The 120000-nt window shown below is 40.6% G+C and overlaps 3 protein-coding genes and 17 non-coding genes across 20 annotated transcripts; 1 reads left to right on the top strand and 19 right to left on the bottom strand.

Moving 5' to 3' along the window:
* Positions 1–1449: 1449 nt before the first annotated feature.
* trnap-cgg (transfer RNA proline (anticodon CGG)) lies at positions 1450–1520 on the bottom strand. The gene has a single exon. It is a non-coding gene; the product is annotated as a tRNA-Pro (tRNA).
* Positions 1521–3113: 1593 nt separating this feature from the next.
* Positions 3114–3195, bottom strand: trnas-uga (transfer RNA serine (anticodon UGA)). Its single transcript has one exon. It is a non-coding gene; the product is annotated as a tRNA-Ser (tRNA).
* A 1816-nt stretch (positions 3196–5011) lies between these two features.
* Positions 5012–5093, bottom strand: trnas-uga (transfer RNA serine (anticodon UGA)). The gene has a single exon. It is a non-coding gene; the product is annotated as a tRNA-Ser (tRNA).
* An 846-nt stretch (positions 5094–5939) lies between these two features.
* On the bottom strand, positions 5940–6021 carry trnas-uga (transfer RNA serine (anticodon UGA)). Its single transcript has one exon. It is a non-coding gene; the product is annotated as a tRNA-Ser (tRNA).
* An 847-nt stretch (positions 6022–6868) lies between these two features.
* trnas-uga (transfer RNA serine (anticodon UGA)) lies at positions 6869–6950 on the bottom strand. Its single transcript has one exon. It is a non-coding gene; the product is annotated as a tRNA-Ser (tRNA).
* Positions 6951–11158: 4208 nt separating this feature from the next.
* trnap-cgg (transfer RNA proline (anticodon CGG)) lies at positions 11159–11229 on the bottom strand. Its single transcript has one exon. It is a non-coding gene; the product is annotated as a tRNA-Pro (tRNA).
* A 2278-nt stretch (positions 11230–13507) lies between these two features.
* Positions 13508–13590, bottom strand: trnal-cag (transfer RNA leucine (anticodon CAG)). The gene has a single exon. It is a non-coding gene; the product is annotated as a tRNA-Leu (tRNA).
* A 6382-nt stretch (positions 13591–19972) lies between these two features.
* On the bottom strand, positions 19973–20054 carry trnas-uga (transfer RNA serine (anticodon UGA)). Its single transcript has one exon. It is a non-coding gene; the product is annotated as a tRNA-Ser (tRNA).
* An 871-nt stretch (positions 20055–20925) lies between these two features.
* On the bottom strand, positions 20926–21007 carry trnas-uga (transfer RNA serine (anticodon UGA)). Its single transcript has one exon. It is a non-coding gene; the product is annotated as a tRNA-Ser (tRNA).
* A 587-nt stretch (positions 21008–21594) lies between these two features.
* Positions 21595–21677, bottom strand: trnal-cag (transfer RNA leucine (anticodon CAG)). Its single transcript has one exon. It is a non-coding gene; the product is annotated as a tRNA-Leu (tRNA).
* A 16853-nt stretch (positions 21678–38530) lies between these two features.
* Positions 38531–38613, bottom strand: trnal-aag (transfer RNA leucine (anticodon AAG)). Its single transcript has one exon. It is a non-coding gene; the product is annotated as a tRNA-Leu (tRNA).
* A 1865-nt stretch (positions 38614–40478) lies between these two features.
* trnas-uga (transfer RNA serine (anticodon UGA)) lies at positions 40479–40560 on the bottom strand. Its single transcript has one exon. It is a non-coding gene; the product is annotated as a tRNA-Ser (tRNA).
* A 5619-nt stretch (positions 40561–46179) lies between these two features.
* On the bottom strand, positions 46180–46262 carry trnal-aag (transfer RNA leucine (anticodon AAG)). The gene has a single exon. It is a non-coding gene; the product is annotated as a tRNA-Leu (tRNA).
* Positions 46263–48135: 1873 nt separating this feature from the next.
* Positions 48136–48217, bottom strand: trnas-uga (transfer RNA serine (anticodon UGA)). Its single transcript has one exon. It is a non-coding gene; the product is annotated as a tRNA-Ser (tRNA).
* Positions 48218–59659: 11442 nt separating this feature from the next.
* trnas-gcu (transfer RNA serine (anticodon GCU)) lies at positions 59660–59741 on the bottom strand. Its single transcript has one exon. It is a non-coding gene; the product is annotated as a tRNA-Ser (tRNA).
* A 1371-nt stretch (positions 59742–61112) lies between these two features.
* Positions 61113–61194, bottom strand: trnas-gcu (transfer RNA serine (anticodon GCU)). The gene has a single exon. It is a non-coding gene; the product is annotated as a tRNA-Ser (tRNA).
* A 673-nt stretch (positions 61195–61867) lies between these two features.
* On the bottom strand, positions 61868–61949 carry trnas-gcu (transfer RNA serine (anticodon GCU)). Its single transcript has one exon. It is a non-coding gene; the product is annotated as a tRNA-Ser (tRNA).
* A 10618-nt stretch (positions 61950–72567) lies between these two features.
* LOC108273453 (protein phosphatase 1 regulatory subunit 1B) lies at positions 72568–88952 on the bottom strand. The gene is made up of 5 exons (XM_017482675.3): positions 88453–88952; positions 80306–80389; positions 79912–79987; positions 76780–76875; positions 72568–73230 (listed from the first exon to the last, which is right to left on the bottom strand). Exons 1-5 carry the CDS (start codon positions 88540–88542, stop codon positions 73091–73093), a joined length of 486 nt encoding a protein of 161 aa, XP_017338164.1. The 5' UTR covers positions 88543–88952; the 3' UTR covers positions 72568–73090.
* A 9082-nt stretch (positions 88953–98034) lies between these two features.
* Positions 98035–101569, bottom strand: LOC108273563 (succinate receptor 1). Its single transcript, XM_017482839.3, has 2 exons — positions 101492–101569; positions 98035–99062 (listed from the first exon to the last, which is right to left on the bottom strand). The coding sequence occupies exons 1-2, from the start codon at positions 101492–101494 to the stop codon at positions 98127–98129; spliced, it is 939 nt and encodes a 312-aa protein (XP_017338328.1). The 5' UTR covers positions 101495–101569; the 3' UTR covers positions 98035–98126.
* Positions 101570–112583: 11014 nt separating this feature from the next.
* neurod2 (neuronal differentiation 2) lies at positions 112584–116196 on the top strand. The gene is made up of 2 exons (XM_017482928.3): positions 112584–112783; positions 114724–116196. The coding sequence occupies exon 2, from the start codon at positions 114728–114730 to the stop codon at positions 115808–115810; it is 1083 nt and encodes a 360-aa protein (XP_017338417.1). The 5' UTR covers positions 112584–112783; positions 114724–114727; the 3' UTR covers positions 115811–116196.
* Positions 116197–120000: the final 3804 nt, after the last annotated feature.

Genomic DNA, 120000 nt, shown 5'->3' with positions numbered 1-120000 from the left:
TTGTCTGAATTAGGTTATTTTTTCATTCAGAAATGGACACTTCCAGGTACAATCCAAAGAACACAAAGGAAGCCAATATTAAGTGGTAGTAACTCTGAACTTACGTTGTCCTCATGATTAGTGTGCAAGATGCTCCTTTCATCCTCTATTGGAACATTGCTGAAAATGATTTCTTCTGGAATTTGCATTCCCTGAAAGGGGCCTCTGTGATAAGCAGTCAAGCATAAATGCGCTCCTTATTCACAGCTGGATTCTTCACATCACAAGATGGTCTCGGCCAGAGTTCGACTGACTATCTTGTGAAACTTGTTTTGTGACATGGAGAGCTTGCTGGTTCTTACAGCCGAAGTTGGTACACCAAGACACTAAACCAAAGGTAGAAAGCGTGGATACCCTGAAAAGGGGCTTTTGTGATCATCAGACTAGCATCAACACAGTCCTTGATCAGAGCTGGACTGTTGACATCACAAGATGGCATTGGACTAACGATGATGGATAGCTTCCTTGTGGTACAAGCCAGAGCACAACAGCCCTCAGATACAGAAGGACAAGTTGAGGAACAAAGCAAGGGCTCAGATTGGTTTTGAACCTTTGTGGAGAGAACCTCCTGAGAGCCAAGCAGCCAGATCATTATGAAGCTCGGTTGAGGTGAAGAGCAAAAATTTCCTCGATTACAGAAGGAAGAGTTAACAGCAAGGTAAGGTCAGTCCTTATCCTCCTCGATCTTTCAGGAGTGTTTGATACATTCAACCACAAGACTCTCTTGTCCATACTAATGAGTCTTGGAATTCGAGGTGCAGCATGGCAATGGTTGGATTCCTACCTGGAGGGTTGGTCATATCAGGCGACCCACATCTGCTCAATGTAGACCCTCCATGGGTTTCCACAAGGCTCAGTAATTGGTCATCTTCTGTTCTCCCTCTATGCTCGATATCTTAGTGTGGCCATATACACATGTGGGTTTTCATACCACTTCTATGTGGATGACATTCAACTCATCCACTACTTCAATTCCTCATCCACTCATGTTGCAGCTCAGATCTCAGTGTGTTTAGCTACTCTGAAGTGCTGTTCATTCCAGGTGATTCATTCCCATGTCAGAAACTTTTGATCTTCCTGGACAACTGTCAGATCTCTGTCATTGCACACAACCTTGAGGTAACCACAGACAATCAACTGTCATTTTCTTCTTACATGCTAATCTGACAAGGTCATGCCGATTTCTCCTTTTCAACATCAAAAGGATTTGTCCACTTATATCTACACAGGCCACTCAGGTGCTTGCTCAGAACTTCAAGGCACCTTCTGCCTCTCCTTGCTTTCTGTGGAATACTGTCGGGAGTAGTTCAGTTTTTTTTTTTTATTACCTCTTAATTTTATCTGTAATTTGAACTTCTCACGAACTAAACAGCCAAGCAACCCAGAGGTAAACTATTCAACATAAACCTTGGGCTCATCCGGGATTTGAACCCAGGCCTCTCACACCCGAGGTGAGAATCATACCACTAGACCAACGGGCCAAACTGCTCATGGATGCTACACCATAGACCACTGGAGTTCCACTGTACCCTGCAAGTGTATGTTGCTGTCTCAAATTTAGCCTATTACCCAAAAACACTTAAAATTCAACACAGAAGCCAATACTCACATCTACCTCTGAGCCCAGTTGGAGATAGAAAAAAAGACACCAGCCGTGAGTGAGAAGAAGCAAGGGTTCAGATGCTCTGCCACCCAGATCTGGAGAAGAAGCTCAAGTTTGAACCAGAATGGGCTACAAGGAGGAGTTCAAACTTGAACACAGGCACCCTAAACTATGCAGGGACATTTCAAGGGATTTCTTGAAAGAGGAACAGCCTCAACAGAGTGCAGCAACAGAGTAGAGCAAGACCTTTGAATACATCAGTGAAAGCATCATTTGGCTGTGTACCTACTCTCAATCTAGAGTGATAACTGCCTGTCAATGTGTGAATCACCTGGTTCATTCACATGGAGTGATCTGCCATCATCACTTCTATTGTCACATTGGATTCTGTGGGTTGGACTGTGAATAATCTCAAGTTATGATCAGACTCTGAGCATTCAAAGGAACAACACTTGACTCAGGCCCCTCAGAATGAAATGGTGGTCAACTGGTAAATTCTCAGTGGACAACTTCTAGGATAGCGGGAATGTAGTGATTATATTTGTTGTGGTGAATGCGGCAGGAGAAGATGCAAAGAAGCAGACCACCCATCTGTCTTATTGTCACGGTCGTTATTCTATCAATGGCTCTGACCTTCCTGAATGGTAAGTGCTATTTGTTGGGGTGCTTTTGGGTGATTGAAGCAACTAAAGATACTTCCTTTTTTTTTTCATTTTATTATTTATTGATTGATTGATTGATTGATTGATATTTTTTTGTTTATTCATTTATTTATTTATTCATTTATTTTTTCAATTGATTAAACGTTAGACAGTTCGGACAACATCCAATACTTTCAAAAGAAAGCACAATTAGACTTCTTCAAATAGGAGCACTTGATTTACAATATATTCATAAGCGCTTCTCGTTGGGGCTGTCTCCTCTGTGCATTTGCCTTTACCGTCTTCTGTGACTGGTGCAATGTGTCTCTGGATGTTACCCCAGTTGTATCACATATACTTCGGTTTTAATGTCATTTTCTGCAAGCTTTGGTACCTTTCAGTGACAGCAATAATAGGAAATGTTGAAACCGTAATATTGTTTCACTTCATAAAGATTTAGTTAAACTGTTCCCAGTGTATTTGGTGTAATTTATTCTGTGTACAGTTTTTTTCTTTCTTCATTTCTTTATTCACACGAACTGCTTAACGATCGTCAGCGCTTTTGTCCCTTTGGATTTGGATGTGGGTTGGATGCGAACCATCATCTGGGCAGCTCCTGAATGTTTAAAGGAACAACACCAGACTCTTGGGTCCCTCAGAATGAAAAGCATCCATTGGTTCAATTGGTAAATTCTCAGTACAACAGCAGGTATGCAACAACTGTAAACTTTTAATAGCATTTAAGGCACATGGTGTTTCAGGGAAGAATCCAGACAGGTTTGTCCTCACTCTTGCTACCCCAGCACTGGAATCACAAACCAAATCTCAGACGTAGTTGGCAGGATTCGGACCTGCGCGGGGAAACCCCAATGGATTTCAAGTCCATCGCCTTAACCACTCGGCCACAACTACGTAAAAAGCCTTGCTTCAGCATGGACCACTGTCTGATCGTATTTGATCCATGCACTTTGTTTCAGAATGTATAGGCTTCCGTCAGGGACCCTGCTCAGGCATTTCGGCAACACAACGAGGCAGTGTAGTCGGTTCCCTCGGCAACCATCCATGGACAGTGCCATAGAATCAAGACAGTGTTGTAGTTTAAGCCTAGAATGGGCTTCAGTGAACAACTCTTAAGCATAGTGAGGCAAACAGAAGCTTCAACCTATTTGTAAGCGTTCTAAACTTGATTTACAATATATTCATAAGCGCTTCTCGTTGGGGCGGTCTCCTCTGTGCATTTGCCTTTAACGTCTTCTGTGACTTGTGCAATGTGTCTCTGGATGTTAGCCCAGTTGTATCACATATACTTCGGTTTTAATGTCGTTTTCTGCAAGCTTTGGTACCTTTCAGTGAGAGCAATAATAGGAAATGTTGAAACCGTAATATTGTTTCACTTCATAAAGATTTAGTTAAACTGTTCCCAGTGTATTTGGTGTAATTTATTCTGTGTACAGTTTTTTTCTTTCTTTATTTCTTTATTCACATGAACTGCTTAACGATCGTCAGCGATTTTGTCCCTTTGGATTTGGATGTGGGTTGGATGCGAACCATCATCTGGGCAGCTCCTGAATGTTTAAAGGAACAACACCAGACTCTTGGGTCCCTCAGAATGAAAAGCATCCATTGGTTCAATTGGCAAATTCCCAGTACAACAGCAGGTATGCAACAACTGTAAACTTTTAATAGCATTTAAGGTACATGGTGTTTCAGTGAAGAATACAGTCAGGCTTGTTGTCACTCTGTCTACCCCAGCACTGGAATCACAAACCAAATCTCAGACGTAGTTGGCAGGATTCGGAACTGCGCGGGGAAACCCCAATGGATTTCAAGTCCATCGCCTTAACCACTCGGCCACAACTACGTAAAAAGCCTTGCTTCAGCATGGACCACTGTCTGATCGTATTTGATCCATGCACTTTGTTTCAGAATGTATAGGCTTCCGTCAGGGACCCTGCTCAGGCATTTCGGCAACACAACGAGGCAGTGTAGTCGGTTCCCTCGGCAACCATCCATGGACAGTGCCATAGAATCAAGACAGTGTTGTAGTTTAAGCCTTGAATGGGCTTCAGTGAACAACTCTTAAGCATAGTGAGGCAAACAGAAGCTTCAACCTATTTGTAAGCGTTCTAAACTTGATTTACAATATATTCATAAGCGCTTCTCGTTGGGGCGGTCTCCTCTGTGCATTTGCCTTTACCGTCTTCTGTGACTTGTGCAATGTGTCTCTGGATGTTAGCCCAGTTGTATCACATATACTTCGGTTTTAATGTCGTTTTCTGCAAGCTTTGGTACCTTTCAGTGACAGCAATAATAGGAAATGTTGAAACCGTAATATTGTTTCACTTCATAAAGATTTAGTTAAACTGTTCCCAGTGTATTTGGTGTAATTTATTCTGTGTACAGTTTTTTTCTTTCTTTATTTCTTTATTCACATGAACTGCTTAACGATCGTCAGCGATTTTGTCCCTTTGGATTTGGATGTGGGTTGGATGCGAACCATCATCTGGGCAGCTCCTGAATGTTTAAAGGAACAACACCAGACTCTTGGGTCCCTCAGAATGAAAAGCATCCATTGGTTCAATTGGTAAATTCTCAGTACAACAGCAGGTATGCAACAACTGTAAACTTTTAATAGCATTTAAGGTACATGGTGTTTCAGGGAAGAATCCAGACAGGTTTGTCCTCACTCTTGCTACCCCAGCACTGGAATCACAAACCAAATCTCAGACGTAGTTGGCAGGATTCGGACCTGCGCGGGGAAACCCCAATGGATTTCAAGTCCATCGCCTTAACCACTCGGCCACAACTACGTAAAAAGCCTTGCTTCAGCATGGACCACTGTCTGATCGTATTTGATCCATGCACTTTGTTTCAGAATGTATAGGCTTCCGTCAGGGACCCTGCTCAGGCATTTCGGCAACACAACGAGGCAGTGTAGTCGGTTCCCTCGGCAACCATCCATGGACAGTGCCATAGAATCAAGACAGTGTTGTAGTTTAAGCCTAGAATGGGCTTCAGTGAACAACTCTTAAGCATAGTGAGGCAAACAGAAGCTTCAACCTATTTGTAAGCGTTCTAAACTTGATTTACAATATATTCATAAGCGCTTCTCGTTGGGGCGGTCTCCTCTGTGCATTTGCCTTTACCGTCTTCTGTGACTTGTGCAATGTTTCTCTGGATGTTAGCCCAGTTGTATCACATATACTTCGGTTTTAATGTCGTTTTCTGCAAGCTTTGGTACCTTTCAGTGACAGCAATAATAGGAAATGTTGAAACCGTAATATTGTTTCACTTCATAAAGATTTAGTTAAACTGTTCCCAGTGTATTTGGTGTAATTTATTCTGTGTACAGTTTTTTTCTTTCTTTATTTCTTTATTCACATGAACTGCTTAACGATCGTCAGCGCTTTTGTCCCTTTGGATTTGGATGTGGGTTGGATGCGAACCATCATCTGGGCAGCTCCTGAATGTTTAAAGGAACAACACCAGACTCTTGGGTCCCTCAGAATGAAAAGCATTCATTCAATTGGTATATTCCCAGTACAACTGTAAACTTTTAACAGCATTTAAGGTACATGGTGTTTCAGGGAAGAATCCAGACAGGTTTGTCCTCACTCTTGCTACCCCAGCACTGGAATCACAAACCAAATCTCAGACGTAGTTGGCAGGATTCGGACCTGCGCGGGGAAACCCCAATGGATTTCAAGTCCATCGCCTTAACCACTCGGCCACAACTACGTAAAAAGCCTTGCTTCAGCATGGACCACTGTCTGATCGTATTTGATCCATGCACTTTGTTTCAGAATGTATAGGCTTCCGTCAGGGACCCTGCTCAGGCATTTCGGCAACACAACGAGGCAGTGTAGTCGGTTCCCTCGGCAACCATCCATGGACAGTGCCATAGAATCAAGACAGTGTTGTAGTTTAAGCCTAGAATGGGCTTCAGTGAACAACTCTTAAGCATAGTGAGGCAAACAGAAGCTTCAACCTATTTGTAAGCGTTCTAAACTTGATTTACAATATATTCATAAGCGCTTCTCGTTGGGGCGGTCTCCTCTGTGCATTTGCCTTTACCGTCTTCTGTGACTTGTGCAATGTGTCTCTGGATGTTAGCCCAGTTGTATCACATATACTTCGGTTTTAATGTCGTTTTCTGCAAGCTTTGGTACCTTTCAGTGACAGCAATAATAGGAAATGTTGAAACCGTAATATTGTTTCACTTCATAAAGATTTAGTTAAACTGTTCCCAGTGTATTTGGTGTAATTTATTCTGTGTACAGTTTTTTTCTTTCTTTATTTCTTTATTCACATGAACTGCTTAACGATCGTCAGCGCTTTTGTCCCTTTGGATTTGGATGTGGGTTGGATGCGAACCATCATCTGGGCAGCTCCTGAATGTTTAAAGGAACAACACCAGACTCTTGGGTCCCTCAGAATGAAAAGCATTCATTCAATTGGTAAATTCCCAGTACAACTGTAAACTTTTAACAGCATTTAAGGTACATGGTGTTTCAGGGAAGAATCCAGGCAGGTTTTGTCCTCACTCTTGCTACCCCAGCACTGGAATCACAAACCAAATCTCAGACGTAGTTGGCAGGATTCGGACCTGCGCGGGGAAACCCCAATGGATTTCAAGTCCATCGCCTTAACCACTCGGCCACAACTACGTAAAAAGCCTTGCTTCAGCATGGACCACTGTCTGATCGTATTTGATCCATGCACTTTGTTTCAGAATGTATAGGCTTCCGTTAGGGACCCTGCTCAGGTATTTCGGCAACACAACGAGGCAGTGTAGTTGGTTCCCTAGACCACCATAGACCACTGGAGTTCCACTGTACCCTGCAAGTGTATGTTGCTGTCTCAAATTTAGCCTATTACCCAAGAACACTTAAAATTCAACACAGAAGCCAATACTCACATCTACCTCTGAGCCCAGTTGGAGATAGAAAAAAAGACACCAGCCGTGAGTGAGAAGAAGCAAGGGTCCAGATTTATTGGTTCCGTTCCACCACACGAGATCCACACCGATGAGAATTCTCAGAAGTGATCTGATACCCTGAGCTTAAGCTCCAGTATTTATACTGTATTTACACAGTAAATAACCCATATGTTTCAAGAAGACTATGATATCAATACCAATAGGGTTAAAAAAGAGCTCATCTACCTTACTATTATGTTCTAAAAAAGGGCTATTCAACTTACCATTAGCTAAAAAAACAGGGCTTTTCGACTTACCAATAGGTTTTAAAACAGGGTATTTCAATTTACCATTAGCTTCAAAAGTGTAGAGACAAAACAATTTAGAGTCACCTTGGTCTTACTATTATCTCGCGGGGGGGGCAGCTTGACTCAGCTACCCTTATAAATGGCTCCTCATGGTTTTCTCTTAAAATTAAGGCCTTCCTTGCGAGACAAGAATCTTCACCATCTGAATTATGAGTAAGTTACATTTTTCTGTATTTCTAGTTTAGAATTTATTTTCATATTTGCTCTATATCTCTATTTTATATATAGTTATACTGCTTGAAAAACGGTTTACTGTACTTCCTACTTCATAATATCATTATATTACCCTTCTACTGTCCTACATATCCTACTACTCTTTATTTTTATAAAGAGTATATATAAAGAGTACATATTTTATTATTATAAGATATTACCCTTATAATATCTTAATACTCCTTTTTATTATTCTTATAAAGTTATAATGTTATGTGTGTGTGTGTTATGTCTACATGCCCGCCCTTGACTGTGCGAGAGTGTGTGTGTGTGTGTTAGCACTCCTCAGCTCTTATACTTCTTTTTGACTCTTCGACTAATAAACCATAGTGTAGTACTCTTAAAGATCTTTAAAGTGTAAATCCAATTTGTCAATATCCGCCTAATACCGCTTCTGTGTGTCTAGGTGCCCATCGTCAGTCCTTCTTCTCCACTTTACTGGATCTGGATCTGGATCTCGATCTGGACACTCATTATCAGCTTGCGCATATCATGGTGCTACTTAACTTTCTTCGCAGCACCCCCTCTGGAAATGGAAATGCGGGGTTCCGCCCCCCCCTCTCCGATACAGAATCTGCCCCGTGAACGTGTGTATTGACGCCTCTACACAGCCAAAACCCCCCTCCAGCTTTCAGTCTGAGGAAGATGTCACCTTCTCTGACCTGGGCCCCGACCATTCTTCCCTCTTCTCACCTGCCAGTCCACCCCACTCTCAGTGGTCCTCTCACTTCACCTTCTCTGACTATCCCATGTCCCCAGGACGCACCCCATTTTCTTCCCCCCACCGCTCTCCTCAAGATTACGCACCCACCAGTCCTGTGAATTATCAATAAAATTACATATTACTCATACTAAGTCTCCCTCATGTTTATTTCATGTCATTTTTATCCACAACAATGTCCTTACAGTTCTACAGGTTCATGCTAATAGTTTGAGATGGTTGCACAAGACATTACTGTGAAAGATGTGAACGATGATGGAAAGCTTGCTCATGGTGACTAGTATGACCAAAATGAAACTCTGTTACAGAAGGACAAGTTGAGAAACAAGCAAGCTCTTATCTTGGTTTTGCACCTTGTTAGAACTCGTGAGAACCAAGCAGTCAAGCAAGAAACAAGCAGACAGCTCTTGGCGTTCAAGTAACTACATCGCGGTTGAATTGAAGGGCAATAGTTCCCTCGATTACAGAGGGACAAGTTAAAACGAAGGTAAGAGCTCATTCAGGATTTCAACCGGTGACATCTCACACACAAAGTCAAAATCAAGTCCCTCGCCCAACAAGCTAAACAGCCAATCTGGCTGTTTCAACCTTAGTCCATCACACAAACCATTTCAATATAGTGGTATCGGTGCCTGCTACAGTTATTTTTGCTTTTGTCTTCAGAGATCAAAGTAACATGGCTGAGCACTGGTTTTATTACAAAGCTGTGGTTGTGAAAGGTGTAATGAGCAAAACCGCACTCAGCTGCAGAAGGACGAGCTGATTTGGGATTCCAACCTTCATGGATCTCTAATGAACAAACTACAGACTGTTCAACAGAAAGCCTGGGCTCGTCCGGGAGTTGAACCTGTCGCACCCGAAGCGAGACTCATACCCCTAGACGAACGAGCCACACACAGTCCTGCAGGCGCATGCTAAACTTTTGATCATAGAATTTTCAAGTCACCTATGCTTTTTTCAGGAAATCTGTAAGGCTTTGCTGCTTTCGCTCTATTCAAACAGGGCTATAACTAATTGTTTTGGGAGATGGGAGATATCCCGAAGCAGGGTTCTTGATTCCCCAGAAAGTCGCAACAAGCTATCCCCTATCATAACCTGCAACAAAACGTTGTTTATTTAGCCACGATTTATTACCACTGCAATAATTCCATCAACTACATTCTGTTGGCTCGGGGACATCCCCAACCAGTGTTCTTTAGACTGATTTTGTCTGAATTAGGTTATTTTTTCATTCAGAAATGGACACTTCCAGGTACAATCCAAAGAACACAAAGGAAGCCAATATTAAGTGGTAGGAGCTCCGAACTTACATTGTCCTCATGATTAGTGTGCAAGATGCTCCTTTCATCCTCTATTGGAACGTTGCTGAAAATGATTTCTTCTGGAATTTGCATTCCCTGAAAGGGGCCTCTGTGATAAGCAGTCAAGCATAAATGCGCTCCTTATTCACAGCTGGATTCTTCACATCACAAGATGGTCTCGGCCAGAGTTCGACTGACTATCTTGTGAAACTTGTTTTGTGACATGGAGAGCTTGCTGGTTCTTACAGCCGAAGTTGGTACACCAAGACACTAAACCAAAGGTAGAAAGCGTGGATACCCTGAAAAGGGGCTTTTGTGATCATCAGACTAGCATCAACACAGTCCTTGATCAGAGCTGGACTGTTGACATCACAAGATGGCATTGGACTAACGATGATGGATAGCTTCCTTGTGGTACAAGCCAGAGCACAACAGCCCTCAGATACAGAAGGACAAGTTGAGGAACAAAGCAAGGGCTCAGATTGGTTTTGAACCTTTGTGGAGAGAACCTCCTGAGAGCCAAGCAGCCAGATCATTATGAAGCTCGGTTGAGGTGAAGAGCAAAAATTTCCTCGATTACAGAAGGAAGAGTTAACAGCAAGGTAAGGTCAGTCCTTATCCTCCTCGATCTTTCAGGAGTGTTTGATACATTCAACCACAAGACTCTCTTGTCCATACTAATGAGTCTTGGAATTCGAGGTGCAGCATGGCAATGGTTGGATTCCTACCTGGAGGGTTGGTCATATCAGGCGACCCACATCTGCTCAATGTAGACCCTCCATGGGTTTCCACAAGGCTCAGTAATTGGTCATCTTCTGTTCTCCCTCTATGCTCGATATCTTAGTGTGGCCATATACACATGTGGGTTTTCATACCACTTCTATGTGGATGACATTCAACTCATCCACTACTTCAATTCCTCATCCACTCATGTTGCAGCTCAGATCTCAGTGTGTTTAGCTACTCTGAAGTGCTGTTCATTCCAGGTGATTCATTCCCATGTCAGAAACTTTTGATCTTCCTGGACAACTGTCAGATCTCTGTCATTGCACACAACCTTGAGGTAACCACAGACAATCAACTGTCATTTTCTTCTTACATGCTAATCTGACAAGGTCATGCCGATTTCTCCTTTTCAACATCAAAAGGATTTGTCCACTTATATCTACACAGGCCACTCAGGTGCTTGCTCAGAACTTCAAGGCACCTTCTGCCTCTCCTTGCTTTCTGTGGAATACTGTCGGGAGTAGTTCAGTTTTTTTTTTTTATTACCTCTTAATTTTATCTGTAATTTGAACTTCTCACGAACTAAACAGCCAAGCAACCCAGAGGTAAACTATTCAACATAAACCTTGGGCTCATCCGGGATTTGAACCCAGGCCTCTCACACCCGAGGTGAGAATCATACCACTAGACCAACGGGCCAAACTGCTCATGGATGCTACACCATAGACCACTGGAGTTCCACTGTACCCTGCAAGTGTATGTTGCTGTCTCAAATTTAGCCTATTACCCAAAAACACTTAAAATTCAACACAGAAGCCAATACTCACATCTACCTCTGAGCCCAGTTGGAGATAGAAAAAAAGACACCAGCCGTGAGTGAGAAGAAGCAAGGGTTCAGATGCTCTGCCACCCAGATCTGGAGAAGAAGCTCAAGTTTGAACCAGAATGGGCTACAAGGAGGAGTTCAAACTTGAACACAGGCACCCTAAACTATGCAGGGACATTTCAAGGGATTTCTTGAAAGAGGAACAGCCTCAACAGAGTGCAGCAACAGAGTAGAGCAAGACCTTTGAATACATCAGTGAAAGCATCATTTGGCTGTGTACCTACTCTCAATCTAGAGTGATAACTGCCTGTCAATGTGTGAATCACCTGGTTCATTCACATGGAGTGATCTGCCATCATCACTTCTATTGTCACATTGGATTCTGTGGGTTGGACTGTGAATCATCTCAAGTTATGATCAGACTCTGAGCATTCAAAGGAACAACACTTGACTCAGGCCCCTCAGAATGAAATGGTGGTCAACTGGTAAATTCTCAGTGGACAACTTCTAGGATAGCGGGAATGTAGTGATTATATTTGTTGTGGTGAATGCGGCAGGAGAAGATGCAAAGAAGCAGACCACCCATCTGTCTTATTGTCACGGTCGTTATTCTATCAATGGCTCTGACCTTCCTGAATGGTAAGTGCTATTTGTTGGGGTGCTTTTGGGTGATTGAAGCAACTAAAGATACTTCCTTTTTTTTCATTTTATTATTTATTGATTGATTGATTGATTGATATTTTTTTGTTTATTCATTTATTTATTTATTCATTTATTTTTTCAATTGATTAAACGTTAAACAGTTCGGACAACATCCAATACTTTCAAAAGAAAGCACAATTAGACTTCTTCAAATAGGAGCACTTGATTTACAATATATTCATAAGCGCTTCTCGTTGGGGCGGTCTCCTCTGTGCATTTGCCTTTACCGTCTTCTGTGACTGGTGCAATGTGTCTCTGGATGTTACCCCAGTTGTATCACATATACTTCGGTTTTAATGTCATTTTCTGCAAGCTTTGGTACCTTTCAGTGACAGCAATAATAGGAAATGTTGAAACCGTAATATTGTTTCACTTCATAAAGATTTAGTTAAACTGTTCCCAGTGTATTTGGTGTAATTTATTCTGTGTACAGTTTTTTTCTTTCTTTATTTCTTTATTCACATGAACTGCTTAACGATCGTCAGCGATTTTGTCCCTTTGGATTTGGATGTGGGTTGGATGCAAACCATCATCTGGGCAGCTCCTGAATGTTTAAAGGAACAACACCAGACTCTTGGGTCCCTCAGAATGAAAAGCATCCATTGGTTCAATTGGCAAATTCCCAGTACAACAGCAGGTATGCAACAACTGTAAACTTTTAATAGCATTTAAGGTACATGGTGTTTCAGTGAAGAATACAGTCAGGCATGTTGTCACTCTGTCTACCCCAGCACTGGAATCACAAACCAAATCTCAGACGTAGTTGGCAGGATTCGGACCTGCGCGGGGAAACCCCAAAGGATTTCAAGTCCATCGCCTTAACCACTCGGCCACAACTACGTAAAAAGCCTTGCTTCAGCATGGACCACTGTCTGATCGTATTTGATCCATGCACTTTGTTTCAGAATGTATAGGCTTCCGTCAGGGACCCTGCTCAGGCATTTCGGCAACACAACGTGGCAGTGTAGTCGGTTCCCTCGGCAACCATCCATGGACAGTGCCATAGAATCAAGACAGTGTTGTAGTTTAAGCCTAGAATGGGCTTCAGTGAACAACTCTTAAGCATAGTGAGGCAAACAGAAGCTTCAACCTATTTGTAAGCGTTATAAACTATACATTTCAAGTGACTTACTTCAAAATGAGTTCCATGCAAAGAGGAACTACATTACAAACAGTCTTTGAGACCCTCAACAGAGGGTGCAGCAACTGGGCTGATTGTCAGAAGTGGGATTTGAGTCCACGCCTCCAGACTGCTACCTGAACGCAGCACCTTGGACTGCTCTGCCATCCTGATCTGGAGAAGAAGCTCAAGTTTGAACCCCAGAATGGGCTACAAGGAGGAGTTCAAACTTGAACCCAGGCACTAAACTATGCAGGGACATTTCAAGGTATTTCTTGAAAGAGGAACAGCCAAATAACCCCTCAGCAGAGTTGAGCAAAGGCTCTAAATGTCAGGAGAGGGATTTGAACCCACGCCTCCAGGGGAGACTGCGACCTGAACGCAGCGCCTTAGACCGCTCGGCCATCCTGACACGTTGAAGCTGCGCGTCGTGGACCGTGCACAATGCACATTATGTTGAGTCGTATGCTAGTCGTATAAACACTTGTATGACTGGTCGAATATCTACGGGCAGTGATTTAAAGGGAACCCATGCAGTATTTTGACCCAAATGTTTCCAGGAGAGGACAACACTTTTTAAGGTGACATACCTGGATTTTTAACAGCTCCATAGCTTGTCATACAAGCTTGGGTAACAGCCACAGCAAACCAGACACTGAAATGAACAACGCCCGAGTCTGGCATCTCACAATTCAATAGTGGGCAAGCGGTAATATCTGACTGAAGACTTTGTACAATAGCAGGTATGCAATGATTGTTTACGCTTATTGATAATTCTTACGGTTGATAGGGAAGAGGTCACTCAGCATTATTGTTACAACTGATACCCTAACAATGGCTCTGACCTGTCTGAATCATTTGGTAAGTGCTACTTGTTGGGGTAGTTGCTTGTTGCTTACAAGTTGGGGCAACTTTCAGTGAATTTGGACACCACGGATGTGTGAAACTATAATCACATTCATCGTTGTTGAGATTCTAACTTGAGTCTTTCTCTTCATAAATATTTCTTAAAATTCTTGCACAGATATTTAGTGAAACATACGCTGAAATCTCTTAGAGCAATACCTTTGAATACATCAGTGAAAGCATCATTTGGCTCTCAATCTAGAGTGATAACTGCCTGTCAATGTGTGAATCACCTGGTTCATTCACGTGGAGTGATCTGCCATCATCACTTCTATTGTCACATTGGATTCTGTGGGTTGGACTGTGAATCATCTCAAGTTATGATCAGACTCTGAGCATTCAAAGGAACAACACTTGACTCAGGCCCCTCAGAATGAAATGGTGGTCAACTGGTAAATTCTCAGTGGACAACTTCTAGGATAGCGGGAATGTAGTGATTATATTTGTTGTGGTGAATACGGCAGGAGAAGATGCAAAGAAGCAGACCACCCATCTGTCTTATTGTCACAGTCGTTATTCTATCAATGGCTCTGACCTTCCTGAATGGTAAGTGCTATTTGTTGGGGTGCTTTTGGGTGATTGAAGCAACTAAAGATACTTCCTTTTTTTTTCATTTTATTATTTTTTGATTGATTGATTGATTGATATTATTTTGTTTATTCATTTATTTATTCGTTTATTTTTTCAATTGATTAAACGTCAAACAGTTCGGACAACATCCAATACTTTCAAAAGAAAGCACAATTAGATTTCTTCAAATAGGAGCACTTGATTTACAATATATTCATAAGCGCTTCTCGTTGGGGCGGTCTCCTCTGTGTATTTGCCTTTACCGTCTTCTGTGACTGGTGCAATGTGTCTCTGGATGTTACCCCAGTTGTATCACATATACTTTGGTTTTAATGTCATTTTCTACAAGATTTGGTACCTTTCAGTGACAGCAATAATAGGAAATGTTGAAACCGTAATATTGTTTCACTTCATAAAGATTTAGTTAAACTGTTCCCAGTGTATTTGGTGTAATTTATTCTGTGTACAGTTTTTTTCTTTCTTTATTTCTTTATTCACATGAACTGCTTAACGATCGTCAGCGCTTTTGTCCCTTTGGATTTGGATGTGGGTTGGATGCGAACCATCATCTGGGCAGCTCCTGAATGTTTAAAGGAACAACACCAGATTCTTGGGTCCCTCAGAATGAAAAGCATCCATTCAATTGGCAAATTCCCAGTACAACAGCAGGTATGCAACAACTGTAAACTTTTAATAGCATTTAAGGTACATGGTGTTTCAGTGAAGAATACAGTCAGGCTTGTTGTCACTCTGTCTACCCCAGCACTGGAATCACAAACCAAATCGCAGACGTAGTTGGCAGGATTCGCACCTGCGCGGGGAAACCCCAATGGATTTCAAGTCCATCGCCTTAACCACTCGGCCACAAATGTAAAAAGGCCGTGCTTCAGCATGGACCGCTGTCTGATCGTATTTGATCCATGCACTTTGTTTCAGAATGTATAGGCTTCCGTCAGGGACCCTGCTCAGGCATTTCGGCAACACAACGAGGCAGTGTAGTCGGTTCCCTCGGCAACCATCCATGGACAGTGCCATAGAATCAAGACAGTGTTGTAGTTTAAGCCTAGAATGGGCTTCAGTGAACAACTCTTAAGCATAGTGAGGCAAACAGAAGCTTCAACCTATTTGTAAGCGTTCTAAACTTGATTTACAATATATTCATAAGCGCTTCTCGTTGGGGCGGTCTCCTCTGTGCATTTGCCTTTACCGTCTTCTGTGACTGGTGCAATGTGTCTCTGGATGTTACCCCAGTTGTATCACATATACTTCGGTTTTAATGTCATTTTCTGCAAGCTTTGGTACCTTTCAGTGACAGCAATAATAGGAAATGTTGAAACCGTAATATTGTTTCACTTCATAAAGATTTAGTTAAACTGTTCCCAGTGTATTTGGTGTAATTTATTCTGTGTACAGTTTTTTTCTTTCTTTATTTCTTTATTCACATGAACTGCTTAACGATCGTCAGCGCTTTTGTCCCTTTGGATTTGGATGTGGGTTCGATGCGAACCATCATCTGGGCAGCTCCTGAATGTTTAAAGGAACAACACCAGACTCTTGGGTCCCTCAGAATGAAAAGCATTCATTCAATTGGTAAATTCCCAGTACAACTGTAAACTTTTAACAGCATTTAAGGTACATGGTGTTTCAGGGAAGAATCCAGGCAGGTTTGTCCTCACTCTTGCTACCCCAGCACTGGAATCACAAACCAAATCTCAGACGTAGTTGGCAGGATTCGGATCTGCGCCGGGAAACCCCAATGGATTTCAAGTCCATCGCCTTAACCACTCGGCCACAACTACGTAAAAAGCCTTGCTTCAGCATGGACCACTGTCTGATCGTATTTGATCCATGCACTTTGTTTCAGAATGTATAGGCTTCCGTTAGGGACCCTGCTCAGGTATTTCGGCAACACAACGAGGCAGTGTAGTTGGTTCCCTAGACCACCATAGACCACTGGAGTTCCACTGTACCCTGCAAGTGTATGTTGATGTCTCAAATTTAGCCTATTACCCAAGAACACTTAAAATTCAACACAGAAGCCAATACTCACATCTACCTCTGAGCCCAGTTGGAGATAGAAAAAAAGACACCAGCCGTGAGTGAGAAGAAGCAAGGGTCCAGATTTATTGGTTCCGTTCCACCACACGAGATCCACACCGATGAGAATTCTCAGAAGTGATCTGATACCCTGAGCTTAAGCTCCAGTATTTATACTGTATTTACACAGTAAATAACCCATATGTTTCAAGAAGACTATGATATCAATACCAATAGGGTTAAAAAAGAGCTCATCTACCTTACTATTATGTTCTAAAAAAGGGCTATTCAACTTACCATTAGCTAAAAAAACAGGGCTTAGGTTTTAAAACGGGGTATTTCAATTTACCATTAGCTTCAAAAGTGTAGAGACAAAACAATTTAGAGTCACCTTGGTCTTACTATTATCTCGCGGGGGGGGGCAGCTTGACTCAGCTACCCTTATAAATGGCTCCTCATGGTTTTCTCTTAAAATTAAGGCCTTCCTTGCGAGACAAGAATCTTCACCATCTGAATTATGAGTAAGTTACATTTTTCTGTATTTCTAGTTTAGAATTTATTTTCATATTTGCTCTATATCTCTATTTTATATATAGTTATACTGCTTGAAAAACGGTTTACTGTACTTCCTACTTCATAATATCATTATATTACCCTTCTACTGTCCTACATATCCTACTACTCTTTATTTTTATAAAGAGTATATATAAAGAGTACATATTTTATTATTATAAGATATTACCCTTATAATATCTTAATACTCCTTTTTATTATTCTTATAAAGTTATAATGTTATGTGTGTGTGTGTTATGTCTACATGCCCGCCCTTGACTGTGCGAGAGTGTGTGTGTGTGTGTTAGCACTCCTCAGCTCTTATACTTCTTTTTGACTCTTCGACTAATAAACCATAGTGTAGTACTCTTAAAGATCTTTAAAGTGTAAATCCAATTTGTCAATATCCGCCTAATACCGCTTCTGTGTGTCTAGGTGCCCATCGTCAGTCCTTCTTCTCCACTTTACTGGATCTGGATCTGGATCTCGATCTGGACACTCATTATCAGCTTGCGCATATCATGGTGCTACTTAACTTTCTTCGCAGCACCCCCTCTGGAAATGGAAATGCGGGGTTCCGCCCCCCCCTCTCCGATACAGAATCTGCCCCGTGAACGTGTGTATTGACGCCTCTACACAGCCAAAACCCCCCTCCAGCTTTCAGTCTGAGGAAGATGTCACCTTCTCTGACCTGGGCCCCGACCATTCTTCCCTCTTCTCACCTGCCAGTCCACCCCACTCTCAGTGGTCCTCTCACTTCACCTTCTCTGACTATCCCATGTCCCCAGGACGCACCCCATTTTCTTCCCCCCACCGCTCTCCTCAAGATTACGCACCCACCAGTCCTGTGAATTATCAATAAAATTACATATTACTCATACTAAGTCTCCCTCATGTTTATTTCATGTCATTTTTATCCACAACAATGTCCTTACAGTTCTGCAGGTTCATGCTAATAGTTTGAGATGGTTGCACAAGACATTACTGTGAAAGATGTGAACGATGATGGAAAGCTTGCTCATGGTGACTAGTATGACCAAAATGAAACTCTGTTACAGAAGGACAAGTTGAGAAACAAGCAAGCTCTTATCTTGGTTTTGCACCTTGTTAGAACTCGTGAGAACCAAGCAGTCAAGCAAGAAACAAGCAGGCAGCTCTTGGCGTTCGAGTAACTACATCGCGGTTGAATTGAAGGGCAATAGTTCCCTCGATTACAGAGGGACAAGTTAAAACGAAGGTAAGAGCTCATTCAGGATTTCATCTGGGGACATCTCACACACAAAGTCAAAATCAAGTCCCTCGCCCAACAAGCTAAACAGCCAATCTGGCTGTTTCAACCTTAGTCCATCACACAAACCATTTCAATGTAGTGGTATAGGTGCCTGCTACAGTTATTTTTGCTTTTGTCTTCAGAGATCAAAGTAACATGGCTGAGCACTGGTTTTATTACAAAGCTGTGGTTGTGAAAGGTGTAATGAGCAAAACTGCACTCAGCTGCAGAAGGACGAGCTGATTTGGGATTCCAACCTTCATGGATCTCTAATGAACAAACTACAGACTGTTCAACAGAAAGCCTGGGCTCGTCCGGGAGTTGAACCTGTCGCACCCGAAGCGAGAATCATACCCCTAGACGAACGAGCCACACACAGTCCTGCAGGCTCATGCTAAACTTTTGATCATAGAATTTTCAAGTCACCTATGCTTTTTTCAGGAAATCTGTAAGGCTTTGCTGCTTTCGCTTTATTCAAACAGGGCTATAACTAATTGTTTTGGGAGATGGGAGATATCCCGAAGCAGGGTTCTTGATTCCCCAGAAAGTCGCAACAAGCTATCCCCTATCATAACCTGCAACAAAACGTTGTTTATTTAGCCACGATCTATTACCACTGCAATAATTCCATCAACTACATTCTGTTGGCTAGGGGACATCCCCAACCAGTGTTCTTTAGACTGATTTTGTCTGAATTAGGTTATTTTTTCATTCAGAAATGGACACTTCCAGGTACAATCCAAAGAACACAAAGGAAGCCAATATTAAGTGGTAGTAACTCTGAACTTACGTTGTCCTCATGATTAGTGTGCAAGATGCTCCTTTCATCCTCTATTGGAACGTTGCTGAAAATGATTTCTTCTGGAATTTGCATTCCCTGAAAGGGGCCTCTGTGATAAGCAGTCAAGCATAAATGCGCTCCTTATTCACAGCTGGATTCTTCACATCACAAGATGGTCTCGGCCAGAGTTCGACTGACTATCTTGTGAAACTTGTTTTGTGACATGGAGAGCTTGCTGGTTCTTACAGCCGAAGTTGGTACACCAAGACACTAAACCAAAGGTAGAAAGCGTGGATACCCTGAAAAGGGGCTTTTGTGATCATCAGACTAGCATCAACACAGTCCTTGATCAGAGCTGGACTGTTGACATCACAAGATGGCATTGGACTAACGATGATGGATAGCTTCCTTGTGGTACAAGCCAGAGCACAACAGCCCTCAGATACAGAAGGACAAGTTGAGGAACAAAGCAAGGGCTCAGATTGGTTTTGAACCTTTGTGGAGAGAACCTCCATTGATCCATTGGTTCAATTGGTAAATTCTCAGTACAACAGCAGGTATGCAACAACTGTAAACTTTTAATAGCATTTAAGGCACATGGTGTTTCAGGGAAGAATCCAGACAGGTTTGTCCTCACTCTTGCTACCCCAGCACTGGAATCACAAACCAAATCTCAGACGTAGTTGGCAGGATTCGGACCTGCGCGGGGAAACCCCAATGGATTTCAAGTCCATCGCCTTAACCACTCGGCCACAACTACGTAAAAAGCCTTGCTTCAGCATGGACCACTGTCTGATCGTATTTGATCCATGCACTTTGTTTCAGAATGTATAGGCTTCCGTCAGGGACCCTGCTCAGGCATTTCGGCAACACAACGAGGCAGTGTAGTCGGTTCCCTCGGCAACCATCCATGGACAGTGCCATAGAATCAAGACAGTGTTGTAGTTTAAGCCTAGAATGGGCTTCAGTGAACAACTCTTAAGCATAGTGAGGCAAACAGAAGCTTCAACCTATTTGTAAGCGTTCTAAACTTGATTTACAATATATTCATAAGCGCTTCTCGTTGGGGCGGTCTCCTCTGTGCATTTGCCTTTACCGTCTTCTGTGACTTGTGCAATGTGTCTCTGGATGTTAGCCCAGTTGTATCACATATACTTCGGTTTTAATGTCGTTTTCTGCAAGCTTTGGTACCTTTCAGTGACAGCAATAATAGGAAATGTTGAAACCGTAATATTGTTTCACTTCATAAAGATTTAGTTAAACTGTTCCCAGTGTATTTGGTGTAATTTATTCTGTGTACAGTTTTTTTCTTTCTTTATTTCTTTATTCACATGAACTGCTTAACGATCGTCAGCGATTTTGTCCCTTTGGATTTGGATGTGGGTTGGATGCGAACCATCATCTGGGCAGCTCCTGAATGTTTAAAGGAACAACACCAGACTCTTGGGTCCCTCAGAATGAAAAGCATTCATTCATTCATTCAATTGGTAAATTCCCAGTACAACAGCAGGTATGCAACAACTGTAAACTTTTAAAAGCATTTAAGGTACATGGTGTTTCAGGGAAGAAACCAGACAGGTTTGTCCTCACTCTTGCTACCCCAGCACTGGAATCACAAACCAAATCTCAGACGTAGTTGGCAGGATTCGGACCTGCGCGGGGAAACCCCAATGGATTTCAAGTCCATCGCCTTAACCACTCGGCCACAACTACGTAAAAAGCCTTGCTTCAGCATGGACCACTGTCTGATCGTATTTGATCCATGCACTTTGTTTCAGAATGTATAGGCTTCCGTTAGGGACCCTGCTCAGGTATTTCGGCAACACAACGAGGCAGTGTAGTTGGTTCCCTCGGCAACCACCCACGGAGCATGCCATAGAATCAAGACAGTGTTATAGTTTAGGACTAGAATGGGCTTCAGTGAACATCTCTTAAGCATTTCATAGTGTGGCAAACAGAAGCTTAAACCTGTTTGTAAGCGTTCTAAACTAAACATTTCAAGTGACTTACTTCAAAATGAATTCCATGCAAAGAGGTACTACGTTACAAACAGTCTTTCAGACCCTCGACCGAGCAACTGGTCAGGTTGTCAGAAGTGGGATTTGAACCCACTCCTCCAGAGGAGACTGCGACCTTAACGCAGCACCTTGGACTGCTCTGCTCTGGAGAAGAAGCTCAAGCTCAAGGAGGAGTTCAAACTTGAACCCAGGCACCCTAAACTATGCAGGGACATTTCAAGGGATTTCTTGAAAGAGGAACAGCCAAATAACCCCTCAACAGAGTGCAGCAAAGGTTCTAAATGTCAGGAGTGGGATTTGAACCCACGCCTCCAGGTGAGACTGCGACCTGAACGCAGCGCCTTAGACCGCTCGGCCATCCTGACACGTTGAAGCTGCGCGTCGTGGACCGTGCACGATGCACATTATGTTGAGTCGTGTGCTAGTCGTATAAACACTTGTCTGACTGGTCGAATATCTACGGGCAGTGATTTAAAGGGAACCCATGCAGTATTTTGACCCAAATGTTTCCAGGAGAGGACAACACTTTTTAAGGTGACATACCTGGATTTTTAACGGCTCCATAGCTTGTCATACAAGCTTGGGTAACAGCCACAGCAAACCAGACACTGAGATGAACAACGCCCGAGTCTGGCATCTCACAATTCAATAGTGGGCAAGCGGTAATATCTGACTGAAGACTTTGTACAATAGCAGGTATGCAATGATTGTTTACTCTTATTGAGAATTCTTACGGTTGATAGGGAAGAGGTCACTCAGCATTATTGTTACAACTGATACCCTAACAATGGCTCTGACCTGTCTGAATCATTTGGTAAGTGCTACTTGTTGGGGTAGTTGCTTGTTGCTTACAAGTTGGGGCAACTTTCAGTGAATTTGGACACCACGGATGTGTGAAACTATAATCACATTCATCGTTGTTGAGATTCTAACTTGAGTCTTTCTCTTCATAAATATTTCTTAAAATTCTTGCACAGATATTTAGTGAAACATACGCTGAAATCTCTTAGAGCAATACTTTTGAATACATCAGTGAAAGCATCATTTGGCTGTGTACCTACTCTCAATCTAGAGTGATAACTGCCTGTCAATGTGTGAATCACCTGGTTCATTCACATGGAGTGATCTGCCATCATCACTTCTATTGTCACATTGGATTCTGTGGGTTGGACTGTGAATCATCTCAAGTTATGATCAGACTCTGAGCATTCAAAGGAACAACACTTGACTCAGGCCCCTCAGAATGAAATGGTGGTCAACTGGTAAATTCTCAGTGGACAACTTCTAGGATAGCGGGAATGTAGTGATTATATTTGTTGTGGTGAATGCGGCAGGAGAAGATGCAAAGAAGCAGACCACCCATCTGTCTTATTGTCACGGTCGTTATTCTATCAATGGCTCTGACCTTCCTGAATGGTAAGTGCTATTTGTTGGGGTGCTTTTGGGTGATTGAAGCAACTAAAGATACTTCCTTTTTTTTTCATTTTATTATTTATTTATTGATTGATTGATTGATATTTTTTTGTTTATTCATTTATTTATTTATTCGTTTATTTTTTCAATTGATTAAACGTTAAACAGTTCGGACAACATCCAATACTTTCAAAAGAAAGCACAATTAGACTTCTTCAAATAGGAGCACTTGATTTACAATATATTCATAAGCGCTTCTCGTTGGGGCGGTCTCCTCTGTGCATTTCCCTTTACCGTCTTCTGTGACTGGTGCAATGTGTCTCTGGATGTTACCCCAGTTGTATCACATATACTTCGGTTTTAATGTCATTTTCTGCAAGCTTTGGTACCTTTCAGTGACAGCAATAATAGGAAATGTTGAAACCGTAATATTGTTTCACTTCATAAAGATTTAGTTAAACTGTTCCCAGTGTATTTTTGGTGTAATTTATTCTGTGTACAGTTTTTTTCTTTCTTTATTTCTTTATTCACATGAACTGCTTAACGATCGTCAGCGATTTTGTCCCTTTGGATTTGGATGTGGGTTGGATGCGAACCATCATCTGGGCAGCTCCTGAATGTTTAAAGGAACAACACCAGACTCTTGGGTCCCTCAGAATGAAAAGCATCCATTGGTTCAATTGGTAAATTCTCAGTACAACAGCAGGTATGCAACAACTGTAAACTTTTAATAGCATTTAAGGTACATGGTGTTTTAGGGAAGAATCCAGACAGGTTTGTCCTCACTCTTGCTACCCCAGCACTGGAATCACAAACCAAATCTCAGACGTAGTTGGCAGGATTCAGACCTGCGCGGGGAAACCCCAATGGATTTCAAGTCCATCGCCTTAACCACTCGGCCACAACTACGTAAAAAGCCTTGCTTCAGCCTTGCTTCAGCAATATACATTTCAAGTTACTTACTTCAAAATGAGTTCCATGCAAAGAGGAACTACATTACAAACAGTCTTTGAGACCCTCAACAGAGGGTGCAGCAACTGGGCTGATTGTCAGAAGTGGGATTCGAGCCCACGCCTCCAGGGGAGACTGCTACCTGAAAGCAGCACCTTGGACTGCTCTGCCATCTTGATCTGGAGAAGAAGCTCAAGTTTGAACCCCAGAATGGGCTACAAGGAGGAGTTCAAACTTGAACCCAGGCACCCTAAACTATGCAGGGACATTTCAAGGTATTTCTTGAAAGAGGATTAGCCAAATAACCCCTCAACAGAGTGCAGCAAAGGCTCTAAATGTCAGGAGTGGGATTTGAACCCACGCCTCCAGGGGAGACTGCGACCTGAACGCTCGGCCATCCTGACACGTTGAAGCTGCGCGTCGTCCATCCAATGGGTCCCTTACATTAACCACTTCTACGCAACACTGATCCGAACAGGAGCTGAGGAGGTTTTGTAGACCTGGTGGGAGACGTGCTAGTGTTGTGCGCCCTGGGGTCTCATAGTAGATTGGCAGCTGGAGAATGGGCCTTAGGACCCCCCTACATCCACTTTGCGCCGGACATGTGTAGATGTACCTATCCATAACCCTTAACTTACTTCTCCTTTTAACTATGTATATATATATATATATCATTTCGAATTTAACTACCTTGATTATACGTTTGTTTGCCTACATCGATTATAAGATTAACTGAGTTCCCCTAATCATTTATTACTACTACTACTGCCATACGTATGAGTACACTACAGTAACTAACTACTTGATCTACACGTCCCTATCTTTCTCAACTAGGCCTGTCAGCCCACAGTTTTGTATTTGTCGGGACCTGCAGATTCTTGCTTCCCCTCAAAAACCAAACCCCAGTCTTTCGCAGTCAGGGGTGGGCGAAAAAACCTCTTACGAGGAAAAATTCCCACCCTGCCAGCACCATGTGCTCAGCAGCACCATTATACTTTTCTGTGCCTGATTGCGTCACACTTTTTTGCCCATCACATTACATGTCATGTCACATATCACAGCATTTTATAACACTCGGCATAACAGTCTCTATCGGCAGTATCCCTCTGTATTCCAGTTGTCTTCGGCTCAAGCACTTTACGTACTGTAGAGAACCACCCTTTGGGGAGAGGTTAGGCTAGCACTTACACCCAGGGTATGGATCATCACATCTTCTTCTCACCCCTCAGGGTTCAGTAGATCTGCAACACAAATGAACATATAGAAAACACCAATAGGTCCCGTTTGTCTCGGATAGGCCCATTACCTTGCCACTACCTTGTACAAACGGGTCCTTGCGCCCCCTTTCCCATCAGTCCTGGCTCATGTCCCGTCTCATGTTCTCGTAGACGCTGGTGTTGCTGCTATCACTGCTCATTGACCCCTGTCTGTCGCTGCTGTCGCTGCTCATTGTCTCCCGTCGCATGGTCTCAATCACCACCCCCCGTTGAGGCGGTAACGCCTCACCCTTAACAACATACTGGCCAGAAAAGGAGGCTGAGGACATCACCATCCGCCGTGCGCAGGGGATCACACAGCAGGCCACCAGAGCCATAAGGAGAAGGAGGACGAACAGGGACGCTCCCAAGCGGGTCAGGGCAGCAGTCCAATCTCCAGAAAGAAACCAGGAGAGCCACGGCGGGAGGCGTAGACTAGACCCAAAGCCGGAGTTAGCCGCTTGCTCCGTTTGGAGGGCTTGTAGTTGGCCCAGGACCTTGGAGAGGGCTCCCTCAGAACCAGTGTGCAAAGGGATTGCAGCACAGCACTCGGGACCAATCATTGTACAGACACCTTCCTCCGGGGCCCGCATCTGGTCCAGGACAAAACGGTTCTGAGCAGCCATGAGGGAAGTGGCATGGAGCTGATCACGGACCAGTCCGAGAGCACTCAGCGAGTAGTTAATGAAGCGTTGCTCGTTGTACCACATGTAATTAATCCATGCCACGTTGCGGTTGATCTGCACGGCCGGGAGCAAAATAGACGCTACACCACTGCCAACGGCCTCCATGGCTCTGTAGCGAGCAGGAACGCCAACGGGGGTACCCCCAAAGTCAAGATGGACGGTCTCATCAGCAGCCCAGTCAGAATAGTTCGCTGCATCAGCGTCACGGACATACTGAGTCCATTGGGCCACGTCGCGGCGTGAACGGGACCGGCCGGATGACGGTCGGTCAGCCACCAACAAAACACGGGTCTTACCATCCAACCTAACCGGGGCGCAGCATCCCTGCCACTCCGCAGGCAAGGTCTGGCGTACACGTTGGCCCCCGCAAAACCAGAACACATCCGCAAGGGGAACAGTACCACCACTAAGATCAGGTAGGGGAATTACCACGTTGGGGGTGCATGGGGGTGAATCACAAACAGAGGGGGTTTCAATTTGCAAATCATTAGCGAACAGGGAGACATTACATCGGGCAGACATATTTCCCACAGGATATACGCCAACAGAGGAGCAGAGGCAGATGGGAAAGAACGAGGGCAGAGATGGTTGGACGCGGACAAAAGTCGACACTTGAGTGGTTACAGGGTGAAACAGGCATGAGGAGCTTGCATTGTGCATCCACGATGGGCCAAAATCAGCCGAAAGGGCCCCAAGGAGGCACACAGTAGGACACAAAAAATCAACAGAATAGGGGTTGGTGAGACATTCTGTGAGGTTCCCCATAGGCAGCATAAAATGGGGGGTGAGGCTACGATCATGACATACGAGACACGAGCGATCCGTCACAGATCGAGCAGTGTGGACCATCCATGCCATGTACATGTTACTCTGCTCCTCCGTGAGCGAAGTGTTAGCGGTAGAGATTGAATAATATTGTAATTTCATTAATTTATGTGCGATCGGAGTTGACATCGGGGCAATGAGGAGGGGGTGGAGAGCCCGGGATGCGAAGGGTGACCCTGTACTATCATGGTAAGAACATGCCGTAGCCGAGCAAAGGAACGGTAGCCACAGGGGGCCAATCGTGGGCAGCTCGAAGGAACACCTACTCGTCCGTGCCCTACCAGTAATTCTAAGATGTCCTACGCGAATCTCCACAGACCGAGCTGGGGAGAAAGTGAATGAGGCCAAATAGGGACTTCTCCCAATCAGGGACTCTTCATGGGCGAGTCTAAGGAGAGCTAACGCGCACATCGAGCTACGGGAACCTATAGTGGAGCCAGGGGCCGTCCAGGATCGAACACGCCTAATACGAGGATAGAGGGCTGTGCGGGAATTAGCAGTCGCTAGTGGGCGTAATGTATGATAGGAATCCAGGGCATTTCTTTTAAACATTGGGTCGTAGAAAAAGAAAAAGAGTACTATTAGCCCTGCTGTAAAAATCAGTTTACCCACATAGGTGCTACTATTCTGTGGAGCTTGTTCCACCGGTCCCCTCCGGAAACGGGGGTAGGGGAGTGCGCAAGGATTCATGCGGAGACTGACGTTCAGGAGTAAGCTCGGGTAAGTTCAACTGTGCTGCTAGAGACTGTAGCGTATCTGAGTTGATTAGGCTCAGAGGCAAAGCGGTGTCGTCAAGGTCCTGACAGAGAGTGGCGAATGTAGACAGAAAATCCTCCGTTGCTGGGGTTACAACTTCTTGTGGGCAGATAACTACACCCGTCACTTCTATTTGGGGCGTGAGAACGGTGAGGCTACTGGCATCAGACTGAGACAGTCTATCGAGTTTTTCCACAGCTCGCCGCTTATTCTGGGCTCGAGTGCCGTAGGCAGGGCTCAGGGATGCACCCGAATCACTGTCACTATCAGTGAACACCACTGCCCCAGTGGGCTTCCTTGTACTGTCTAGTCTTGAGGTCGATGGATGTTCGTCGGTAGTGTCTTGCAGTAGCGGTCCCTTACCTGGTTCGGCGCTGCTGCAGTGGTTCAAGTGATACCAGTAATTCCTCCCCTCTACTTTCACAGCCGTGGGGGTTGCAGCGACCACGGTGAATGGTCCTTCCCGACGTCCCGCAAGGGGGCTCTTTCTCTTGAAAACACGAATGTATACCTGGTCCCCCGGTGCCACTAGGCGCACGTCCTCCCGTACCTCGCTCTCTCCATGGACTGCCTCACGAACCTGTGAATACAAATGTCTATGGATTTTGGTGAGGGTTCGCACATAATCCTGCATTTCGTCCTCCAATTGTGCCAAAGACGGCCCTGTGTATGGACCTCGGGTGAATGCCATAGGCATTGGGCGCCCAGTAAGCATTTCATGAGGAGTCAAGTGCGTCATACGATTGGTCTGAGAACGCATCTTCATCAAGGCCAGTGGTAAGGCCTGTACCCAGTTCAGGCGAGAGCTCTCGCATATTTTTGCCAGTTTATTAACTAGGGTACCATTCACTCGTTCTACCATGCCCTGGGATTGAGGATGATACACACATCCTAGCTTATGATCTATCCCCAAGGCAGATGCCACATTGTCAATGACGTTATTCACAAAGTGGGTACCGTTGTCCGAACTCAGAAAATCTGGAATACCGAACCGGGGAATGACTTCGCGACATAAAAATTTAGCCGCGGTCCTTGCATCTTCCTTGGAAGTTGCAGTTGCTTCCACCCACCTGCTGAAGTGGTCTACTACTACTAGAATGTAGCGCTTCCCTTCTTTCCGGTTGTCTGCTCCCATGTCTACATAATCCATCATTATATGCCGGAATGGCCCTGTCGGCGGGGGAATATGTCCTAAAGGAGCAGTGAAGTTCTTTCGCACATTGTTCTTGATACACACTTCACATCTATTCAACGCATAGTCCACCATACTGGCCAGAAATGGGGACCACCATTCCTGACGGATTTTTCGGATAGTTTCGGTTCTATGGGCATGATCCAAGCCATGGGCTTCTTTGATCAAGAGCGGGAGGTAACTGGCTGGGGCTATACACAATCCTTCTATGCTGCGCCACAATCCAGTACCCGCCTCTTTTCTCGCCCCCCGTTTTATCCACGCCGATACTTCAGCCACACCTGCGGTGTTCTGCAGCTCCACCAAGTGGGCCACATTGTCTACCTGCGGATGCCGCATCGGACTTTCCCCAGGCTGAGTTAGGGCCATCATCTGCCCCGGCCCTACGGCAGCTTTCTTAGCTGCCTCATCCGCCAGTGAGTTCCCTTTAGTGATAAAGGAGTCATCGGTCCTATGTGCCCTGCATTTCACTACAGCTAATTTTGCGGGCAATGTCATAGCATATAGTAAATCTGAAATCGCCTCCCCGTGGGTCACGGCGGTCCCATCTGCCCGCTGGAATCCCCTTTGAGCCCAGATTGGTCCAAACACATGGCAGACTCCATGAGCATAGGCTGAGTCCGTATATATATTGCAACTCTCATTACGGCCCAAATTACATGCAGCTGTCAACGCCCGTAGTTCAGCTAGCTGGGCCGAGCAGGGTTGGGGGAGCGGAACACTCATCACTACCTCAAACGTCGCCGGGTTTCGTCGTGCTTCTACTACTGCCAACCCAGCCTTATTGCCCGTATCAGTACGATAACAGGAACCGTCCACAAAATACGTATGCTTAGCATTATCAATAGGGCAGTTCTCCAAATCTGAACGCGCTTTCAAAAATATCTCTGATACTGCTACGCACTCATGGGGTACACCATCTATCGGGGTTACCAGTTTATCGGCCGGATTCACCGTGGTGCACCGTTCTATGGTGAGCTCCGGGGCTGACAGAATGGAGTCATATCCTGTTCGACGGGAGTTCGTTATCACAAAGGTCTGACTCGTTAGGAGCGCATGCAGTGCATGGGTCGTATATAATGTAACTGGGTGCCCCATGGTGATTGAGGACGCTTTCTGATATGCAAATGCGGCCGCTGCCAAAGACCGATAACAGGGGGGCATCCCTTTTTCCACGTTATCAAGAGCCGTGCTGTAATAGGAGATGGCCTGTTTTCCCATCCCTTGTTGCTGCTGAGTTAGGACGGCCGATGCGTACCCCTTTCTTTCGGATACATAGAGGTGAAAAGGTTTGCTATAATCTGGGTTAGCCAATGCAGGAGCGGTCATTAAGGCCATTTTAATATCTGCGAGTGCAGCTAGAGCTTCAGGAGTCCAGACGAGGGGGGCATTTGGCTGTGATTGGTCTGCTGCCTTAATCATATCCCGTAATGGTTGGACCCTTAGCGCGAACTCACATATCCATGGACGACTGAACCCCGCCATTCCTAGAAATGCCAACATCTGTCGCACGGTGGTTGGCTGTGGGGCCTTGCGTATGGCCTCTACATGCTTTGGTGCTATAGTACGGCTTTCTCCCTCTAACACACGACCTAGGTATTCCACCTTTTGTCTACAAAATTGCAACTTTTCTTTACTTACTTTGTGGCCATTTTCGGCCAACATTCTTAGAACCTTTAGAGAGTCGTGCTGGCATTGCTCTTTAGACGCACTACAAATCAAAAGGTCGTCGACATATTGCAAGATGGTGCTACGGCACTCCAGGGCTGAGAGGTCTTGAGCCAGTACCTGATTAAATATGGATGGGCTTTCACAGTATCCCTGCGGAAGTCTAGTGTATGTGTACTGCTGCTCTTCGTATGTGAAAGCAAACAAATGCTGTGAGTCTGGGTGCAGTGGCACGCTAAAAAATGCTGAGCATAAATCTATGACAGTATACCATTTGGTCCCTTCTGGAATGTTCGACAATAGGGTGTGTGGGTCTGGCACTACTGGTGTTTCCGGTATCACAATTTGGTTAACAGCACGCAAATCATGTACTAGCCTCCACTTCTCTGAGTCAGGTTTTCTAACTGGAAAAATGGGGGTATTGCACTGACTTCGCGTGGAGATTAGAACTCCGGCCTCTACCAATCCATGTATTGTGGGCCGTATGCCTTCTCTAGCTTGCACTGACAACGGATACTGTTTCTGGTAGGGCAACCTTGCATTCTCTTTTACCTTAATCTGAGCTAGGTCGGTGGATTTAACCAACCCTACGTCGGTCGGATGTTTTGTCCATAGCTGTTCTGGAATAGTTTTCAGTATTTCCTCATTGTCCTGATCTTTTGCTGCCTTAACTGCCATTTGTAAACCACTCCGGTCCGTGTTCGTGCATATGCAGACACTAGTGGCCACGGCGGTATCAACTGCTGTTACTGAGATTCGCACAAACTTTCCATCAGGCGACTTGTGCAAGGATGGATTGGTAGTTGGCTTCCACTCTTGTACTTCTTTTGCCTGCCCTATCATTGGCTCTACCTCTTCCCGTTCCAGGCCTTTGCTGACCATGAGTGTGACATGGGGCGCTGTCCCTTCCAACTGATACCAGTTAGCGATTCTATCTGGGAGCTTTATAATAGCCGCCACTCCCTGTGGGCCGCTTATTATTTCCATGGTTTTAATGTCCATTACTTGTCCCTGTTCCATGTCCTCCCAAAGCTGAGCATATTCCTGGTCTCGTCCACCGTCATCATTTTTAATAGTGCAATATAAAGGGGCCTCCACTTTGGTGCAATCGGGCTGCATGTACTGTAACCATGGTTTCCATTCTGCGTATCTGTGCCAGAGTTCCGAGTTAGCTGGATCGGACATCTCTAGCCAGTATACCATCCTCACATTACGGGCGGTGCTAGGTGGCTCGTGCAACAGTAAGAATTGTGTGGATATTGATTTGGGGAACGTCACCCAAATCCCAGTCGCTTCGCACTGTACCTGAGCTCCCAACTTACACAGGGCATCACGTCCCAGTAAGTTAACAGGCGCTCCTGGCGAATATAACAGTGGTGCTTGTATTGTCACACCATCCAGAGATAGTTCTTGAGGCTCGGTGAATCGTAAGGTCTGTATTTTTCCTGAGAAGCCCATAGTTTGAATAGCCTTACAGGTGAGGGGGAGCTGTGAACCTTCTTTCCCTATACTTGAATATGTAGCTCCAGTGTCGATCATAAAAGGTGCTTGCAAGGTGTTTCCGATCGTCACTGTAACAGTTGGCTCTTGTTCTGGATGCAGTGTGGTGACGGACTGCATGAGCTCCCCCCCCGGGCTTCTCTCGGCCTCCTCAACTCTGGCTGGGTCCCGGCTCCCCATAGGGGCCATACATGGGGCCACCTTGGGGTACTGGGGGTAGCGGTTGGCACCGAGGTGGCATTCCATAGCTCTCCGGTGCTCTCGGTCCAAGCACCTGACCTCTTCTTTCAGCCCTATCCACGCGGTCTCCCCAAGTTGGTCGTGGGACACGTGGACAATTTCTCCTGAAGTGGCTAGGATCACCGCATCCCCAACACCCTTCAGTTGCCATATTTGGCCTTGGCAAAACTCGACCCCGTCCGTATCCTCGTCCCCTCCCCCAGGCAGGTGGCATTCCCGGGTGCATGGGGGCCCTCATATGATATATGTAATCCATCTGGTCGGGGTGCAGCATAGTAGTTATGTGTGGGACTTGCTGTTGTGGGTGGGTTTGGTATCCCTTGGCCAACAGCATAGGGTCAGCCTGTGCTGGGGCTGACGCTTGTGGATGGGGCACCATCACTGCCGCTTGTTTAATGTGCTCCCTCCTCCGTTCCTTCTCTTCCTGTTTAGTCCTGGTCAGTTCGCCGAGCTGTGCTTTATAGAGTTGGCTCATTAGGGTTTCAGTAGCATCTTTAGCTTCTTTTTTCAGCTTCCTGTGTTGCTCCACGTGATGGGTCACATGTGCCAGAAATGAAGCCGATTCCATTGCGTTGAGCCCCACCACTTCCTCTAACTTCTTCTGTACCTCCCCAAGGAGAGCCTTCTTCAATAGCAGTTTGAACAGTCCCACACTTGCCACTGAATCGTCCCATTTGGCACCCGTTTCATCCCTCCATTTATCTTGAAACTTTTGTATGAAGGTTATCACGTTTTCTTCGTCTTTCAGTTTTATATTTTCAAGCTTCCCAGGGTCCATCTTAGCCGGATACATACTCCTCACAGCATCCCATATTTCTTGTCGGTATAGGCCAAACGGGATGGCATCAGCCTTGGGGTCGTCTATCAAATCCCTGTGTTCTGCCCCATCGAAAATTTCTTCAGCCCGTCCCTTGCCCACTGTTTGGCAGAGAATGGCTTTGATATCGCCTATCGCCAGGTGCTGTCCTGATGTTTTTTCCTCAAACTGTGTAATCCATTTCTGCCCCCCTTCACACATGTTGGGTAATCGTTGGATCAGGCCCGTTAGGTCCATGAAACTCCAGGGTGCATAATGTAGGGCTTTTCCTTTAACCATGAGGGGCATCTGAGTAAGGCTGGGCTCCGACTGGGAGCGGGCATGCGCCAAGCACGCTGTGACACCAGGTTCGAATCTCACTGGGGGCCTCAGGCTTTCCCTGTTCCGTAGTGTTCTAGCTCCTCTAAGCTTCAAATCGTCCAAGTCCTCCTCCTCATTGACGTCTTGTTCAACTTTTCCTTCGTTGTCTGTTTCAGTCCCCTCGCTCTCAGTCCCCACTTGGTCGTCCAGTTCCATGTCTGAACTTACTTGCTTCTTCTTCTGCTGGTGATATATTAGGACTTTTGAGGCCTTACTCAGGCTTTTCACATGTTTTCCTGCTGACTGGTTCAGTGCTCTTCCCGACCTTTGTGATTTTGACTCTCCCAAACGCGGCTTGTGCGCATACTTATTCTTCACAGCAGTCGCCATTTGGAACGCTTGACCTGCGAGATTTTTCAATTCATCCATTTTACCCACGCCGTATGATATCCCGTCCTCTAGCCGTCGAATCCTGCCCTCCAATTCCTTATCCTCCTCGACAGCATATGGGGAGAGCACCACATCCCCCTCTATACGGACCATCCGCCCCACATTGTCTCTCGGCTCACTTTTTCCTCCTCCTTTGGTATGTGGAGCCCCTCGTGCTCCGTTTCCACCCTCGTGCCCTCTCTCGCTCCGACAACTTTCTTGATTGCCCCTGGTCCCATGCCCCTCCTGCTCCTGTATTTCCTCCAGTTCCTTGTCTTTTTGCTTGTGCACCATCGGCCGTGACCCTGGCCTCGGGGTGCTAGTGCTGGGGGGAATCTCCCTGTGCTCCGGCCACCCCGGAGTGCGGGTCCAGTTTTTCATATACTCCTGTAGTTCCCTGTCCCTCTCCTTGTTGCCTACCTGTGGGAGGTCCAGCCGTGGGCTTTCGCTCTCGACCGGGGTTCTATCCTCGTATCCGGCAGCTCCTTCTTCCATTTTGATACGTTCTTCATCCTCCCGCATGCGATGCCTCATTCTTTGGTATCCAGTGAATGTTCCCTTTATGTCCACCTCAGTTTCCTTCCATTCATCTTCTCTGTCTTCCAGGTCTTGCATCATGTAGAGCCCGGTGGGTGGGGCACTTCCGACAGGTCTCACTGGAGGGCGGTACTGAGGATTATATGAGGGCGGGGCCTCGGCCAATTCCTCCTGAATGGCTTCTTTTATCTTTTTTCCTAGGCTTGCTTCCCTTTCTTCTTTCTTCCGTATCACCGCCTCTTTTCGTTCTCTCTGCCGCCTATCCTTCTCCTTCTCTTCTTTCCCTGCCTCCACAAACCAGTCCACTATCTTCTCTGTCTTCACACATTTCTCCCTCACTCTCAAGCCTTTTTTCTGTTCATTCCATACAGCTAATCTCTCTTTCATTATCTGGCATAGCTGTTCATCAAAAGTACCTTCCTCGGGCCATTTCCACTCACCACTAGTCTTCTCACTCCATTTTTTACAATAATGCCTAATGTCCTTCTCATCTGTACAGTGTTTGCTTATCACCCTCTCTATCGGGCTCATCTTTTTCTTACATTCAGCCATAACTCTGGTCGTGTCTCACACCTCTCAGCTCTTAAAGTCGGTCGTACACACCCCCTAAATCCACTAAGTTATGCCTCACAGCCAAATGTTTTCCTCCTACCTTGTCCGTTGTTCCCGCCTGCTTAGCCTATCTCGTACCGATTTATGCCCGCTTTTCCCTTCCGTCGGTACTTGGCCCAGCCAGCCTCCCTAGGGACTCACATACACTCAAAGTACATACACTCAATTTACTTATGATGATTAATTAATTAAGTTAAATGATTCAATTACTCTTATAAGTTTTAAGTTTAACTTTAGATAATTCACACAGCCTCACACAACAGACAATTCTTACATGTTTACAATATTCTTAGACATAATATTTACCTATTCAACATTACCCAATTTTGGGTAATTAAACAAAAATTAAATTGTATTATTATTTGTCATTTAACTGAACAACACCTTCATAATTTATGGAATATAAATGAAAAGGTCCCAATGGACTGACTCCCTGATTTCTCAACAATTTTGTTATATATTACTGGTCTGGAAGTTCTTATTCACCCAATGGGCAGTCTGACAGATGCCTAAAATATTTTTTTTTTTTAAATAAATAAATGTTTTTTGTTTTTTTTTTGTTTACAATTCTTGCATGCTCCTCCAGTTTTTAAAACAGCAGTTATTGATACCAATAAAGTTATAATACACACAGTCACACCCGACTCACAGAAAGTCCATATCAGATTCAAAACATTAAAACAAATTTAAAAACAACAATCTCACACTGTTCTATATTAGTCAGCTCAATCTGAAGTGCGCACACACACACATTTTTCTTCTTTTCCTTTCCACACAGAAGACAGGCCTGCTTGTGCAGATAAGAACAGATAGGAACACACACATACACCCCTTTCTATCAACAACGTCGGCACACTCATATACACATTGTGTCACACACTCTCTTACACATATTTAGTTATTACATACACACCATTGTGGTCTCAGAATATAAAACGCCTTCACACCAGCTCGCATGTATGAAGCTTACAGTCACATAAATTAAATACAACTTTTTCAAAAAAAAAAATTATTATTATTATTCTCCCTTTTTTTTTCCCCTTTTTTCTTTTTCCCTAAATCTTATCAAGCGTCAAATGTATGGAGCTCTCTTGTTCAGAGCACTAATAAATACTTTTTCCCTGTCTCCAAAACTTACACGCTCTCACACCACACTCATATTCTAAGCACATATATTTTAAGCACACACATTTGTTAGTACATATTCCATTCATACACCGGGCATGCTGTATTGCACGACCCGGACCTGGGCCCAGGATTTATTCCCCTCTCTATCCAGCCCTGGAATCTAATCTATCTATCTTTTATCTAATCCTTTTCCAGTGGTATTAGGGGTCCCCACCAATGCAGCCGCCACTAGACTGCTAGTCTAGTCTAGTAGCCGGTATCTGGGGTCTGAGGCCTCATTTTTCACCTGCTTTCTATCCAGCCCTGGAGTACTTCTCTATTTCTCTACTCTTTTTTCTACCTTTTTTCCCTTCCTCCAGCGGTATTGCAGGACTTTCACTCACACAACACATATACCATTTCTTTATTATAATTATAAAAAGTACATTCTACAATCTATACTTCTCTTACCTCTTCTCACTCACTCCAGGTTCTTTTGGAGACCCACTTAGTCTTTCTTCCCACCCCGGGGCTTCTCCATCGTAACAACAGACCACTAAAACAGAGCTTTGAAATAACAGGCGTCTGCAATGCCTTTTCCTATACGGCCTGTCTGTTGCTTAGAGAGCGAAGTCCCACGGGAGAGATTCCAGACATATAGATCTTAGCCCAGTCCCATCTGGGTCGCCAAATGTTGACTCGAATTTAGCCTATTACCCAAAAACATTTAAAATTCAACTTAGAAGCCAATACTCACATCTACCTCTGAGACCAGTTGGAGATAGAAAAAATACACCAGCCGTGAGTGAGAAGAAGCAAGGGTCCAGCTTTATTGTTTCATTCCACCACACGAGATCCCCACCGATGAGAATTCTCAGAAGTGATCCCAATACCCTGATCTTAAGCTCCAGTATTTATACTGTATTTACACACTAGATAACCCATAGGTTTCCAGAAAAGGCCTATTTCACTTACCCATAGAATTGAAACCAGGGGTTTTACTTTACACATAAAATCAGAACCCAGGCATTTCCAACAACCCAGGAAACAAAAACCCAGGGTTTCTAGTTACCTAGGTTGTCAAAAACCAAGATTCCCATTTACCTAGGTTTTCAAAAACCAGGATTCTCTTTTACCTAGGTTTTCAAAAACCAGGATTCTCTTTTACCTAGGTTTTCAAAAACGAGGATTCTCTTTTACCTAGGTCTTCAAAAACCAGGATTCCTATTTCCCTAGGTTAAAAAAATGACGTAAGCAAGACGACTAAACAACCGGGAGGGACCTTGGTCGTATCGTTATCTCGGGGGGGGGGGGGGGGGGGGGCAGCCACCCTTATAACTGGCTTTCTTCATGGTTCTCTAAAAATTAAGGCTTTCCTTGCGAGACGAGAATCTTCACCATCTGAATCATGAGTAAGTTATATTTTCCTTTTTTTCCTGTATTTCTCGTTTATAATTTATTTTCATATTTGCACTATGTTTCTTAGTTTATATATATTTATACTACTTGAAAAGCGGTTTACTGTACTTCCAACTTCTTAATATCATTACAGTTCTACTGTCCTGCATATGCTACTATTCTGTTTTTTATAGAGTTTCTCTATCACTATAAGATATTATTAAAGTTATTCATGTGTGTTTATGTATGTTGTGTCTACTTGCCCGCCCTTGACTGCACGAGTGTGTGTGTGTGTGTTTTAGCACTCCTCAGCTCGTACACTTCTTTTTGACTTTTTTTTTGACTATTACTGCTCTTAAATTGCTCGTAATTCCAATCTGTCAATGTCCGCCTAATCCCGCTTCTACGTGTCTAGGTGCCCGTTTTTCCTTCTTCTCCCTTATGTTTATTTTATGACATTTTTTATCCACAACAGGAGCACTTGATTTACAATATATTCATAAGCGCTTCTCGTTGGGGCGGTCTCCTCTGTGTATTTGCCTTTACCGTCTTCTGTGACTGGTGCAATGTGTCTCTGGATGTTACCCCAGTTGTATCACATATACTTCGGTTTTAATGTCATTTTCTGCAAGCTTTGGTACCATTCAGTGACAGCAATAATAGGAAATGTTGAAACCGTAATATTGTTTCACTTCATAAAGATTTAGTTAAACTGTTCCCAGTGTATTTGGTGTAATTTATTCTGTGTACAGTTTTTTTCTTTCTTTATTTCTTTATTCACATGAACTGCTTAACGATCGTCAGCGCTTTTGTCCCTTTGGATTTGGATGTGGGTTGGATGCGAACCATCATCTGGGCAGCTCCTGAATGTTTAAAGGAACAACACCAGACTCTTGGGTCCCTCAGAATGAAAAGCATTCATTCATTTGGTAAATTCTCAGTACAACAGCAGGTATGCAACAACTGCAAACTTTTAATAGCATTTAAGGTCCATGGTGTTTCAGGGAAGAATCCAGACAGGTTTGTCCTCACTCTGTCTACCCCAGCACTAGATTCACAAACCAAATCTCAGACGTAGTTGGCAGGATTGGGACCTGCGCGGGGAAACCCCAATGGATTTCAAGTCCATCGCCTTAACCACTCGGCCACAACTACGTAAAAAGCCTTGCTTCAGCATGGACCACTGTCTGATCGTATTTGATCCATGCACTTTGTTTCAGAATGTATAGGCTTCCGTCAGGGACCCTGCTCAGGTATTTCGGCAACACAACGAGGCAGTGTAGTTGGTTCCCTCGGCAACCAGCCACGGAGCGTGCCATAGAATCAAGACAGTGTTGTAGTTTAGGACTGGAATGGGCTTCAGTGAACAACTCTTAAGCATAGTGTGGCAAACAGAAGCTTAATCCTGTTTGTAAGCGTTCTAAACTATACATTTCAAGTGACTTACTTCAAAATGAACTCCATGCAAAGAGGAACTACGTTACAAGCGGTCTTTCAGTCCCTCGACCGAGGGTGCAGCATCTGGTCAGGTTGTCAGAAGTGGGATTTAAACCCACGCCTCCAGAGGAGACTGCGACCTTAACGCAGCGCCTTAGACCGCTCGGCCATACTGACACACTGAAGTTGTGTGTCGTGGACCATGCATGATGCACATTATGCTGACCATATGAGTCGTATAAACACTTGTCTAACTGGTTGAATATCTACGGGCAGTGATTTCAAGGGAACCCATGCAGTATTTTGACCCAAATGTTTCCAGGAGAGGACAACACTTTTTAAGGTGACATACCTGGATTTTTAACAGCTCCATAGCTTGTCATACAAGCTTGGGTAACAGCCACAACAAACCAGACACTGAAATGAACAACGCCCGAGTCTGGCATCTCACAATTCAATAGTGGGCAAGCGGTAATATCTGACTGAAGACTTTGTACAATAGCAGGTATGCAATGATTGTTTACTCTTATTGATCATTCTTACGGTTGATAGGGAAGAGGTCACTCAGCATTATTGTTACAACTGATACCCTAACAATGGCTCTGACCTGTCTGAAATGTCATTTGGTAAGTGCTACTTGTTGGGGTAGTTGCTTGTTGCTTACAAGTTGGGGCAACTTTCAGTGAATTTGGACACCACGGATGTGTGAAACTATAATCACATTCATCGTTGCTGAGATTCTAACTTGAGTCTTTCTCTTCATAAATATTTCTTAAAATTCTTGCACAGATATTTAGTGAAACATACGCTGAATTCTCTTAGAGCAATACCTTTGAATACATCAGTGAAAGCATCATTTGGCTGTGTACCTACTCTCAATCTAGAGTGATAAGTGCCTGTCAATGTGTGAATCACCCTTTCATTCACATGGAGTGATCTGCCATCATCACTTCTATTGTCACATTGGATTCTGTGGGTTGGACTGTGAATCATCTCAAGTTATGATCAGACTCTGAGCATTCAAAGGAACAACACTTGACTCAGGCCCCTCAGAATGAAATGGTGGTCAACTGGTAAATTCTCAGTGGACAACTTCTAGGATAGCGGGAATGTAGCGATTATATTTGTTGTGGTGAATACGGCAGGAGAAGATGCAAAGAAGCAGACCACCCATCTGTCTTATTGTCACAGTCGTTATTCTATCAATGGCTCTGACCTTCCTGAATGGTAAGTGCTATTTGTTGGGGTGCTTTTGGGTGATTGAAGCAACTAAAGATACTTCCTTTTTTTTCATTTTATTATTTATTTATTGATTGATTGATTGATATTTTTTTGTTTATTCATGTATTTATTTATTCGTTTATTTTTTCAATTGATTAAACGTTAAACAGTTCGGACAACATCCAATACTTTCAAAGAAGCACAATTAGATTTCTTCAAATAGGAGCACTTGATTTACAATATATTCATAAGCGCTTCTCGTTGGGGCGGTCTCCTCTGTGCATTTGCCTTTACCGTCTTCTGTGACTGGTGCAATGTGTCTCTGGATGTTACCCCAGTTGTATCACATATACTTCGGTTTTAATGTCATTTTCTGCAAGCTTTGGTACCTTTCAGTGACAGCAATAATAGGAAATGTTGAAACCGTAATATTGTTTCACTTCATAAAGATTTAGTTAAACTGTTCCCAGTGTATTTGGTGTAATATATTCTGTGTACAGTTTTTTTCTTTCTTCATTTCTTTATTCACATGAACTGCTTAACGATCGTCAGCGCTTTTGTCCCTTTGGATTTGGATGTGGGTTGGATGCGAACCATCATCTGGGCAGCTCCTGAATGTTTAAAGGAACAACACCAGACTCTTGGGTCCCTCAGAATGAAAAGCATTCATTCATTTGGTAAATTCTCAGTACAACAGCAGGTATGCAACAACTGCAAACTTTTAATAGCATTTAAGGTCCATGGTGTTTCAGGGAAGAATCCAGACAGGTTTGTCCTCACTCTGTCTACCCCAGCACTGGATTCACAAACCAAATCTCAGACGTAGTTGGCAGGATTCGGACCTGCGCGGGGAAACCCCAATGGATTTCAAGTCCATCGCCTTAACCACTCGGCCACAACTACGTAAAAAGCCTTGCTTCAGCATGGACCACTGTCTGATCGTATTTGATCCATGCACTTTGTTTCAGAATGTATAGGCTTCCGTCAGGGACCCTGCTCAGGTATTTCGGCAACACAACGAGGCAGTGTAGTTGGTTCCCTCGGCAACCAGCCACGGAGCGTGCCATAGAATCAAGACAGTGTTATAGTTTAGGACTGGAATGGGCTTCAGTGAACAACTCTTAAGCATAGTGTGGCATACAGAAGCTTAATCCTGTTTGTAAGTGTTCCAAACTATACATTTCAAGTGACTTACTTCAAAATGAACTCCATGCAAAGAGGAACTACGTTACAAACAGTCTTCCAGACCCTCGACCGATGGTGCAGCAACTGGACAGGTTATCTGAAGCAGGATTTGGACCCACGCCTCCTGAGGAGACTGCGACCTTAACGCAGCGCCTTAGACCGCTCGGCCATCCTGACACACTGAAGCTGTCCGTCGTGGACCATGCACGATGCACATTATGCTGACCATATGAGTCGTATATACACTTGTCTAACTGGTCGAATATCTACGGGCAGTGATTTAAAGGGAACCCATGCAGTATTTTGACCCAAATGTTTCCAGGAGAGGACAACACTTTTTAAGGTGACATACCTGGATTTTTAACAGCTCCATAGCTTGTCATACAAGCTTGGGTAACAGCCACAACAAACCAGACACTGAAATGAACAACGCCCGAGTCTGGCATCTCACAATTCAATAGTGGGCAAGCGGTAATATCTGACTGAAGACTTTGTACAATAGCAGGTATGCAATGATTGTTTACTCTTATTGATCATTCTTACGGTTGATAGGGAAGAGGTCACTCAGCGTTATTGTTACAACTGATACCCTAACAATGGCTCTGACCTGTCTGAATCATTTGGTAAGTGCTACTTGTTGGGGTAGTTGCTTGTTGCTTACAAGTTGGGGCAACTTTCAGTGAATTTGGACACCACGGATGTGTGAAACTATAATCACATTCATCGTTGCTGAGATTCTAACTTGAGTCTTTCTCTTCATAAATATTTCTTAAAATTCTTGCACAGATATTTAGTGAAACATACGCTTTAATCTCTTAGAGCAATACCTTTGAATACATCAGTGAAAGCATCATTTGGCTGTGTACCTACTCTCAATCTAGAGTGATAACTGCCTGTCAATGTGTGAATCACCTGGTTCATTCACATGGAGTGATCTGCCATCATCACTTCTATTGTCACATTGGATTCTGTGGGTTGGACTGTGAATCATCTCAAGTTATGATCAGACTCTGAGCATTCAAAGGAACAACACTTGACTCAGGCCCCTCAGAATGAAATGGTGGTCAACTGGTAAATTCTCAGTGGACAACTTCTAGGATAGCGGGAATGTAGTGATTATATTTGTTGTGGTGAATACGGCAGGAGAAGATGCAAAGAAGCAGACCACCCATCTGTCTTATTGTCACAGTCGTTATTCTATCAATGGCTCTGACCTTCCTGAATGGTAAGTGCTATTTGTTGGGGTGCTTTTGGGTGATTGAAGCAACTAAAGATACTTCCTTTTTTTTTTCATTTTATTATTTATTTATTGATTGATTGATTGATATTTTTTTGTTTATTCATTTATTTATTTATTCGTTTATTTTTTCAATTGATTAAATGTTAAACAGTTCGGACAACATCCAACACTTTCAAAAGAAAGCACAATTAGATTTCTTCAAATAGGAGCACTTGATTTTCAATATATTCATAAGCGCTTCTCGTTGGGGCGGTCTCCTCTGTGCATTTGCCTTTACCGTCTTCTGTGACTGGTGCAATGTGTCTCTGGATGTTACCCCAGTTGTATCACATATACTTCGGTTTTAATGTCATTTTCTGCAAGCTTTGGTACCTTTCAGTGACAGCAATAATAGGAAATGTTGAAACCGTAATATTGTTTCGCTTCATAAAGATTTAGTTAAACTGTTCCCAGTGTATTTGGTGTAATTTATTCTGTGTACAGTTTTTTTCTTTCTTTATTTCTTTATTCACATGAACTGCTTAACGATCGTCAGCGCTTTTGTCCCTTTGGATTTGGATGTGGGTTGGATGCGAACCATCATCTGGGCAGCTCCTGAATGTTTAAAGGAACAACACCAGACTCTTGGGTCCCTCAGAATGAAAAGCATCCATTGGTTCAATTGGCAAATTCCCAGTACAACAGCAGGTATGCAACAACTGTAAACTTTTAATAGCATTTAAGGTACATGGTGTTTCAGGGAAGAACCCAGACAGGTTTGTCCTCACTCTGTCTACCCCAGCACTGGATTCACAAACCAAATCTCAGACGTAGTTGGCAGGATTCTGACCTGCGCGGGGAAACCCCAATGGATTTCAAGTCCATCGCCTTAACCACTCGGCCACAGCTACGTAAAAAGCCTTGCTTCAGCATGGACCACTGTCCGATCGTATTTGATCCATGCACTTTGTTGCAGAATGTATAGGCTTCCGTCAGGGACCCTGCTCAGGTATTTCGGCAACACAACGAGGCAGTGTAGTTGGTTCCCTCGGCAACCAGCCACGGAGCGTGCCATAGAATCAAGACAGTGTTATAGTTTAGGACTGGAATGGGCTTCAGTGAACAACTCTTAAGCATAGTGTGGCAAACAGAAGCTTAATCCTGTTTGTAAGCGTTCTAAACTATACATTTCAAGTGACTTATGATCAGACTCTGAGCATTCAAAGGAACAACACTTGACTCAGGCCCCTCAGAATGAAATGGTGGTCAACTGGTAAATTCTCAGTGGACAACTTCTAGGATAGCGGGAATGTAGTGATTATATTTGTTGTGGTGAATACGGCAGGAGAAGATGCAAAGAAGAAGACCACCCATCTGTCTTACTGTCACAGTCGTTATTCTATCAATGGCTCTGACCTTCCTGAATGGTAAGTGCTATTTGTTGGGGTGCTTTTGGGTGATTGAAGCAACTAAAGATACTTCCTTTTTTTCATTTTATTATTTATTTATTGATTGATTGATTGATATTTTTTTGTTTATTCATTTATTTATTTATTCGTTTATTTTTTCAATTGATTAAATGTTAAACAGTTCGGACAACATCCAACACTTTCAAAAGAAAGCACAATTAGATTTCTTCAAATAGGAGCACTTGATTTACAATATATTCATAAGCGCTTCTCGTTGGGGCGGTCTCCTCTGTGCATTTGCCTTTACCGTCTTCTGTGACTGGTGCAATGTGTCTCTGGATGTTACCCCAGTTGTATCACATATACTTCGGTTTTAATGTCATTTTCTGCAAGCTTTGGTACCTTTCAGTGACAGCAATAATAGGAAATGTTGAAACCGTAATATTGTTTCGCTTCATAAAGATTTAGTTAAACTGTTCCCAGTGTATTTGGTGTAATTTATTCTGTGTACAGTTTTTTTCTTTCTTTATTTCTTTATTCACATGAACTGCTTAACGATCGTCAGCGCTTTTGTCCCTTTGGATTTGGATGTGGGTTGGATGCGAACCATCATCTGGGCAGCTCCTGAATGTTTAAAGGAACAACACCAGACTCTTGGGTCCCTCAGAATGAAAAGCATCCATTGGTTCAATTGGCAAATTCCCAGTACAACAGCAGGTATGCAACAACTGTAAACTTTTAATAGCATTTAAGGTACATGGTGTTTCAGGGAAGAACCCAGACAGGTTTGTCCTCACTCTGTCTACCCCAGCACTGGATTCACAAACCAAATCTCAGACGTAGTTGGCAGGATTCTGACCTGCGTGGGGAAACCCCAATGGATTTCAAGTCCATCGCCTTAACCACTCGGCCACAGCTACGTAAAAAGCCTTGCTTCAGCATGGACCACTGTCCGATCGTATTTGATCCATGCACTTTGTTGCAGAATGTATAGGCTTCCGTCAGGGACCCTGCTCAGGTATTTCGGCAACACAACGAGGCAGTGTAGTTGGTTCCCTCGGCAACCAGCCACGGAGCGTGCCATAGAATCAAGACAGTGTTATAGTTTAGGACTGGAATGGGCTTCAGTGAACAACTCTTAAGCATAGTGTGGCAAACAGAAGCTTAATCCTGTTTGTAAGCGTTCTAAACTATACATTTCAAGTGACTTATGATCAGACTCTGAGCATTCAAAGGAACAACACTTGACTCAGGCCCCTCAGAATGAAATGGTGGTCAACTGGTAAATTCTCAGTGGACAACTTCTAGGATAGCGGGAATGTAGTGATTATATTTGTTGTGGTGAATACGGCAGGAGAAGATGCAAAGAAGCAGACCACCCATCTGTCTTACTGTCACAGTCGTTATTCTATCAATGGCTCTGACCTTCCTGAATGGTAAGTGCTATTTGATGGGGTGCTTTTGGGTGATTGAAGCAACTAAAGATACTTCCTTTTTTCATTTTATTATTTATTTATTGATTGATTGATTGATATTTTTTTGTTTATTAATTTATTTATTTATTCGTTTATTTTTTCAATTGATTAAATGTTAAACAGTTCGGACAACATCCAACACTTTCAAAAGAAAGCACAATTAGATTTCTTCAAATAGGAGCACTTGATTTACAATATATTCATAAGCGCTTCTCGTTGGGGCGGTCTCCTCTGTGCATTTGCCTTTACCGTCTTCTGTGACTGGTGCAATGTGTCTCTGGATGTTAGCCCAGTTGTATCACATATACTTCGGTTTTAATGTCGTTTTCTGCAAGCTTTGGTACCTTTCAGTGACAGCAATAATAGGAAATGTTGAAACCGTAATATTGTTTCACTTCATAAAGATTTAGTTAAACTGTTCCCAGTGTATTTGGTGTAATTAATTCTGTGTACAGTTTTTTTCTTTCTTCATTTCTTTATTCACATGAACTGCTTAACGATCGTCAGCGCTTTTGTCCCTTTGGATTTGGATGTGGGTTGGATGCGAACCATCATCTGGGCAGCTCCTGAATGTTTAAAGGAACAACACCAGACTCTTGGGTCCCTCAGAATGAAAAGCATTCATTCATTTGGTAAATTCTCAGTACAACAGCAGGTATGCAACAACTGCAAACTTTTAATAGCATTTAAGGTCCATGGTGTTTCAGGGAAGAATCCAGACAGGTTTGTTCTCACTCTGTCTACCCCAGCACTGGATTCACAAACCAAATCTCAGACGTAGTTGGCAGGATTGGGACCTGCGCGGGGAAACCCCAATGGATTTCAAGTCCATCGCCTTAACCACTCGGCCACAACTACGTAAAAAGCCTTGCTTCAGCATGGACCACTGTCTGATCGTATTTGATCCATGCACTTTGTTTCAGAATGTATAGGCTTCCGTCAGGGACCCTGCTCAGGTATTTCGGCAACACAACGAGGCAGTGTAGTTGGTTCCCTCGGCAACCAGCCACGGAGCGTGCCATAGAATCAAGACAGTGTTATAGTTTAGGACTGGAATGGGCTTCAGTGAACAACTCTTAAGCATAGTGTGGCAAACAGAAGCTTAATCCTGTTTGTAAGCGTTCTAAACTATACATTTCAAGTGACTTACTTCAAAATGAACTCCATGCAAAGAGGAACTACGTTACAAACGGTCTTTCAGACCTTCGACCAAGGGTGCAGCGACTGGTCAGGTTGTCAGAAGTGGGATTTGAACCCACGCCTCCAGAGGAGACTGCGGCCTTAACGCAGCGCCTTAGACCGCTCGGCCATCCTGACACACTGAAGCTGTCCGTCGTGGACCATGCACGATGCACATTATGCTGACCATATGAGTCGTATAAACACTTGTCTAACTGGTCGAATATCTACGGGCAGTGATTTCAAGGGAACCCATGCAGTATTTTGACCCAAATGTTTCCAGGAGAGGACAACACTTTTTAAGGTGACATACCTGGATTTTTAACAGCTCCATAGCTTGTCATACAAGCTTGGGTAACAGCCACAACAAACCAGACACTGAAATGAACAACGCCCGAGTCTGGCATCTCACAATTCAATAGTGGGCAAGCGGTAATATCTGACTGAAGACTTTGTACAATAGCAGGTATGCAATGATTGTTTACTCTTATTGATCATTCTTACGGTTGATAGGGAAGAGGTCACTCAGCATTATTGTTACAACTGATACCCTAACAATGGCTCTGACCTGTCTGAAATGTCATTTGGTAAGTGCTACTTGTTGTTGTAGTTGCTTGTTGCTTACAAGTTGGGGCAACTTTCAGTGAATTTGGACACCACGGATGTGTGAAACTATAATCACATTCATCGTTGCTGAGATTCTAACTTGAGTCTTTCTCTTCATAAATATTTCTTAAAATTCTTGCACAGATATTTAGTGAAACATACGCTGAAATCTCTTAGAGCAATACCTTTGAATACATCAGTGAAAGCATCATTTGGCTGTGTACCTACTCTCAGTCTAGAGTGATAAGTGCCTGTCAATGTGTGAATCACCCGGTTCATTCACATGGAGTGATCTGCCATCATCACTTCTATTGTCACATTGGATTCTGTGGGTTGGACTGTGAATCATCTCAAGTTATGATCAGACTCTGAGCATTCAAAGGAACAACACTTGACTCAGGCCCCTCAGAATGAAATTGTGGTCAACTGGTAAATTCTCAGTGGACAACTTCTAGGATAGCGGGAATGTAGCGATTATATTTGTTGTGGTGAATACGGCAGGAGAAGATGCAAAGAAGCAGACCACCCATCTGTCCTATTGTCACAGTCGTTATTCAATCAATGGCTCTGACCTTCCTGAATGGTAAGTGCTATTTGTTGGGGTGCTTTTGGGTGATTGAAGCAACTAAAGATACTTCCTTTTTTTTTCATTTTATTATTTATTTATTGATTGATTGATTGATATTTTTTTGTTTATTCATTTATTTATTTATTCGTTTATTTTTTCAATTGATTAAATGTTAAACAGTTCGGACAACATCCAACACTTTCAAAAGAAAGCACAATTAGATTTATTCAAATAGGAGCACTTGATTTACAATATATTCATAAGCGCTTCTCGTTGGGGCGGTCTCCTCTGTGTATTTGCCTTTACCGTCTTCTGTGACTGGTGCAATGTGTCTCTGGATGTTACCCCAGTTGTATCACATATACTTCGGTTTTAATGTCATTTTCTGCAAGCTTTGGTACCTTTCAGTGACAGCAATAATAGGAAATGTTGAAACCGTAATATTGTTTCACTTCATAAAGATTTAGTTAAACTGTTCCCAGTGTATTTGGTGTAATTTATTCTGTGTACAATTTTTTTTTTTCTTTCTTCATTTCTTTATTCACATGAACTGCTTAACGATCGTCAGCGCTTTTGTCCCTTTGGATTTGGATGTGGGTTGGATGCGAACCATCATCTGGGCAGCTCCTGAATGTTTAAAGGAACAACACCAGACTCTTGGGTCCCTCAGAATGAAAAGCATTCATTCATTTGGTAAATTCTCAGTACAACAGCAGGTATGCAACAACTGCAAACTTTTAATAGCATTTAAGGTCCATGGTGTTTCAGGGAAGAATCCAGACAGGTTTGTCCTCACTCTGTCTACCCCAGCACTGGAATCACAAACCAAATCTCAGACGTAGTTGGCAGGATTCGGACCTGCGCGGGGAAACCCCAATGGATTTCAAGTCCATCGCCTTAACCACTCGGCCACAACTACGTAAAAAGCCTTGCTTCAGCATGGACCACTGTCTGATCGTATTTGATCCATGCGCTTTGTTTCAGAATGTATAGGCTTCCGTCAGGGACCCTGCTCAGTTATTTCGGCAACACAACGAGGCAGTGTAGTTGGTTCCCTCGGCAACCAGCCACGGAGCGTGCCATAGAATCAAGACAGTGTTATAGTTTAGGACTGGAATGGGCTTCAGTGAACAACTCTTAAGCATAGTGTGGCAAACAGAAGCTTAATCCTGTTTGTAAGCGTTCTAAACTATTCATTTCAAGTGACTTACTTCAAAATGAACTCCATGCAAAGAGGAACTACGTTACAAACGGTCTTTCAGTCCCTCGACCGAGGGTGCAGCATCTGGTCAGGTTGTCAGAAGTGGGATTTGAACCCACACCTCCAGAGGAGGCTGCGACCTTAACGCAGCTCAGCCATCCTGACACACTGAAGCTGTCCGTCGTGGACCATGCACGATGCACATTATGCTGACCATATGAGTCGTATAAACACTTGTCTAACTGGTCGAATATCTACGGGCAGTGATTTCAAGGGAACCCATGCAGTATTTTGACCCAAATGTTTCCAGGAGAGGACAACACTTTTTAAGGTGACATACCTGGATTTTTAACAGCTCCATAGCTTGTCATACAAGCTTGGGTAACAGCCACAACAAACCAGACACTGAAATGAACAACGCCCGAGTCTGGCATCTCACAATTCAATAGTGGGCAAGCGGTAATATCTGACTGAAGACTTTGTACAATAGCAGGTATGCAATGATTGTTTACTCTTATTGATCATTCTTACGGTTGATAGGGAAGAGGTCACTCAGCATTATTGTTACAACTGATACCCTAACAATGGCTCTGACCTGTCTGAATCATTTGGTAAGTGCTACTTGTTGGGGTAGTTGCTTGTTGCTTACAAGTTGGGGCAACTTTCAGTGAATTTGGACACCACGGATGTCTGAAACTATAATCACATTCATCGTTGTTGAGATTCTAACTTGAGTCTTTCTCTTCATAAATATTTCTTAAAATTCTTGCACAGATATTTAGTGAAACATACGCTTTAATCTCTTAGAGCAATACCTTTGAATACATCAGTGAAAGCATCATTTGGCTGTGTACCTACTCTCAATCTAGAGTGATAAGTGCCTGTCAATGTGTGAATCACCCGGTTCGTTCACATGGAGTGATCTGCCATCATCACTTCTATTGTCACATTGGATTCTGTGGGTTGGACTGTGAATCATCTCAAGTTATGATCAGACTCTGAGCATTCAAAGGAACAACACTTGACTCAGGCCCCTCAGAATGAAATGGTGGTCAACTGGTAAATTCTCACTGGACAACTTCTAGGATAGCGGGAATGTAGCGATTATATTTGTTGTGGTGAATACGGCAGGAGAAGATGCAAAGAAGCAGACCACCCATCTGTCTTATTGTCACAGTCGTTATTCTATCAATGGCTCTGACCTTCCTGAATGGTAAGTGCTATTTGATGGGGTGCTTTTGGGTGATTGAAGCAACTAAAGATACTTCCTTTTTTTTTCATTTTATTATTGATTGATTGATTGATTGATTGATATTTTTTTGTTTATTCATGTATTTATTTATTCGTTTATCTTTTCAATTGATTAAACGTTGAACAGTTCGGACAACATCCAATAATTTCAAAAGAAAGCACAATTAGATTTCTTCAATTAGGAGCACTTGATTTACAATATATTCATAAGAGCTTCTCGTTGGGGCGGTCTCCTCTGTGTATTTGCCTTTACCGTCTTCTGTGACTGGTGCAATGTGTCTCTGGATGTTACCCCAGTTGTATCACATATACTTCGGTTTTAATGTCATTTTCTGCAAGCTTTGGTACCTTTCAGTGACAGCAATAATAGGAAATGTTGAAACCGTAATATTGTTTCGCTTCATAAAGATTTAGTTAAACTGTTCCCAGTGTATTTGGTGTAATTTATTCTGTGTACAGTTTTTTTCTTTCTTTATTTCTTTATTCACATGAACTGCTTAACGATCGTCAGCGCTTTTGTCCCTTTGGATTTGGATGTGGGTTGGATGCGAACCATCATCTGGGCAGCTCCTGAATGTTTAAAGGAACAGCACCAGACTCTTGGGTCCCTCAGAATGAAAAGCATCCATTGGTTCAATTGGCAAATTCCCAGTACAACAGCAGGTATGCAACAACTGTAAACTCATTAAACCATGGAAGAGTGTGTTCTCTTTCCATCCCTCTGAATAATATGACACATACTGTCTTCCTCCGTTAACGAGTACCAACTCTGGATATATTGAACCTCTGCGAGCGATACTTCCCATATTCCGTTCAAATCGATTGGTTTGGCGAATTTAGTAGTGTAATGCGAGATCTTATTATTAGGGTAAATATCCAAAGACGCGTTGCTTGGAAGGGTCACAAAGAAACCACACTCTTCCATGGTTTAATGAGTATAGTTTTCAGTTTTGTTCACGGTGATCCTTTTGTTATGTTAACAACGTCTTCGACCGGAACCCACGAATTAAATTTATCGGGCCAACCCACCCATTTCACCAGGCAGATTTTTTTCTGGTTTCGGGTCTTTTCAGACAAGATTTTCTCAATTTTAAATGTCTTGTCCTTACCGATAATGATCTTTTGTAGCTCGGGTTCATAAAATGTTCCGTCAATTTTTTCACCATCATAGTCTCGTAATTTATACACTGGGGGATCTCTCGGTATCCGTTCGGAGATTGTAAAATATTCATCCGTAAAGTTTTGCTCGTATCCTTTCTCAAACTGTCTTTTTAAACGAGAAATTCTAACGATATCACCAACTTTAAACTTGAAATTTAGTTTCTTTAATTTAGGTGTGAACAATCCGTAGAGGTTTTTAAATACTCTGAAGGAATTGGATTCGTTGACCTCGGCAGGTTTCATTTTGATGCTGGAATGGTAATTGTGATTGTACGCTTGAATCAAATCCTGAACTATGTCGATGTATTTTCTCGTGTTAAAAGCGGTAAAATATCTCCACATCCTGGTCTTTAGCGTTCTGTTGAACCTTTCACACACTGATGCTTTTTGCCCCGTACCCATAGCAAAGTGAATAATGTCATGTTTTTTCATTAATGTTTGAAAATTTTTGTTAAAAAACTCCTTCCCTTGATCAGTTTGTAGTTTTCTGGGGACCCTACCTTCATTTAGAATGGAATCAAAAGCTTTAGTTACTTCGATTCCGGTCTTGTTTCGTAACACACGTACCCAGGCATATTTGGATAAAATATCTATACACGTGATCATAAATTTCGCATTGTCGTTACTCTCTGACAAGTTGCTCATATCGACTAAATCAGCTTGCCATTGTTCATCGATGTTCTTCACAAAAACCTTGTTTCTTTTAAACTTTGTAGATACTGGTCTATGTAGACTGTATGCATCCTGCTCTGCTAACCAGTTTTTTATTTCAGTATCATTAGCTCTTTTACCTATTTTCTCAACAATAGCTCTTTGCAAACTCTCAACACCACCGTACGAACCAGGTTCTGACGGTGTATAATATATATTCTTCATCAATCGTTCAGTCATTTTCGAGTGTCAAGACAAGAATGATCAAACACCAGTGTAGAATAAACATTTATCTCAGAACACGTGAGTAAGGTATTACATCAATCAAAGTAACATTTTCCATTTCTAAACACACGCAGGTTTAGATACATGTTTAGTTTACATTCAATTGATTCAGCAATACATATAAAAAAAAAAAAACTTGTTACACACCTATGTGTTAAGGACACACGCTATTTACGAATGTCTTCAGCATTTTTGTTTTAATCGGCTTCAGCCTTTTCTCGCAGTTAGAATAGACGTGGCTTGTTTTGAGGTTTCCCATGTATGCGATGGTTCAGCAGGTTCCAGAGATGAGTGAAAGTTCCAGTAATCTACGACGTCTTCGCACACTTGCTCGTTGAAAACGTCTTTGGTTTTCTCCTTGACCTCGTTCAGCACGGTTTTGATGTGAGGCTCGTCTCGCCATTCACACACGGTGGCTTCAGCGATGCCTTGAATTTTTTCGAGGGAAGGAGTGTGTTTGATTCCACACAGTTTCAGACCTCTTGCCAATGTGTATTTGAACCATGGTTTAAACAGTTTTTTCAGCAATCGGTAGGTGTTTAGGTGTAGATAGTACTCTTCAGGATCGAACAAACACGCGTGTTGGAGTTGAATCGGGTGATCGATCGCGCAGCCGTGACAGTTGTCCTTCAGATCTTGTTGGATAACTCTGTCCAGCAGTTCCCCCGTAACAGCACGTATGATGGTTAGAACAGTGTTGGTTATACACCCGTCGGCTTCATCGTTGGTTGTCAGATAGGTCAGATTTCTTTTTCCTAGGCTTTCACCGTCTTCAAAACCCGAACTGGTCACATCATCATCATCATCATCATCAGCAGCAGTAGCATACAGGGTTGCATCAGAGGTGTAGAAAACGGGGTTGATTTCACAAGACATATTGCTGGTTGACGCTCAGAATACTTTGACTCGATACGTATTCAGACTCATTTATATAGCGTGTGGGAGGAGTCTTGGGGAGGTGGAGTTTCTGATCAAGAATAGTATATTGACGATCTCAGAATAAGACTTCTTCTAGCCTTTTTTTTATTTGCATCATTTCTTTGTCTCTTCCAGTTTTTTGGAATAATTCATCGATTTGCCGGAAGTAGCGTTGCAGATCGTGCCAGCTGGTTCGGTCATACCTCACTTCACAATTCTCTTTGTTATCAGGGGCGTTGTCACCGGTTAATACAGCAGCACAGTGCAGTGAAACTTGGTTCTTGGAGAAATTTGTTGCTCTGATACAGTATTTGCATTGAAGAGACGTACTGTTCCATTTACGTCTGTACGCATCCGGGGAAAAGAAATCCATTCTAACAATGTAGTCAAAATCCTTGCACCATTTTCTGAACTTTTTCCAGTCACCTTTGTTAAAAGTTACGTTCTCTGTAGCACGGCTCCAGTGGATGTGTCCCGGGACCGAGAACTTGAAAAGCAAAACGGTTCCTTTTTCTGCATCGAAAAAAAACCCGGCTGTACATTCGTTTGACATTACCCAATATTGAATCTTTTCATGTTCTAACATTTTTTCTATTCTTCCCAAAAAAGGGTGAGCTTTTTTCGGCGCGTTAGGACAAACATCAGCCATGTTGTAAGATCGCACACGTTGTTCTAAGTACAGAGTATTATAAAGCCTAGAGGGATGCTCGACTTTTATAAGCAGGTTCGTATGCATGCGTTTGTCTGTACATGCACGTGTGTGTTTGTGTGTGTGTGTGTGTGTGTTTGTGTGTGTGTGTGTGTGTGTGTGTGTGTGGGTGTGTGTGTGTGATATTTTTGTTTGGATGTGGGATACACATGGCCGTACCAGGTATGGTCACGATTTGGATGTGAACCAGATTTAACAAAACTATATATATTCTTATGACCTACCACAGAGAGCTTCATATTCTATGTGAAGAGGAAAATCATGAGTATGCAATTTGTGTCTGTGTGTGGTGGGGTGCAGTGGAGGAGGGGGGGGGGACAAATGGTCGTACCAGGTATGGTCACGATTTGGATGTGAACCAGATTTAACAAAACTATATATATTTCTTGTATATAGATTCTTGTGTAGTTTCTTCTGACTATCTGGGTATTGTAATTTCTGGGTAAGCAATGCAAATGTGCTAATGGTGGAAAGCTAATGTGAGCCTGCTGTATATCGTAATGCTAATATCGTAATTAGCCACAATAGGCTAGCGGACTACTGGTTAATGCCTTTGAAAACAACTAATGATTTTTTTGTGGGTTATAAAAAGAAATGTCACTTTTCCTTACTGTTGCTAAATGGTTAGTTTGTTAAATAATGATGTTGAAAGTTATGTATTTAATTGTGTTTATTGGAGGTTAAAGAAGGTTAAAGAGGTTAAAAAATTTTTAGTGCATTTTTTTCCACTGTTACCGTTGCTGAGTGGGATAAATAAGCACGCTTACACCTTAATGCCTCTAATTTAAAGTAATACAAGTTGATCGATTTTTACATGCAGTTCATGCAGTTTTATTCTTCATACTGCTAACGTTACTAAGGTTTCATACAACTTGAGTTAGAAATGTGTGTTTTTATGAAGGATGTAGTTTGTGATGTAAATGTACTTTGGATACTGGAGAGAAATTCATATAGTTTTGATACCTGAGAAGAAACATAAGAGCTGTTGTACAACGAGAGAGAGATTTTGACATTGCATTATAGGTGAACTGAAGTATTATCTCACTTTATTTTATAGTAGCCTGTAGCAGTCCATTTATTCACTGAATGGTAATTGAGAGAAATGATCTGGCCTTATTTATAGGTCAGGCTTTGGTAAAGAGTTGGAAACATTGTGTGTTGATCCTTTCCACGGAATGATACAGATCCCCACGTTCCAGGCGCTCTTCCAGAGATTCATAGATTCCCAGTCCGGGTGGCTGGGTGGCGAGCCAACCGTGTTTGTGACTCTGACTTTAGATGGATTGCCAGGATCATCTTCTTCATCTTCATGGTGGTAGGACAAACATGAACACGAACTAAAAAGCGCCCAACGTTGGTGACTGAACTCTTGTCAACAAAGGCAAGTGAAACTGAGGACAAACTAAGCTCAAGGGAATTTAAATGGGGATTTATTTACCTTCGCATTTTATTATTTTTGTTTTTTTTTCATAACTGTTTTGTATATATGTATGTACCAGCCCATGCGTGTTTAATACATTTTATGCAAATTGTCATTCTGGTGTGGTATTCTTTTTATTGACCTTCAATTCCCAGGCTCTTAACAATTTAGCATCTTCTGATTCTGGTCCAAATTCATATTACTGATAACCTCTAAGACTACTTTAGACTACTACACCTATGTACATTCTTACTGCCTCGTAATAAGGGTTACATAAAGTGGCGAGCCAGCCAGGAGCCAGAGACATTGAATATCAATATTGAAAGTATATGCAAAATTGACTTCATACGGAAGTCAGGTGTTAAAATTCCAAATGCAGTGATCGTTAGTGGGGTAACCCAGGTAGCGGATCAGGATGAGCAAATTGTTGACTTCTTTAAGAAGTATGGTTCCATTGGAAGAGCCCTTTCCGTTGATGATTCCAAATCCGAATTTTACCAAAACCTGATCATTGAGTTTTCGAGCAGTTCAGCTTTAGAGGACTTGGAGCCACTTTTGCCATACACATACACAGTGCAGGGTGATCTATGTGCTAAATACGGTGTAAAAGCATTAAGCAGTGTGTACACTACTCAGATTGGCAGTAACGTTACAAAAACATACCTAACTGAGTTAAAGGGCTTAGCCAAGCTAAGTGGCAAAGACTATGGGGAGGTGTTGAAAGAGATGATGTCTCAGATTGGTGAAGATATTGACGCTATGAAACCCGTAGTTACAGAAGTCTCCCCTTCACATGTTGAGACCCCAGTTGTGACACTTCAACCTCCTACCCCTGCAGATCAACAGCCCCTTGTCTCACTCTTTGATGCCCTTCTGGAAAGCAATTGCTTAAGTGCCACTGATTCAGTCCTGTTCACTAATGGAGGGAAAGCCCCATCCCTTTCAGTGAGCGACATAAACCCAGCAGAAATACAGAAGGTGGTGGTTGAGCATATTGTAAGGAGGGAAGATGTTAGGCAATCTCCAGTGAGGCTTCGTTCCTTTTCTGGAAAGATTCCCAGACCCAGTAATGAAGCTGATTACGACACTTGGCGCTCACACATCGAACTGCTTTTAAATGATCCCAGCATGTCCCATCTCCAGATCTCAAGAAGAATTCTTGAATGTCTACTTTCAACTGCAGCTGATATGGTCAAAAGGCTACGGCCTGAATCACCAACCCACCACTTACCTGCAGCTCTTGGACTCAGCCTTTGGTACTGTTGAGGATGGGGAGGAACTTTTTGCCCAGTTTATGAACACCCTTCAGGATCCGGGTGAGAAGCCCTCCACTTCATCGATTGCAATTAGCATTAAACCTAGCTCTGAGAAGGGGTGGGGTTGCATCTGACGAGGTGGATAAATACCTACTCAAACAGTTCTGTAGGGGGTGCTGGGACAATTCTTTGCTCTCTGGCCTGCAACTTGAGCAGAAGAAAAGCAACCCCCCTACATTTGCCGACCTCTTGGTGTTACTAAGAACAGAAGAAGACAGACAGCTAGCAAAAGCTAGTCGCATGAAAAAACACATGGGGCCTGTGTAGAGTCAAAAGAGAAGTCAGAGGTCAGTCTCAGTGTTATCGAGGATCTTAGGAGGCAAGTAGCCAGTCTGCAAAGCCAATTAACCTCTTTTATGACACAGAAAAAGGTGAAGGGGGCTGATAACAGGGGAGCAGCAGGGAAAAGTCCGGGCAAAGTACCAAAACTAGACAGTGCTAACACAAACATGTTAAAACAGACACACAAAAAAAAGAAGACTAACAGACCCAGGCCTTGGTACTGCTTTAACTGTGGGGAAGATGGGCACATTGCCCCATTTTGCACAGACAGGGCAAACCCTGCTTTAGTAGCTGAAAAGAGAAAACAGTTAGAGGAGAAGCAGCACAGGTGGGAAACACAAAGCGGTCTCAACTTACCTTTAAACGACTAACAGTTCCTGTTGTGAGACAAACAGGGGCTGAAGAGAGTGGATTGGCACCAAGAGTACAGCTAAAGTCAACATAAAAGGTGAAGAAGTCAACTGCCTATTTGATACGGGTTCACAAGTAACAACAGTTCCCTGGTCATTTTATGAATAGCACTTTTCAGAGCAGGAGATTAAACCACTGCATGATCTCTTGGAGGTGGAGGGAGCGAATGGACAGTCTGTACCCTACTTAGGTTACATAGAAATTACTGTAACTTTTCCAAAAGCATCAATGGATGTAAATACATTCGCTTTGGTTGTTCCTGATATCCGAGCCACATCACAGTTTCTTGTGCTTATAGGCACCAATACCCTTGATGTATTGTATGACATGTACTCCGAAGCCGGACTGACACACCATCAACCCATCCCACATGGCTATAGAGCAGTTCTTAAATGTCTTGAGCTCAGACAGAAGCAGACCAACAACAGTCACCACGGTGTAGTGACATTGCAAGGCAGAAACTCTGAAGTCATTCCAGCTGGTGAAACTGTAGTGGTTGAAACTGTAGTGGTCTGCACCATGCACGCTTCCTGTTCAGAACGCGTTATTGAGCAGCCATCTTTACCCACGTTGCCAGGCGGCTTGCTAGTAACAGCTAGCTTAGTCGACATTCCCCAGCAGCGGCCATATAGGCTACCAGTTGTCATCAGTAATGAGTCTGACCATGATCTAGTCATTCCTGCTAAGTGTGCGATTGCAGAGATAAGTGCTTATCAGAGCATCTTGTTACAGGAGCACAGTGTAGTAAAACAATCAGAACTCCTTCCAAAGTCACCAGAGGCTCAGTCAAACACAAAGCATGACCTAAACTTCAATTTTGATGAGTCCCCAATTCCATCTGAATGGAAAGAACGTATCACTCAGCAGCTCAACAACATGCCCGATGTGTTTGCGCAACATGACCTGGATTTTGGCCGAACCAATAAAGTAGCACACAACATAAAACTCTCAGATGAAACTCCTTTTAAACAGCGTGCTCGACCAATACACCCACAAGACATTGAAGCTGTTTGAAAACACATTCAGGAGCTTCTTGATGCAGGAGTTATCAGAAAGTCAGAGTCACCGTTCTCGTCACCGATAGTGGTGGTCAGAAAAAAGAATGGCCAGGTTCGGTTGTGCATAGACTACAGGCGTCTGAATCTTCAGACCATAAAGGATGCATACTCTCGTCCAAAGCTGGAAGACACATTCTCAGTGCTCAGTGGTTCCCAGTGGTTCTCCGCCCTTGATTTAAAGTCTGGTTATTACCAAATCGAAATTGAGGAAACCAACAAACCAAAGACCGCTTTCATGTGTCCTCATGGGTTATGGGAATTTAAACGAATGCCGCAAGGAGTGACAAATGCGCCGAGTACATTTCAAAGATTAATGGAAAAGTGCATGGGGGACATGCATTTAAAGGACGTGCTAGTTTTTATCAACGACATGATTGTGTTCTCAAAGACTCTAGAGGAGCATGAAGCAAGGCTGATGAAGGTGCTCACACGCCTTAAAGAGGTCGGGTTGAAATTATCTCCTGAAAAGTGTGTCTTCTTCCAGACGTCAGTCAGTTATCTTGGCCATGTGGTTTCCAGGAATGGAGTCGAGACTGATCCGGAGAAGATCACTGCCCCTAGGACTTGGCCAGTCCCAAACAACCTGCAAGAGCTGAGATCTTTTCTTGGGTTTGCTGGGTACTACAGGAGGTTTGTTAAGGGCTACTCTAACATCGTGAAGCCCCTCCACAATCTAACCTCTGGTTAACCAGCTTCTCACAAGAAAATAAAGTCAGAAGAGAAAGACGGGCAGTACCACAACACAAAGGAGGTCTTTTGGAGTCGCTGGACACACGCTTGCCAGCAAGCATTTGACCTGGTTGTTCAGAGCCTTACCACCAAAATGCATTGATATACGGCTCAGGGTTGTGAAACACGTAGCCACAGCACTAGCTTTTCACGTTTGTCCACCCACTCTTGCACTGTCTCATGGACCTGCACAAAGCCTTTCGCTTGTAGGCCTTGTAAGTGTGAGACAGACTGCAACCAAGCCAGACGTTGTTGTAAAGTGGAGGCAAAATAACACACCTACGACGAGGGTGGGACTTGAACCCATGCATGCAGAGCTCAATGGATTAGCAGTCCATCGCCTTAATCTCTCAGTCACCTCATCCTGTGATGTTTTCTGAGATCCTCATAAATCAATTTTTTTCATAGCCTGATACACTTTAACAAACATGTGTTGTGAAGGTCAGACTTTGATTTGATCCCTCTTCGTCAAATAAGACAGGGGGCTCACTCACACCTGATTGTCATCCCGTAGACTGAAAACACCTGACCCTAATTTCACCTTCAAACTAACTGCTCACGCAGATGCCAATAATCTCTGCACCATGCACGCTTCCTGTTCAGAACGCGCTTAAGCAAGGTCTTTTCAAGAAAAACGGGATCCAAACGCAGACTGGCAGTCCATCAACTTAACCTATTGCTGACATAACTCACACATATGAAATGACATCCCAGACTGTGGAGAAAAAAAGAGGCTGTGGTGCACATTCTTCGCCATTGTCGTCTGGAAGGCGAAATGCGTTCTGCATTGAAGGACCTCCTGCGACGCAAGAGCGTGACAGCAGACGTGGCCAAAATGCATTGATATCTGGCTCAGGGTTGTGAAACACGTAGCCACAGCGCTAGCTTTTCATGTTTGTCCACCCACTCTTGCACTGTCTGCAACCAAGCCAGATGTTGTTGTAAAGTGGAGGCAAAATAACATGCCTACGACGAGGGTGGGACTCAAACCCACGCATGCAGAGCACAATGGATTAGCAGTCCATCGCCTTAACCTCTCAGCCACCTCATCCTATGACACTTTTTGAGATCCTCACAAATCAATTTTTTTCATAGCCTGATACACTTTAACAAACATGCGTTGTGAAGGTCAGACTTTGATTTGATCCCTCTTCGTCAAATAAGACAGGGGGCTCACTCACACCTGATTGTCATCCCGTAGACTGAAAACACCTGACCCTAATTTCACCTTCAAACTAACTGCTCACGCAAATGCCAATAATCTCTGCACCATGCACGTTTCCTGTTCAGAATGCGCTTAAGTAAGGTCTTTTCAAGAAAAACGGGATCCAAACCCAGACTGTGCACAGCAGACTGGCAGTCCATCAACTTAACCTATTGCTGACATAACTAACACATATGAAATGACATCCCAGTCTGTGGAGAAAAATAGAGGCTGACCTAACTCGCACATATGAAATTACATCCCAGTCTGTGGAGAAAAATAGTGGCTGCGGTGCACGTTCTTCGCCATTGTCGTATGGACTGCGAAATGCGTTCCGCGTTGAAGGACCTCCTGCGACGCAAGAGCCTGACAGCAGATGTGGCCAAAATGCATTGATATACGGCTCAGGGTTGTGAAACATGTAGCCACAGCGCTAGCTTTTCACGTTTGTCCACCCACTCTTGCACTGTCTCATGGACCTGCACAAAGCCTTTCGCTTGTAGGCCTTGTAAGTGTGAGACAGACTGCAACCAAGCCAGACGTTGTTGTAAAGTGGAGGCAAAATAACACACCTACGACGAGGGTGGGACTCGAACCCACGCGTGCAGAGCAAAATGGATTAGCAGTCCATCGCCTTAAACTCTCGGCCACCTCAGGCTGCGATGCTTGCTGAGATCCTCACAAATCAATTTTTTTTATAGCCTGATACACTTTAACAAATGTGTTCAGAATGCGCATAAGTAAGGTCTTTTCAAGAAAAACGGGATCCAAACCCAGACTGCGCACAGCAGACTGGCAGTCCATCAACTTAACCTATTGCTGACATAACTAACACATATGAAATGACATCCCAGTCTGTGGAGAAAATTAGAGGCTGACCTAACTCGCACATATGAAATTACATCCCAGTCTGTGGAGAAAAATAGTGGCTGCGGTGCACGTTCTTCGCCATTGTCGTCTGGACTGCGAAATGCGTTCTGCGTTGAAGGACCTCCTGCGACGCAAGAGCCTGACAGCAGATGTGGCCAAAATGCATTGATATACGGCTCAGGGTTGTGAAACATGTAGCCACAGCGCTAGCTTTTCACGTTTGTCCACCCACTCTTGCACTGTCTCATGGACCTGCACAAAGCCTTTCGCTTGTAGGCCTTATAAGTGTGAGACAGACTGCAACCAAGCCAGACGTTGTTGTAAAGTGGAGGCAAAATAACACGCCTACGACGAGGGTGGGACACGAACCCACGCGTGCAGAGCACAATGGATTAGCAGTCCATCGCCTTAACCTCTCAGCCACCTCATCCTATGACACTTTTTGAGATCCTCACAAATCAATTTTTTTCATAGCCTGATACACTTTAACAAACATGTGTTGTGAAGGTCAGACTTTGATTTGATCCCTCTTCGTCAAATAAGACAGGGGGCTCACTCACACCTGATTGTCATCCCGTAGACTGAAAACACCTGACCCTAATTTCACCTTCAAACTAACTGCTCACGCAAATGCCAATAATCTCTGCACCATGCACGTTTCCTGTTCAGAATGCGCTTAAGTAAGGTCTTTTCAAGAAAAACGGGATCCAAACCCAGACTGTGCACAGCAGACTGGCAGTCCATCAACTTAACCTATTGCTGACATAACTAACACATATGAAATGACATCCCAGTCTGTGGAGAAAAATAGAGGCTGCGGTGCACGTTCTTCGCCATTGTCGTCTGGACTGCGAAATGCGTTCTGCGTTGAAGGACCTCCAGCGACTCAAGAGCCTGACAGCAGATGTGGCCAAAATGCATTGATATACGGCTCAGGGTTGTGAAACACGTAGCCACAGCGCTAGCTTTTCACGTTTATCCACCCACTCTTGCACTGTCTCATGGACCTGCACAAAGCCTTTCGCTTGTAGGCCTTGTAAGTGTGAGACAGACTGCAACCAAGCCAGACGTTGTTGTAAAGTGGAGGCAAAATAACACACCTACGACGAGGGTGGGACTCGAACCCACGCGTGCAGAGCACAATGGATTAGCAGTCCATCGCCTTAACCTCTCAGCCACCTCATCCTATGACACTTTTTGAGATCCTCACAAATCAATTTGCTCACACCTGATTGTCATCCCGTAGACTGAAAACACCTGACCCTAATTTCACCTTCAAACTAACTGCTCACGCAGATGCCAATAATCTCTGCACCATGCACGCTTCCTGTTCAGAACACGCTTAAGCAAGGTCTTTTCAAGAAAAACGGGATCCAAACCCAGACTGTGCACAGCAGACTGGCAGTCCATCAACTTAACCTATTGCTGACATAATTCACACATATGAAATGACATCCCAGTCTGTGGAGAAAAAAAGAGGCTGTGGTGCACATTCTTCGCCATTGTCGTCTGGACTGCGAAATGCGTTCTGTGTTGACGGACCTCCAGCGACGCAAGAGCCTGACAGCAGACGAGGCTTTTTAAATTACAAGTTTTTAAAAATTACATTAAAAACATATTACTGCATAAATACTTTTTCACATTAAAATACATCAGAATGTACATTATTTTTTAACATTAAATGCTAACTTTTTAAACATTTATTATTTACATCCATTGTAATATCAGTTTAAAACACAGTCAATCCTTAAAAAAATAAATAACACTTATATTCCTAATATGATAAAATTACGCTTGTTGTCCTGGCACTTTCCATTGTAAATTTTTAAACACCTTACATACGTCTGGCGTAAAAACCTTATAAAATTCATCCATTTTATCTTCTTATTTAAAATAGAAAAACAAACATTCTATATATTTTTCCACTTTTCTTTTAAAAACACGCTCTACATCCATTACAATTTTTTCTCTTTTTGCAACAACTCTTCTCTCCCATATTGCACTTTTTAAGAACATCACAAGCAGTTTGATCAGTTTATTCTTTTTACACTTTTTATCCACTCCTAACATGACAACTTTATTCCATTCTGTGTCTTTCTAATTTTTTTCCCCTTTCAGATGTTCAATTACAAAAAAAGTAAAGTGGAAGCAAAGTAACACACCTGCGACAAGGGTGGGACTCAAACCCACATGTGCAGTGCACAATGGATTAGCAGTTCACTGACTTAATCTCATGGCCACAGTGGTTAAATGTTGGGCTAGAAATCTACTGGGTTTTCCTCATGCAGGTTCCAATCCTGCCAATTACATCTGAAATTTGGTTTGTGATTCCAGTGTTGGGGTAGCAATAGTGACAACAAACCTGACTGTATTCTTCACTGAAACATCATGTGTGTTAACTGCTATTAAAAGTTTACAGTTGTTAAATACCTTCTGTTGCACTGAGAATTCACCAATTGATTGAATGAAAGGCTTTTCATTCTCAGTGACCTGAATGACCTGCTGTTGTTCCTTTAAACGTTCAGGATCTGCCAAGACCTTAGATGGTTCGCATCCAAATCCACATCGAAATCCAAAGGGACAAAAGCTCTGATGATCGTTAAACAGTTCAAGTGAATAAAATAAAAAAAAAACAGTAGATAGAATAAATTACACCAAATACTTTTAGTTTAACTAAATCTTTATGAAGTGAAACAGTATTATGGTTTCAACATTTCATATTATTGATGTCACTGAAAGGTACCAAAGCTTGCAGAAAGTTACATTAAAACTGAATTATATGTGATACAATTGGGGTAACATCCAGAGATACATTGCACCAGTCACAGAAGACGGTAAAGTTAAATACACAGATGGTATCAAATACCTTGTCTTTATACAGTTTCTGCTGAGTAAAATTCAAATAACTTTTACAAATTGTTCCTCTTTTTTTATGAGCATTTTCCATACTGTCCCAACTTTTCCGAAATTTGGGTTGTACATTTCTGCATAAATATGACCTAAAATATCATCCGATTTTCAGACAAGTCCTAAACGTATATAAAGAGAACCCAATTAAACGAATGAGACAAAAAAAATTGGTCATTTCTTTTTAATGAAAATTATACACTATTAAATATCTGTGAGTGGCAAAAGTTGTGAACCTCTAGGATTAGCAGTTCATTTGAAGGTGAAATCAGGGTCAGGTTTTTCCAGTGAGCACCCTGTTTTATTTAAAGAGCAGGGATCTATCAGAGTCTGATCTTCACAACGCATGTCTGTGGAAGTGTATCATGGCATGAACAAAGGAGATTTCTGAGGGCCTCACAAAAAGAGTTCATCAGACTGGAAACTGTTACAAAACCATCTCTAAAGAGTTTGTACTCTACCAATCCACAGTCAGACATATTGCTACAAATTGAGGAAATTCAATACCCTCCCCAGAAGTGGTTGAGCACCAAAGATCACTCCAAGAGCAAGACTTGTGGAAGAATTGTCCACAATGTTACAAAGGAACCCAGGGTAACATCTAAACAACTAAGTGCCTCTCTCACATTGCCTAATGTTAATGTTCATTAATGTTCAGTATGGAAACACCATCAGGAGAGCACTGAACAACTATGGTGTGCATGGCAGGGTTACAAGGAGAAAGCCGCTGCTCTCCAAAAAGAACATTGCTGCCCCTCTGCAGTTTGCTAAACAATCATATGGACAAGCCAGAAGGCTTATGGAAAAAATGTTTTGTGGACGGATGAGACCAAAATAGAACTTTTTGGTTTAAATGAGAACTTTTATGTTTGGAGAATGGAAAATACTGCATTCCATCATAAGAACCTTGGGATACTCTGGCTCAGGTGGTAGAGCAGATTGTCCACTAATCGTCGGGTCAGTGTTTCGATTCACATGACTCCACATGCCGATGTGTCCTTGGGCTAGACACTGAACCCCAAGTTGCTCCTGATGGCAAGTTAGCGCCTTGCATGGCAGCTCTGCTACCATTGGTGTCTGTGTGTGACAGTGTAAAGTCCTTTGGAACCACTAAGGTTAAAAAAGTGCTATATAAGTGCAGACCATTTACCAACCTGATATCCAGTGGGAGGCAGCCTTGGCACAGCCACTGCAAATGCGTTTTTGGCCTTCAGCCTAGACTGTGGATCAGTTAATAGCAGCTGGTCTGAGAAATTTAGAGACTTGTGAGTAGAGTATTGACTCAGTAGATCAGAGATATAGATGGGAGACCTTTAAGAACTTTAAAACAAAAAGAGCTTTAAAAACAAAAAATCTTTAAACTTTCAGTTATCTTTCAGGAAGGATACCAACACGGGTGATCTGGTATCTTTTCTTGATGCCAGTGAGTAATCTTGCAGCTGCATTTTGTATGCTATTAACAAATGCCTTCATGATATCAAGATAATTGCAATAATCTAACTTAGATGAGATTAAGCCATGTATAACTTTTTCTAATTCTTGAAAAGAGAGGAATGGCTTGATTTTAGAGATTCTAAGTTGATTTTTGTCAACTTTTTTTTTTTTTTACAACAGAATTGATTTGCTGATAAAATCTAAGGTCACAGTTGAAAAAAAACGAGATTCCTCAGCTGTGGTCTGATATATTGTGCCAGTATTCCTAAATTATTTGATAGAATATTTGTAGATTTGAATGGGCCAAAGACAATGAGCTCTGATTTGTTTTCATTTAGTTGCAGAAAATTGGTAGCTAGTCTCAAGTCTTAATATCCTCAGAGCATACATTGAGGTGTTAAAGTAAGCACAAATCATTAGGTTTTAAAGGAAGATGGAGCGGTGTGTAATCAGTGTAAAAATGAAAAGAAATATTGTATTTTAAGATTGTTTCCCAATGTGAGTGTGTACAATGAAAAAAGGAGGGTCCTCAATATGAATCCTTTGTGGAAGGCCACAATTATAGTGGATACAGTAGTAGTGGATGAATAGATGCTACCAATGTTAACTGAGAAAGTCAGATGACTGAGGTAGGACCTAAACCATCTCAGAGCATTCTCCCACAGTCCAACCATGCGTTCAATGTGTGCAATGCGTGTATCATGATGTACCGTATCAAACGCAGTATTGAGATCTAACAGAAGTAGGAGGGTGCCGTTACTGGAATCAACAGCCAGTAGTAAGTCATTAGTCACATTTAATAAGTCAAACTCAGTGCTATGGGAGGCTTTAAAACCAGACTGGAATGTGTAAAAAAAATATTATTTCTCTTCAAATGTGACCATAATTGCGTAAGTACTATTTTTTTCCAGGACTTCTGAGAGAAAAGGTATTTAATTCAAATCGATAAAATTTTATGTATATAGTGCTTTTAACAATGGACATTTTCACAAAGCAGCTTTACAGTACTGTATATCAATTCAGGATATAAATTTTAAAATGATAAATGTATCCCAGAGGCGATGGTGGCGAGGAAAAACTCCCTGAGACGATATGAGGAAAAAACCTTGAGAGGAACTAGACTCAAAAGGGAACCCGTCCTTATCTGGGTGACACCAGATGTATTTGTTGATTTTTTTGTTTTTTGTCTATTTTGTTGAAGTTATCAACTGTTCACTGATGGAGATTTGAGTGCAAAACTGTTTGTGGCAAGTGTGAAACTTTAAGCAAGTGTTTATGGTGGCTACAACACCCAGGCCTATAGTCTCGAATGTCTCTATTAGGAGACAAGAAGGGATATCTTGAGGGGATTTATGTGGGAAATAACATCTTTTAAAAATGAAAGCGCAACAGGATGGAACTGGTTGAAAATTGCAGCGCATTCTGGGTCTGGTGCAAGATCACTGCAATTAGGCATGAAATGTAGCCTGATGTTCTCAGTTTTACTTATAAAAAGTGTTGAAAGTCCTTGCGGGTTTTAAGGTATGCCTCAATGTTCCTGACAGACAGGGGGTTTGATTACTGAGTTAATTGTACTAAACGGACTACAAAAGAAAGATAGACTGCAGTAAAGTTAGTTTCATAATCTGACAATAGGGGATTTCCTGTCAACAGCACACAATCTGCACTCCAAACTAATATTAGACTACATGGTGTGCATTTGTTATCAAAGGAAAATCAAGTTTAATCAAGTCCTGATTCGGAATGAGTTGAACGTTTTCTCAGAATATACTCCAAGGTCCGGTTCTCCGTCCACTGATTACATTAGGGACCTTCGTCAGCAAGTGTAGCAAAAAAGGAAAAAAAAAACTGTGAAAAGAGTGACAACTGCCTGCTTTCAGCAAGCTATGAATTGAAAGTATGAAGGTAATAAGGTTGCAGAACTTGTAGAACCTGATATAAGAACTTGTAGCATCAAACTTGTCCTTTTGTACAATAATTTTTGTAATTTGTATAGGTCAGGACATTGAGTTGGTTGACACATACAGATTCCTTGGTGTCTATGTCAACAACAAGCTGGACTGGAAGCTCAATTCAGAGGCTGTATACAAGAAAGGGATGAGCAGACTCTACTTTCTGAAGAAGCTCAGATCCTTTAATGTTTGTAGCAAGATGTTAGAGATCTTCATAAACCAACTTGTTCATTTTGTGTTTTCTGCTTTAGAGGAAAGAGATATTAAACCTTTAGAAAATCAGATTTCCCCAGGTCAGACTATAAAGATACATTGTTTGTGTTCCATTTTATGTGTTGTGTGCTCTGCTGCTGAGTTTTTTGTTTGTTTGTTTTGTTAGTTTAAAAAAAAATCCATCATCAGTGATTGAGGAAAATTCAAATGAAATTCAAATGCTATTTCTGATCATCTTTTCATTATTTGTGTTATAGCAACTCTTTAACGTGATATGATTTTCTTTATATCTTTTTCCCACCTCAGTTTTAGAATTAATGTCATGGCCCCCAAGATGATGGACCACTAGAGGGCACCCCTGTTCCCCATGTAGAACTTATTTCTGTGTTGTCTCCCCCCATTTTCTGTGTAACCTTACTCATGTGTTTCTTGTTTCCCTGATTGGTTACTGCTCTATTTAAGTTCTCTGTGTTTCTTCTTTAGTTTTTGGAGCATTAACTCATATCATGTTATGTTTGAGTTTCTGGTTTTCTAATGTTTGTTATGCTTGTGTTATTTTCACTATGTTTCTGATTATTTACCAATTTTGTTATTGCTTACTTTCTAGTTTATTTAGTTCTGATAATACTGGTTCCTAGTGTGTCTACTCCTCGTGTTTGTTCGTTAAGTCTGTTTCCTTGAGCCTGTTCCCAGTGTTGTCTTCAATAAAGGTCTGCATGTTTAACCACCTCTCTGAACTCTCCTCCATGACACTTAAATCCTAGCTGTTTTCTCACGTAAATGTTTACGTAATAATTCGCCTCTTTAAACTGACATGACTTATAAAAATAGAAAAGTCAAGATGCTTATTTGAAAGCTTGGGTAACAGTGCTGGGTGGACATATTGCGTTTGCTTGCAGTCTTTACAGTTGTGCCGAGCAGATTATGATTGGATCAATATCCAATAGTGGTACAATTAATATTCATTGAAGCTTGAGCTAAAAAATTATATCTCATTTGTCAATGTTAAACCAATAAGCTGAAAAGAACAAAAAAGTATGCATGGCAGGAAATATCACTGAACATGTGAAAACATTTCGATGTCAATTCACAAAATGTCTATATACAGTACAAATGACATTTTGACCATATATCCTTCAGAATCTGCATGTGACGATAGGTAACTGGCTGTGGAACAGGAATTGAAGACATTGTCTTCAAATGGTTCCAGTGAATGTCCCCTCTAACTGGATGGAAGACGGTGTTTGGACCCAGTTAACTTGGTAGTGTGTTTGAAGTTCTGAAGGAGCACAGTAATTAATTCCACCGGTTCTTGTCAGGAGCAGTCTACTTCTCTCTTTACCATGACCTTTCACCTTTCTCTCTTTACAATGACTTTGTAATGGCTATGTTGGATTGATTCCCAATCCTGGCTACTCAGACCAGTGAAGATGTTCATAAAACAGCACAAATTAAATGCCTTTATGGTGTGTACTGTTCAAACTATGTCATTCTAGTCAATTTACTATTACAATTTCACTGGTAGTTCATTTTTAGCATTTTGCTACAAACAGTATAAAAGAAATCATTAAGGTAAGTAAAATTCACCATGCTAACAGCCATGTATTCCAAAACAAAAACTCAGTGTAACCACAAAATATTCAATCCTAAACTTTGGTCAAAAGGCTGTAAGGAGAATAAAATATATCGTAATACAATTATAATCTGAAAGACAAACCGCTCTTATTTTAAATCTCACGTTTCATTTATGTTTAATTTTAATAAAAATATTCGGACACTGCCAGAACCTGCTAGAACTTTGTCGCTGATTGTCTTTAGTCGCAGTGGCACTAAATCAGCCAGTGGTAAGCACATCACATTCTAGACCACCAATGTCAACTCCTGAACAAAGGTTATCCTTTATGATGTGCCTTTGACAGCAAAATCGGGTCGAATATCATAGTCATTTTCTGTCCATGGACTATTTAAAGACTCATTAATTCACAGTTCCATTGCAAGGTCTTGCTGCTATTCCGTGGTATCTTGCTTCCTATTTCCTGTGTATGAGCCTGGCCTTGCATTCTGAATACTCTTTGAACTTCAACATCCAGCACATGAAGTCTAAAAGCCCTGTCGAGTCTCTGATGTTACATACAGAAACAAAAAGAGCTGTTACACACATATAGGCAATAAACAAAAGTATATGTGCCCTGCGATGGATTGGCACCCCGTCCAGTGTGTACAGTACCTTGTACGAAACGTGCCCTGGGATAGGCTCCAGGTTCCCCATGACCCTGTAGGATAAGTGGTATAGAAAATAATAATGATAGCGAGTCTTTATTAGTCACATATACATATGCACAGTGAAATTCTTTTCTTTGCATACCCCAGCATGTCAGGAAGCTCAGGTCAGAGTGCAGGGTCAGCCATGATACAGCGCCCCCTGGAGCAGTGAGGGTTAAGGGCCTTGCTCAAGGGCCCAACGGTGCCAGCTTGGCAGTGCTGGGGCTTGAACCCCCGATCTTCTGATCAGTAACCCAGAGCCTTAACCGCCAAGGATGGATGGATGGACAAAAGCATAATTATACAGTTCATTTATTGTCTGCTGATTGTCCAAGTAAAACCTGAGCATACTGATTGATTCGGATTTTCAGTGTGCGCCTAAAAAATGCGAAGAATGGCCTCACCTATGCATCATTACCATGTGTTTAACCAGTATGTTTAAACTTGTTTCACTTAACAAAGTATTTTTGGAATTGTATTCAATGAGAACAGCATCTCTATCCACTTTCTATTTCAGGGCAAGAGTCATCTTCAAAGCAAGATTTAAAATATTAAACAGCAAGCATAGCAATCTGTACTTACAGTACGTACACTTGGCTATGTGCACTCACACGTTTGCACAAATCAAACCAAACAAAGTTTTTCATACATTTGAGCAAAATATTACAAACTATGTATATATATTGAACACTTTTAATGAAATTGGATGAATATTGGTTATATCCTATTGGATATTCGCTTCAGTTTTTGTGTAATTTCATCAACACCAGTGCATTCTTCCTTTTTAAGAATGTACCATGTAATTATTTGGCCACACCTAATGTTGTTGCTATCTCTCTGATGGGTTTGTTTTGATTTTGTTGTTGTTGTTGATCTGCCTCCTTTTGAAGTATTTGGTCTGATTGTAAATCTTGTTTTACAATTTGCTGTCAAATGTTTGAGTGAAGTGTCAATAAAAACTTTAATTCCAAAACAGAAAACATCAAGTGAATGTATATAAGTATATAATTCATATAATAAAGAGCATACCGAGATAAATAAAGTCTAAACGGCCATAAATTAGAGGTAAGTGAACTAAAGTGAACAAAACCAGTGTGCTAGAGAGGCTACCATCAATGGAAAAAGATGTCAGGTGAGGTAGTGTGCTCTGGCCACTGGTTGGCGCCATTGTTACTCTTCTTATCTGTGAAGATCATCAGAAGTCCACTGGTGGGAAAGCACCTAGAAAGCAACTCACCACTAAGGTACTAAGATAAGGTAGCAGGAAGAAGCCTCACTGTTCCAGGCCTGGAACTCTGGCTTTTTGAGAGATGCTCCTTTATCAGAAGTCTGCTTGAACTGCTAATCCGTAAGCTGTCCTTCCAGCACCTGGTAGAAGGACTTCAAGACCAACCTGTCTTTCCAGAGCTCGGCCTTTAAAGTAAATGTTTCTGCTATGGGGCTTTTGATGGTGCTTTTTATATATACAACTGTTTTTGTAGTAGAAAGCCTTATTATAACATATTATAATGCATATTTTGTAAAAATCATCATGCTTATTAACACATGTATTCTTCACATATTAACCTCAGACATTAAGCATGCCTTAATGATCTTAATTTCAAACTTTGCTACATGCATTTAGTTAATGATGAGCAATACACACTTCTAGTAGTATAACTTACTCATTTGTCCCTGATTATTAACTCTTTACTTTCTGATGAGTTATTCCCTTCTTGATGCCTTAATTGCTGCACGTTCATGTCACCTTCATGGAATATGTCACTGAAGAATGAACCCCAATACCCCGAGTATACTTGTGGACATACTGCTATGGGAAATCAATTTTTGAGGTGGCAAAAGTAATTCTGCTTCATCACACCACCATGTCACTCAGTATTTCATAAACAGTGGGTTCTTTAAGAAAATATCAATTGTACAAGATATAAATCAGCTGGTAAGCTTAATTTTTATAGTAGAATGTACAACCCCAATTCTGAAAAAGTTGGGACGCTGTGTAAAATGTAAATAAATATAAATAAAAACAGAATGCAATGGTGTGCAAATCTCATAAACCCATATGTTATTTACAGTAGAACATAGAAAACATATCAAATGTTTAAACTGAGGAAAAAATAAGGTAATTTTGAATTTGATGGCGGCAACACGTCTCAAAAAAGTTGGGACGGGGACAACAAAAGGCTTAAAAAGTGTTACTAAATAATAGAGGAACAGCTGGAGGAACATTTTGCAACTAATTAGGATAATTGGCAACAGGTCAGTAACATAAGATACTGTAAGATACCCTTTTTATACCCAATCATGTTACTGACCTGTTGCCAATTATCCTCCAGCTGTTTCGTTGTACAGTGGTACATTTACTAAGTATAAACATTTGATATGTTTTCTATATACTATTGTGAATAATCTATGGGTTTATGAGATTTGCAAATCATTGCATTCTGTTTTTATTTACATTTATTGACATTTTACACAGCGTTCCAACTTTTTTGGAATTGAGGTTGTATTCATGATTGACTAAATTGACTATGTACATACTGCCCATTTATGTAAACGCACAAATGGAGTATGTAATAAAAATACAATTTTGTCACTGGAAGGAACAAAAAAGCTTCAGAGCGGTACCCTAATAGGTGAAAATTGTATCTTTTCTTGAGGTCTTGATAAGGTACACAATATTTACTTAGTGTACAGTATAGTCTATTAAAGGGTACAGTGGAATATGGTACAATTATATTCCTGAATTACAGGTCTGCATTGGGGTACCACCCTACAGACCAGTGATTTTACCCTAAAAGGTACAGTAAGGTACCTTTTCTTGAGAGAGTACATATGATTATTCCATGTGTCATATATCAACTGAATGCCATCCCACAAACCCTCAGGAGGCTGAGGCCCTGTGGTCTGGATCAAGACATAGACTAATGAGGACAAATCTATTTAGAGCATGTGTGAGGACCTGCTTCAAAATCCTTAAGGGAAGATGAGGTGAAAGTTTTGAGGCTGCTGAAGAGAAAACAGGAAACAAACGTTTTGTGCTCAATTTATCAAGTTAGTTATTACAGACTTCATGGATGACATAAAATAAATGATTTATGGATAAAGGCCTCAGGCATCAATGCTTAAAAATGACATTCAAATTAAATCATCAGAAGCATTTTCTATCGTTGTTTAATGTTCTGTAATCATGTGTAATATTATGTTTGGTCCCTGACAAAATTATAGTCATACTTTACTTTTGGACCAAAAGCAATTAAATCATGGCCTTAATAAAAATTTTATTAACATGTGCATATTTTACTTCATATAATGCTCGATTGTGCCATATTAATAACTTGAACAGCTTCTCTTTCTTCACTAATTTATATACTGACCTTCAACATGACCATTCTCTCTGTCTCACACCCACACAAAGTATCTCTCTCTCTCTCTCTCTTTCTCTCTCTCTCTCTCTCTCTCTGTTTCTATCCTCATGTTTATAAAAATATTTATTTCTTCTCATAAAATTGTCATGTAATTCTTCTTAAGTTTCCTGTCTGGTTTCCACCTCATCAGCTGTCATTCCTCCCCTTCTTCCTCGCTATCCCTGTTTTCTGCTCTTAAATTCTCTGCTTCCTCTTCTCCTTTCTTCACTTCAGCCAATCCCCCCAATGATGACAGACAGTCTGATTTCTCAGATTTTATTTCCTCTGGTGGATCTGCAGGTGAAATATATGAAAAACACACACACACACACACACACACACACACACACACACACACACACACACACACACACACACACACACACACAAAGGTCAAACTTGACATTGATTTAAATTTTATAGAACCTTGACATTTATTTAACAGCCACATCTCAGTGATGGCGAATATAAGCAGTACTGATGGAACTCGGACCCCAATGCTTAACAGTTCTCAACGATGACCCTGAACATCATCTCTGTAAAATAAATACTATATGTTTTATGTAAGTAAAATTTGATGTTACAGTAACACGCATATGCTTCTAACACACACAGGGTGAATTCCCCTGTTTCAGTGATATACAGTGCCCTCCACTAATATTGGCACCCTTCGTAAATATGAGCAAAGAAGGCTGTGAAAGAAATGTCCTTATTGTTTAATCTTTTGATCAAACAAAAAATTTGTTTAAAAAATTCACAAAAATTCTCTGCTGTCATGGATATCAAACAATTGCAAATACAACACAGGTTTATCCAAAAAGGCATTTTTGTTAAATGCTGTTAGGTGTGCAAGAATTATTGGCACCCTTTTAGTCAATACTTTGTGCTACCTCCCTTTGCCAAGATAACAGCTCTGAGTCTTCTCCTATAAAGTTGGAGAAGTTGGAGAATACATGGCAAGAGATCTGAGACCGTTCCTCCATACAGAGTCTCTCCAAATCCTTCACATTTCAAGGTCCACGCTGGTGGACTCTCCTCTTCAGTTCACCCCACAGGTTTTCTATGGGGTTCAGGTCAGGGGACTGGCATGGTCATGGCAGGACCTTGATTTTGTGGTCAGTAAACCATTTGTGTGTTGATTTTGATTAATTTCCTGCTGGAAGATCCAACCACGGCCCATCTTAAGCTTTCTGGCAGAGTCAGTCAGGTTTTCATTTCATATCTGTTGATACAAGTCCAGTTGATAGAGTCCATGATGCCATGTATCCTAACAAAATGTCCGGGTCTTCTGGCAGAAAAACAGCCCCAAAACATTAAAGATCCACCACCATATTTAACCATGGGCATGAGGTACTTTTCCATATGGCTACCTCTCTGTGTGCTCCAAAACCACCTCTGGTGTTTATTACCAAAAAGCTGTATTTTGGTTTCATCTGACCATAGAACCCGATCCCACGTGAAGTTCCAGTAGTGTCTGCACACTGAAGATGCTCAAGTTTGTTTTTGGATGGGAGGAGAGGTTTATTTCTTGAAACCCTTCCAAACATGTAGGTGACTTCAGATTGTAGTTTTGGAGATTTTCTGACCCCAAGACATGATTAACTTCTCCAATTCTCCAGCTGTGATCCTTGGAGATTTTTTATCCACTTGAACCATCCTCTTCACCGTGCGTTGAGACGATGTAGACTCGTATCCAATTCCAGGTCGATTCATAACATTTCCAGTTGACTAGAACTTCTTAATTTTTATATTTATATTTCTTATATTTTCTTATAGACACTTCCCATCTTGTTAAGCTCACCAACCTTTTGCCACACATCACAGATGTATTCCTTGGTCTTACCCATTGTTATGAATGACTAAGGGAATTTGGCCTACAGTATGTGTTACCTCATATTTATACCCCTATACAGGATCCTATACAGGAAGTCATGGTTGAACAATTTCCTGTTCCTAATCACCCAGGTGTACTGAATTTTTTTTTTTAATATCAGTGGGAATATACTTCAAATATATTTTTGTCATATGAATTCATAGGGGTGCCAATAATTGTTGCACACCTATATTTAACAAAGATTTATTTATTTTTGATAAACCTGTGCTGTGATTGCAATTGTTTGATATCCATGAGAGCAGAGTGTTTTGGGGAATTTGTTTTGACAAAAGGATCAAAAGGTTAAACAATAAACATAATTTTTCACAGAATTATTTGTTCATATTTCATTGTGCTCATCACAAGGGTGCCAATATTAGTGGAGGGCGCTGTACACTTGATATTAACTGCCATCCTTCCTCATCAGTGTTTTGTCCTCTCTGCTCTGATCTGCTCTCATCTGGAAATATCATGTGAGCCATTGTGAAGAAATGATTCACCAACTGTATTTAATTTATTTCTGCAACATTCATATAAAAATGTAAAATGTTAGATGGATAAACTGCAGCACAAAGTGGCCTAATAACAATCTAAACCTAATAACAATCTAAACTTTTACCAAATAGACAAGACATCTGTGGGAAATTTCTTTATAGTACCTTATAAAATAAGGTTTTCAGAGAAAATGTTTTAATATCCCTATTTTTTCCATGTTTACAATGAATAAATCCTCATTAACATGTATTATAGTTCCGTTTCACCCCTTATAACCAGCATGGGGTGGTGTTTGAACACCTGGATACTAGATGTTGGGGCCGTTTGACACTTAAGGGTGTTTTGATCAGCTCCCTAGTTCCCTAGGATGTGAATCAATTTATCGTGTACACAAGTTCGGGCACTGGTGAGGACCTTGGCTCACAGCACATTGGGATATTGATAACTGATTTATGATAACTGATAACTTTACTGATTTGTTAGCTTAATCACGGTACGCCAAGCCGGATCATAGGCTAGCTAGTGTATTTTTTTAAAAAAATCATTAAACACTTAAAAGTCGTTAGACTCAAACAAACCGTATGTAAAACGTCAAATGAACTTAAAAATCACGAACGTAAGTAATCATTTGAGGGGTACGACAACAATAACAAGCTGCTTACATTTGTAGACAAAGTTGGCTGAGAGTTCATCCCCCCTTTTTTTTTTTAGCTGCGAGGCTTCAGAAAATATGGTGTCATTTCCAGTAAGGGAATATAGTGAGCATTGATGTTGGTGGTTTTTGCAATGCATTTTGGGATTTTTTTAGGGAGCGAACATTCCAGTGCAATGGAACGATTTTGCGATTGAGACAGCCCTCAAAATGGCTGACTGCCTGATCAGTGCCCTAAGTACTGTACTAGGGAGCTGATAGAGACCCACAGTAAGTTACATGGTGACCATACTATGTACTATGAAAAGCCATCAGTAATGGTAGACATTCCCTTTTCGGTCATCTAACCTTGTACACATGTCACGAATTTGCATTTCGGGTAATCTGGTAACAACAGCTACAGTCAAAGTTACAGGCACACACATCGTCCAAAACTGCCGGCAGTCTCCTGTGGTAACTTAATTAACTTTGTTTCTAATGAGCTGTGTCTGTTTATTCTCAGTTTTGCAGGCTAATAGCTGTTTGGCAAGCTAGAAGTATTGGATTAATCAATTTATCTCACAATTATGTCCGGGGGGGACAGTGCTTATCGTGTCAGGCACGGCATGAAAGGAGACTCAGTTCATACAGCATCACACTACTGAAACATGTAGAAACTGTGATATTTCAATATCTTTTTTTTTTTTTATTAGATTGCTGCAACTCTCCCGCCAGTATGAACTCACCATTTTGGATTTACAGTATACTGCAGGAGCATAGTGGAATCGTGCTATTATGACCTTTGTTGGATTTTCAGAGCTTACTCAAATAAACAAAGTCTCACCTCTAGGAGCATCTGAAGAAACATCTTCATTGTCGGATGATTCTGATGAAGGAGTGTCTGGAGTTTTGATGTGAGCTTGTGCCATCTTTTGAACTGCTATGGAATGAACGGCAAGCAGAAAATATTCTGTGATTTACAGTGAGTTACACGCTGTTCTGGTGTTCATGTTGTAGTGTCCACCTTAATATTTTACAGTTTCATCTCAGACAATAGAACAAAACTACCTCGATAGTGATTATTTTGTTTTTGTCTGTAGACATGTGTGTTTTGTTCACCATTGTTCATATAACCCATAACATACTGTAATTGTACATCAGTTTTAGTGCTAAGACATGCATTCAATATTTTTATATATACAAATTTCCCTTAATTATGTCAAATGCAAAATCTGAGGTAAATAGTCAGGTATTTAGAACAGGGGTGGTTCTAAGATTTCTTTTTGAGGTGGCACCGACTCTAATCCACTGTTGCTTTGGCTGTGCTACTCAGATAGCACAGTGACACTAGAGACTGCGATATCAATTGGCAAGCAGTTGTGACAGGATGGTTGGCTAAAAGCAGGCTAAGATAAACATTCAAAATAGATTGTATGCAGAGTGAAATACCGAACAAATAGTAATAGTGTGAAAGCTACAATATGAAGTTGTTCCATAAGCTCCTGATAAAAGATATTGTCTTAATGAGGACACAATGGACTTATATAACTGGCCTCTCATGTGAAATATTAAAACCCATTTCTCTTGTCCCATTTTCTGAACAACAAAAAAAAAACATTGTCAGAAGGAAAGGAGAGAAAACAAGACCAAGTTGTATTCTAAGGATGTTAAAGATAAGATAATCGAATTTCATAACTTAGGAATAGGGTGTAAAATTATAACTAAGCGGATGGAAGCACTTTTGGATGAATGGTGAGGAAGTGAAAGCTGCATCAAACCACCCAAGCATTACCTAGACAAATCAGTCTCTCAAAACTCAGCACAAAAACAAGACAGCCACAGAGGACTCTGTGCTTGGTGGCTGAGAATGGAGTAAAGGTGCACCATTTCAAGAGCTCTGCATAACTGAGGACCGTATGGGAGGGTGGCTAGAAAGATGCCATCCGAAAGATGACAGGAGAGTAACCAAGTCAAGATAGAGATACTGTATTTGGGCAAAGCACTATTTGTGGTGCAAACATACAGTGAGGGAAAGAGTGGCCTAGCCAGTCTCCAGACCTTAATCCCATAGAAAATCTGTGGAGGGAGCTGAAGGTTCGAGTTGCCAAACGTCAGCCTCGAAACCTTAATGACTTGGAGAAGATCTGCAAAGAGGAGTGGGACAAAATCCCTCCTGAGATGTGTGCAAACCTGGTGGCCAACTACAAGAAACGTCTGACCTCTGTGATTGCCAACAAGGGTTTTTCCACCAAGTACTAAGTCATGTTTTGCAGAGGGGTCAAATACTTATTTCCCTCATTAAAATGCACATCAATTTATAAAATTTTTGACATGCGTTTTTCTTGATTTTCTTGTTGTTATTCTGTCTCTCACTGTTCAAATAAATCTACCATTAAAATTATAGACTGATCATTTCTTTGTCAGTGGGCAAACGTACAAAATCAGCAGGGGATCGAATACTTTTTTCCCTCACTGTAAGGCCATGCACAATTCTACAGTGAAATATGGTGGTGGTAGCAGTATGCTCTAGGGACACTTATCACTTAGGATAATGGATGGAGCGAAATAAGTGGGGGGGGGTGTATTACAAGAGAACCTGCTTCATTCCGCTAAAGAAAAAACAACAACAAAAAAAAAATTAAAGCTTGGAAGAAACTTCACGTTTCAGAAGGACAGTGAACAGTGTGGACATGTCAAAGTCCAGAATTGTATCCAGTTGAGAATTTGTGGCATTGTTTGAAAATATATATGAAAATATTGTTTGCAGTCAACAAAAACAACCAACCTGAAGAACCTGAATCAAATCTGCCAGGAAGAATGGGCAAAAAATTGCTCCCAAAGAGTGTGCAGTGCTGGTAGGAAACTCAACAGACTTAAAGCCGTTATAGAAGCAAAAGGTAGTTCTACCAAGTTGAAGGGGGTGAATACTATATACTATACTATAGCATTTTTCAATTCCGTTTCAATTTCAGTATTTTTCCATTTGTTTTTGTTGTTGTTTTTTAATCCACTGACAAATAATGACTTTGAAAATTTTGCATTAAGAGCAAACTGGTTTGTAATTTTAAAAAAAAACTTGAAGGATCTATTTGTGTAAGTGTCATTTGATTACAAATTTGAGTATGATGACTTTTAAGTGGGTTGAATATTTCTGCAAGGCACTGTATTTTTTAAATATTTTTTGAAATATCAGTAGCCATAGACTGATGTCAATGAAAAGGTCCCGTTGTGTTTAACATAACACAATTTTATATCCCTCATTTCCTAAAAATAGACCTATAAATAGAATGTGTAGGACCTGTAAAAAATGTTTTTAAGGGAAAGGCCTTGATAAAGAAGATAAAGAAGATATTATCACTATGATTGTGAAATTGTAAACCTAGGTTAAACATGAGCAAAATCAATCCCAGCTTGTCTACGCTCAAGTCGCTTGGTCAAATGGCACAAAATAACGAACAAGCTGCAGACGGTTTGAAATAGGAATGTTGTTGGTCCTCGTGTGCTTACGTGTGTTTATTTATTTTTCAAAAGTCAATTTTGCTTCGATTCAATTATCTTATTTGGTTTCTGTCATTCTCACAGACTGACATATCAAAAAGAACACCTGCACAGCACAGTTATGTGGACAATAAGGTATCTGTGTGTGTGTGTGTGTGTGTGTGTGTGTGTGTGTGTGTGTGTGTGTGTGTGTGTGTGAAGTTGAGGTTCCTCCAACTTCTTACTGAAAAGTGATTTCTCATGTTGAGTCTATCATCGCTTTCATTTAGCAAATTCATCTCAGGTGATGAAGATAGTACAAAGATATCAGTGTTTGTGTGTGTGGGGGGGGGGGGGGCTTACTTTAACTTTGTCCTCACGCACAGCAGTGTTGTGGTTTTAAAAAATGTATGTAGTTTAGAATAATTTCATGTATAATTTTTAAGTTCAATAGTCAATTAAATCATCAATTAAATGACATAAATCTAACTTTTCTTACCTTTGAGTGAAGGAGGTTGATAAATGCTTGTGTCCATATTCTTGGGCTTTGAAACTCCATTTTCACAAACAAACAACTAAAATATATTTTTTAAAAAGTTCAAAATGAAAAAGAAGATATTTATAAAGAAGATATTAATAACACCTTGTTTCAATAGTGACATTACTGATAATTACCATAATTAGTTATTTGACACGACATTTATTAAACAATAATATAACAATTATATTGTTTGTTTTTTTAAAAAAGCTAGAAAGCGAGATATAGAGAGAAATATCTTGAAATGTACATTTTAAAATCTTCCATTGTTAATTTTTAATCTAAACATTATTTCATTTGTAAGTTTGCTGCTTTTAGTGTATGTAGTGTATTTTTTTTAATGGTTCCACTTCACCGGAAAGCTGGGATTCTCTTCCTCCGGAGACGGGTGATCTGTCATGCGGAAAAGCGTGGCTGGTGTCGGTCTTCTACGCCGAATCTGATTTCAAAACAGAAATCATTTACACCATTTCAAATTTCCATGCCACAAAAACAGTAATATACTGTAACATCGGGTTGCTTTGTAATATTCTACATTACCAAAAAAAAAACATCCACATTTGACAAAATGTGCTACATTTATAATCGATTTACAGGAGCTTTACAATTCATTTAACCTGTTTTATGGTATAGATCAATGTTTATATGATAAGACAAATTCCACTCTGATAACCATCCAACCAAATATGATGGCTTTCCGTTAACATGGTATTTGTTTAGACCTTAACGTTGTCTAAGAAGACAACATTATGGGGTGCTTTTATCATGATCATAGCACAAGCTCTAGAATGTTGTTTTTTGGGGTTTTGTGTGATCATTGTCTCAGGTGTAACCTGGTACAGAGCAGCAGAGTTAGGCAGCTATGTAATAGACATTAGATGGTATCAGCCAAGGCAGAAAATCCTTCAAATATACATATGTGCATCCTGAGTAATCCAGAAAGAGTGGGCGAAATCCAATCAACATGTCCGTCCATCACATAGAAGGATAACAGGAAATTGAAGAAAAAGTGAGTGATGCATTTAATCAGCGCTAAAATGTGTCCTAAATCCATAATGACGTTTTTGTGTAACCGCAGTGTGGAATGAGAGAATAGAAGGATTACTCGGGCTGATATTTTACTCCTGCGTGGGTTCAGATCCCAGGCGACTTTTATTTGACATTGTCCATTGTCTCCAGACTCAGTCCTTAAGCTTGCTGAAATAGAAAACCGAAACACCGAGTGCTTTTAAGCCTACCTGCATGATCAGTGACATTGTGCTTGTTTAGTCATTTGGTATATAACTGTACATTTCCTTAGCCACATTCCAAATAGGAACTTTTGGTTCAAAGAAAGTTGAATATGTCAGGTTTTCAGAGAACCGTTTCAAATCCTATTCGTATATGTTCCTAAGGTTCCAAGGGCACCATCAAGGCAAGCACTTTTCTTATATCTTAAATCATCTAAATTCTGGATTAACACAAATGGAACTATGGGAATTATGTTCTGATAAAAAAAATCCAAAATAAATGAAAATAATTGAGTATTTTAGCATCTTCAATGTAGACCCCCTTTTTGCTTAGAATTTCCAGAAATGAATTCTTGGCATTTTCTCAACCGATTTCTTGAGGAATTTCCCTGAGATGCTTTTTAAACAGTATTAAAGGAGTTCACACCTACGCTGGATGCTTATCGGCTGCTTTTCGGAATATTTCGCTACAAGTCATCCATTTAAAAAAAAGTTTTTTTTTTGTAAATAAAATGTTAGTTTTCTAATGAAAGAAATGAATATGTTGGCACAATTATATTTTTTATCTACAACACCGATTTCAAACATTTAATCACACACCTTCAAATCAAAAGATTTTTAAGATCATGAGAAACAATTCAGTCAAATGTCTCCAAACGTTTGGCTGGTAACATTTATTTGGATAATATATATATATATATATATATATATATATATAGAGAGAGAGAGAGAGAGAGAGAGAGAGAGAGAGAGAGAGAGATAGCATCATTCCCCCCTCTGGCATTGTGGAGAACTTCACTCCCCCCTCTGACCTTGCAGAGGTCCCCCTGTTACTCCCCCCACTAGCATCATGGTGAATGTCACTCCCCCCATTGAGCTTCGTTCCCCTGACAGGCTGCGCAGTAGCCGTTGCTCTGTGCTCAAAGCAGGCTGGGAATATCTAGTCATCTCCCTACGGTGCGTTAGAGACCCGACCCACTTCTGAACCTCAGTGAACACATCAAGCAATTGCACCCGCCTCTAAATCCAAATCGTGACGGTATCACACTATTCTATGTATAAACTCCTCGCCAACACATATTCCCACACTGACCACCAAGCACAGAGTCCATTTTTAGCCACAGTCACAGCTCACACCTCGCAAGTCCTGTGATGTACAACTTAAAGCATTAAATTCTAGTAAGGATTTATATTACAGAAATTATGTTTCATTCTCAGCCAGCACTGACAAGGTTATAAGTAAGTAACAAACACAATGTGTCATGCTGTGATCGAAAAATACTGAGTGGCAGGGTGGTTTGATGAAGCAGAGTTACTGTTAGCACTCAGGAGTTGATTTTTTTTCTGTAACAGCATGTCCCAAAGTGTTTTATTCTTATTTTTTATACTCTTATAGCACAGTAATTTTCCAACCATTGCAGTGTCATTTTTATCAATTTATAGTTAAAGGTCAAATGAAACCTCATGTAGACCACAATCAAAGGCCGCATTCAGTTGATTTCTAACACGTGAAATGCTTATCACAGTTTTTTTTCTTCACTGTCACAAATGAGTGAAGAGTAAACTCCTTATAAAAATACAAAGACACACATCCCACATGCTGCGGTTCCTTTATTTAAAATCAGAATCTGCAAAGATGTCATGACTCACCTCAAACTGTATAGCAAAGTTTTTGTACAGTATGATACTCATTTTATGGCAATAAAAATAGGCACAGATATACTCGTGTATGTGTGTGTGTGTGTGTGTGTGTGTTTGCGTGTGTGTGTGTGTGTGTGTGTGTGTGTGTAGCCACACCGTGATTCACATCACTGTAGGCAGTTGTGGTGGTGGGAGGATAAGTTAAGAAGCTCTTGTGCTTTGCAGTAAAATAAAAATTCCAATCCACTGTTTATCACAATTAAACAGGTCACGACTGCAAATCTGTACTAATGGAGATTAGTATTAATGGGGATTTTTAGTTCAAATTAGTAGTAATGGGGATTAGTCGTCACGTGGATTTGTGGTAATGGTGATTAGTGGTAATGAGGATTGGTACTGATCGGGATTAGTTGCAGTGAGGATTAATAGTTGTCAGGTTTAGTGATAATAAGGATAAGTGGTAAATTGGTCGCAGTGAGGATTGGTAATAATCAGGATTGGTAGTAATTAGTATTAGTAATAATGAAGTATTGTAGGAGTATTGAAGATTAGTAGTAATGTAGTAGTATTTATCATACTAGTAGTAATCAGGATTAGTAGTAATGATAAATACCAGTAATGGGCATTAGTAGCAATGGAAATGAGGAGTAATGAGTATTAGCAGTAATGATGATTAGGAGTAATGGTGATTAGTCATTTGGATTAGTAGGAATGGAGATAAGGATTACTCGCAATGGGATTAGAAATTAGGATTAGTAGTAATGGAGATTAGTAGTCATGAGGATTAGTAATACTGGGGATTCTAAGTAATAGGGATTACTATTAATGTATTAGTAGTACTGATGGTTACTAGTAATTAGTAATACTGAGGATTGGTAGTACTGTGGATTAGCATTAATGGGGATTTGTAGTAAGGATTGGTAATAAGGTTTTAAGGCTGGAACTCTCTGTCAAGTGTACTCTGAATGTGTATATACAGTAGATTTATGATCAATCTTTGAACTCAGCAAAGCTAGGGTCCATGCACTTTTAACATGCATCAGATCACACATATACAGTCATATACAGGCCGGAACTGCCGATTAACCTTCAATTCGCCCCCCAAAAAATTGAGTCCATATTCCAAATTAAAACCATCTTGTGGACCGTAATTGCATGGAAAAAAAATTCTGTGCCAGTTTCTGTTATTTCATTAGGGGGGTAAAATATCACAATACAGGTTAATGTTTTACATTGGATTAAGAATAACATGGTCCATTACCTAAAATGAGATCGAGACCTCTGGTATATATAAGGGGAACATCTGGTGTATATATCTCAGTGTTATAAGGCTGTGCTCACAATAAAATAAAAATTCTCACTATTCTGAGCACTTTCAAACATGCTACTCTTTTACTCTTACTCAAGTAATTTTTAGGATGGGTACTTTTGCTCTACTCAGAACTTTTTGCGACGTAACAGTACTTTTACTTGAGTATGATATTTCACCTCTGTGTATATGATGCATGCAGTATGTACATATCTACATGTATAGGTTAGTGTGGGGGTAGAGAAGTTAGTGTTCATTGTATCATTTTCTTTATTTCTATGCACATATTTATTTATATATTTTTAATTCTCTTACCACTATTTTCTTGCCTAGTCTGACTGTAAACCATTCTGTACAGTACATGTTCTTAGCCATTTGGAATTAATATGAATTATTATATGAATTATTAATGAATTATCCATTTAAAGTTTGACTAGTGAATATATTAAACCACTTCCCTTGGTCATCAGAGAGAGAGAGAGTTAAATGGTAAAGTGAGCATCACATTCTCTCTACACCATTGAAGATGATCTTAACTTTAAATGCTTTTGGCCAATCGGGCCTTGAACTCATTAGTATTAGATGTAAGATTTGAGACACATGAAGCTGCTGGAAGCATGTTATATTTGCCATGAACAACGTTTTTAGTTTGAAATCCACCAACCAGGGGGACGGGGGCCCTCTAACTCTATATATACACACACACTCTTCATCATTCTTTTATAGGCATCCTCTTCAGCCAGGCCTATTTATATGGAAATGCTCCTTTTTGTTAAGCTCACACACGCTACGTACCCATAATGTGGTGTGTGGGTCTCTTAGCAGCTTAACAAAGCCATTAATATTCACAGAACATCCACTTTGAAACAAAACTCATGTGTTCCCCTCGTCCACTTGAACTGGTCATCTATTAAAGTGAAAATGAGTCGCTAATCCCAGTTTTTAGTCCGTTTGCTTATGATCATTATATGTGTTTAATCACACACACACACACACACACACACACACACACAGTTGCCTAAACGATCTTCTGCATTTCGCATTTTCTAACTACAGCAGCTTTTTTCATTATGTAATCACTTGTCTATCCTCCACTCATCCACCTTTGCTCTCTTTTTCTTGTCCTCCATCCTATAATCCCTCCCTACATTCCTCTCTTTCTCAGGCCCCCGACTTATTCTCTGTTCCTCTCCTCATCTCCCAGCTAATTGGGTCGTAACGTGACACAGCACCTGATGCTGAACTAGTTTCTCACCTCACACACACACACACACACGAGTGCACACACACACATTACGTAATCTGTTGTCAGGCAGACAGATGCATAATCCTCTTTCACTAGTGATGGCGTTCACTGAGTTTACTACGTAATCAAAAAAGATTTTTTTTTTTCGTTAATAAGCACAAGTCAGCATTAAAGTTCTATATCATAATATCTGAGCAGCCCTTCATCACAGTTTATGATTTTTTTCATATGATATCTATGCACATAAGTAGATGCAGCCCAACACATCAATGAAGTGGATTATTTTCCTATAATGGCACATTCCAAAGTGCTTTATTCCTTTTATATCGCAAAGAATTTGCCAACGATTACAAGGTCACATTTTGCTTTTTAACCGTTTATAGTTACATTTAATGTTGTGGAATGGTGATGAAATTTCCACGAAACAGCTCCTGTTATCACTAATGTGTAAGCAGCTATAAACAAGTGTTCCCTCTTTTTATAAACAATCCTCTTTATTCTCTCTCTCTATTGAAGTTCATAAGACAAAAAAAAAAACACAGCTTGTCATGTTATTGCGATAACAGAAAGAGCAAATTCCTCTATCCTGAAGACTTTGATGGACGTTGCCATATCAACAATTATACGCATTTGTTTATTATTAGCCTTATATTCTATGAAGTGTCCACCATACAAGTCCCTGTGAATGAGCTGTTACTATAGAAACAATGGATTAATTAAAATTAGCATGTGATTTGAATTACAGCCAGAAATTCTGTCAGTACTGATATAAGAAAAACATTTACCACCCTCAAATTCTTTTAATAAATTATTGAATAATTAAATGATGCTGGCTTCAGATTTGGTTAATGTAAAGTATATATATATATATATATATATATATATATATATATATATATATATATATATATATATATATATATATATATATATATATATACACAGTGTGTGTGTGTGTGTGTGTGTGTGAATGAGACAGCAATTTGTCATATACATAAAACCCTATATACCTTAATCCTATATACACTGACAATTAAATATTTTTTTTTTATTGGAATGTTTTCTGATTTTCCTGACTTGTCAAAACCTGTGAAGATATTTTTAATACTATTTTGATGCCAAATCTGCCAACATGCAACACTGAGGATACTTAAAAAACTCATTTTAATCACATTTCTATAATAACAACACTGAGAACCTGATTTAATAAGACATAAATTGAGCAGTGATGTTACACATAAGAGACATTGCCCATTTGTTTGTTTGTTTGTTTGTTTGTTTTTTCACAAAACATACTTTTATAATTTGTTTTTTAACCCTTTAATCTCATGGGAGCTGCCGGTGTGTCCAGACTTCTTCATGCTACACATTTATCTACACAAGTTTCCTGTAATAGTTATTAATTATCAACTGAAATATATGCCTTAAAGTCAATAACCACTGCTATGTCAGAGGCAAAGCAGGTGGCCAGGCTTGCTACTTACCCCCGACATCTGATTGGCCACCCTGGTTGCCACTCCAAAATGCATTTCTCATAACTGGTTTAGTAGAAACCAAAGATTATTCGATGTTTCTGCTATCTGATTAACTGCTTGTTAATAATATAACAATAAAAAAAGCATTATCTAAAATGATCAACTCATTTTATCAAACATTCATATAAACTAATATATAAATATTTAAATTAGTGCATAATTTGTTTAGTTTGTAATTCTGTAATTCATGTTGTTTATATTTCCATGACTATGAGTCATTTAGATGCCATCAGCAAACTCCTGTATTTCCAAAGGAAAATTTACTTTCCCAACAATTATGAGTTGCTACAAACTGATCATCCTGCTGTAAAAGGTCTGAATGGGAAAGGTTAGCACAAGGGGCGGAGTTAGCTTTAGGGCAGGGGTTAAGATCAGGGGCGGGTTTAACATCCTGCAGACCAGCTACCAGCTGCCAAAATACAGACCAGGCTTGTGGACACTGGTAGGAATTAAACAGTTTCTGAATTACAACTACTAATACTACATCAGTTTTCTCCACCAATTTGGTCATTTGCCAGTTCCCACCCACTAGCCAGGTAAGGTGGAGCTAACACATGCTTCTTCAAGTTTTTAAACTTCCGCTTATGCTGTTATAGGGTAGCATAACACACTTGGAGGAAAGTGCTATCTACCCTCTTCCGCATACAGATGTCCACGATTGGCTATTGTCACTGTGATTGACAGGGGAATTTTTAAGGGGGAAAAAACCCAACCGTAAAACAATTTGAAAAGATTTATTAAGCATGTTAGTCAAGCAATCAGGAAGATAGTAAATACTGTACCTTTGGCATAGCTGGTTGGTCCATGCGTGTGTTTTAGCAGCTGGTAGTCAGATCAAGCTGGATTTTTCAGCAGAGATGAGCAGCAGGGTTCGCCTGAAGGGCGGAGGTAGAGCTCACACGAGGGGCGGGGTTACCGTTTGAGGCTATTGTAATTACTTCTTTAGTACAAATTTGTCATGTGAAACTACATGGCCTTGACTATGGTAACTATGGCATGATTTGGGTTTGAATGCACTACTTAATGACTAATTGATCCATCAATACAATTTTAATTTACTATCAGCAGCAGCCAAGTTAACTTTTAGAAGCATCATTATTATGGACAAAGGTAATGCAATGTATTGTATGTATATACAATATGATGAAGAGCTTTTTTTGGTTGGAATTTTAATTAGAAATTAATTATTTTGAAAATAATAATATAAATTTTTCTTTTTTAAAAAAAACTTCCTAGAAATAAAACGCAAATATACAAGCACCTTTGTTTAAACATGATTCTTATTATGGGGAATTCTGATCCCATGTCTTGAGCCCAACGGAATTCGCATACATTTTCATACTCACACTAGCGAGTCTGCTGCTATTTTTATCCACTCCGTTCCAGTTGTAGTGGTAAGTGAGCTCTTTGTTTTTATATAACAGAAGAAAATGTGCTGTCAGGTCACTTTCACCTCACGAGATCCCACTGCTTTCAGAGCAGAATTTCAGACTTTGGTGTAATTCAAACCAATTTGACTTATACTTCTCTTGTTTTTCTTACCATCTCCACTTGTCTGGGGTCGAGCTGAATCGGACCTGCGGAGGGAACAGAAAACTGGATCTTCCTCCCTTCTTTTATCTCTCCCTCCATCTCAGATGGTTAAAAAAACAGATCTGGTTATTTTCCCTCTTCAATAAACCGGTCTTTCGATGACGTCCCGAGATCAAAAAGCTGCTTAAGTCCTGCGTCTCTTCTCGACACTTTGATTGTCATTTACAACAGAACAGCTACGTTCTTTTCCGTGTCTTCAATGAGACCGCGCTTTCTCTTGCTCAGACACACTCCAGGTTGTGGAGTAATATGTCTTTCACTCCCCTATAGAGAGAGAGAGAGAGAGAGAGAGAGAGAGAGAGAGAGAGAGAGAGAGAGAGAGAGAGAGAGAGAGAATAAAGAGATGCTGGGATAGAGGGAGAAAACGGGAGGGGTGACAACAAGAGAGACCAAAACAGGGAGAGATGAACAACGAGGGACGGAGGGGGGATAAAAGAGAGAGGGAAGGGTGACAGATTGAGATTAAAAAAAAGAAAACGAGTGAGTGGCAGAATGAAAGAGACTGTGACTGATAATAAGATGCTGGTGATTGTCTCTCACAATGTCCTAGATGTCTTTACAAATAGGGGGTGGGGTTTCTATTTTGGTGCGGACTAAATGTCCCCACAAGTATAGGAATATTTAGACAGGACATTTGGCTGCTTGTTTGAATTTAACAGCGTGATCTTTTGAATTTAAACTCCTGAAACACACTGGTGTTTTGAATATCCCCTGGTTTATCAACCTCCTGCTCGCTCCAAATCACTTTGCTTGTAAAGCTGATGAAGGACGTTTGTCTGAAACGTCCTGTTTCTCTGGAAACGTTGTGTAACTACTCTATAATTTTTACTACCTAAGGTCTCAAACTAACTGTTAGTCTTTATTGTCCTTTGAGGACCATCCACAGAGATAGTTATTCATGCAGCAAATCAATGCCATGCTACACCTAAATCTAATGCTAACCTCAAAGGAAACCTTTTAAACTTGAGTGAAGATTATCTTACATACTTTATACTATAACACATGGGTCAAGCACAAGAAGTGTCCTTTTTTTTCATCCTGTGTCTGTTCATTAACAATAAGAGGTACTGCATTACAAATCAAATGTGTGCGGAAATAAACAAAATGAATATCAGGTATATTTCAAGGATGTTGGCAGTCATACTGCAGTATGTCCACCACACAGTACTGTATGAAGGCTTCATACAGCGCAATACTGGCACTCGTTCTCTTTGATCCAGGAGAAAAATAAAGAGCAAATCTTTACTGACATTTAAACCAAAATGTCAGCAATCTCAACCGGTTCATTCCAAACACACTGTGAGCATGTCTGCAGTTTCAGAACAAAAGGAAAACAAAAACAAATAAACAGACAAAACAATGTAAGGATTTTTTTTAATGCCATTGTGTTTAAAATAAATGGATGTTTCCATTTGGTGAGTCTCAGCTTATATACAGCACCATGTCATGTTGTATGTTTTGTCTAGACTTTCATTGAGTTGTAGTCCATGTGCTTTGTAGTCATGTCCTTCTTTGCATTATTATTTATATAGAACCTTTCATACATGCTTTACAATGTGAAGTTAAAGCAGATTTAATTAAATAAACAGCTGAAAAGAAAGGCAAACTGATATAGTATAGAAATAGTACTACTTTTTTTTAAAAAGGCTTTAAATACTTCATATTTAAGTTTTGATAATGTCCAATTAAATAACATAAAGATCAAGAACAATGTAATGATACGAGGTGTTACAATTCTAACAATTTAGAATTATAACAATTATTTTAAAAATATATTTTATTCTCGAGTAGGACTTTGGCACTCTGCTGGTTGCTCTATGTTATTGCACATGTATTGAATATGTATATGTAGAAAATTATTTTTGATAATAAACGATTGCTGTTGTGATTGTGTCCTGAAATTCCCAGTTTATGAGTAAAAGGATATTTTGTATACACACAAACGCACTGAATAAAGATATGAAGGGTGTGGTCAGAAAACACCTGCTGATGAGAAAGACGGGTTTTGTTTTTTTGTTTTTTTTTGCTGACTTGCCTTTTTTTCACTAGGGGAAGGTGATAGGGGATCTAAGTTCCCATGTCCTACATGTTTCTCGCTGTGTTGTTGTGGTGCACATGTTCAAAGCATCAGCACCTTTGTCACTTTTTACAATGTAAAAACAACTTGAAATATTTTGCCTCCGATTCTTTACAAGCGATAGAGTGTAACATTCTTAAACGTGCTATTTCCACATTGTTCTGATAAACTACCAAAAGCTAAGAGCAATCTTCTTAACTCTTCTTCACAGTTTCCCCTCAGTGAATAACTGAAAGCCAGCACTCATACTGCAACATTATCTGCCATTTAATGTCATTTCATTTAAGTTATATGGCCACCATAATGTTAATTTCTCGTACAGGACCACTCCAAGTCAAATGGACAGGTCAAATTCTGATAAAATCTCATATATGTGCCAAACCATTGATCTACAGGTGAAATCAAGCCAGAAAGTCATGAAATAGTGCATAAGAGTGATCTTAGAAACTCCTCGAAGTACATGTAAAAAATAAATCCATGAATATGAGTGACTGAAAATCAAATTCAATGATAATGTATAAAACTAGGCTTGGAGTATGTTTAGTGTATAACAGAATGCATGTTTACAGTATGCATTAAATGTATGCAGAAATAAATGAGATAAATGAGACAACTCGGAGCAACTTGATTTGACAGCAAAGTCCTCAAACATCCTTGTTCTCTGTGCTGTGATTTAACATGAATTCATCTTTTTACAGTTCAGTCAGAACCGAGAAGTCACTGAGGATGAGAGTCCCAGTTAATTATCACTGTAGGTCACTAAGCAGGAAGAGTCTTCAGCAATTTCATAACTGCTGATTTCACATGTGGCTTAAACGCAGACAAACAGGAAAGGTCGGTCTGTCTGAATTACAGTAATTTACTTCAAACTTTAGTTTGTTTGCTTCACACCTCCAAGCTTGGGAGTCTGATTTTCAGTTTGCATGTTCTCCCTGTGCATATGGGGTTTCCTCCAGGTACTCCGGTTTCCTTCGCCAGCCCAAAGACATGCATTGTCAGCTGATTGGCATCTCTAAGTTGTTTGCACTGTGTTAATGGGTGTGTGATTGTGCCATGCAATCAGTTGGCACCTCATCCAGGGTGTCCCCCAACTTGTGCCCTGAGTCCCCTGGGATGGGCTCCATTCTCCAGGTGACCCTGTGTAGGATAAGGGTTATAGAAAATGGATGGATGGATGGATGGATAGATAGATGGATGATCAGGGCAAAACTTAAGCCCTGTTCACACCAGGAGGATTTTCGCAGCACGAAAAACAATCCATTTAACGCCCCAGTAGCTGTCAATGAGAGTGTTCACACCCAGGCGTAAAATGTGTGGCGTCAAAGCATAAATTTTTTTTAACGTAGAGTGGTTCGTTGATTTTTTTGACGCACCGCATCAAAAAGTGCTCGACCATTGAAATTCGCGCATTTGTTCACGTTCCCTGAAGTTACATAAAAGTACAAAACTGTCTTGCCTACGAAGAAGAAGATGAAAAAAGAAGACGAAGAAGAAGCAAGCCACCACCATTTTAGTGAGAGTGCATAAGTGACATAACCGAAATAAAATGCTCACTGCTAATCATTCCTTCTGCCTACACACATAAACAAGGTATCATTTGAAAGCACTAGATTCAGAAATACACATTAAATACTATATAAGTGTATTGATTATGTTCTGGTTTGTTTGTTTTTTTTTTGTTTTTTGATGACACTGAGATAGATAGATAGATAGATAGATAGATAGATAGATAGATAGATAGATAGATAGATAGATAGATGAATGGATAGATAGTTAGTTAGTTAGTTAGTTAGTTTATTTGTCCTCAGAGATAAAGAACAAAGGAATGGCTTCAGGAGAAGAAGATCAGCATATTGGAATGGCCCAGTCACAGCCCAGATCTAAATCCTATTTTCAAGTAGATCTGGAGTATTCTTGAAAGGAAGAGTGAAATAAAATTGCCAGATTAAGATGTGCTAATTTGGCCAAAAGTATGAGGACACATCTCTAACAAGAATTACAGACAACAACCCTAAAGTAGTGAGGAGGAATAATCGATAATTCCCCCTTACTATCTTATTAGGAACTACATGAGAAGTTTGTTGGAGGTTCTGCAGCTATAAATTATGATGGTTCACTAAAATATCAATACTTATTACTAGAGTTGGGGTACTCGATCCCAGACTCAGACTCAAGCCCAATTACAGCGAACTCGGACTTGTCATACACTCGGTTAAATCTGTACTCAGACTTGACATGGACTCTGACATTTTGGACTCGGAATGTACAGTGGAGTCCATGTCATATGTAACACAGGGGCATAATCTGACCTGGACAGATTTTTTCTTTAGCCCCGAATAATTCTCCACTTGGAGCCGTTTGTCACTATGTAACTGAACATCAGTAAAAGAATTTTGTATCTTCAGTGAACGGAGGTGAGACCAATCAGACAGGGTTTCCAGGAGAATACATGCACTGAAAACCCTAATAAGTTGACTGAACTCAATTGATTGAGTAAACTCGTTCCCTGAATTTAATTGAGTAATGGGATCTCCCAAAACTTGTATATTTAAGTTCACTTAACTTGGCTCTCATGTAGACTGCACTTAAACTGTTAAATTCACCGAACTTGGTGTTTATATAGTGTACTTAAACAATTAAGTTCATTTAACTTGGTGTTAATTTCAAGTGTACTTACATATTTAAGTGAACTCAACTAGAAAATTCAACTGAAATTAAAAATTAATTATAAATTAAATCGAATTGACTACATTTTTATTACTTTTGACTGTTTCAGCTTTGTGCAAACATGTCAAACTGAAATGAAACATACTGAACAGCATATTGAATGTCTTTATTGACCAATATTAATTGACCAATTTTCACAAAATTAATGAAATTACAGTACACACGATACTATAATGGAAATGGGTCACGACCACACTGTACTGCACTGAACAGTTGGTAACAATAATAACAATATCCCACATTAACTACTGCACTACATCAATGGAAGAACTCTGTGTACTTAAACAAGTTAAAATACTTTTATACTTTTTCTCCTTCATTTATGGATAATGGAGTAAATCGATAAAAAATAAAATTGCTCTGAGCATGTAAGTGTAACAGTGCTGACTCAAAATCTGCAACAATGAGACCTAAACATTTTTATTAACCAAAAAGCTGGTTTGCCAAAGACTGTGCTTTAGGCTTGAGGGTGTTCTGCCCCATTGACATCAGTACACGTTGTATGAAATCAAACGTGTTTGTGAGTAATTTGGGGTAATTTGGGTCTAACGCATAAATAAGACCAAAGAGAAGGCACATTGCTTGTGGGAGGTCCTGCATTTTGTCCATCACCACTTGGCCTTCAAGTATTATCCCTATAGAGGAAGTCAAATGCAAGGAGTTAGGGGGCTGAAGATTGGTGTTTTCGAATGATTCCCACTGGCCCATCATTGACTACGTTTACATAGACAGCAGTAATCTAATTATTGACCTTACTCTGAGTAAGATAATAATGTGATTAAGGTGTTTATATATGAGTTGCTTTTAGAATACTCCTTTCATGTACCCGTTTTACATGTTATAGAACATAATTAGATTAACGTCACACATCATTATGTCACCGCGCCACAACGACTGACGTCCCTCCAGAATTTCACGTATCAACATACAGTTCGTCTTCGTTATGGAACCATATACAGTTTTGGGTGTTTTTATTTCATTTTTTTTTTTTTTTTATGAAAGCTTTAAGTGCAGTTAATTATTTGTCATGCTGTACGTGCAAATAGACAACTGCTTGAAGCCGTGGGCTGCATCTCAAACCGCGTACTTACCATCTATGTAGTAGCCGAGATACATGTATTTTTCCCCACTACAGGCCTATAGTAGGCAAGTCTGCGGTTTGGGACGCAGTCGTACACTCTTGTTCACCGTAAAATGTTGAGCACTGCCGTGTGTGATCGTGTCCTGTCGCAAAATGCGGTGAAAACTCTCACACGACGTTAATAATGTGATTAAGGTGTTTACATGTCTGTAATACACGTCCATAATGCGTCTAAAATAGGAAGACTCCACCTGTCTTAATTCGATTAGAGCTTAATTCGAGTATGACCTTAATCAGATTAAGGTAATTAAAAATTGCTGTATCGTAAAAGTATCGTCTTAATCGGGTTAAGAGTGGATTATTGTTGTCCATGTAAATGCACTGAGTGATAGAATTCGATGATCAGACACCTAGTGGAGAAACCGGTATAAATAGAGTATTGTGATCATGCATCAGAGGTTGCATCAAAATCTATCAAACACACAAATCAATTGTATTGACAAAAAAATATGAGATACTGTCACGTTTTCCACATGTTCCTACATTTCCACATGTTCTTGTCTCATATCACCTGTAATATAAAAACAATTGAAAATATCAAAATTAACAAAGTCAAAGCAAAAACATAATAAAGAAAATGACATTATAATTAATTATAATTAAAATTATAATTAAACAACGTTATTCAAAATACGCCTAAACCAGCAAATAAAGATCTCTGGCTTTAAAATGTGACAAACATGCTGTAAGGTCGATCAATTTTAAATTTAGCTGTTAAATAGCTAGATCGCTCTGTAGATAATTACCGGTGACGAGTGTGAAGATAGACTTCATCGACTATGAAACATCACTAATTGTTCTCAGTAATAGCTGCCATGTTCTTTCTCAAAACATGCGATTAACTTATGATTAATACTTCACGAAATGGTTGCGGCTCACAAGTCAAAATATGAAGTAAGTTTATTTCGCAATCATACCTTCACAAAATCATGAAAATGTTGTTAATTAATGGCGACATTAGCAAAGTTTGTCCGGGAAAAATACTATTGGTCTAAGTAGTAGCTGCCATGTTCTTTCTCACAGAAATACATGATTAAACTATGATTAACTTATATGCTTAAATATTTCAAATCACAAAGAATCATTTGATATCTCAGTTATCATACCATCACAAAACCATCATTAAAAATATTGTTAATTAATGGCTATGTTAGCAAAGTTTGACCAGGAAGTATTTGTAATTATGGCTGCATTGTCGTTTATGATAAAATGTACCATTAGGAATTTAACAAACATATCTCACTGTTAAAAATTACACAAAATACGTTTATATCAACATAATAAGTTTACTTACTTAAAATGGCACATGATGAAAAACTCCCTTCTTTAACTTCACACTGAAACCGGTCTCAGCAGCAACCAACAGATGAGACAAAGAGGACCGCCATTTGTAATTATCTACCAATCAGTGCATTAGTTCTCTTGTTGCCAGGCAGAACTCCTTGCATGGCCAATCACATCGAAGGAAGACCAGCATGAGATATTTTAATGAATCATGATTTTGAGTTCGTAACACTTGACATCTTAATTTATGTATTTTGTAGGTAAATAAATTAAACTAAATTATATTTTTGAGTTATGAGTCCAAAATGAAAAATGTTAAGTAATGTTTAGTCAAGATGACTTGATTGTTTAAGTAAAGACAATAATAGGGTTTACAGTGTGGAAATACTCGGGTCTTTTTGGCTGACAGTCTCTCAATTCTGCCAAATGCTAGCTCACACAGTCAGTGTGAGGAAAAATGGATATATACGGCGATTTTTTTTAGCAGTAAATGGGTTGAAACGGAAACATTAACATGCTGAGCATGAAAACAAGGGGTGTAAATGTCTATATGAGTTCGTGAATATGTATAAGTTGCGTAAACATGATAAAAGCAGAGCATGAGGACAGATAATGCACTGTAGCAGCTAAACCCATGCAATGATAGCTTAGTTATGACTCCCCCTGGCTAGCGACACCAAGCTAGCCTATTCTTATATTAGATAGCCAAAAAGTTTTACATTTTATTGGACTGGTATTCCTGCAAACAGTGATAACACCCAAGGCAAGTTTTATGATAAATCCAACTTTTTGTCCAGTTTTCACATTTTTTAAGGAATAAGCCCTCACGTGCAAGAGAAAAAATGCACCGAAACAGTCTATTTAGAAGTGCGTTTTAAAAAGTTTTTTTTGATGGAGAAGAATCTGGGCTCAGCTAACGCCCCTGGTGTAATATGAATAGAAAGATAAAAAATAAACAACAACATAAAATTAAGATAACAAGAAATTAATGATTATCTCCCTGCCTGACCACAGAAAGCCACAGAAAACCAAACTGAGCTCTCTTTAGCGTCGTATTATGCTTGGACGGTCAAACAAATACACACACACACATCATTTTAAAATGCAGGTCTGGCTGAGTATTCATGCAAACACAGTCGGTTACGTCTTAAGTGAATGTAAATAGTTGTGGGGGGAAAGCGGAGGTGTGTCAATACAGTATATTGGATCTGTGCATCAGGTCTTAAAGTGACAGCAGTCTAATAAACCTCTAATAAACCATTAATGAATCATTAATGTTCATCAAACAACAAAAGATAAAGAGAAAATCACTCACTCACTCATTTGACTGAATAACTTCAGTAAATTGAATAAGAATCACTGTATATGTCATACAGTGAAGTCTATTTTATATTACATTTAATTGCTTTTTTCAATTTCCATAGTGTTTCTTACTTGAATACTGATAGACCTACCTGAGAAAATATATCATTACTGTGAAATAAGACCCCATGTGGTGATTCCAGTCTTGAATTTCACATAAAATGTGAATTCTTAATGTAGTAAATATCATCAACCCTGCTGATAGGGTTTTTTTTTTTTTTTACAGAGCCGTGTTCAGAAATGAGTTTGTTGTCATTCAGTTTGTTGTCAGATTAAAAGCAGTAATAAAGCATGAAGCTTGTTGTTATGAGCTGCTGCTGAATGTAAGTCTACTCTGTACTCTCTCTCTCTCAGACTATATAACTGCAATGGAGACGCATCACATCACTGAGATGTAAACTCCAAGTGGAGGACACAATATAATGTGATACAATAACAAAACAGGCTAATTTGTGTTTTCATACACTTGTAACATAATGAAAGTTCTACATATACCTCTATATCCCTGGACATGGATTCGACTGGTTAAGGACTTGCTCTCGACTCGAACTCAACAAAAGGTGGACTCTGACGCAACACTACTTATTACTGTTTAGTCTACTCATTCATGCCAAATCCAGCACTCATTGAGGTATATTGAAATCATTGTCATTCTAATGGAACCAGTTTTGAACAACTTGTGCTGTGTGACATGGCAAAATTTCATGCTGAAAGTGGACATGGTAGGATGGGTAGACTGTGGCCATGGGGAGATGCACGTGGTCAGCAGCGATGAACTGTTTATGTATTACTTTAGGTAAAGTGTTTGTCTTTTAGTTTGACTTGGATATAAATCAGACCAAATATAATAAGTAATTAATGCAGAACACCAGGTAATTCAAAAGGGTTCACAAAGTTAAGTAAGTTACTTTATTATTGTGATACATGATTAGGACTGATATAATGCATAATATACACTAGAAGCGCCACATGTAATAACATGCACCACAATACGATTTAATTGAACGCCAGTTATTTTTTATTGAGATTTGCTTATGACAATCTTCTAAGCTTTGCCAACCTTCTAAACTGATTCCACTTTTCCTGCAGGACCTCTTTAAACCTGTCCGTCATTAGGACATAAAACACAGGGTTTATGACACTATGAGCAAATGCAATCGGTCTTGTTATTATGTACACAGCCTCGATATAGGCCTTTGTGCACTGAAACAGTCCCAATGAAGGCAGCTGTGATACGAGGCGTATGTTCCTCATCACGTGAAATGGCGTGTAAAACACCAGCAACATGAGCGCCGCAGCCTTCATGATGCTCACTGGCCTTTGGAAGGATGTCCCGAGCACTTCCTCTCTCTTCTTGAGCAGAGAAACCATCCTACTGGATAACAGACACAAGGTCAGCATTGGCAGCACATATCCTATGGTGGTGAGCAACAAGCTGTAGGTCAGAACAGAGTCGGTCTGGTACATGCTGGCAAAATCATTACACTTGGTCCAGTTGTTTTTCTTTAGGTCATTGATAACAAAGCTGATGAGAGGACCGGTCTCAGCTGTCACCCAAATCCAGTTCAGGAAACTGACGAACAACGAGGCCTTCCAAGTCAACAGGATGTGGTTGCGTTGTGGGTACCACAGCAGTAATAGTCGGTCCACACCCACCCACATCATGAAGAGGATGCTGGAATACAGGTTAACATGCAGGATGTAGCGAGTAACCACACAGCCTACAGTGGGGAAGTCTTGGTTGTTCATGTAGTTGTAGCTCAACACTGGTAAGGTGCTCAGGCAGATTAAGTCAGAAATCGCCAGATTAAACATGTACACATTTATAGATTTCCAAGAAGGCAGGCAGAACACATAGAACAGGATCACAAACAGATTGACGAGGAAGCCAATTGCAAACTCTGTAGCATACACGGGTGAGAGGTAGTGTTTCAACAGTAGAGTGGTGATATCCGAACAGTTGGACGCCTGCAGTTAGAAAGATTATCACACACACACACACACTTCATATTACTGCACATAAAATCATATAATCAGTGTGTTGTGGGATTGTTTATATACTGGATATCATTTTAAAGCAGATATTTCTCTGTGCTGTAAATAAATGTACATGTATGTATTTCACAACAGCCGATTGTGACAATATGATAATAAGATTTATGTGATGCATGAAAAACATTTGGGTGCTGCTATTGTAATATGAATCATGATTTGCCTTTTCAGATTGATAACAGCTACAGGGACTTTCTTTGCATAAATTTTATTAGGCTTTAGGCTATAATTTGACATGCCAGCCAAAATTCTTAGCAATTTCTACAGGGGTACCATCGAGAGCATCTCCACCAGTAGCATTTCAGTCTGGTTTGGAAGCTGCTCTGCTCAGGACCGCAAAGTTCTTCAGCGAGTGGTTAGAACTGCTCCAACCCTCACAGGAGCTGCCTACCCATCACTGGAGGACATTCATAACACCAGGGTCACCAGGAGAGTCCACAATATCATTATGGACAGAGCCTATCCCCAACAAAGCCTGTTTACAGTCCTACCATCAGGTAGATGCTAGAGGAATGTAAAGTCATGGTTGTTGGAATAAGATCGGATGGTATGAGTATTTCAGAAATCTCCTGGGATTTTCACATACAACAGTCTCTAGAGTTTACACAAAATGTTGCAAAAAAAAAAAAAAAAAAAAAAACAGTGACAGTGACAGTGACAGTTCTGTGGGTGAAAATACCTTGTTGATAAGAGAGGTCTGAGAAAAATGGTGAGATTGGTTTGTGCTGCCAGGAAGGATATAGTAACTCATATAATGATTCTTTACAACTGTGGTGAGCAGAACAAGATTTCAACATGCACAAAACATCAATCTAGCTTGACTAATGCCCCAGTCCTAGGTGAGGACAAGCAGCCCATTAGCAGGACCCTGCCACCACCATGCTACTCCATGAGTATGGTGTTCTCATCACATTTGTCTCATCATATCATAATACATATTGCCAAATGGTTTGTGGTGTTTTATGTGGACTCAGATTATTTTTAATGAAAAAGGGCTTCCATCTATCCATTCTACCCCACAGCCCAGACATTTGAAGAATTCTCCTTGTCACATGTAAAGGGTGCCTAGTACTTGACAGATATTTCTACAGCCCCTTTAATGTTGCTGCAGGTCTCTTGGCAGCCTTTTAAGTTTCATTCTTGTCCTTTTGTCTATTTTGGAAGGACGTCCTGTTCTTGGTAACATTACTGTGGTGCCCCATTTTCTCCACTTGTTCACGATGGCCTTCACAGTGTTCTTTGGTGCATTTTGGAAATTCTTTTGTACCACTTTCCTGATAGATGTCTTTTGACACTAAGATCCATGCTTTGTAAGCTCTTTGCGGACCATGGCTTTAGCAATTGGATGAAACCAAGGAGATTTCCTACAGAAAAGGCTTATCTTTATTTAGGGTTAATCATAATCACTTTATTAATGACAGGTGTATGATAATTATCTTTAAACATGAGTTTGAATGTGATTCTGAGCATAATTCTGAGCATAGCTACATGGCCCATTATCAATTAGTGTACACCCTTAAAGATCCAGGTTATAGTATGTTTTTTCTTTTTCTTTTTTTTTCCATAAAATGTTTCTATTTGGTTTTTTTTTTACTTTTTCGCACTAAAGGTGGAAAAACATCTGACCTGATGTACCTTGGTTCCATTTGTTACAATTACAAAAACCTTCCATTTTTAACAAGGATGTGCAGACTTTTTAAATACACTATAATCTTATTTTAATCATTTTATTTATTTCCTTTTTAAACCATACCAACATCATTCCCTGCCTTATCATACCTTATTTCCCTGCAGCTGTTATCGATCTAAAAATGCAAATCAGGTTTGAGAATAGAATAGCAGTTAAACAAATTTTTGCTTGCTTTAAATAAATGTAATTAGCATAGTTAGTTTTTAATGATGTGAGTCATGATCAAGCTATTAAATACATACATACATATATATATATATATATAGTACACTTCCTAAAAGAATTGAGAAATGTCTCCTTAAAATGAGATCTTGGATGTAAATATACGAGGCTATAAATAATGTATTATTCAGTGATGAGAACAGGTTTAGATTTTTCATACTAATGAATCAACTGAATAACAGAACATTGTGGTGTAATATATCAACTTGTAAACAATTTAAACTAAATCACTTAACATAAACTTACTAAAAGCAATAACGATTTATTCTTGGCACAATTAGCATTTTATTCCTAATGTTCAAATTATTCTAACATGGAAATATGACAATATATCTCATGATACAGGAAACTAGTTTACTACTTAATAATGTTTAGGGGATAACCTTAACACACATACTTAATAAACATTCTCAAAAAAAATTATTTCCCTTACCATTCGCAGTTATACACTCGGTGTGCGATTTGAACAGACGGCTGCTGCTGGAAAGACGTGACGCTTTAGGCGTTTGTGTTTGCGTGTGTTTAAAGTTCCTCATAGTATATGAAGTGCACACCATGTTTATTTATGCAAAATGTTTTCCTCTCAGGAAGTATATGACACAATGATGCCATGAATCTCTTTTTGTCTTTATTTATTTCACTTTCTTTAGAAGTGCAGATGCTTGGTAGAGCTTTTATAGTACAGGACTACATCAAAATGCTCCTTCAAGGTCTGATCTTAGCCAGGGTCATAATCCGGATCAAAAGGTCCACTTTGCAGAAATGTGCCACAATGCTGATTGTGTTTTACATCAATTGCTAATTCAAAATCAAATACCTTTCCTTTTTCTTACAGTTTATTGGTCACAGTGAACTGATTTGATATTAAAGAGAGTAGAGATCTTACTATTAATAAAATGCCTAAGTTATCTGGATATTTTTTAAATTATATGACAGGTGACAGGATGACCGGAATTTGTAACCGGACAATGACACTTTTGAAAATGAAAGATTTAATGCAGTGTGCTGGAAAACTGCAGAATACAATCATTTTGAAGTCCTTTCATATAAGCTGATATTGATAATAGGGTCATAGAATGACTTAAGTGCCTGCTTTGTTGATACACTACAAGTTACGTAACTCTGGTGAACACTATTGGGAAATATCGTCGCAAAATAATGTGTTTATCAAACTGATTTATTAATATCATTATCAATATTAGGTCTAAAACTATAAATGTCAGGTGATCCTTTACTTCAATGGTTCTCAAAGTGGGGTCCATGAATAATAACCATAGGGTTCAAACTACAACAACTCAAAAACATGTAGGCTTATAAATAACTTAAGCTTGGACCTCAGGTATACCTTAGTATAGTTTTCCTTCTTATTATAAAGATAATTGTTGGACTAGGCTAAAGGATACGATTGCTTTCATATTGCTTTTACAGTGCTCATCTTAGTCTAAGATTTCATTACTAGCTAGCTAGCTAGTGCAGCAATACACGTTGATAAATTTAACTAGAATATTTTGTAACTATATAGAAAATCATTTAATAATGATGTAATAGGCTGATTTGTTTTCACTTAGGAATCAAAGCAACTGGAGCATATGTTTAGCAAGCAAACTGATTTAGTGAGTTATTTGTAACTCAAAGTAGCCTATAGAAACCCATTTTCTTGGTAAGAAAAAAATAATAATAAAAATGAATAAATAAATAAATAAATAATGACCGGTTTCTCTGTAAAAATGGCAAGCTTTGTTTTTGATTTTGTTTTGGAGTTCAAGTTGGCAGAATTCCATAACAGACTGTGTTAAACATCCTAGACCTATGATTAAAGTAAATTACTATGTTCTGCCATGCTGGGTGCACAGTGACCCAACACAGGTTTGCTCTTTGACTGGAATACTTTCATATTGTCATAATCCACTGTAAAACCGGATAGTTGATTTAACTAAAAAAAATTTGAGATAACTAATTACCTCAAAATGAAATTTAACTCAAACTTTGTAATTTAAGTGTATTTGGCTTAAAGAAATTGATTTATCAACTTAAAAATTTTGAGGTAATTAGTTTCCTCAAATTTTTTGAGTTAAATGAACTTATCCAGTTTTACACTGTAATAAATAAAACGCATTAATGCTACATGTTGACTACCACAGAGCTCAAACTAGAGCCCACCCAACTCAAAAACTGCCCACTGCTCTCCTGGAAATTACCTGGCTTCTGACTGACTGACAACTTTTTGAAGGCTTGGCTTCTTTCCTTTTTTTTGTGGTTCTATAGGGTCTAGTGGTTTGGGCACATGGTTTTCATCTAGGTTGCCTAGGTTCAACTCTCAGTATGAACAATTGGCTTTACTGTATCAGTACAACCATTGGAGCAGAGAGGCCAATTCATTTGTTTTTGCTATACACCAAACACATTTGGTGTTATATATTTTTTATATGTATATATACATATATAAATATATAAACTGATGTGTGACAACTATAAACAATGGTTTTTATACACAGTATATGAATAAATTTGTATTAAAGTTGTATTAAAAATAGGAGGTACAGCGGTGATGGCTGGTATAAAGTGACTGTGCCAGTAAAGTAGCACTAAATGTGTGTGTGTGTGTGTGTGTGTGTGTGTGTGTGTTTGTTTTTTGGTGGATGGCAGCAGGGTTTGTAGGAGTCTGACAGCTTGGGGGGAAAAGCTGTTGCAGAACTTTATAGTTTTAGTTTTGATGCTGCGAAACCTACGGCCTGATGGCAGTAGGACAAACAGTCTGTGTGAGGGGTGGGAGGGGTACTTCATAATGGAGAAGGCTCTGAGTCCTCACCATGCATTGTAGGGGCTTGCGTTCAGATGCTTTTCAGTTCCCAAACTACACAGAGATGCAGCCAGCCAGGACACTCTCTCTCTCTCCACAGTGCCTCTGTAGAAGGTGGTGAGGATGGGTGGTGGTAGTCGGGCTCTCTTCAGTCTCTGCAGGAAGTGGACACGTTGTTGTGCCTTCTTAACTGTAGAGATGGTGTTGGGAGACCAGGTGAGGAGCGGTGCACACTGAGAAACATCAGAGAGGTGCACACTGGGAAACTTGGTGTTCCTAACCCTCTCCACCGTGGAACCATTGATAAGCACTGGGAAGTGGTCAGTCAATCCTCCTGAAATCTACAACCATCTCTTTTGTTTTTTCTACATTAAGAGACAGGTTGTTTTCACTGCACCATCTCACCTGTTGCTCCACTTCCTCTCTGTATGATGTATCATCATTTTCGCTGATAAGGCCCACCACTGTCATGTCATCAGCGAACTTGATGATATTGATTGGATTCAGACTTGGCAGAACAGTCACAGGTGAGCAGCTGAACAGCAGTGGGCTGAGTACGGAGCTCTGGGGGGCGCCCGTTCTCAGCATGATGGGACCTGATGTTCTGCTGCAAATGCACACTGTCTGTGGTCTCTCTGTCACAAAGTCAAAAATCCCATTACAGAGGGAAGTGTCAAAGTTTCTTAAGCAGCTGCTTGGGGATGATTGTGTTGAATGCTGAACTGAAGTCAATGAACAGCATTCTAACTTAAGAGCCCTTAGTGTCCAGGTGTGATAGAGCTGAGTGCAGTGAGTGTGAGATGGTGCTGTCGGTGGAGCGGTTGGGGCGGTATGCAAACTGGAGTGGGTCCAGTGAGGCAGGGAGGGCGGATTTGATGCATCTCATGACTAGTCCTTCAAAGCGCTTCATCATAATAGGAGTCAGTGTCACAGGGCAATAATCATTTAGACATGTCACCGATGACTTCTTTAGCAGGATGTCTGCCAGCTGATTAGCACAGTCCTTGAGCACGTGCCCTGGTATGTTGTCTGGGCCTGCAGCTTTGTGTGGGTTAACTCTGGACAAGGATGTGTGCTGGTCATATGTAGCTGCTTCCTTGAACATGTTCCAGTCTATGCTCTCGAAGCAGTCCGGCAGGGCTGAAATGGATCCTTCTGGCCAGGTTCTGATGGTTCTGTGTGCTGACTTGGAGCATTTCAGCAGTGGTTTGTACACTGGGAGTAGCATAATACAAAGATGATCTGAGAAGCCATGGTGGGGGTGGGGTATGGCCTTGTATGCCTCATGGATGTTGGTGTAAACTAAGTCCAGCATATTATCTCCTCTTGTGCCAAATTTCACGTGCTGATAGAACTTGGGAACTACAGACTTTACGTTGGCATGGTTAAACTCGCCGGCGACAATGAAAAAACCATTAGGGTGGGCCGTTTGTTGCTCACTAATGGCACTGTAGAGCTCACGCAGCGCCTCATTAGCATTTGCGCTGGAGGGAATGTACACTGCTACCACAGAGATGGTGGAGAATTCCCTCAGCAAATCAGACGGCCTGCACTTTTCCACTAAAAACTCTAGCTGCAGTGAGCAGTAGGTTGTAACTACTGTAGCACTTGTACACCAATCATTGTTTATATAGATACACAGCCTGCCACCGCGGGTCTTACCAGAGGCCGCAGTATGCCTGTCAGCATGGAACAATGTTAGCCCTTGCAGCTGGATGGCTGTGTCGGGGATGTTATCCTGTAGCCACATTTCCATGAAAATATACATACAGGAATTCCCATTTTCAGACTGGGTGATTAGTTGAAGTTTTAGGTAGTGTAGTTGTTGTCCAGGCAACGAGCATTGGCTAGTATTATTTATGGGAGCACTGGACGTTAAGGGTTTGCCTTTAGCCTGGAGCGGACTCCTGACCGCTTACCCCGTTTCCTCCTCCTCATGCACCATTTGCAGTGCCTCTCGGGCAGCTGTGTCAGCTGGCAGCGTGGTGGTGGGCCTTTGTCCGCGTAGTAGCCCGAGGCTATGTAGCATCTCCGTCAGTGCTGTCATTATTAGTGAGTTGCTGGATTTTTCCTTGTTGTTACCTGTGCCAATGTCCAGAATGGTCTTCCAATCATAACACACCTGAGATCGACGGACTTTTCAAACGAATTAGCACCATTTGCGGGAGCCGGGGGGAAGCTGCGTCCATACGTGCCACCACCTTCAGAACCTGCCATCCTCTTGCATTTATTAAAAATAGTCAATGTAGTCCATGTTATTTAATGTAATTATGTAACCCTTGTTATAAAAAAACAACCATATATTAACATATACACACATAAAACATTTACAGTATACACACACACAATATGATAGTTATCCATACTTTCAGAAATTCAGAGCTATTCATACACGATGTTAAATTGACATGAAAGTGTTATTTTTAAAAACAAATCTAAAATGTAATTACAGAACCACACGTACTGAACAGATATTCACTTCACTCTGCTAGGAAATCTGAGGTATTGCTAAATAATCATTAGACCCTGCGAGATGTCTCGCATCCTATGCCTTCCTGTATCTTACATGCATGGTTTTTAAAAGAAATTTTGAAAGACAGTTCCATCCATCCATCCATAGGTCCTCTATACCACTTTATCCTTTTCAGGGTCACGGGGAACCTGGAGCCTATTCCAGGGAGCATCGGGCACAAGGCGGGATACACCCTGGACAGGGTGCCAATCCACTTGGTGTTCTCTTGGCATTTACAAAGATACTACTAAGATGAATAACAAAGACTAAAAAAGGAAAACTCATATTCGTCATATTGTTTGTACTATACTGTAATTGTTCCTATAACTGTCTTTCAAGGGCTAGCTTTAGTGACCCTTTAGTGGTTAGCCTCTCACCTCCAGGGTCGGGGTTTCGATTCCCACCGTGGCCCTGTGTTTGTGGAGTTTGCATGTTCTCCCCATGCTGCTGGGGTTTCCTCCGGGTACTCCGGTTTCCTCCCCCAGCCCAAAGACATGCATGGTAGGCTGATGGGCGTGTCTAAAGTGTCCGTAGTGTATGAATGGGTGTGTGAATGTGTATGTGATTGTGTGCCCTACGATGGATTGGCACCCTGTCCAGGGTCTACCCCGCCTTGTGCCCCGTGCTCCCTGGGATGGACTCCAGGTTCCCCGTGACCCTGAAAAGGATATGCGGTATCGAAGATGGATGGATGGATGGATGCCAGATGCATTGACATTCAGTTTGAAATTCGTCCCACTGTTCAGGTTATATGTTATAATCCAGGTTTTTAAATCAAAGGATAAATGTATCACATTAAACACATCTGAAACACATTTATATGCATTCTGGGAAGGAAATGATTATTACCTTTAATTATGCCAATAAATAAATTGCAATAATAAATCATTTTGTTAACTGTCATTTTGATTGAATAAATTCAAAATTGTTCAATCTTGTTGCTTGATCTTACGTTAGCGTGATTTCTAGCTGTCTACTGTAGATTACACTAGGTATTTCCTTATTGTCTCCACCCGGAAGTCAATATTTGAACACTCTTATAACATTAATAAGCAAAATGCAATATTTTAAATGAAAGGTTTTCTATTTCATTTATTCAAAACTGGTCAGTATAAATGAAATAGAACTCATACACCAGGTCAGAACTCTGATCAACGACGTTGTCTGGAGATTGAAAATAGACTCAAAATGAAGAAACTTCATGGCTTGACTTGGAAAACTAGAGGTAGAAACCAGGGAAGTGATTCATTGGAAACATATTCCTTATTCTAATCTTTGGAAACATAACTTCAGTTAGATTCGACCCCTTTATAGAAAAAGTCACATGGAATTCACATTGCTACGGGTTTTTACACAATTCAGGTGTTATCTTTCAGAAACGTGGTATTTCATTTTTATTTTTAAATGTGAGTTATTTATTTTACAGATGATTTCTTTATGCACAAACTATTTATTTTCCCATGAAATTATTTTATACGATTAATTGCTGTAAATTTGATTTATTTTCACCCGTGATCGTCCACAATTCACCATGCAATGGAATCGTTCTACCACCAGATGGCAGTCTCCAATCACTTTTAAAAGATTCAGCACAAAATATGACCAATATGAACATGTATGCAATATAACCGTCTTATTATATAAACATTATTATAAACATACTATATACTTAGCACATCATTGATTACAATAAATGTGTACTTTTATTCTTTACAATGCACAGATTAATGTTAATGTGTTTGTTTATTTTTATTCAAGAATGCTGTCTGGATTTCCAAATGTACTTTGATTATGTATTATTACATTGTAGAAGACATGACACATGCTCTAACGCACTGATTCTCACTGATCAGCTTATTAACACACTGCTCATGAGTAGGAGGACCAAATGAGTATGATTGAGTGTGTGTTAGATCAGGAGGAGGAAACTCTACAGTATGTATACAGTAACAGGAAGACTAAATATCTTTCTTTTTAAGTACATTCCAAATTGTTGTATTGGTTATGCCCAATGCTTGTGCAATTTCTCTGATTTCCCTCTTGTCTCAGCTTCAAAATGACTTCAATTTCCCCCATAAACAGCTCTCTGGTCTTCATGTTGGTTTATCCATTTTAACAACAAATACAGTCTTCACAGGTGAAACCTAGGGCTCAAACAAAGAGTTGACATTCGGAGCAAGAGACACCTGTCACCTGTTCCAATATTTTCGATCACTTGAAAAACTGGTGGGTTCAAACTAAAGGTGCCAGTTGTTTAACACATCTAGATGTAAATAATAATAATAATTATTATTATTATTGTTATTATTATTATTATTATTATTATTATTATAAATAAAAATAAATAATAAATTTAAATGAGGAAATGAAAGCTGAAATTCTGATCTATCGTCTCATATTCATCTTTTCATCTCAACTATAAATATCTTTGTATCAATGTATAGCAAAAACAATAAAACTGGCCTTGCTGTTCCAATACTTTCAGAATTTCAGCTGTTTCCAATACTTTGAGGGAAGTGTAATTATAATTGTCAATTAAAAAAGGCTTATTGTTTCATTTTCGGAAAATTGGTATTTTTTGTCAACTTGAAACACGATGGCTGAACATCTCTGTGTGTGTGTGTGTGTGTGTGTGTGTGTGTGTGTGTGTGTGTGTGTGTGTGTGTGTGTGTGTGCGTGGGTGTGTGTGTGTGGGTGGGTGGGTGTGTGTTTATCAGACACTGATCGAAGAAAAACAGAAAACTTTGATCAGAATATTGTTTTCTGGATCGTGTTAACGGAGTGTAAACGAACAGTCCAGGTTCTCTAGGAAAAGACCAACTGGATCCTTAACTATTCTACCTCAATCAGCAAAAAGTAAAACAAAGCAGCACAATGTGACCACTAGGTGGCAGTGTCACCAGTGTAACCAGAATGTACTGGAAAGGAATAAAAAACAAAGTCAAGAAATAACCCAGACTTCTTGGAGAAACTTCTGAAAGTGATGTTAATACGATTCATTCTGTGGGCCACTTTGACATTTGCCACTTTTGATTTTTCTTCTGCTGTCCTGTCTCGGCATACTCGGGAGTGTCTCTGGGAGCGACAACAGGCTGGATTGAAAAACTGACCCCAAAATGACCCCATTCATGCTCATGTAACACACCTTACATTTTATGCTGCATTCAACTTACTTTGGACATGGGTAGCTGGAGCTCAGAATGATGTCAATTTCGACCTCCTTGCTCCGTGCTCTTTGATGTAAACTGCAGTAATGCTGCTGGAAACACGGCCCTGATCAGCTAAACTTCATCGTGCCTAGTTGAGATGTGTATGTCATCTCATTTTAATAGCCTCCGGGAACTGTTTTTACCCATAAACCTATTTTCCGCCAACACCCCCTAGCCTTTTCCCTTTCTCTCTGCAGCGGCTCAGCAGTAGTCTGTGCTGGGCCTCAGGGGCTGGAACTCAGCCATAGTGCTACTGTAGAGCTGTCTTGAATGCAGCTCTGCAGTAGTTGAATGCATTCACCTGCCCAGGTTCTGCTTTAGGGACATCAAGCAGCTCCTGCTGTACCTTTCCCTCTTACGCTAGGCTTAGCTGCATCAGCTTTGCCTCTGCCGACTACCCCTAGAATATCACCCCTGCATTCAGTTTGGCCATGGTAGTGACACCACCCTTTGTCCACTACATACAGGTCTCCCGAGCACTGGTTGTGACTCACCATTGACCTCCAAGTGCTTGGCGCTGGGCTTTTTACTACACACTGATGGTTCTGTGCTACTCCTACAGCCAATTGCTCTGAGGCTTACTTTCGCCGGCCATCCACTTCTCTGGACAGCTGCCATCATGACTGTCTAGCCCCATTGCGAAGATTTGGGCAGGTGTAATGCTCTGTACCCAGATCCCATGAGGCCTCACCGCCACACTTTTCTCCTTCACTTTTCCTTTATTCTCTCACTGATCGCTGTCTAGATGATCTCTCAAAGAAGACTTTTCTCCAGCTGATTCGACCAATCCCACTGCTGACACCAATGGGCACTGCCTAGAAAGAAGTTTGACCTGTGTAAAAACAAAAAACTTGCTCTTTTATTTGCAAACATACACTTACGGCTTCATGGTTAGCCGCACTTTCTAAACAAGGGAGAGCCAGTGGATGGTAGGCATAAACACCAAATAATGTTGCGGTATAACATGGCAACATGGATAACCATAAAAAAACCAAACTTTTTTTAAGAGTAAACAGAGGAATTAATGCGCAAAGGAGCACCAGCTTTGTAAAGACGTAGCAGGTTACAGCTGTATACCTGTGCAAAAAAATGTGCAAAATTGTAAGTCCTTAGTCAACACAGTGATGCTTTACGTTATCAAGACAGCACAATACAAATGAATAAATGACCGATAAAAAGAAGAATAAACAGTTTTATGCACAGCTTCTTTTGGTTGTTATTTGAAATTAGCACATAATGAGTCATACATGTCACTTTGTCATGTACTGTTTTTCCGGATGAGTACTGCTTTTAATGTTGCTGACCGATATTTTTTGTAGAGTAACCCGTAACGTAACAGGAAACCGGGAAATGAAATGAAGTTACCGTTAAGTAAGACTTATGTTTTTAAGAGCCTAGCACACATGAATATTTTTATATTAAATTAACGAGTGGCCAGGGAGTAGGAACAACCCTAAACAGGACGTAAGCAGGTAAGCGCATCTAAATGAGGCACTATTAAAGTGTAACATGTTGCCTATTCAAAAGGTATGATCGTTTATATATGATTAAAAAGACTGATATTCCAGTGAAATGGGTGTGTGAATGTGTGTGTGATTGTGCCCTGCGATGGATTGGCACCCTGTCCAGGGTGTACCCCGTGTTGTGCCCGATGCTCCCTGGAATAGGTTCCAGGTTCCCCGTGACCCTGAAGAAGGATAAGCGGTATAGAAGATGGATGGATGGATGGATGGATGGATGGATGGATATTCCAGTGATATGTTCAATCCAATAACAGTAAGCACTATTTTGTCTGCTGCAGTGGTATAAACCCTACCACTCATCTCTACCACTAGACACCTTTGTAGCTCTGTAGTCATGTGAATTGTCATTTTGCTGCACAAAATTACTGCAGGACGATAGAAACACACAATGCTACTGTACTACTGTACATTCACGTGCCTTGAATTTTAAAGCAGCTCAATTAAATCATTAAAATGTATTTAAATGTCTTGTGGCAGAGGATCCTTGTTAAAGAGAATACACAGATGAACACAAATATTTAATTATCATTGTGTAAAAGATATTGAAATGAAAAAAAAAGAATGGCACCCTGTTTTTTCCAAGGCTCTGTGTGAATAGATACATAGATAAATAGATAGATAGATAGATAGATAGATAGATAGGTAGATGTGTCATCACATATGAATGAATCATGTTTAAAAGAAAGCCCTACATGAAGTGTCTAAAAAGAATGCGAAAAATTCACGTATGAATCACGTGATTACTCACATGTGAAGATCAGGTTTTTTTTGTAATGTACATGAATAATAATAATAATAATAATAATAATAATAATAATAATAATAATAATAATAATAATAATAATAAAAGCATTTGCAGAATGTTTGCATTTCTTGGTGCACAGTGACGTCACAGTTTTGGCTTCATATATGTTAGAATAAAACTGAGTTAGATGGGGTCTCAGGTCAGAGTTGTGGTGGAGGCAGAGCTTATTGTAAGGGTGGAATCTGGCACCCTGTGACACCCCACGGCGTGGCCATGCCCCTAGCCTTAATTGTGCCGCTTGCACTGGTAAATAATGTTCTCAGTAATTAGATTATTTATTACATTTTTTTATTGAACACTCCTTTATTTTCTCTCTCTCTCTCTCTCTCTTTTTTGTCTCTAAATATGCGCACGTGCGAGGAGGTGCAAATGTGCGTGTTTTTGTCTATGCCGCGCGCGCCCGCGTGTCTGTATGTGTCTGTATGTGTCTATGTGTCTATGCCTCTATGTGTGTGCGTGCGCGGTGCGCGACAGATGGCCGGCCTCTCCTCCCTCGGGGAAAGGCGGGATCTCTGCGAACGCGCGCGCGTGTCAATCACCGGCTCCTCGTGTGATGGCTCCTGCCAGTGACGTGCCCACCATATGGCCCTGGCATCCGAGCTGGTATGTAACCTCTCGCGTGCGTGGAGCCATGCCACACCGTCTCCGCGCGCTGGCCGGGAAGGACTAGCACACGCACGCACGCGCGCACATACACATACACACACATACATTTACACACATATACATACATGAGCGATTGTACTCTTGAACGGAGCGTCCTAGCAGGGTGCCGGTCCCTCATGATGATGATGATGATGATGATGGTGATGATGATGATGGTGATGATGTAGACGGAAAAGGCGCCTTCGTACGACGAAGTGCACTAGAAAGGAGGTGAGGTATCATGCTATGAAATGAAAACTACACATCTACACAGTTGATTATTTAAATGAAAAAAAATAAAAATCAGTACTGTTTGAACCGAAGATCGTGTTACGTTTTGCGCTCGAGGCGTTCATAGACATATGTGTCCGTTATGCTCGCAAGATTGTATCCGCAATTCAATCAAAGCCTAATCAATAATGCAGGTCGATACACGGATGTGCTTGCTTGTGCGCAGATTTGGCTGACGGAGTGCGTGCACGTGCGTGTCGATGCATTTCGATAATGTCGGTTTGACTTTTCAGTGACGTCTCATTGTCTGCAAAACAAGGTTCGTGTGGAGCAATGCTATGACTCTGTGTGTGTGTGTGTGTGTGTGTGTGTGTGTGTGTGTGTGTGTGTGTGTGTGTGTGCCCAAGACATTATTATTATTATTATTATTATTATTATTATTATTATTATTATTATTATTACTTCTACTATTACTACAGTACACTTTGGTTGTGTAATTGTTTGTTTTGTTGGGTTTTTTTGTTTGTTTGTTTTTTGGTTGCACAACGGATAAGAAATTTATGTCAGAATGTTAAAAAATATATAAAACATATATGTTGGTATGGCAGCCTACATACATTTACATTTATTATCTGTTGGGATATTCGTCAGTCTAGAAAAATACTATATGTTTGTACAAAGCACTGTAGATTGTATTGTATAATATGTATTGTATGTGTTATTAGTAGGTATTAGCTATGTATTTATTATAGGGTAATATAAAAGTCTGTACAATTATACGCTGGTGTAACGGCCTGTTTATCAGTATATGTGGTATGGACTTGAACAGTGCCTCTTTTGTGTCTAATGTGACTTTCATTATGTTTTGTTATGAATATCTGAATATCGAATTTGTTACCTGTGTTTCCTCCCCATGCTATGGTGATATGAGCTGTGCTGGAATGCTGCCAGAATTGTTGGGGTGGGGAGGGGGGTAAATAAAGGGCGGACAGAGGGAGGGTGGGGGAGCGCGCGCTGCTCAAAGTGCCCCTTGAGAACTTCCGATGATCGGGGCCGCTCGAGCGGGGAATTCAGGGAGCGAGGCCGTCTGGCGCTGTCGGACTCAACGTGAATCGCCAAACACGGCTGTCCATTCCATCTAAGAGCAATCTGGACGAACCGGAAACCGACATGGAATATAGTAGCCATCGTGACGTCACGCAACAAAAAACAAAAAAAATACGCAAGCGCTTGCGCTTTTACACTGCGTTTAGATTTTCCAACTCCAAACATTTCTGCAGTGTGCACGCGCATCCCGTCTTTTTTAAAAAAAATATATATATAATAATAATAATAATAAAAATACAGATTTTTGAACATTTCAGTGCGTCACATTGGAGCGAATAATCATTTTCTGCCGCAAATTACACAAATTAAAATGGTACATAATTCTAGGTCTGGATTAGATTTTTACATTATACACTAGCTTACATACACAATTTATTTTTCATGGTATGAACAGAAAAACGGTTAGACGATGATCAGTCTGCACTTAATAAAAGTGTCATGTAAAGTGGACCTATTAAAATGTTTACATTATTATTCTGTCAAAATGATTATCGTTTACAATGAATGCTGTGTAAAACTAAAACAATGCCTTCAAAGGGCCTAAATGTTGGTGTATTTGCAGGTCATTAAACAGATACTGTAACCTGATCATATTCGAGGTCCTGTATGAACTATTATGATATGTGATATAGGGGCCTATCAGACGGTTTGAGAAATTAAGATCAGCTCAAACCTGGGCGACATGCTGCTTCTGCGCGCGGGCACACACACACACACACACACACACACACAAACTCATACACACGTGATTCGGGGTTGCGCGACTGCCTCAGGGATTTTTTAATTACCATTTAATTACACTTGCTTTTTTAAATATTCTATTTCTTTCCCAGTGCCATGTTGACGCGGTTATTCAGCGACGCGCAGAAGTTCCCAGCCTGGGCGGACGACAGCGGAAGCGACGACTCCAAGACGAAGGATGACGAGCACGAGCGGGGGTCGCGCGAGGACGATGCGGACGACATGTTGGGCGACGCCAAGAGCACCAGTCGCGCGCAGTCGGAGATCGCGGGGGATGAGGAGGAGGACGACGACGACGACGACGACGACGAAGGCGCCGACGATGACGAGAACGGCGACAGACCGCGAAAGCGCGGCCCCAAGAAGCGCCAGATGACCCCGGCGCGCCTGGAGCGCTCCAAGCTGCGACGGCAGAAGGCGAACGCGCGCGAGCGCACGCGCATGCACGACCTTAACTCCGCGCTGGACAACCTGCGCAAAGTGGTGCCTTGCTACTCAAAGACGCAGAAACTGTCCAAGATTGAGACGCTGCGCCTTGCGAAAAACTACATCTGGGCTCTCTCGGAGATCTTGCGTAACGGAAAACGACCAGACGTCGTTTCGTACGTGCAGACATTGTGCAAAGGACTCTCCCAACCGACTACGAATCTGGTGGCCGGTTGCTTGCAGCTCAACGCGCGGAACTTTCTCACTGATCTTTCGCATCAAGAGAGCGCGGCGGCGCGGTTCCACGCCCCCGACGCATCCTTCGCCGCCGCGGCGCACGCCTACCCGTATCAGTGCGCGCGCCTCGCAGGCCCTCAGTGCCAGACCGGCGCGCATGGGTACTGCTATGAGCCCGAATACGCGGGCGCCGCCGATTACGACGCACGACGCAGCCCGACGCCCACGTGCGTCAACGGTGGATTCGCGCTGCGATCGCACGAGGCCGTGTCACCGGAAATTGCGGACCGGGGATACCATCACTACTCCATGCACTACGCAGCTGCGCGCAGCCTCGCCTATGGCCCGTCGGGAGCTCGGGGAGGCGGAAGCGGTGGTGGTGGTGGTGGTGGTGGTGGTGGCGGAGGTGGAAGCGGTCATTCGGAGAACGTGCCGCCGTACCACGACGTGCACGCGCACCACCACCACCACGAGCGCGCGCCCGCGTACGAGGAGCTGAACTCCTTTTTTTCATAATTGGAAAAACAAATGTGTCCATCGTCGTCTTCATCGTCAAAATATTCGTGTGGGACTAAAAACACACACACACATGACCTTTATAACAAACACGTTTATTTAACGCAGTCAGAATAAAAGGATTGCTTTTCCTCCCAGACTTTAAACGGAGCTACAATGGACTCGTGCTGGAAAATAATGAATAAACGGATTAAACACAGTCGATCGGTTTACCATATGTTTCCCAAATTGTAATAACGGAATGCGTTACCAATGTAAAACAAAAAAAGTGATTCAATTCAAAAATAATAATAATAAAAGAAAAATTAAAAGGACAAACACAATCGAGTATCTATGATATAAAAGTCGGGGATGTTTAATCCAAATAAATCATAAAGGTCCTTTTCCAGTTGTTTCTCTTATTCTCTTTTTCGTGAACTGATCTTGTTTGGTTTTTAAATATATGAGAGGAAAATCAGCCAGATCATTCTCACGGGTTCTTTTCAGGTTCAGGAGATTTGTTTGTTTGTTTGTTTTTGTTTTTTAAAGCAGTTTTTCGTTTTCGATTTTTTTTGTTGACATTTTAAAGAACAAGAATTATTCTCAAGCCTTTATGTAAATCTGCTCATGTTTCTCAGCTTCTCATGGTTCTTCTTTTTATTCCCAAAGAAGACCAATTCTTTTCTTTTTCTTTTTTTTTCTTTTTTTTAATGGTGAACGTTGGTGTCCAACAGAAATGAGCCTTTGTCAATGGATCATTTGTGGCTGTGAATCACCAGCGAACATTTCCTAAAAAAAAAATCATGGCCAGTACTCAGGCTAATTTCAGAAACGAGGGTAAACACGTACTTTAGTTATTTGTGCCTCATCTTATCATATTATCTCCTTTAATATATATATATATATATATATATATATATATATATATATATATATATATATATATATATATATATATATATATATATATATATAATTTTTTATATCTACAATTTTATATACTTCTCATGTGGACCATACTTATTCCTGATTGGGCGACAAGTAATGTGATTAAAGGAGATCACAGGAGTGTCAAGGTTCCAGTAAGAGAAAAGATTTAAAAAGTGTAGGGCTTGCAAACAATGACTTCGGTTGCTTTTTGCTTTTTTGGACACTGAGGTGATAAATACTTGACTTTGGTTTGTGTTTGCATCTATAATATATATTTCAGGGCTTTTCAACTCTGACATATTATAGACATCAGTCTATAATTTTTGGATATAAGACAATCTGTAAAGGTTCCTATGGCACAGGCTCAGAGTACTACTCCACTATGGCTGTACGTTATTTATTATTATGTAGTTTTACATCAAATCAATTATTTTTTGTGAGACCCAAACCATGAATATAACCCATTCCCTATGCACCTGACATTTTGGGCTTTACGCTTTATGTCACCATCATACTAAACAACAGGCAGAATATGACAGTGTACTCTTTTGCACTTCCAATTTGTAATCATTTGTGGTTATTCGATGCCTGAACATTACGTATTTCTTCCAATAATTGTTACACTTTAGTCATCAATCATTCTTTACTGAAAAGCAACATTTGTGCACAGTTACAAGCAAAAAGAAGAAAAAAAATCCCAAACCAGCAGGTCATTCCTTTTTGTTTTTTTAACAGACTGCATAATAACTGTGTACATAGTAATTATGTCCTAATATAAGGTTTTATAAGAATTTCATATCAATTTGTTTTTGTTTGTTTTTCAAAAAAAAACAAAAAAAACAATTGCCTTTAAAACAAAACAGTGTACTTGTAACTTGTGAATTATATAGTAATTGTAATTATATTTGTCTACTATTAATCGACAAACAACTCTTAGACATTCTAATATCTTGGACTACACCATCCAACAAACCAACAAATCTAATATGTATATATATATATATATATATATATATATATATATATATATATATATATATATATATATATATATATATATATAGGCTTATGTAATTTATGCTCTTAGGACAGGCCTGTGTAAGACTCAACGTCTTAAATACTTAGCATTTTTTTCAATAAGAGTATAATAAAAGTAGTAATTAAAAAACAAATAAATAAATCAATTAATTTAATTTAATTTAATTTGGGGGGGGGGGGGGGGGGGTCTGATTCAACCCACCTCCAGAACTGTAAAAAAAAAAAAAATTGTGATTAGGAGTTCGCTGTACGATGCCCCGTGCAATGTTTTCAAAAACATTACAGATGGATATAGATTTATTAAACATTACATTCAAATTCATAAAAGTAAGTTAAACCTCGAGTAGACTTTTCAGAGCGAATACTACTACTACTACTACTAATAATAATAATAATAATAATAATAATAATAATAATAATAATAATAATAATTACACATCAGGTGAAATGCGTGACTCAGAAAGATGACCCCCACCCCCCACCGTGAATCCTTGTGTCAAGAGAAGGCAAAGCAAGGAGTCCTGCCATGGTGCCCCATATGCTCCACACACACACACACACACACGCACAGACACACACACACACACACACGCACACACGCACGCCCACACAAACTGCGCAAGTTCTACAAGTTCGAAGGTAGATTTCATTATCAACCCAGTATTCGCATTGTAGGCTGTATAATGCATATATTTATTTCCATTCAAGCACAATTACATGTAAATAAAATAACACACATGTTCGAGATTTACGTGCAGTTCATTCCATAGTGTGGAAACAAACAGGGACACTACAATTCTAAAACTTTCCAGTACAAAATAAATTGGAAGGAAAGGCGAACATACAGCATAGGTGGATTTTATATATAAAAAATAAAATCCACCTGTGCTGTATGTTCGCCTTATCATCCAATTTATTTCATATATATATATATATATATATATATATATATATATATATATATATATATATATATATATATGTAGTATGTAGTATAGTATTATGTAGTATTATTGCGGCGTTGTTTTCCTTTTCGGCCGTTCGGCCTTAAGTCGTATGTAGATTCTGATTCAAGCAATTATATATTGTAAATTCGTTATTTTTTACGAATTATTTGTTTTATTATTCATTTTAGTGCACTGGCCAGGTGCCAAGAGTTAATTTATCGTTCATTTGTAGCCTATTTGGGGTTTGTTTAGGAATCCATTTTATTTGTGTCCATTTTCTTTGAATCTTTGTGATCGGAAAAACTAATAATAATAATAATAATAATAATAATAATAATAATAATAATAGGCTACTACTACTACTACTACTACTACTAATAATAATAATAATAATAATAATAATAATAATAATAATAATAATAATAATAATAATAATAATAGGCTACTACTACTACTACTACTACTACTACTAATAATAATAATAATAATAATAATAGGCTACTACTGCTACTACTACTACTACTACTACTAATAATAATAATAATAATAATAATAATAATAATAATAATTACTAAACCCATGCATTATGGATTTTTTCTATTTAAACATTTAGACTGTGCGTATTTCAACACATTTCAGGTTTCCTTTGGTCCATTTTTTTTATTCAATCTGCTGTTCAGCACTGCTTGTCCTTCCAAATGCACGTCGTGAACAGAAACAGAAATTCGAAGGAAATCCGAATTTACCGCTTGCGTTCAATCAATCGATAAATCGTTTTTACTGATAATCATTTTCATTTCTTTTATTCATTTCGTAATAGCCTTAAGAACCTAATTCTGTTCCCGGGGGTTTAGACTTAAGAGTTATGCGAAACAAAAACAAAACAAAAACAAAAACAAAACAAATCTTTTGTATGGTTTTGTATCCGTTTGCTGTGTCTTTTACCTGGAAACGTGAATATAGCATACGTTTTTTTTTTTACATAAATAAATAAATTAAATAATAATAATAATAATAATAATAATAATAATAATAATAATAATAATAAGATCTATAGCTACTTAAGGTACAAAAGATTACAGTCTGGCACCTTTAATTCTGAGTGTAGCACTGACCAAAGAAGGTGTCTGTTTGAAGATGATATATTTACAGAAACGCATGAAATTATCAGGTATTTAAAAACAAACAAACAAACAAACAAACTTTATTAAGTAAATAAATAAATACATTTCCTAGCTATGCTCTGGATACTAGTCCTCAAGGCCTGTTCGCATATTTAGAATTCATATTTACGTT

This window comes from Ictalurus punctatus, chromosome 13, assembly GCF_001660625.3.
Source record: "Ictalurus punctatus breed USDA103 chromosome 13, Coco_2.0, whole genome shotgun sequence".
Taxonomy (NCBI): domain Eukaryota; kingdom Metazoa; phylum Chordata; class Actinopteri; order Siluriformes; family Ictaluridae; genus Ictalurus; species Ictalurus punctatus.
Note: the sequence above shows the minus strand (reverse complement) of the source record. Positions and strands in the feature narration are given on the sequence as shown.

What these genes read in the sequence shown, in the direction of transcription:
- LOC108273453 (XM_017482675.3), bottom strand. Translation starts at nt 88,542, where the DNA reads ATGGAGGGAGAGATAAAAGAAGGGAGGAAGATCCAGTTTTCTGTTCCC. An exon ending in ACCCCAGACAAGTGGAGATG is followed by an intron (nt 80,390 to 88,452) that starts GTAAGAAAAACA and finishes TTTTGAAATCAG; the next exon opens with ATTCGGCGTAGAAGACCGAC. An exon ending in TTCTTCAGATGCTCCTAGAG is followed by an intron (nt 73,231 to 76,779) that starts GTGAGACTTTGT and finishes TTTCACCTGCAG; the next exon opens with ATCCACCAGAGGAAATAAAA.
- neurod2 (XM_017482928.3), top strand. Translation starts at nt 114,728, where the DNA reads ATGTTGACGCGGTTATTCAGCGACGCGCAGAAGTTCCCAGCCTGGGCG.